General features: G+C 43.1%; 1 protein-coding gene across 2 annotated transcripts; it reads right to left on the bottom strand.

Annotated features, from left to right (window-relative positions):
• Nucleotides 1-7,197: 7,197 nt before the first annotated feature.
• YES1 (YES proto-oncogene 1, Src family tyrosine kinase) lies at nt 7,198-93,320 on the bottom strand. Of its 2 annotated transcripts, none has more exons than XM_075920917.1 (12): nt 93,186-93,320; nt 46,405-46,677; nt 37,734-37,833; nt 36,254-36,352; nt 24,073-24,176; nt 23,828-23,977; nt 19,628-19,783; nt 18,750-18,929; nt 16,072-16,148; nt 15,209-15,362; nt 12,593-12,724; nt 7,198-9,479 (listed from the first exon to the last, which is right to left on the bottom strand). In XM_075920917.1, exons 2-12 carry the CDS (start codon nt 46,667-46,669, stop codon nt 9,271-9,273), a joined length of 1,626 nt encoding a protein of 541 aa, XP_075777032.1. In that variant the 5' UTR covers nt 46,670-46,677; nt 93,186-93,320; the 3' UTR covers nt 7,198-9,270. The 2 variants fall into 2 exon arrangements, with proteins under 2 accessions (XP_075777032.1, XP_075777033.1); XM_075920918.1 differs by lacking the exon at nt 93,186-93,320 and adding an exon at nt 79,201-79,223.
• Nucleotides 93,321-144,179: the final 50,859 nt, after the last annotated feature.

Raw genomic sequence — 144,179 nt, forward strand, 5'->3', positions numbered from 1 at the left:
AATTCAATAACAGCCTGAAAAGGCTTTGAATGCAGAGGCTATTTTAATGAGAATGGCTCCACAGGATACGTTACGCTTTCTAATAATCTACTCATTGGTATGTTAACCCCAGGCAAGCAGTCAATCAGGCTTTGCCTTCATAGGAAAAAAATCACTCTCTGCAAATAGCCGTCTTTGTGACACGTGTTGAGAAGATTAAATGTCATGTTTTTACCACAGTGTTTCTGGTAATTATGGCACTTATCTGACTCTACCAAATGTGTAGGAGGCCATCTATACTTTTTAAATGGATCTGCAAGGCCCACCCACCACTTTGGAATACTAAAAAAACCTTGCACAATTAATAATCTACTCAGCCCTTAATGCATTTTCAAGTTTATAGACAGCTCTAATGTATTTGATGGTTGAACATTTGCCTGGATTGTGGTTTGTACAGGACATAATGAGGCACTCAAAAGAACCATTGTAGAATCCCTCTAGATTGTTCAGAAGGACAACAAAATTGTGTCTCCAATAAAGTGTCCATTTTTTATTTAAATCCAGGATCTTGAATGATACTAAATGAAAATGGAAATACAGAAGAAAATATCTGTTTAATGCACTTTGAAACGCTATTGCAGAAGAATGAAGTTATGCAGAAGTAAAAAAACAACATTAAAATGATGATACACATACTGAAAGTGAAAAGCAGTAGAGGTGCATTACTGATTCAACTTGGATAAACAAAAATATACCATTACTCTGCTGATGGCAACAAAGGATTGACCTTACTCTAACTACAGTGCTAGCAGGAGGAGCCCCTGGAATTTCAAAGTTTTCAGAACACGAAGGCTACGTCTAGACTGGCATGATTTTCCGGAAATGCTTTTAACGGAAAAGTTTTCAGTTAAAACATTTTCGGAAAAGCGCGTCTAGATTGGCCACGGACGCTTTTGCGCAAAAGCACTTTTTGCCGAAAAGCATCCATGGCCAATCTAGATGTGCTTTTTCAGAAAAAAGCCCCGATTGCCATTTTCGCGATCGGGGCTTTTTTGCAGAAAACAAATCTGAGCTGTCTACACTGGCCCTTTTGTGCAAAAGTTTTGCTCAAAAGGGACTTTTGCCCGAACGGGAGCAGCATAGAATTTCTGCAAAAAGCACAGATTTCTTACAGTAGGAAGTCAGTGCTTTTGCAGAAATTCAAGCAGCCAGTGTAGACAGCTGGCAAGTTTTTCCGGAAAAGCGGCTGATTTTCCAGAAAAACTGGCCAGTCTAGACACAGCCCATTTGTTTAACTGTATCCCAGCTCTGAGATGTGATTACCTTTTCCCTTTCATCCTCATGGTCATGGGTCCTCGTTTCATCTAGGGTTGCAAGGCATCCAGTTTTGAACTGGACAGTACAGTATTTGAGCTTTCTGTTTGGGAAACAAATTGAGAAAATATAAATAAGAAAATATAAATGTCCAGTATTTTCTAAATAAGATGTAATGTAGATTGTGATGTAATATTGAGTGTGTCTGGTATTTTTGTTGAAGCCATCTGGCAACCCTAGTTGCATCTATAATTGTGCCTAGTGCCTCCAGGCAAGAAAACCTCTCATTGAGAAGGTTTTTCTTTTGGCACACAATTTCATAGAGAGGGTGGTCAGAGCACACAAAGCTAAACTAGCTATCACAGTTCCCAGTATGGGAAGTCAGAAGAACTCAGAGTTCCCTAATGTGGGAGCCAGCTCCATCCCTGGGGCAATTGGTGTTGGCTGCCACGTCGCTGCCCGAGTGGAACAATTAGGATAAGATGACAAAACAATACCTAACACTAGCCTTTCCAACTTTTACAGCCAGTACAAACCTCCTTATGCTTCCTTCGAGCACTTGCCCAGGCAAATAGCAAGTTCAGACTTCATCTTTGATGGGTGGTGAAGGGCTGATGTCTTTGACAAGCTTAAAACCAACCAACCAACCAGGATATTCTCAAAGTATCAGCACCAAGAATAGTAAGATTTTACTGGGGGACCCTGGTCTGGATTGTAATGTGTAGCGAGACTGGCTCGTGGTAGCCTGACCATTGCTTGTCTCAGCTTCAGAGTTTCTGGTCTCAGCTGAGATGACATTGTTTAGTGACTCAGAAATCCCAAAAGGGTCAAAATCTTTCCTGGAGTAGGAATGTGTAGGGGTCCTCCATGGCTGAGATGCATCCATTGTTGCTATATTTAAACACAGCTACATTAAAAGGTAAAACGAAGCCCTTTTTGTATGAGTTCTGTTTTACGATTCTATTTCCAACCTGGAGTGGAGTTCAGTGGGACCTTAAAGACTGACAAATTTATTAGGGCATAAACTATTGATAGATACAACTCACTTCTTCAGATGCTTTCAGAGTAAAACTAAGGGTTCGTCAAAGGGGTTATATCATAGCTGTTCTAAACCAGCATTTTTCTGTGCTCAGTGCATGTTCAGGATATTAAAATCAAAGTCAACTAACTAGATAGTTACCAATCATGTCCTATGGATGGATGTGGTGGAGTTTAATCTGGACTCTTACATTTTCTGGTGTTGTTTTCAGATTCTGTCCCTATCAGCTACGCAACCACACTCAGAAGGAGCAGAGGATCCATTGAAGTGAATGAAAAGTTGTCGCTAGGAGATTATAGTCCATGTTGGTGATTGGTTTCAAATTTTAGAAATTGTAGTTAACACTAGGGATGTAAAATCCCATTTAATTAGTTAACTGGTTAAACATTAAGCTTGGCCGGTTCACTGATTAAATGGTGGGTGGGCGGAGGAGGGCGGAGGCACATTCCAGCTCGTTGCCCTTGTTAAGCATCACTTGTTAAGTTAACTAATTACCCATTCAGATCCCTAGTTAACACAGACTTCACTATTGCATATTCCTGGGAAAGGCTTTTTTTGCTCCTCTCTTTTTACACTCTTTGTGCTTTGTTTAATTTACACGGGATGCTCAGCATTCAATCTTCTCACACTTCAAGCCCCCCTCAGCACATATTTTAGCAATTTCAGCTATTCTGATGCATGATCTCTCCAGCATGGCTGCCGTGCCTCTGGGGTTTCAAGGCAGCTGCACTCAAGCTTTCCAAGGTCATTTACATTTGAGGCTCTGGGCATGTGTAATCTTTTAGAGCAGGAGACTAGGAAGGGAGAGGTGTGAATCAAATCCTGAGTTTTCTGAATAGATAAATATCCTATTGGCTGTATTCTACTCACCAGGAGCAGGGTGGACCATATTTCCCTAAAATTGCTTGGATTTAAGTGTGTTCAATTGCAACCAATCAGAACTATGCAGTACAAATGCTCAAAATAATATTAAGTTGACTGAGTACCCATTAAAAAGAAATACTGTATTATTAAAAACATAATTGTAAGTATATATTTGTAAGTTTACCTATTAAGTGGTTAAGGGGTTGGAGCAATTCCCCATTCCACAACCAGCATCTCCTCCCCACCCCACAGGTCTGAAGGCCTGATTGCCAGTGCCCCCAACCCACACTGGGCTGAATTCCCAGCAAACCTTACCCAGGCTGGCCCACGAAAGCTCATCACCTAATAAACCAGCTTGTTAGACTTTAAAGTGCTGCATAGTCCTTTCTTTTGTTTCAGCAAGATCAGACTAACACGGCTACATCTCTATTACCAGAATTTTAAGAGAGGCTCAGCTTTCATTTTGATAGAAGGCAAACATTTTAAAACATGAGTTAGATTAACTTGAAAAACAGGCATTTGAAATCCACACTTTAGATACCTAATGTTTGAGAAATGTTGAGCATCCACATCTCCTACTGTCTGCAGATCTCAGCATCAATGGGAAAACAAAGTTGGGTGGTTTGTTTTAGTGCTGGATTTAGCTTTCTAAGTGCTTTCTAAGCACTGGAACTTAAAAATGTTATCCTAGCTTTCCCTTATACTTGCCCCAAAACTCTGAAAACAAAGTAGTCAACTAACTGGGAGAGCTGAAAGCTTGTCATTAATTTCCCCTAAAAATTACAGATTGTTCACTATGACCCATGCAGTTGTCTGAGGGAAGGAGTAGTGAAAGCTGCGATCCTGATTTTTGGAGGATTCCAGATCAATCTGGAATTTCATTATTGCTGATGGCAGTAGGGCTACCACAAGTTTACTACTGTTAGGTAGCTGCTTACAGCTAGTCAGGCCCATTCACTGAACACAATGAAACTCACAAACATGGAAAGCTCAACAACATGTTACACAGCAAGAGCTAGTGAGCTATATATGTTGGCAGAGAACAAAGAACACTGGCATTTAACATCTGCCTCCCTGCTCATTCTTTTATGCAAAAATGAATGTTATGTTTAGACGTTAAATAATCAACTCGTGTACCATGAACACACCACTGTTCCAAGTCAGTTAGGAGTAGTAGAAAAAGCCTAAAGCATGGACCTGGTGCAAGGCCTGAAGCCTGACCCAAAGTCAGTAGAAGTTATGCTATGGGCAACAGTCAGGCCATATCAAAAGCAGATCCTTTCCTGCTAATCAGTGTTTGGGACACAAAATTAGCACTGGTAGTGCTAGAGCATCCCTAAAACACACTACATATGTAAACACATTCCAGCAGGTCTGGCCAAGAACATCACCACCTAGCACATGATAAAACAGTTTACAAAATTATGAATAGCCATATTTTGTCTGAAACATCAGGAGAGAAGTACAAGGGGAGGTAATAAACATGTCGTAAAACATGCAAGTTGATACGTAAGTTGCTGATCCCAAATTGTTTCTCAGTCTGTAAACTTAACTCTTAATGCTTCAGCTGGCCTAGAGGGCCATGCGAAATCTCACCACAGACTGAGTTGGTCCACTGTCACAGCCACACCCATTGAGCTGGGTCCCCAGCACCATGGTTCATGGGCAGTAAGCAAAGACTGATTGGGTTCCTTTGCTACTAAACCAAACAGGTTTCTTCTTGACAGTTTCAGCTAGAAGCTCAGGGATGAAGGACTAAAACCTCTTGGCAGGGCAGAGAGGAAACTTCCTTTATCCATAAGCTAGCTACACAGGAGGAGAGAGCGAATTGTATTTATAGTTGTCAAACTGGCATCTGTTTGCAGCATTTGCCATATTTTACACTATAGATTGAACCTCGTTAGTTCAGCACTCTTGGGACCTGACTGTTGCTAAACCAGAGAATTTGCTGGACCACAGGAGGTCAACATTGTCTAACAGTGTTATCAACACTTCCACTGATTACTGGGCTCTTAAAAGACATTTAGGGGTAAAATAAAGCTAAACAACAGCACAGAACACTGAGAGCCAAGACTGGTGGCTGAAAAATACTTCATGGGACCACAGGAAACTTTGCAACACTCATGGTACGTGGCCAGATGGCTAACTAAAATCATGCCAGACCACGCTGCAGGACCAGAAAGTGCCATTCTAGAGACGTTCAACTTATATTGTTTTTATTCCCATTCAACTCAATAGTTTGGCAAAGAAAAATGGGTCTGAAAATAGATTTTAGATATATAGCAAAGGTGAATTTGTACAATCAACTACAAAAATTAAATTCCTTAATCACCTACGTTTTGCTTAATTTCAGTGATGACTTCAAGTATATTCTGCAGCAAAGCTCTTGCATTTTGTAGCAGATTAGTGGAAATGCAAAGTTCTATATCACCTTTAGATAAAATATTTAAAATGAAAATGTTATTGGATTAAGTATGAATATGAACAATTCCTTCACTGTAGCCTGAGGTATTTATTTTGATATTAAATATAGTTATTTTTAAGTTCTGTCCATATTTCCAGTTTTTAATTTGCTGCAGGTCACCACCACCTTTAGGGTTAATAACATCTTAGCTGGAGAAGATCTCAGCTCTCTGAATTGTTTCAGACATTGTCTAATTTTCATTTACCTTGTATGGGTCCTCCTCACAATCCATTAGAACAACAAACAAGAAAAAAAAATATGGCACAATAATATATGAAGGATACAATTCCATAGCTACAAGACCAGAAACATCCAAGGCTCTTTTCATAACTATGCTAAAGTAGCTACTTATTTTCTCTAAAGAGTAGGCACATACACAATGTTTGTACTTTTGGAACTTTAATTACTCAAAAGTAATATAAAAATATTTTAAAAAAATACTCAACTTGAGAACACTGCATGATTGAAACAGTTTAAAGGTCTTCCACAAAAAATGTATATGACAAAACTGATGGACAATTATTTGAGTACAGTTTTTACCAGAATTACAACATAATTATTCCCATTTAAAAATCAATAGTAAAAATAAACATTGATTACGCTACAGGAAATACTAAAAGGATGATAAACCTTTGCCATTTATAACCTGCGTAGAAAGAATCTGGTTTCCTAATTTTATAAGTGTTTGATGTAGCTGAGAAAAACATTTTAACAAGTTTTACAGTCTTAATACAATGGGGCCTCCCTAAACAATCGGGAATTTGGGGTTGGCTGTTAAGTGCCCATTAAATTATATTGGCCATGCTGACAGCTGATGTTTCTTAACTTTAGCAACATGTTATGTCTGTCATAAGAGCAGATTTATGATTTTCCTGAAAAATTATACAGAAATCAGAGAAGGCACAAAAATGCTTGGCTATAGTATGTAGGGGTGCATCTACACTGCACCTGTAGCTTAAAATATGCCACAAAATTTGAGCTATGCAAATTGCATAGCTTATTTTGAGTCAATTTCGAAATAGCTTGTTTCAAAATTTGGTGCTGTTTACACAGCACTTATTTCAAAATAAATTGCTATTCCAAAACATCTCTTATGCCTCATGGAATGAGGTTTACAGGGATGTTGGAATAGCAAGCCCATTATATTTCAAAATAAGGGACACACTCAAAAGATGCAGAATAGCTATTTCAGGATATCTCCGGTATCCCGAATTAGTGCTGCAGTGTAGAGACGTACCCCTGATGTCGCTTACTTTGGAATGTCTCAAGGGAATTCACATTCTACCTGTCCCTTGTATGGGACCAGAGTTTTAAGATTAGATAGGATTCATTCTAAATGACAACTCCTAAGGAGTTCTGAAGTGCTCGAGAAAAATCTCCACTTTCACAATAGATTTAAACACACCACAATTCAAATTTAAAGTATATTAAAAATAGCTTACACTGAAAAAATAAATCAAAATTCAGTTCTCTACAGTTCCAAAAAATGTCCTCCAAAAAGTAGCTAGCAGATGAAGTAGTCTGAAAACCATACTACTTTGTCTTTTTTTTTTTTTAATAAATCAGATGCAATGAGGGATAAATTTATTTTAAACCAATTCTGCAAAAGAATTCAACAATGTCATACTTCATAAAATACTTAATTACATAATTAAACTTATTACTATTACATAAAAATCACGAATGTGAACTTTTTGTTAGGGTAAGATTCATATTGATGTGTTGAGGTGAAAGACGGTTAAAAATAAAAATTTCATATACATACAGAAACTTTTTCTGGAAAAGTTCTATAATACACAACAATTTACAATGAACAAACTAATTAAGTTAGTGTTTTATTTCTTTACTATACAAATGTTATTACAATGAATTGTTCCATTCAGTCACTAAAATCCAATTAATGTCAGCAGAGTTTTCTGGCACTTTTATTGTAACTGTATTAATACATACACTTGCATGATTGCGTTACCCATTTTAAAATATTTAGAAAAAGTCACAATTCCATAGTGTTGTGGTTTGTTTTTTTTCTTTACATAAAGCCCTTTTAGAATTTGATAATCACACGTGTATAGAAGATAAGGGAAAATGCAAAATGATGGCATTGTTCTTACAAAGTTCCATTTGGTGGAGAAATTCAGTATAAAGGTAGTGTAAACATGTGAAAAATAATGTTTAGTACCAGAACTATATGATCCACTTGGATGCAATTCGTTTGTTAGATAGTGCTACCCTGATAGTACAAATATCATTATGATAGGAGAGAAAACCATTTAGTTTAATAATTAAAGTATATTAATTAGCTTAACATGAATTTCCAAACTTCATGCCAACAGATGAATGGAGTACATGAAGTTATTGCTTGATATGTCAGTAGCTGAAGAACACATTGTAGATTTAGTGTGAGCTGAGCTGAATGCCAGCAAAGGTTTGTCATGACTGTATTAGGTCAATATTTAAATATATTTTATCCCTCTATTTTTAAGCCTTCACATTTTCTTTTCCTATTTATTCTCACTTAAATAATTGTGTGTAAGAGTCTTTATAGACAAGAAAAGCAAAAGTGCAATCAAATCCCTGAACTAGTGTCATTTTACATTTGTGGCACCCATCACTATTAATACACAATAGCCACATCTCACAGTACCAAATCTGTCTTTTAATGTGTACTGTCCTAAGGTGGCCATTTACCAGCTAAGATCTTGATCTTGCGATGAGCTTTGGTTAGATAGTATTCCCACGCAGAGCTCATTATAGGATTGGAGCTTAAAAGATTAGAGAATTTTCCCTCTGATTGTATTGTATGGGTTTCAAGTTCAAACTAACATTTTTAAACATAACTTTATAAAATATCTCATTTTCTAGTTACCTTCATTATTCTTAATCAACTATACAGAAAAAATAAAAGAAAAATCTCTCATGCTACTTTCCAGTTACATTAATACAAGTATGACACAGTGCATTATGCTCTCCAATTCCACTATTGAGGTCTAGCATTTAATCAAGTTTGTCATACACTGTTTAAATTTCTGTTTTAATCTTGTCTATCCTAATTATATCCATGAAAAAGGAGCTTAAACTGAAGCTTATATATCTCAGATATGGCTGTACCATCTTTAAGGGAAAAGACTATCTAATTCTGAACATAGGAAATTTTATAGAACTGGAATGGAATTGTTTGGTCCCATAAAGTTCCTTTGTTTTAAACATTTTTTACCCTAAGCCCACATGTAATTGCAGATAATTCTCCCTTTAATAGAATGCATTATTAAATATTAGGGAGATAAAAGTTAAAGAATTTAAAACTTGAGTTTTTTTGCTATTAATTTTTATGCTGACACTCACTTTACTACTGAGTATTTTCAGCAAGCTTCTTTTGGAACCTGAAATCAATTGGGGGGGGGGGGGGGGCAGGAGGAGGGGAAAATCACATAATTAAATTAGAGTTTAACAGTTTAAAAGTGGTTTTGTGCAACTGTATTATGGAATTCCAGTTTGCAAATAAAAGCATGCAGAATGAAGACTGTTTTCTTTGATTCCTTTAAAGAAGTGAGGAACTCTTTGACAGTCCTTTACACTTGGCAAGTTTGTGCATGTTATGTAGGCTGCTGGCTTATAAATTGTCTCCAGGCTGGTACTGTGGTTCTGTAGCAGTGAAGTAGTCTTCTAAGAAAGATTGAATGTATTCAAATGTTGGTCTTTCATCAGGGTCCTTCTTCCAACATTGTTTCATTAACTCATGGAGAGATTCTGGACAGCCTTGGGGGCAAGGCATCCTGTATCCACGTTCTACTTGTTCCAGAACTTCACGATTCACCATCCCTACAATAAAAGAACTTTAGGTATGAATGAACTTACACAAAGAACAAACTACTTCAAAGTTAAATGAAACTTTCAAGATAACTGTACTGCTACAAAAGAAGGAATCTTTTACTAAAGACAGAATATGCTGGATTATTTAAATGTACTAAATTAAGTACATTTTCTGTAATATTCACTTACCCATGTTTATCAAAGAGCTAGTATTGGCTCATTCTCATGCCTATCCAAATACTTTTGCTACAGAACATTTACTATTTTCTTATAGGAATTTCCTTTGCAGGCATTCACCCCAAGCCCCCAACTCCCATCTGGAGTTCTAGTCACTGGCCATTTGATCTGAACAGACAAGAGACACCATAGATGGAAGTTGATAATTTTCCCGGAAGAGAACTGTTTTATAAACTCAGATCAACACATCAACATTTTTCATATTATTTACATTTATTAATCTAAAGCCTGTGGAACCCTTCCATAAGGAAGCCATTTTCAACACACCCCATAGAGATTCTGGCTGTACACAGCATCAGGTTGCTGTAAGTCAGGAAAGCTCCAAACCTGAGATGTCAGAAGTAAGCAAGTAGAAAGCAAGTTTAATATTCTCATTACTCTTAAATCTTATCAGTGTGATTATGAGGTCTTATGACGTCTTAAAGCACTTTAAATGTAACTATGCAAGGTAAGACACTTGTTATATATAATTAGAAAAGAATTATAAATACTTTCTACAAATGTACAAAGAGAAAAAGCAGGATTTTCCAAAACTGTAACTAAATATAGACTTAGGGGGCTAACTTTATGGGCCTAAATTAATAGTGGTGTTTTAAAATGCCCCACTCAACTCCCACTATTTTTTTGTTTCAAAATATTGGCTTTTGAATTTATGAAAATTTCCAAAATATTTCCTTAAAATAAACAGCTCAATATTTCAGAACACACTTGATGAGATTAATCAGCAGCTCTAGTTCAGGAAAAAGGTGCTTGCTGAGATTTTCAAGAGAGCCTGTAAAGGCAGTGCTGTAAACCCTTTGAAAACCAGTGGATTTTGGGTGCCTTATTAACTCCCTGGGTTTCTTTGAAAATCTCAGCCATAATAGCTAAGTGACATTGCTTAAGCAATGCCCTTTGCTTTTTCTCCCATAGTCATAGACGACCCCAGCTGTCCAAATGGTGTTCTGCATAGACAACTGTGGTAGGCAGGATTAAGGGACCTAGCAATAAGGAGAAGATACCTGTGTACTGTGGAGTATGACTTTTAGGAACGCTCTGCACTTTGCCACACACTACGACTAGTAGAAGAGCAGGGGCAGTCCACCAAAACCAGATGGGAATAGGGGATCTGCCCTATGGGATCTGTGATCCAACTGCCACCAAAGGTGCAGCTACAGGAGGGTAGGAAGAGGCAGCAGCTATGTACTCTGGGATGCAGCTTGCTTTTTATCCTGTTCCCCAGCCTATCAGGGAATGAGGGGAAAGTACTTTCATTCCATGCATGCCTCTTAACACCTGACAGAGGCATGCGTGCTTTCTGGAGTGCACAGCTGCTGCCCCCCATCCCTCCTGAAAATCCGTCCTTGGCTGCCACTGTTCCCTGCACCAATCGGGTGGAATGACAGTGCTGACAACTGCAGTTTCAAGGCTGCAGCAGCAGCCAGACTGGCTCCATTGCTTGCGGGTTTTATATACAGAATGCAAGTTTCACCTCCAGTCTCTATAATTCTCCTGGTTTAAAATCCTGCTGCTTGGGGTTGGCCCAGGGAAAAAGATTTGATCCCAAAGAAGCACGACAATTATATCAATCAAGTAGGAGTTAAAATATTTTAGCTTAGGAATTATCATGTTAGCATCTATTCATACTGAAAATAGTATTTTTGGAAATCACTGAAATAGTATTTTTGGAAATTATAGGCATGAGTCATGATGGCATTAAAATTCTGAGGTATCAAAATTATGCTAAAAAAGTGAGTGTTTGGGACTTGCCTATGTTCTGAAAGAAGATTCTTATTTGCAAGTCTTACCCTTTTGACATTCATGCTTCCTTTAGGAATAAATCTTGCTCCCCTGTCCTTTTCGGTGGGTATAGCCTGGCAAGCATTACAAATTAGTGTGGTTCTGATGTACAGGGAAGTAGAATGCGCAGTGTTGCAGGAACTCCTCTAGTAGATTTTATACCCTCACATATTATGCTCTATAGCAGCATGTTGGGAAGATTTTGAGGACATGGCATGATCAATAGAGCCTCAATCATGCATGCCCACTGATGTTCTCCAACAGGACACTGCAACCTAAGTTGTAAAATGTCTTTCCACTTGAAAGCCATGACACTCATCCATGTACAGAGAAGAGGATTTGTTTCATTGCTACATGTCAATCAGTAGTATGTTTTTTACAGAAATGGCAAATAGTACAAGAATCAACAAACAAGCTCCCCACAAAATACACAAAAATCCAAACACAGCAGAACCACAAACCAAACATTTAAGAGTACTAAACAGCGAACACCACCACTGATTAAACACTCTTAAGGCCTGAATCAAGATGACTCTGTGATTGATGAAAAATTTCCAGCCCTCTAACTTATTTATTTATTAAGGCCCAAGTTGCATGTAGTATTAGAGAAATGGGGCTTGACATTTTTCTTCTTCCAACTTTATATTATGGAGCATCATACACCATTACTTTCTTTTTGGAAAATCATTTTACTCCTCCAATGTTTTGTTAAAGTGCAGTTTTGCTTTCTCCAGTAAGATGTGAACTGGAGCATGTTAAAAGGGTTGCTTACAAGTCTAATCTATGAGGAGAAAGACAAGTTTCTTTTGTTAGGCTTTTTTTTGGCAACAGGAAATAGAAGCAGCTCATATTTCCAGTGGTGATTATTTTACCTCTGATTCAGACATAGGAGAAATATTAAAAAAGAAAGGAAGATTTTGAACAGTTTTATTTAAGAATACACTGTAGAATGGAATAGGATTCAAATGAGCAATCTGAGAACTTAGGACTAAAGGAATTTTTTTGAGTTTCATTATTTTAACACCAAACTATATAGATCTCATTATGATTATCATAATATCCTGGTGTAGTATCTTCTAATAAAAAATTGCTTAATGCTTTCTTACCTGGATATGGCACTCTACCCTTTGTTACCAGTTCTGTCAATAAAATTCCAAATGACCACACATCAGATTTGATTGTAAACCGACCATATAACGCTGCTTCTGGAGCTGTCCATTTAATTGGAAATTTGGCTCCTAATACAATAGGGGGAAAAAAAAACCCCAAACTGATTCTTGCTTTTTTTCTTACATACATTTTTCTTATACTTTAGTGTGTGAATGCTTGTGTATAAATAATTTGAAATACTGTACATATTGGCCTTGCAAGAATGTAAATGTTGCTTTGCTAGTTCAGTTAGTCATATGGCTTAATATCTTTTAATATAAAGGGATTTTTCTGACTGAAAAATATTAGCAATAAATACTGGCCAAGGTTTTCAAAACTGACTTGTGATTTTGGTGCCCAATTTGAGTCACTTAAAAGGGCCTTGATATCAAGAGGGGCTGAGCACTCTCCCTCTGAAATTCAGGTCTTTACAATGTGCCTCCGTGGTTGGGCACTCAATATCACTAGTCACTTTTGGTAATTTAAGCCATTATCACCAAATAATATTCAGTTTACACCTGGTAGTGAAAAACTGCAGTAATTCAAGTAGTGGGGGTTGGGACCAAACATGCATGCCTTCAAAGCTATGATTATCCACTATATATCTAAGAGAGTTTGCCTGTTTGATCAGGAACTCCTCCTAAACAGTAAAAGCTAGGACCTTCAAATCTGGTATGCAGCTTCCGTTTATCATAACTTAAAGCCACATAAGTGTTTGGTTGTGCCAGGGAAAGGGATGTGCCTACAATGGGATTGCTTTCTCATAAAACCAAACAGAAAAGAGACAGAATCATCAAATCAAGCAGAGTCCTCAAAATTTACATAACTGAGGCTACGTCTAAACTACAAAGATTTTTTTTGAAAGAGGATATGCAATTCTGCAGGAATTTGCATATCTTCTTCCGATCACATTCTTGAAAAAGGATCTTTCGAAAGTGAAAGTAGTCTGGATGCATTTTTTTTTTCAGAAACACCTCCGCATCTAGACTTTCACTTTCCTGCAGAATTTGCATATCCTCTTTCAAAATCAAAACATAGTCTAGACGTGCCCTGAGTGAATACTGAAAGACACTGTACCAAGACAAGCCAGAAAAATAGAATGAACCTGCAACAGAATTGCATTTCAAACTTTACAGAAGAGAGATAAAATGGAGAAATTTGGAGTAGAAAGGTAAGTGAGTAGTCAACTACCCGATATGCCTAAACTTAGGGTATGTCTACACTACATGCCTCTGTCACCAGAGGCATGTAGATTAGGCTACCAGACATAGTAAAATGAAGCGGCGATTTAAATAATCGCCGCTTCATTTAAATTTACATGGCTGCCACGCTGAGCCGACAAACAGCTGATCAGCTGTTTGTCGGCTCAGCGCGATAGTCTGGACGCGCGGGTGTCGACATCAATGGGATGAGGTTTACCTGGGTGGTCGACAAATACCTTTGATGTCGACACCTGCGCGTCCAGACTATTGCGTCCAGACTGATCAGCTGTTTGTCAGCTCAGCGCAGCAGCCATGTAAATTTAAATCGCCGCTTCATTTTACTATGTCTGGTAGCCTAATCTACATGCCTCTGGCAACAGAGGCATGTAGTCTAGACGTACCCTTAGAGGCAGCTATCTATTACAGGCAGCAGCAGGGGATGAGAGGCCAATCTTGGCTGTTGCAGTCTCTTTTCGTGGCAGCCCAGGCTGGCTTCGGGCAGAGGTTGCTGGACCTGGTGCAAGCCAGGACTGAGCAAACCTGGCTCAGTCCCAAGCTTAGTCCCAGGCTCGTAAAATGCAGAGCTGCAACTGTCCCACTCACGCCATCTGGGGACCTACATCCACTGCGGCTCTGCAGTTTAAATGCAGTAGGAGCTGGGCTGTCTGCGTGTCCAGCTCCTACTACATGTAAACTGCAGAGCCACAGTAGGGGTACCTTCTGAACCAGTGTGAGCAGGTACAGAACACGCCTTCCTTTATCGACTACATGACCAATCGATAACTAACTGTATAGTCAATACAAATTGTAATTTCCCATCTCTTTACATCCTTAATTTGGAGTAGGGCGCTGTTCAGGCACAGCTAATGCTTAAGGTTTGAAAACTAAAAGAAAATGTTATTGGAAGCCAAATAGCTATTTTTTGTTAAAATATAGTAAATGAGAAGAGTTTATAGGGATGAAGAAAAAAGCACTCTTGATGGAATTCCCATTTACAAATATTTACTAAAAAAAATTAAATGTTAAAATTTTTCCAATCCCTTTTTAAAAGAAATCCAAAATAAAAAATAACTTCATAAAATACTGTATTTTTGAAAAAGAATCATTCAAATAAGGCATTTTATTTAAAAAACTTAATTGATTTAAGGACCCGAACAATGCCGGGTAAATCTTCTAGTTTTTATATATATATATATATATATATATATATATATATATATATATATATATATATATATATATATATATATATATATATAAAAATGCATAAATATTCAGTATATAGGTAAGTACTCTGATGCTTCTTTCAATTTGATAGCAAGTAACTCAAGATATATAGAATTATTTATACAATAAATACATCTGCCTTACCTTGTCTTGCAGTGTACTCATTGTCTTCTATTAATCTTGCTAAACCAAAATCTGCAATTTTACACACAAGATTGTCTCCTACAAGAATGTTTGCAGCCCGAAGGTCTCTGTGGATGTAATTCATCCTTTCAATGTAAGCCATGCCATCAGCAATCTTAAAAGGAAAGGTTTTATTAAAAGCTGTTTTTGGTGACCATGCTCATTTTCTCCAAAACCATAACATAACACGTTAGTCTTTTTGACTCCACTTCTGCTATATATTAGGGATGTCAACATGTAGTCCACTACATGATTAACCAATAAGCCTGGGCTTATCAGTTAATCTTATCGACTACACGAGCGGGGAGAGGGTAGAAGAACCGTATCAGAGGCAGCAATGTGGGGCGGCAGGCAGCCTGTCTGCACAAGGTGCTAGTTTTTAAACTGGATCCCCTACCTGCCACCCCGCGCTGCTACCTTTGATTCAGAGGCAGCAGTGCAGGGTAGCAGGGGGATCCCTGAGAGTAGGGCTGGGAGCCCACTGGCTGCTGGATCCACCCCCAGGGACTATCGAACAGTCATGTAACCGATAAGATTTCATGCAGTTATACGACTATTCAATTACACAATATATAACATCCCTACTATATATCTGAATAAAATACATTATAATTACCCATTATAGCTTACTGATGATTAATAACATGTATTTGACTCCAGAGCATCTAATACAGAGATATTTCTTGTAGCAAATTATAAAACTTCAGCAGAAACTGTAAAGAATAAAAGCATACAGTAGCTAGAACATTCTGCTGTGATCTTCAGTAGGTACACCTGTTTCACATTTTTAACATGTTTTCTATGTATTGACTTATACAAAGTACCTGAGCAGCCATGTCAACTAACTGTGGAAGTTTTAAGTATTTCCCTTCTCCTTCTTTAAGGAAATCTAGTAAGCTACCTGTAAAAAGAAAACAAATATAATTTAGGAAAGTGGACACAATCATTAAGGTCTAGCTGAAATCCTTTAAGAGGAAGCTTTTCAAAGACACAAATGGGATTTAGGAGTCTTACTCCTATTAACTTTCAAAATCCCAGCATCTCTGAAAATCTCTTCCTAAATAGTTCTTTATCCAAAATGTAGTACTGGGCTTGCATGATATAACAGTGTTCTTTTAACTGCACACACATGTGAAAATTACTAACTGCAAATTTCATCCAATTCTGCATTCTCCTCTATTTAAAAAAAAATGGTCATAAGAATGTCTCTCCTCTTCCCATATCTCTATTACTTCACCACATTGAAGAAACAATTGCTCACAAGGTTAATATAAAGAAAGCATACATTAGGAATCAAACACTGCCATATTGCCTACTAGTACTGCCTTGGATGCTCAAGAGAATCCTTAAAAAGTTTAGCTTGAACGTTAATTAATCTATACAAAATCCTGATATTAACAGAACATTATGGCTACGTCTAGACTGGCCCCTTCTCCGGAAGAGGCATGCAAAGCAGGCAAGTCAGAATAGGGAAATCCGTGGGGGATTTAAATATAAATAGTTAATTTACTTGCAAGTAGGAATAAGAGATTCTCTGGAAAAGGGCTTTATTCCGGAGGATCACACCAGTCTAGACGCTCTTTTCCGGCTTTTCCCCAAGCCGGAAAAAAAGCGGCGGCCATGTTTATTTAAATCCCATGGGGGATATTTAAATCCCCCGCAGATTTCCCTATTCTGACTTGCCTGCTTTGCATGCCTCTTCCGGAGAAGGGGCCAGTCTAGACGTAGCCTATAGGTACATGAGAAAGCACAAGCCAGAAATTACCCAAGATAACTTTGCACATGGCACCTTTACAGTGCTCCTTATTCATATGCTTAATAGACCTCAGTTTCTGTAAAATGGGGACTATTATACTTACCTCCTTTGTAACTCTTTGAGCTCTACTGATGAAAATTGATTTATAAGAACCAGGCATTATTTTGCATATGACAATTATAACCATTACACACACACACACACACACACACACACACACACACACACACACACACACACACACACACACACACACACACACACACACACACACACACACACACACACACACACACACACACACACACACACACATCCATCGTGCAATCCTTTGTGCCACTGTATATAGCAAGTAGCATATGCAAAACAACATTAAGATTGCAAAATCAAGCAGTTTAAAGTTCAGCTCTCTTGTGCATGTGCATTATAATATAATCTTTAATTACAAGATCCTACTGTTTTGTTTTTTCTACTGGACCATTTATCTTTCTTCCCCATCTCTCTGCAGCTGAGTTCTTAAATGGGAGACAGCAGGGGGAGGGAGCACTGAGAGCAAAGGAGTTTTCCTGCCCTCAGAGCTGGTAGTTGGTGCCACAATGGTTACCAGAAGCAAGAGAAGAAACAGCAGGAAAAGGCTTGCTCAGCCCCTGCAGCACTGGGAGGGTGCAAGATCAGTCTGGTAGGCATGTAGAAACTGGGTCAAGATGCAACATGTTTGGTACAGACAGTCTTTGGAGAACAATGCTGCCAGTCAATAGCAAACATGTTATTGGGCACATGCAAACTGAAATGGTCAGAAATGTAACATTTGGCTAAATTTGAGTGGACTTTTCACAGGGACAGCAAAAGAAAATTGCCAAAACCAGCTGAACAGTGTGGCTCCTGCTGGGCTGCATTTTGCCCACCCCTGCAATATAATCTGGAAAACATTAAATGAAACAGACATCAGAAGAGATGAGAAATCTTCAAAAGAAGGCAGGTCTAAAGTGAAATGATTTAAAAACAAATGAAGAAGGAGATCAGGATGCAAAATCAGGATATGGGATTGGCTACAATCAAAAAGATTATTATGGCAGGGACACTGCAGAAAACAGATGATAGGATGACAAAGAAATAATATAAACCAAACCAAGGTCAGTCAGACTTAGAGGCTGACCCCTGACTAGAATGTAGGGATGTAAAATCCTGTTTAATAGTTAAATGCAATGCTAGCACTATGTCTAACTGATTAAAGGGGATGGGCGGGGGCAGCTCCAGAGCTGCCATGCCACTCAAACAGCCTGTTGCAAATAGATCAAACTATTGGCCTACCAGCCTCACCAGTGTTTCTTTTAATTTGACTGAATTTATGGGATTATCACAAAGACTTCTGCCAACTAGCAGGCATTTCTGCTAGTTGATTCCTAAAACTCATCTGGTCAAGTTCAGTAAAGAAATAATTTTGTACTGCCATAATTTGATCAAATCCGCTAAAAATCTAAGGATAGAAAAAAAAAATCAGATCCTCTCTCTAAGACCAGAAAAATCACTTAAAATCCACTGGACTTATTTATTTACTCCCAACCACTAAGATTTTTAAAAATCTCAACAAAAATGCTGATTTCAGAACCTATGAATTTCAGAATCACAAATTCACATGTGGGACTAAGTTAGCACATATCAGTATTCAACATGAATCAAAATATACTTTTTTGGTTACTTGGACTTTTAACTTTTAAACTTAGTGCTTTACAGTTAATAACATACCTTTTGTCATGAATTCAGTGACTATGTAGATTGGCTCCTCAGAAACAACAGCATATAGTGGAACAAGTTTGTCATGTCGTAATTTCTTCATGATCTGAGCCTCCTGCAGGAAAGCTTCTGGCATCATTGTACCAGGTTTTAGTGTTTTGATTGCTACTTTTGTGGTTCCATTCCACGTTCCTAGAGATACAAGTACATTTTACTGCCCAGCTATCCTTTTAAGTTGTTTTCAACTGAAGTTACTTTCATTCTTGGTTTAAAATTGTTAATGGGATAAAGCAGAGAAAATTTGTATTTGGTAATTCTGTATATTTATAACTAATAAAGTTCAAAGCTAACTGAAGGTCTAAAGTTACAAAACAAAATTGTGTGTGTACTCACATGAACAACAGATGAAATTATTAAAGCCCATTTTTCAAATGAAATTTACTTTTATTCCCCAGCCTTATTGTTGATGTCTCCATCTCCATTTATTAGTTCTTGTTGTCTATTTTTTCACCTCCCATCACACTTGTGATTGCTATTCCTTCCTTGCTTTTCCTTTATAGTGGCTGGTTTATGCTCCCTGATCCCAGTATCCTTACTCCTGGCTAAATCTCATATTTCATGCTGTGAATTCACATCCACAAATGGAGGTGGTATCCATGACTAAGGTAAGACCCTAGACAGGTCTCGGGCTGTGGATTTTTGTTTACTGCCTATGTCCTGTCCATGATTTTAACTAAAAATAGCTGCAACTAAAATGTACCCTTAAATATGACACATCACAGCTATTAGTAATTTTTCCTTCAATTCTTCAACAGATTCTTTCCAGACTATGATATTTTAGGTAAAAACAAATAATTCCAACAGGATAAGTATACATATAGTACTCTTACCCATCCATACTTCCCCAAAGCATCCTTGGCCCAGCTTAACTTCTAGCCGCAAAGACTCTCTAGGAATTTCCCAAGCATCTTTTGCTAACCCCTGGGTCTGGGGTTTCACAGTTGGACACACATTCGTTAGTTTATGACACAAGCCATCAGCATGTTCTGAATAATTGGAAAATGAAATAATTTAAGTTAAACAACATACAAAAGCCTATGATATAAGGAAATAAAATAAAATAAAAAATACCTAACAAAGCTATCTACTGAATTTTCCCCCTTTTACCATAGCTAAAAAGAGCTTTGTTTTATATAGATATAGATATAGATATATATAAAAAAAAAATCAGCACCCTTACCAAATGCACCAGACACAAAGTATGTCTATACTGCAACATAAGCCCAGGGTTAGTGGGACACGAGTCACCTGACCCATGTTAGAGAAGACTTTTTCCAGCATCTACACTGATTCTTAATCCTTAAGACTCTTCTTAACCAGGCTTGAACCTAGGGCTTGAGTGTCCACGCTGCAGCACACAGACCCACATCAAATCAAGTATATCCCAAAATCCCTAGCACTCTCCTCAAATATGGCTGCTCAAGCCCTTTGACCATGGTGAACTGAGGGAAACCTTTACTGTAACCTGCAGGGTGGTAAATAAGTTTGAAGAGCCCAACAACACAGGCTACTGAGCAGACTTTGTGGTCTGTGCGCTCCCAGATCCCAGAACCAACATGGAGGAGGCACTTTTTGAAGAACTTTGGCTAGTTTCACTCCTGTGTCAGGAAACAGGTAGAATATCCATCAAACGGTAGTGAATATTTCGGAGGTAATTAGTGACTTTGAGATATTAGGTTTCCAATGTGCACCAGGACCACTGATGGGATTTATGTGCTGATAGTTTGCACTGCTCAAGAAGCACAAGTACATAAACCTCAAAGGGTACTATTCCGTTGTTATGAATGTCAACCAGAGCTGCTTTGGGAAGTTTATGATGCCAAGTTTATTCATCCATTGAGAGTCTGTGTTTATAGACAGACTAGGACACTATTTGCACCAAATGACACTTTCACAGCATTATTCCCTAGCATTATTCTGGTGAACCCCACATGTCCCCTCTATTGGGATGGGCCAAGGAAATATGCCCTTCCCCAAAATGTGACTGCCCAAGTGCAGTTTTTGCTTCAGGAAAAGTTTGTAGGGATTGGGTCAGAATTCATAAAGGACTCAACAGGATGATGTTTTATCTTTCATATGGCACCGCATATTAATTCCTCAGCCCTCTTCCTTCTCCTATCCCATTTCCAGATAAAATTTCAAACCCCAGTTGAATTTGTGGCAAATGATTTATTTCACCTATGCAATGCAGTGACAGCAATACACTGAAGAAACAAAAAAGCTTTATTTATAAAGATTATACATTACAACATTCACTCATCGTCAGGCAGCCTAGTGCCATTAACAAACATCAGTAACAGAACTTTTAAGAAACAAAAGGGCATACCGGAGTAAACAGCGAAACCATGTAAAAGACAGAAGCCCCTTCCTGTTGCATGTCCCCTACCCACCTGTTCTCTTTCTTCGAATTGCTGCAACAGGGGTGGGGCATTAATATGGGAGGGGGCCCAAAATGGAAGACTGCATGGGGCAAAGTCATCTGGCCTTGCCATTCATGAGGCTCAACTACATGGGCCACCCAGCCATTGAGTTTGCCAAGCTGTTTCTAGACTGCACCACAGACTCAGGCTGGAGTGTTGGTAATGCAGCCTGAGGAGCCACTATTGTTGCAACCATTAGTGATATCAGCTGTTCAAACAATTAATTCTGCTGAGGTCTGTCCTTAATTCGTAGCCACTGTTCTTATTCCAGGAACTGCTAGGCTCTCTCACTGAAACCCTACCCTCAAGCTGTGGAGCCAGTCAGCACTTATCCTCATGGCTGGAGGAAAGGCATGGTAAGAGACGAAGGTCCTTTTCTATTTATGATACTGGACCTGCTTATTGGCCCTGTCCAGAACTTCAATCAAATTCATCAGAAGAGACTTCCTCTTTGAATGGTCTGTAAAGGTTTGCTGACTCAGGCGCCTGTTGCAGCATCTGTTGTGAGCTGTGGAGATACTATAGCCAGCAGAGGTTGAGGAACAGGACAAGACAGAGCGCTATTTTCTCAAATAGCTCACTGCACAAGCATGAAGACTGAACATTCAAGGGCAGAAAACCTTACTGTTCCAATCTGAACTTTAACATATTGTAAGAGGAATGCTTTAAACCACAGAAGATCCCTGGACACAGGTTGGTTTATCTCAACAAAGGAAGTGCAGAAACAATGGCAAGTTAAAAATTCAAAGTTGTTTTTTTTGCTTTCTAAAACTCGCAGAATGACTTGAATCAGGGGAGGGATGCCATCAGCAGCTCTACTACAAAAGCTTTTTCTATCATTTCAGAACTGCCTCATTTTGGAAGACAACAGTTGCTGCTGTGCCCAATTAGCAAAAGAATTTTTATTTCAAACAGCTGGTGGGAACTGTGCGATGTATGCAACCTAAGTATTTAAATGCAGTGACTGAGCAGCACATCTATGAATGAAATGAACTGGTTAGCTACTGGGGTAGCCATGGAAAACATGCCCTTTCCCAAAATGTGACTGCCTCTGGAGCTTCTGCTTCAGGAAAAGTTTGTAGTTATCAGCATCTGGGATTAGGTCAGAATTAATAAAGGATTCAATGGGATGTTGCATTATTTTCCATATGGCACAGCCTGTTAATTCCTCAGCTCTCCTCTTTCTCCCATCCCATTCCCAGATGACATTTCAAAGCCCAGTTGAATTTGGAGCTAATGATTTTTTTCACCCATGGACTACCCTTAACTGAAATGTACTAAGCTTTGTAAACCAAACACATTTACTCTCACTCACCCAGATTACTGTTTCCGGGTGACTCGTTATACTGTTGAGCGATCACAAAGTGAGATACTTACAGGCGTGGCAACATATTGTTATTTTTAAGAAACAAGAATGTCCTAGTAAAAATTCATTTCCCATGTTTTTTTTTTTAACTGTTGCCTACCAGGGAGCCAAGCCACTGGCTAGTAGACAACCCTGGGGCTTCAAATAGCTAGTCAATTGGTTCAGAAGATGGAAATCATTCTTATCCCTCTATTAACATTAAAATGGAGCCAGAAATTACCAGACCTACGGGTAGCTTCTGTCCCTTTCATGTCTGCAACAGGCTATAGAGTGGGTGATACCTTGGGAGGTGGAAAGTATCAGACAGCTCCTTTGAGTATGGCTTCAGGATATGCTGCTGCTTCTCCTGCTGCAAAGCCTCCTCTGGGATTGGTTTCAGTAACAGCCACTTCACTGTCCTCTTGGCATGTACTGCTGGCTCCCACCAGTCTCCATGTTGAATTCTGGGAATAGAATGGCACCATTCCCACTGTCCAATCATGGTGCACTGTTGTTGACTCCATGTTCAGTGCAATGCCCATCATCTAGTCAAACTCTATATAAAATAGGCATCACGTTGGCAAGTTGTTCAAGATGTAGTTCTGGTCCCTGCTTTTCCTGTTCTCAGTCTTGACCATTTAATTTGCTCAGGTAAACTTGCAATGCTAGCAGTTTCTCTGTTATTTGCCAGTATGTGTAGTCATTCCTGGTAGTATTATAAAATCCACGTTTTGCTGGCCTTGCGCTAGAGGTTCACCAAAATTTGGCTGTTCACCCTTAACCATTAAAAGCTCTTTGCAAAAAGTCTGTTCTAGTCAGTCTCCACTGTGATCACAGAAGGCTCTTTGATGGTGTGTTTGTAGTTCAGTGTTCAGAAAACAACAAATAGGGTAAACACGGAATCATGAAGCTACTGTACTACACCAAGAGTTGCTTTCATTGTTCTGGAGACCACAGGAAATTTTTGAGACAGAAAGGACAATGGAAGTTGTCTCAAAGGATCACAAGAAAATTTTGGCAGACTCCAAAGTGCCGAGGCAGGGTGTGAGAGAGTGCTGTCTCTCCACTGAAAGCAACAGAGCTAACTCTGGTTCCCTGCTTGATTCCTATGTCTGAGCCTGACACATAAAAAGGGGATCTGGGCTCAAGCTTAAGTGAGTCTGAATTTACATTGCAGTATGGACATTCCCATGTATCATGTACTCAATTTTCTCTTCCTGTAAAAATCATTAAAAGAGTATTGTACCCCAAGGAATTCAGCCTACCTGTATAGTGTTTAACCAACTTCTGAAGAGACTCAAATTGTGCTCTGGTTGTGATATAGTATCCACCATTATCAAGTTTTCTGATTTTGTAGTGTTTCACATTATCGCCTCTGACCTCATCCCAGTCACGTATAGAAAGGGAATAAGCACCTAGAAAACAGTATGAATTGTTTCTTACAAAGAGGTCTGTATATGAGAAACAATCAACTCTTTTGCCCTAGAAAGGAAATAAGTTTAAAAAATACCTTTAGTGGTTTCACTCTCTCGTACTAAGAAAATACCACGTTGGTTCCCAGGATTTAAAAGTAATCTCTCTGCATCTTTCCTGCCCATCTTACCAAAATACCATCTAGAAGAAGTTAAAGGAAATAATTGGTAAGTGGAGATACTGTGGTAAAAATCTGCATAAAATAGCACTATACATATTGCTTCTTTAAGTTTCACTTTTTTTTCCTTCAAATCTAAGGAGCCTTTCATAAGACCTAACACTTAAATTGGCAGCAAAGTCTTGAGATATAGATACAAAGCTGTTTCATTATTATTATTATTATTCATGTGGTGATTTGTAACAGAAGGCTAACACTGAAAAAGTGTTTCAACTCATAATGCAAATTCTCAGACACCGGTATTCATAATAAATACAGTGAGCACAAATCTATACTGCTACGATCTGTTGGACTGATAAGGAACAGCCAGTATTAAAATATTGACTTCAATCTGAACAGCAAAACATCTGGGCTATGTCTACACTCGTGGCTTCTTGCGCAAATACGTCCATTCTTGCGCAAGAATCCGCAGAGCATCCACACTTCCTACCTGCTCTTGCGCAAGGAAATTTACAGTACGGTATGGTAAGAGAGGGCTTCTTGCGCAAGAGCGACGCTCTTTTTTAACAGGTGTAAATCCTCTTGCGCAGGAGCTCTTGTGGGGATTTCTTGTGCAAGAAAGCCCTATGGCTAAAATGACCATCATAACTTTCTTGCGCAAGAGAACGTCCACACTGCCATGGATGCTCTTGCGCAAAAGCACATCTCCCACATGGCAGTGTGGACGTTTTCTTGCACAAGAGTTCTTGCGCAAGAAGCTTCCAATGTAGACATAGCCCTGGAGTGGGCTTCTATTCACAGCAAGGACATTCTGACTTCCACATTAGGGGGCACAGTGGTAGCATATAGGTTATATAATATAACCTAAGCAATAGGTTGTATTATTTCAATTTAGTTCACAGAATCATGGAAATATAGGGCTTGAAGGGACTTTGAGGAATCAAGACCAGCCTCTTGCACAGAGGCAGGACCAACTAAACCCAAAACCTCCGTGAGAAGTGGTTGTCCAAACAATTCTTAAAAACCTCCAGTGAGGCAGGTTATACATCCCTTAGATGTCTATTCCAGACCTTATCTATCTTAGTTTAAAAGTTTTTCCTAACACCTAATTTAAATCTCTCTTGGTTCAGATTAAGTCTGTTACTTTTTGTCCTACCTTCAGTGCACAGGGAGAACAATTGGTCAGGTTTTCTAAACTTTAATCATTTTTGTTGCTCTCAGATGGACTCTCCAGTTTATTCATATCCTTCCTGAAGTGTGGCACCCAGAACTGGACACAGTACTCCAGCTGAGGCCCCACCAGTGCTAAGTAGAGAGGGATAATTAACTTGTGTCTTATATATGACAGTCCCATTAATACACCTCAGAATTATAATAGATTTTTTCAAAACTATCACATTGACTCATTTTTAATTTGTGATCAACTATAAACCCTATATCAGTGTTTCTGAAAGTGTTCCACGGAATCACTCTCAGAAACACATTAACTGTCCGTCCCGGTTTGTTTATTTACCGGCGTTGCGGCCATAGAGCCTCGTTGGCTGCAAAGGATGAAGCAGAGCCAATGGGAGCCGCGAGGCTCTGTGACTATGGTGCCGGTAAATAAACAAACTGGGGCAGCTAGTTAATGTGTTTCTGAGTGTGATTCTGCGGAACACTTTTAGAAACATGCCCTATATCATCAGCAATATTACCACCCTACCCAATTACGCCCCATTTTGTAACTGAGCTTTGATTCTCCTACTAAGATAAATACTTTGCTATTAATATTTTAATTAATGACTTAAAGAAATGAGAACACATTTTTGGATGACACCAGGCCGGGAGTCATCCAAGCTCTTTGAAAGATAAAGTTAGAATTCAAAATGTTTTGACAAATTGTAGAGTTGATTTGAAAGTAACAAAATAAGCTTCAATAAACAGAAATGCACTGTAGCCTTGCAGTACTCCACTAGATATACTCTACCAGTCTAACAGTGGACCATTGAAAAATTCTGTACCTTCCTTTTAATAATTTCATCTAAACCACATTTCACTAATTAGCTTATTACAAACAAACAATGTGGAACTGTGACAAAAGCCTTATTAAAATCAAGTTGTAACACATCTACTGCTTCCCTCTAGGTCAGTAACTCTGTCTAAAAAGGAAATTAAGCTGGTTTGGCTTGATTTGTTTTTGACAAATCCATGCTGGATATTCCTTACCACCCTATTATCCTATAGAGGCTTACAAATTGATTATTAAATAATTTGTCCCATAATTTGTATATATTAATATACAAAAAAGAAGCCTCTATCTGTAAGCTATAGGTTCTCCTGACATGCTAACAGAATATAACAAAACCCAGGAAAAACCTAACACCTTCCTCTTACATTTCAGAGACAGGGCAATGTGTTCAACAGTATGGGCGGGATCAGATAAAAATGAGATAAAATATATTACCAGCATACTGAAAACACTGCAGCAGTCCATGCTTCCTTACTATCCCTCATAGCAGCCTTGTTAAGTGTAAAACAAGAGGAGTATGTAATTTAAAGTATGTGTATGTGTAAGTGCATGCATGTCTGTCTATACCCACACTTGCATTATGCACATGGAACTATTCAAATAAGCACTTTTTACTCCTCTCGCCTGCATCCCCTACCTAAAAATGAGCCATTAGGAATGTAAGCGACTAGTCAACTAGCCGATAAGCAAATGCTAGTGACCTGACTAGTCACTCCACCCCAGTCCCCCCTTGCTGCCTCTATTAGAGCGAGGCAGCAAGGGCAGGGGGAGCAGGAGCTGGTGCTGGGGAAATGGTAAAGCTGGTTCCCCCCAGTACCGTCTCTGTGGGAGGCAGAGGCACAGTGGAAAAAGGGTAGTAGTGGGGACCGCTTCAGTCCCCACTGCCTGCGCTTCTAGAGCCCTGTGGGGCTCCTATACATTTCAAAAGCAGAAGTGCCACAAAGAGCATAGGGCGAGCAGTCCCTGCTCGTTCCGTGCTCTCTGCGGCACCCCATCTCCCCCGTTGCTGCCTCTACAATAAGCAGCAAAGGGGGGGAGGGGAGGAGGGAAGACAGGAGCCAGTGCTGGGAGGAGCCGGCTTAAAAGCCAGTTACCCCCAGCACCATCTCCGGGTGCTATCTGCCCCCCCCCCCCCCTCCAGAGACAGCAGGAAGGAAAGGGGATGCTTCTGTGAAGCAGCTCCTGTCCGCAGGGGTCTCAGTGGGGAGCTGGGCCCTACCACGGACAGGAGCTGTTGCTGCCAAGCAACCTTTGTTGTGGTGGCCAGGCTGGCTGCGGGTGGGGGATGCTCAGGCAGCAGCCCCTGTCTGCTCACAGCCCTAGCTGCTGCAAACAGGGGCTGCTGGACTCAGTGCCAACTAGAACTGAGCAGTCCTGGCTCGTGCTGATCACTTAGCCTCTGCATTTTAAATGTAGGTAAGAGCACAGCACGGGTGGCTCTGGAGCCAGCACAAGCCAGGACTGCTCCGTTTCAGCTCGAGTCAGCTCTTCTGGAGCTAGCGGGATGCCTGGGGCAGAGCAGCTGGGGTGCTGCCACCGGGTTGGTCTGGTAGTGCTGTCCTTCGGCGCTGCGAGACCAACCCAGCAGCACCCCAGCTGCTCTTGGGGACACCTAGGACAGAGCAGCTGGGGTGCTGCCGGGTTGGTCCCGCAGCCCCGAGGGGCAGCACTACGGGACCAACCTGGCAGTACCCCAGCTGCTCTGCCCCTGGCTTCCCCGATTCAGCTGCTGGTCAGTTTCAGCAATGGCCGAATCAGGGAAGCTGGGTGCAGAGCAGCTCCAATTGTCCAGCAGCCAGAGCACTTCTGGGTTCCTGATGGTGCCGGACCATCAGGAGTGCCGGAGCACTGGATGCCGGACCAATGGAGTTTTACTGTAAATGGTACACATATAAATGGCTTTATTGGCACTCCTGAATGATCTGCAAACTAATCAGGCATTCCAAACTCAAGTCAATATATTTTCTTACCATACCACACTACATTTTTTCTGCCAGAGCATACTTGTAGTTTGAGAGTAAATGTATATATACACTAGGGGGCTGTGCCCTCTGCTCCTTATGCTCGCCTACTTCCCTCCCACTCCCCTTTTGCTTCATTGAGAGAGCATGTTGATGCTGATAATGTCATTCTGTCACCCAGCAGGAACGTTCAGTCATCCGGCAGGAAATTTTTTTATTTCTGTCTATCTAGATAGATAGCGATCACAGAAACACATGCCTCCCCATTCTCATTTATATTTTTAAGCTGACTTAGGTGCAAATTATGATCTTATTGAATGAAGAGGCCTTCAATTTGAGTGATTTCCTCCCACTGATAGTCCTCTTCAGAGGATTACTGCAACATTCCACAAAATATTTTCAAGTAACCATTTTATTTTACCCCTTGAAAAAAATAGGAGCATGTATTTGAAAAGGGAGTTACTCACCTCGTGCAGAAACGAGTGTTCTTCGAGATGTGTCCCCCCGTGGGTGCTCCACTGTAGGTGAAGGGTTGCCCTGAGCCGCAGATCAGAGCATTGTATAGCAGTTTCCCCTGTTGAGCCACGCATGTCCAGGAGGTCTCTCGAGCCCTTCCCGCATCCTGAGGAGCAGGATTCAACCCCCTCCCTTTCAGTTCCTCATCTCCGCCCGAGAATTTTGACTCCAAGCAGAGGGGAGGTAGGGAGGGTCGTGGAGCACCCACGGGGGGACACATCTCGAAGAACACTCGTTACTGCACGAGATGAGTAACTCCCTTTTCTTCTTCGAGTAGTGTCCCCGTGGGTGCTCCACTGTAGGTGGCTACAAAGCAGTATTCAATGTAAGGCTGGAGGGAGCCGGAGTCATTATTTAGCAGTGGTAGAGAGTACTGCTGTGGCAACTGCTGAATCACTCTTGAGTTGTGGAAGGATAGCGTAGTGTTTAGCAAAAGTATGGTCTGAAGACCATGTTGCTGCCCGGTAAATGTCTCTTAAGGGGACATTGCCCAGAAAGGCTGTAGAAGCAGCCGTGGCTCGAGTAGAATGCGCTCGTGGTGGACGTTGTAGCGGTTTATTGCCCAGAGAGTGGTATTTGATTATACATGTCGATATCCACTTTGAGATTTGTTGCGATGATATTGGTGTCCCTTTGGATCGTTCAGCAATGGAGATAAAAAGTCTTTCAGATTTACGAAATGGTTTTGTTCTTTCTAGGAAGAAGGTCAGAGCCCTCCGGATGTCCAGAGTGTGCAAGCTGGCGTCTGTCTGCGAAGAATGCGGTTTTGGGAAAAAGGTAGGTAATACGATCGGTTCGTTGAGATGGAATTCTGTACAGACCTTTGGCAAAAACGTGGGGTGAGGTCTCAGTATGACCCTATTCTTTGTGAAAACTGTGTAAGGAGGTTCTGACATTAATGCTCCGAGTTCACTCACCCTCCTGACGGAGGTAATGGCTAAGAGGAAGCAGACTTGCATAAAAAGGAAGGGAAGTGGTACTGTTGCCAGTGGCTCAAAGGGAGGTCTGGTGAGGCAGTTCAAAACAAGATTTAGGTCCCACAAAGGGGGTGGGGCCTTATGTGGTGGGTACACATTCTGGAGTCCCTTGAGGAATCTCTTCGTAATAGGATGGATAAAAATGGAGAAGCCGTCTACTGAGGTATGAAATGCTGCTATTGCAAAGAGGTGTACTCTTAGAGAGGAGATTGACAGTCCTGATGCTTTAAGGTCCAGAATGTAGTCTAGGATGGTATTTAGTGGTGAGGCACGGGGCTCCGCTTTGGCTCGCTAACACCAGTGACAGAAACGTGTCCATTTCTGTTGGTAAGTTTTCCGAGTAGACTGTCTCCTGCTATGGAGGAGGACGTCTTTTACTCGCTGGGAGCAGCGCTCTTCTACCTCCGAGAACCAGAGAGAAGCCATGCGTGAAGATGCAGGGTATTGAGTTGTGGATGCAGTATCCTGCCATCTTCCTGAGATAGTAGCTCTATCCGGTATGGTAGTGGGTGGGGAGGCTGGACCGCTAGCCTGTGAAGGTATGGGTACCAGGTTTGGCGAGACCATGATGGCGCAATCAGAATGACAAGGGCTTTCTCTCTCAGGATCTTGCGCAGAACTCTTGGGATGAGCAGTATGGGAGGAAAGGCGTAGTGTAGGGGGGCTGTCCATTTGATTAGGAAGGCATCCCCCAGAGAGTGTTTGCCAGGTCCCGCACGTGAGCAGAATTGGGGACATTTGGTGTTCTGGGTAGAAGCAAAGAGGTCTATCAACGGCCATCCCCACTGGTGGAAAATTGAGTTCGCCACCTCCGTATGTAACTCCCATTCATGGTTCGCGGTGAATTTTCGGCTGAGGGAGTCTGCTTTGGTATTGTTCACTCTGGGCAGGTAGGATGCTATAAGGGTGACTGGGTTGCGGATGCATGCGTTCCACAGGCAAATAGCCTCCGCGCATAGAGAGTGGGAGCGGGCTCCACCCTGTCTGTTTATGTAGAACATCGTGCAGATGTTGTCCGTTAGGATGCGGACTGTGTGATTGACGATGTCGGAGGCAAAGTGTGCACAGGCATTTCTTACTGCCCTCAATTCAAGGAGATTGATATGTAATAGTGTCTCGTTCGGGGACCACCTGCCTTGAACTTCGTGACCTTCCATATGCGCCCCCCAGCCGAGCAGGGAAGCATCTGTGGTGATTTGAATAGTGGGTTTGATTTGTTGGAATGGGAACCCCCGCCAGAAGATTGTTTGGCACTGTCCACCATTGTAAGGATGCGAGCACGTCTGGTGGGATAGTAACCGTTTTGTTTCGAGGGTGTCGTGATGGGATATAAACGGTTGCAATCCAGAGCTGAAAACATCAAAAGTGCAGACGAGCATGGTGGACTACGTAGGTGGTGGAAGCCATTTGTCCCATTAGTCGGAGGCATGTAAGTATTATGGTGGTAGGAACTGTGAGCATCCTGTTTATAATTTCTTGCATGGTTGCAAAGCGTTGTTGTACCGGGCTGTAACTGAGTCCAGGCGTGCGCCAATGAACTCTATATCTTGAACCGGGTGCAGAATTGATTTGTCTTGGTTGATTAGAAGGCCTACATGACTGAGGAGGGCCGTGGTCGTATGTATCAGAGGCGGTTTCGGCGTGTGAGGATCCCTTTAGAAGGCAGTCGTCTAGATAGGGAAATATGATGACGGTCTGCCATCTGAGATACGCAGTTACGACCGCCAGTACCTTTGAAAATACCCTCGGAGCTGATGAGAGACCGAAGAGAAGAACCTTGAACTGGAAATGGTCCAGTCCCAATGTGAAGCGTAGGTAGCGTCTGTGGGCGGGGTGGATGGTTACATGGAAATAAGCATCTTGGAGGTCGAGAGCTGCGAACCAGTCCCCTTGATCTAGCGCAGGAATGATAGCGGAAAGAGTGACCATCTTGAAATGCTGTCTCTTGAGAAATTTGTTCAGTCTGCGGAGATCCAATATAGGTCTCCAACCCCCTGTTCTTTTCTCGGTCAGGAAATAGTTCGAGTAAAATCCTCTCCCGTGGAACTCTCGGGGTACCCTTTCTATAGCCCCAATGACAAGGAGCCGATTGACTTCTTGTTTTAGAAGGGTTTCATGAGAGTGGTCCCTGAAAAGGGACGGGGTAGGGGGAAGGGTAGGGGGGGATAGAAATAAAAGGGATGGTATAGCCCACTCGAATTATCTCTAGGACCCAGTGGTCCGATGTTATGGATTCCCACTGTGGGAGGAAGGCATGCAAACAGTGGTTGAATAGATGGCCATGTTGAGGTGCGAGATCGAACGGGATGTCTTGCAGACCCTCGACCAAATGTTCAAATTTGCTGCTTAGATGGTTGGTTAGCTAGCGGGTGGGCTTGGTTGGGTCGCCTTCTGGGATCTCGCTGTCTTGGTCTGTTGTCTTCATAAGGCCTCTGTGGTCGATTGTATTGTCCATACTGATATCGATTATATGAATTATATGGGGTGTATCGCCTGTGTTTATAGGGCGGCGTGCACATACCTAGCGTGCGAAGCGTGGACTTAGAATTTTTGCTGTTGTGGAGCATTTCGTCCGTAGTGGCTGCAAATAGCTTTTGTTTGTCAAATGGCAAGTCCTCCACTTTGGGCTGGAGTTCGCAGGGAACGCCAGACAACTGGAGCCAAGAAGCTCTACGCATCACCACCGCTGTAGCTGTAACTCGGGCTGCAGTGTCAGCTACATCCATTGCCATTTGGAGAGCGGTGCGGGCGATCATATGGCCCTCATGAACTATTGATTTTAAGATGGTCTTTTGGAGTTGGGGAGATGCGCCATTAGTTCTCCCAGTTTTGAGTAGTTGTCAAAGTTGTGATTTGCTAAGAGAGCAGAGTAATTTGATATTCTGAGTTGCAGGGTTGAAGAGGAGTATACTTTCTTGCCAAAGGAGTCCAACTTTTTGTGGTCCTTGTCTGCATTGCCCATCTGCATTGCCCACTGTGGAAGCTTCGCTCGTTGTTGTGTTGAGTCCACGACTAGTGAGTTAGGTTGTGCGTGAGTGAAGAGAAAGTCGTTGTCTTTTGAGGGGACAAAGTACTTTGTCAATTTTCCTGTTTGTTGGTTGGATGGATGCAGGCGTCTTCCACAGATCTTCTGAGGTCTCCATGATTGCCTCGTCTATGGGTAGGGAAATCTTGCCCTGTAGTGTCGGATGCAGATTCTTTAACAATTGGTATTGTTTCTTCTGCACCTCTCGCAGGGAGACATTCTGGCTTGTCGCTACTCTCTTGAATAGTTCTTGGAACTGTTTTAGAAAGTCAATCGTTCCAATGTCTCATGGTACTACAGCGTCCTCTGGTTGTGCATCAAGGGCATCAGAGTGTGTGACGTTTACTGACAGTATCTGAGTCATTGTCTGAGATTTGTTCCACCTCGTCCTCCGAAAAACTTGCTGGAGGTAGGGATTGTGGCCGAGGCAAACTTCTCCGGGATGCAGTGAAACGAGGTGGGGAGCGGTGTCCATATGGCTCCCAGTGTCCCCATGGTCCCCATTGCGGTGGATAAGGTGGAGGCGGGTAAGGCCAGTATGGATGCCATGGGCCATGTTGTGGCGGAGCCCTATAATGGTGGGAGCGAGCCTTCCCAGGTGACGGATGTCGCGAGGAATAGACCATGTGGCGGTCATCATCAGGAAGGGGAGCGTCATGAAGAGACAATGGCGATATCGATCTGGGAGGGGATTGCCTTGATGGAGACCCCTCAGGAGAGTAAGAAGTAGAGGGCAGGTACAGATAATGATGTCTGCTGTATGGATCAGTCTCTTGTTGGGGTTGATCCCTAGGAGCCTCATCTGGTTGCTTGTCTGGCTGTGGGAGGACCAGCGGAGCATCAGTTGGTGTCAGTGGCTTCGGAGGCTGCCCATCTTTTTGCTGCGGTGCCGTGACTTTAAGAGGCACTGCAGCTTTAAGCCGTGGTGTAGCTTTCGGCGCTGCAGAGGCTTGAAGCGGCACCGCGGTTTGAAGCGGCACCGGCTTTTCATGCCGTGCCGGCTGCTTAGAACGCTCCCAGGGTGCCGCAGAGGCTTGAAGCGGTGCTGGGGCTGGAAGCAGTGCCGGGCTTGCAAGCGGCACCGCAGTTTGAAGCGGCGCTGGCTTTACATGCTGTGCCGGCTGCTTAGAGCGCTCCCGGGGCCGCTCAGCTGTTGAGTGCCCCGATACCGGCGCGGAGTGGGAGGATCGCCCTGAAGCCTTAGTGGCAGGGGACATCGCAGCCTGGTGTGCCTCTCCTCTGTGTTTGGGAGAGGAAGAGGCTGGAAGAGAGCGGGACAGAGAGGCTCTGGGTCTCGGGGCATTTGTGGAAGGCGGCGAAGGCTCTTGCCGCGGTGCAGATTGTTCTCCCGCAGGCTGTAGAGCTTTTTCAAATAAAATCATCCTGAGGCGGAGCTCACGATCTTTCCTGGCTCTCGCCGTCAGGGAATTGCAGTGGGTACAGTTGTGGGGAGAGTGGGTCTCCCCCAAACACCGTATGCAGTCCGAATGGCCATCTGAAGCTGACATTGGGTCCCGGCATTGACCGCACTTTTTAAACCCTGAGGAGCCGGACATTGCAGGCTCTCTCCCTCTTGAAATTATTATATTTATCTTCTATATTGTTATAGTTTATGTGGTTTTGCTTCTTCTGTTTTTTTTTTTTTTTTTTTTAGTCTTTATGTGTTTCTTGTTTTGACAGGCTATACAAAGCTCCGATCTGCAGCTCAGGGCAACCCTTCACCTACAGTGGAGCACCCATGGGGACACTACTCGAAGAAGAACTTTTCATTATCATTTATATGTATAATATGGTAGTGTCCAGAAGGCACACAGTAGACAGGACTCTTGCCTCAAAAACTTTACAATACATTTATTTCAGGATCAGAGGTAAAATATTAGTACTTTCAGGTCATACGACGCTCTTTCCCCTTTAACTACAACGACAAGCTCCATGGAGAATCGGTAAATGCTCTTAAAAGCCAAGGGCTAAATAACTGAACTCTGGATTATCCCATTTTGAGAACTACTGTAATATTTAATAAAAGTAACAATTCTTTAACGGAGTTAATCAAAAGAGTACAATTCAGGTTGCCCTCTCTTACACACTTGAAATCCAACCTTCTCATTTACCTGATACAGTCCTTCCTTTTTCTGACCTACTCTCTTCATGCAGCATCTGACTTTGAAGCAATCACTGACCCTTGGGTAGTACAGCACTAGCATCTCTATTAATGCCACTCCTGGGCCATCACAGGTGCAGCACTGCAGCCCTCGTATCATGATAAAATTCAGTGAGGAATTTTGAATATTAAGTTTTTTAGCTATACAGAGCAGCATTTTGTAAGCAGCTGAAAGATTTAATTTTTAAGAACAAATGGCTGGTTGTCTCTGATGCGGTTGCTATTCAATATTAAAGGACCAGGTGGTGGCAGCAGAAGCGGCAGTGATATACTGAAGTCTCAGATTGAGATTCAGGAAGCATATTGGGAATTGGGCTACTTTCCCAGAAGTGCAGTGAGATGTGTGAAAAGGATGGGAAAAGTCCTGACCACATAGCAGGGCAATGGAAAACATTCCCATTGCCAGTATTAAAGAAGAAAAGGCAGTAGAGCTCTATAAAACTTAATGCAATAACTAAGTAACCTCCCCTCCTAGCAAACAGACTACCATTTCAAACCCCCCAAAATTAACTCTAGATGATGCCCTAATTACTACACTAGGGTATGTCTACACTAGCCCCCTAGTTCGAACTAGGGAGGCTAATGTAGGCATTCGAACTTGCAAATGAAGCCCGGGATTTAAATATCCTGGGCTTTATTTGCATGTTCCCGTCCGGTCGCCATTTTTAAATGCCACTAGTCTGGACTAACTGCCCGTGGCTACACACAGCAGTTAAACGGTAATTAGAACTAAGTCCTTAGTTTGAATTATCTGTTACTCCTCCTGGAATGAGTTCGAACTAGGGGGCTTGTGTAGACATACCCCTAAAGATTATGGGCTGTGCCAGTACTCAGTTGTAAAAAGTGCTGACAGTAAAAGTAGTAATGTTTCCTCAATCCTCAGTAATCTTTGGGGGATGCTGAACAATTTTCTGTCCGCTAAAACAGACATGTACCTTAGAGGAATTAATGCCTTTAAACCCTGAACACCTTGGAAATGCAACTGTGTGAACTTTGAGTTCACTCACTGACAAGATGACAGATCCTGCTGGGTTTGTCTACCCCAGTTAATACACATTTTATAACTGCATTCCAAAGTGCACTTACTTTGATTGAAAAACAGATGTCTGTGAGAGGTAAGCAATAATACACTGAAGTGTCTGTGTACTGATTCAGGTATCTTTACACAGACATTATCTACATTTTTAAAACTATACACATGAATAAACAATTTCCTACACATACAGTCATCTCATACTTTTTAATGCATTGTACTAAAAAGTCAATCACATATCTATCCTTGTTACTATTTAAGTAGTATTTACATCCATTAATTACTGAGATGTAATTCCTACTTTATCAAATGTTCTCTTGGTACTTATATGGCACTGCAGTAATTAATTCCTACAAACAATTCTTTAGCAATAAAATAGTGGGCAAAAGTGACAGATAAAAGACTGAATAAAGCCTTACTCTTCTGCCTGAATGGAGTCTGCAGGAGCTACATAATTGCTAGGGATGTAGCCAGTCTTTCCTGTAGCAATGGACCTTGCTTCCCACCAGTCTCCTTCCCTGAAATGAAATAGCAATTATTGCTAAAATGCATAAACAATATATCACCTTGTAACAGTTAAAGCATCACGCACTAATACTGAACTTGGATCAAATTTTAGCCAATGCAAAATTAAATTCAGAGGACCTCATCCCAACTAGAATTCAGTACCATGAGCTGTTCTGAAGTGGTTAGTAGTCAACAGAGAGAATGACTCTATAGCATGGGTTCCCAGACTGGGGGCATGTCCCCCAGGGGGGGCGTGAAGAAATTCCAAGGGGGGGGGGGGCACGAGGCAACCCAGCCACACACATCCCCATCAATCCCACCCCAAGTTTTGCTGCTATTTTTTTTGGGAGGGGGGCCGTGAGAGTTTCTCAAAAATCAAAAAAGAGGCATGATGCCAAAAGTTTGGGAAACACTGCTCTATAGTTTAATGATTAAAGTACTCACCTGGGAGGTAGAAGATGTGGATTGAAATCTCTCTGCCTGATTCCAAGAAGGGATTTGAATCCATATCTCCCAGGTCTCAGATGAATGCCTGAATCACCAAGCTATAGACTTTTTTCCTCTTTGGCCCAATGAATATTTAAGTATTATATAAAGTGGAACAAATTCAACAGCAGCACTGGAGAGTAGCCCACCTGGAAAACCCTATAGCCTATTGATTAGGATCAGAGCTGTCTGTCCTGGGGGGAGGAGGGAAGGAAGACAGAGCCTAGGGCAGCCGTCCCTGAGGGGGTGGAGCCTGGTGCAACTCCCCACCCTTTTCTGCAAGCTCCTTCTCCCGAACACCACAAGCCAGCGGATTGCTGGGGGCTAGGGCAGGGTGGCAGTGGCTGCAATGCGTGGGGTGGGAGGAATCCCTGCTGCTGCCCCATCCAAGGTCCCCAGGTAATCCACAGGATAGCTAAAGCAGTCGCTGTGGGGCTCCCAAAGTGTGGGGCCTGAAGCAGCTCTCCCAAACCATTCTATGGATGGGATGGCTCTGGTTAGAATGCTCACCTGGGAGGGGGAAAATCAGAATCCTTTCTCCAGAATTGGGATTCAAACTGAGGTCACCCACTTCCAGAAAAGTGACCCGAACACTGAACTAAAAGGTCAGAGTGGGACAAACATACCTGGTTTTGGATGACAAGAACTAGGCTTTTCCAGTTTATTGATACATTCAAATTATTTCCAAAATTAATCCAAGTATTTTTCTCTGAATTTTTCTTCGATTGTCAAACTGAACAGAATATGTATTTATACAACTCTAATTAGCATGTCAGTGTTGTCCTCAAGCCCATATTTTTGGACCTTTGAATATCACGTGAAAACCTGTCTACTCTGAAATATTTTTGAAGGTATTTATTTCCAATGTAACACTAATTATAGAAGTTGCTGGCAGAAAATACTTACGTGTTGTTTATTATCTGGAACCGTTCACCCTTCTTAAACGAAAGATCATCTGTAGTTCTAGCTTCATAATCATATAAGGCCACAAAAACAGTTACACCACCTTAAAAAGAAAAAAAAAGAAGAAGAGGTGTCTCATAGTAATAGCATTGTAATGTTAAGTTTTAAAAAAAGAAGTCTATAATAGCAGCTCATCAATTTTGCTTTGAAAAACAAAATGTCATCTAAGTTCCACATCTTGTCATGCTGCAAAACTGACTTATTGAGAGACTACTTAATTTCTTTTCATGAAGAGGGAATTTATATAAAAAGAATCCTCAAATAAGGTGAGTAGAGTTATAAAAACAGATTACAGCAACTCATTATAAAGGATCTGAAGTGGTACATTCAGTCAGAACCTATACAGGGCTTATGAACAGAGAACTGGTTATGGTTTGCCCAAGGAACTGAGCATACACAAGACATCAAGAATGATAAAATACAGGATCTTTGCATAAGAGTTGCTGTTAAAAAATATTTTAAAGAAGTGTCATATACAACAGATTCCAAAGCCACTAATCATATTTTAGTTTTTAACTTATATTTGTGTTAACTAAAGTAGTTTTATCGTAGAGCATCTCAGGGTATTACATTAAGGATTCTCTACTTTCTCTAACTAAATATCAAGATCTATGCACGGGATTAACTGAAAAAAAGGCCAATTCCAGAAGGAAAAATGAACTTTCATTCTATTATGCTTTTAAAAAGTCCTCCTTATATCATAATTCCATAAGTGTTCTCTCTCATCCATTAAAAAAAATGGGAAGGGAGACAGCTTCATCACCCTTGGAAAAGTGCTATGACTTTTAATAAGAGAAGAGAGCTCACAGCATCAATCCATTTGGAATTTGCTTCTCTCTGCCTTTCTAGCCAATTATCCCAAGCAGGGGGACAATTGTTAATGTGTAGAACCCTGCGTGAATAAAAAATTTGTATCTGTACCTACAGATAATGAGCCACGGATACCCGCACCGACATCTACAGATGCAGATACCTGCAGATATCTGGATTCTTGTAGAGTTTGTATCTGCATCCACATCTGCAGATATCTGCATCTACATCAGTGGATACCTGCAGGGCTCTATTAATGTGTCTGTCCTTTGAGTGATGTGAGAGAAGTGGTAGTTTACCCTGAAAGATACAGGATGCAACTTATCCTTCTTGTGTCATTTTTTAGTCATGATGAGAAACTACGAATATTTAAAAAGGTGTAACCCGCCCCCAAGAAAAAAGAATAGAAGCAGAAGCAACCAAATGGAATTGAGAATGGAAAGTTTCAGATGGACTATCAGGAAATAACTCTCTCAGATCTATTACAGGCAGTCCCCGGGTTACGTACAAGATAGGGACTGTAGGTTTGTTCTTAAGTTGAATTTGTATGCAAGTCGGAACTGGTACATATTGTAGGGGAAACTCTAGCCAAACATTTCTCCAGAGCTCAGTTTTATTCTCCCACACCTCGCTTCCCTCAGTCCTTTATTCTCAAGCTGAGGTGTCTGCTGAGAAAAGCCGCTCCGCGTCTCCCTGGTCTGCTGGGGGGGGGGGGGGGGGGGAGAGAGAGTGCTAGCTTCGCGTCTCCCTGGTCTACTGGGGGGAAGCAGCTAGTGTGGGGTTGCCTCACCCCGTTTGTAAGTAGGGATCCAATGTAAGTCGGATCCATGTAACCCGGGGACTGCCTGTACTGAGAAACAGTTTCAAGGGTGTTTTGGAAGCCCCACTGTTTGGCACATTAAAAAATAAGTTAAATCAGACAGTACAAACATTTTGTAGAAAGAGGACCTATATGACCCAATGTATTTTCTATCTCAGAATTTCTCCAATTTTACATTGCTACTATTGGTATATCCTGAGGAGAGATCAAAGTTGCTAGGAGGCCTTCAGCTAAATTTATGGAAGACTTCTTATTTGATCTTTTATGAAATCACAAGCCAATATTATGAAAAGAAGCAAAACTGAAAATTTGCAGCCATGAAAGGATTTAAAAGAATTGCAACATCCCAAGAAACTGAGCGTGCTATTTGTGCTTTTCCAGAAATTAAAGGATGGTGCAGAAAACAAATGAAAACAACATGATTTTTTCTATCAAGAAGATTGGTAGTAGTTGGACATCTAATACAGTGAATGCTAATGAAAATAAGGTAGGTTCAGAGCTAAAATAGGGAAAAAATAAGTTAAAAAATTACTTAGACAAGTTAGAGATTTTCAAGTCACCAAAGCCTGATGAAATGCATCCTAGAATCCTCAAAGAGCTGACTGAGGAGATATATGAGCGATTAAGCTATTATCTGTGAAAAGTTATGGAATATGAGAGATTCTGGAAGGCTAGAAAAAGGCAAATATGGTACCCTCTATAATAAGAGCAACCTAAAGAATTACAGACCATTCAGCTTAACTTCTGCACTAGGAAAGATAATAGAGCAAATAATTAAGGGATCAATTTGCAAACATCTAGATAAGGTGATAAGTTAATAGTCCGCATGGATTTGTTAAGAATAAATCATGTCAAAGCAACTTGATAGTTTTCTTTAACAAGACTTGTGGATAAAAGGGAAGAGGTAGATGTGGTATATCTAGATTTTAGTAAGGCTTTTAATACAGTCTCTCATGACCTTCTGATTGATCAATTAGGGAAATACAACTGAGCTGGAGCTAAAATAAGGTGGGTGAAAAACTGGCTGGATAACTGAGAGTAGTTAACAGTCATGCTGGAAGGGTACAAGTGGGGTTCCACAGGAATCCGTTCTCGGTTTGTTCAATATCTTCATCAATAATTTATAAAATGGTAGAGAGAAGATACTTATATCTAGCTGGGAGGGGCTGCAAGTGGTTTCATGGACAGGATTATAATTCAAATTACCTGCAGAAACAGTCTCAGGTAAATAGGATGAAATTCAATAAGGATAAATGCACTTAGGAAGGAGCCATCAGTTGCATGCATACAAAATGGGAAATGCCTAGCCCTGAAGGAATAGCGCAGAAAGGGCTCTAAGGGTCACAATGGTCCACAAGCTTAATACAGTAAACTTCCGATAATCCAGCACCTTTAGGACCCAGGGGGTGCCAGATTATCAGATATGCCAGACTATCAGAAGGGAGGGGGAGGCTATGAGTGGTCTGGGGTGGAGTGGGGGAGGGGGATGCACCTCCTCAGCGCTGCGGGACCAACCCGGCAGCACCTCAGCTGCTCTGCCCCAGGTGTCCTCAAGTCAGCCACTACAGTCTCATGGAGACCTTCCGCCTGGCCCTGGGCCAGCAGCTGGAGCAGCGCCACAGACTCCAGCCCCATAAATTGGAAGGCAGAAGGTTGGGGAGCGGAAAGGGAAAAATAGGAAGGAAGGGGCTTGTGCTAAGGGGAGGGGGCACGGCAGGAGAAGAAAGGGGAAGGCACCAAGGGACAGGGTGGAGGAGAGACAAATGCCAGGGGACCAAGTGCAGACAATAAGGAAAAGGGAAGGAGGGGAGGTGTCAGAGGTGGGGGACAGAGTGATGCTAAGAGAGGAGAGGGTAAGGATATTGGGGGCTAGAAGAGGGAGGGAGAGGTGCTGGGAGAAGGCTTGAAAGAAGGGGTGGGTATGAGGAATGTGGGGATGGAGCAAGTCATGTGTAAGGGCACAGGGGCATGAGAGGAATGGGGGCAGAGGGTGGTGAGGGGGCGGACATTAGGGAAAAAAGAGAGCAAAAGGGGAGGGGCAGTGAGGGAAGGGGCAGGCACCAGGAAGGTGCAGGGCTAAGGGAAGGTGCAGGTGCCAGGGGATTCTGGGGGTGAAGCAGAAGGGAAGACACCTGCAGGGGAGGGACCAGAATCAGAGGAGAGAGGCAGGGTAGGTGTGTAGAGGGAGGTGTTAGGAGAGGGGATGAGAAGGGGTAATTTACATGATCAGAGTGGGGCTACTGGAGGAGTGGGCGCAGGGGGGAAAGAAGGGCTGGTGGAGGGGGGCAGGTCTCAGGAAGGCTGAGGGCAGTGAGAAGGGCAGGAGTCAGGACAGCAGGAGGAGGAGGATGGGAGCTAATTTGGCTACGACAAATCAAGAAAGATATTGGAGTTATCGTGGCTAGTTTTCTGAAAAAGTCCACACAGTGTGCAGCGGCGGTCAAAAAGGCAAATAGGATGTTAAGAATCATTAAGAAAGACACAGAATATCTTACTGCGCCTGTATAAAATTATGTACGTCCACATCTTGAGTACTGTGTACAGATGTGGTCGCCTCACCTCAAAGAAGATATTTTGGCCATGGAAAGGGTTCAGAGAAGGGCAACTAAAATGATTAGGGGTTTGGAACAGGTCCCATATAAGGAGAGGCTAAAGCAACTAGGACTTTTCAGTTTAGAAAAGAGGAGACTGAGGGGGGATATGATAGAGGTCTATAAAATCATGAGTGGTGTGGAGAGGGTGAATAAAGAAGTTATTAATTAGTTCCCATAATATAAAAACTAGAGGACAGCAAATGAAATTAATGGGTAGCAGGCTTAAAACTAATAAGTGAAAGTTCTTCTTCACACAGCTCAGTCAACCTGTGGAACTCCTTGCCAGAGGAGGCTGTGAAGGGTAGGACTATAACAGAGTTTAAGGAGAAGCTAGATAATTTCATGGAGGTTAGGTCCATAAAAGGCCATTACCGAACAGATAGAAATGGTGATCCTGGCCTCTGTTTGTCAGAGGCTGGAGATGGATGGCACAAGACAAATTGCTTGATCATTGTCTTTGGTCCACCCCCTCTGGTGCACCTGGTGCTGGCCACTGTTGGAAGATAGGCCACTGGGCTAGATGGACCTTTGATCTGACCCAGTATGGCCATTCTTATGTTCTTACGTTGGGGGCACTAGGGGAGCTGATGGAGCAAGGGGAGAAGACATGGCAGCAGAGGGAAAAGGCAGAGGTTTATAAGATATTTATTAATAACTTGGGTACCACAGTGGCACATCCGAACAAGCCACATAAACTCAGTAGTGGTGTACAACACAAAATTCATTCTGCTCATGGGAGGAAACTCTTAGAGTGAATACTTCCCCCAGCCTCTCTGCCCCCAAGTTAATGTCACACACATTGGGTTAATGCAACTGCAGGATAGTTGCATGAGGGGAATTTGGTGGGGGACAAACTAATCCCTATTGGTAGGAGAATGGTGGGAAAAGTCCTTAGAGGGGGATCACATGACACCTTTTACTTCTGGTCGTGTGTCCATCTTGTCCTGAGTGTGTTACCTCCAGAGGTGTGGCTAATGGAGGTCAGGGGTTGTGGCTAATGGGGGCCAGGGGTCGGGGTTGTTGCTAGTTGGGGTCAAAGAGTACATTTAAAAAATCTTCTTTGGGTGCAAACCCTAACAAATTGTGCTGCACACGCCTATGCCTATGAGGGAAAATTGAAATAATCGGGTTTGTTTCATCTGGAAAAGAGAAGACAGAGGGGACATGATAACTGTTTTAAAATACCTAAAAGGTTTTTACTAGGAGGAGGAAGAAAGAAAATTATTCTCCTTAAACTCTGATGATAGGACAACAAGCAGCAATGGTCTTAAATTCCAGCAAAAGAGTTTTAGGTTGGATATTAGAAAAAACTTCTTAGCTGTTAGCGTGGTTAACCACTGAAATAAATTGCCTAGGGAAGTTCCATTCTCCATCATTGGAAATTTTTAAGAGCAGGTTAAACAAATACCTCTTAGGTATGTTCTAGTGGTGTTTGGTCCGGTCATAAGTGTGAGTGACTGGACTTAATGACCCCTTGAAGTTCCTTCCGGTTTTATGATTTTTATCAATTTTATCTGGTAACCACTAGTTTAGTCTGAAGTCAAGGTTGTGCACAACACATGAAAATGATGAGAATGCACACTTTAAACAAATGCAGAAACATAACTGATGCTCAAACATAAGGGAACGAGCTGTGTCTGATGATATTTTAAGCTTCAACATCTGACAAAATTAATACTCTAGAGCGCCATTATGACAGATGCATTAATTGTTTGCCAGCTAATGTTTTGTTTTAAACTGTACAATTTACCGCAACTAGAAAGTTATTAATTCAGCTGACCTACATAATACTGAACTAAAATAATAGAGCATTGCATGCAGATGCAAACTACCCAACAACAGAATTTATTTCACAAGGTAGATTTTTGACAACTGTCCTGGTAATGAATAAATACAAACCTTCTTCAAAGCCCTCTCCGCTGCATAGGTACATGAGCAACTAAATGTGGCATCATACATCAGATGCTCAAATCTATATAGACGAATGCGCTCCCTCACAAACACCTCAGCTCCTTCTCTTGAACTGCAAATTCCAGTGACACATATGTCTAGACCGAGGGTGGGCAATAATTTTTGATGGGGAGGGTCACTCCAAGAATTTGCACAGTGTAAGTGTCCTGCTAATTTTTTCTCGGCAGAAAATACATTCTTCTAGAGAGGTGCTACAATTACATCTTTCACCTACCAGAAAGGTGTCAAAACAGCAGCAGCAACTGTCTAGCTAACTATAGCAGTTAGCAGCCAGTACAGAGTAGGAGGAGAGGCTACATTCCTCAAAAGCACCTGCCTGCCTGCGAGACATCATCAGGAGTCAAAGCAATATTGGGGACACACAGTGGGGCGAGCAGGGCTGCTGGGGTGAGGGATCACCTCAACAGGGGCTCAGAAGAGCTAATGGAAGGACGGACCAGAGTGGAGGTGCAGGGCCATGTGGGAATAGAGACAGAATTTTTCATTTTTTGGTAAGAATTTCCCCAGGAGTGTTAGCAAATCTCTTTTGATCTAAAAGATGTGAACAGGTGGTCTGGAGCCTGCTGGTGGAGTACTTTAATTTTCCTGCTATTGAGTGTGAGCCCAAGTTGGTTGTAGGCCTCAGAGAAAGAGATTACTATTTTTTGAAGATCTTGTTCACAGTGGGCACGCAGGCACAGTTGTCTGCACAGTGGAGTTCGATGATTGATCCTGTGATAATCTGTGTCTTGGATTTGAGATGATTGAAGTGAAAGAACTTGTGGGAGTCAATTCATCTCCTTCTTTGAAAAATTTTGGCAGGAATTCCATCAGGTCCAGATGCCTTATTATTCTTTGTCTATGTGATGGCTTTTTTTAACCTTGATGAATGTGGTGGGGTTCTGAGGTCATCCGTGATAGGCTTTCAAGAGATTCCTCAACACTGGAGCAAAACATTTAAATAATGCAATTGTGCTAACAGAGTTCTGCAGGAAAACTGAAAAGGAGACTATTAAATTATTTACTGCATTTTGTCAAGAGTCTGAGCTAAGTTACTAGCATAAACCACCTCCTTTCCTTCTAAAAAAGTTCTCAAATCTAGTGTGATGACAAAGAAAAGCTTTTGGGTATGAAGTTAAAGGCAAAGGAAAATGCAGTTTAGAAAAATAAACTTTAGAAAATAGTGGTCATATTGTGACATTTAATTTCATTGCTTTGGCATCACTAAGTTCACAAACATAAAAACTCCTTCCTGTCTGTCCCTATCAAAATTGCATATTTTGGAAACTTTTTATTTCTCAGGAAAAAAAGGTTTTGCTTTTTGTTTAAATTTCATGTTCACATTTGTTTGGCTCTCAAAATGACAAGTGTCAAGAAACACAATATTCTCTTTGATTCAGAAACCTCTGCCTTTCATGGTATTTTGCAGTTCAATGAAAATTTGACAACCTGCTATTTATATAACCAAATGAATTTGTTATTCCATGTTTTATTACAATCAATTATTGAAATTAGAAATTTTGGAGTATAAAGAGGAGACTTAGATTCCCTATATAGAAAGAAGGGATATTACATTTAATCTTAATTTTGAAGCACTTCTCATTTTGAATCATTCCTCCAAACTTCAAGTTCATTATTCCATATTGTGCATCTGAAACCTCAAACAACAACAGTATTATCTGTACCCATTATTACTTTGGATTTCCACTGAAGTGTACGCTCTGCTTTACTCTTTGGAAAGATATCTACTGAACTATTATCTGACTCGTAAAGACCTTGAAAAGCAGAAGCCCTAAGAAAAGTGTTCTGTTTTGACCATTTAAAAAGTTTTCCTTTATTTTATGGAGCTACTAGGAAATTTACCCAGTATTGCTCAGATCCTTAACTCAATTTCTGTTTTTCTTCACTTAAATTAGTGCTCTGTGGTGGGGCTGTGGAGGAGTGGTTCAGTATGCAGATTTCCTCATTCAGACTATCCCAGCCCTCTCTCACGAGCTTGGGGCCACATGAGAAGTGCTTCTCCATGGCCACTGCAGCTCCAGAGGTTCATTTGCACCCTGCACTCCAGTGAGAGTGAGGAATACAGCAAACAGTGCACTTTCTCCTCACTTCTGAATGAAGGGAACAGCTAACAGTTTTCACCTTAAAGATTTCTCCCCCTCTCCTGCCCTCTCTAAAGGACGCCTGGGGGATAGAGTGCCCTTGCAAGCCCTTTTCACTTGCCTGGTGATTCTGTCTTTTTTGTATGGTTTTAGGAGAAGGAATCCCAATCCAGACACATCCCATTTTCCTGGCACAACCAATCCCTTACCTTGTTTTAAGAGGTCCTAGCTCTTACAGTTTATGAGGATTCTTGAGCAGACAGAAAAACTCTCAGATATATAACATTTAATAGATGAGACGATCAACAGATAAAAATTAAATATTACCTACATCTCACCTGTTAAACTATTAGGATATGGACTTGGCACAGCTGAAAATGAGGAAGAGGCTCCTCCAAAAGGTGTCATCCCCGAAGGTCCTCCAAATGGAGTCATGGAATGACTGTTGAAGTTAACAGATGGCCCCTTTATTGTAGGTGACTGTGTTGCTTGGACAGAATCAGACCCATAATGGTTAATGTGGGAACTAACAACTTCTGGAGGATTATCAGTTCTATATTTCATTGCTGGACCTTTGTCCTCTTTGCTTTTAATACACCCCATGATTGCTTCTGTAGAGAAAAGAAAAAAACAACCAAGTCTCACTGTCTTTTGATATATAGTTAACTTATAAATATTGATTAAAATTTAAAAAATAGTTGATTTTACAGACATAAAAATTGCTGAAATTTCAATAGAAAAATTCTGGAGAAAACAGTTAAGTTAGCTTGCTAGCATTCCTGAATTACAAAAATTAATAAAAAAAAGTTCTCTGTTAGAAATCTGTAGCATTCATAGGAATTGATAGAAACTTCATTTCCCCCGAGTGCTACGTACACCATGACAGCACTTAATAGAACAGTATTTGCATAGTCCATCATCATGATTTCTCCTTGGACTGTAAATTCTAAAAAAGTGGGAAGATGGGTACTGGAAAGATTAGAGGCACGGGAAGACTTTTATATGAAATAAGACTTAAACTTGAACCTCCAATCCCAAGGAGTTGGAAACTCTGAGGTTCTACTGTCAGACGTATGCTACTTGGAGCACCAGTGACAATTCTGAAGTTAAGACTTCTCCCTTTATTTCAAAAGTGGAAGTCTCTATTAATATTAAATCAGCTACTCCACATAACTGGGAAATTTAGAGAAAATGAAACCAACAAGGAAGCACTTAATAAAAAATCTGATGTCTCTTCATTGATACCTATGTTTAATATTTTCTGAATCTTCTTCTATAGCTGGTCAGATAAATACAAATAATAGAGTTCTTCCTTCAAGTAATTAATTGTGTACATTTTTTCATTTCATTCATGATCTCTTCAATCATCAGATATATGCATCTGGACAAACTTCAGTTCTAATCATTGCCCTAGTACATCTACTTTAAAATATTTTTCAAGTTTTCTGTGTATTATTTCTCTTTTCCATCTAAGCATCCGGCCATTAAAATATGAGACATTTAATTTCCTTAAAAACTAACTCTCAGGCCCTGGAATGGACAATGAACACATGGTAGAGTGACACCAAAACTATGCTCTCATTTCAATGCACATAAATTCCTATACATGAATATAAAAATATTCACTATATCACTTTGGTCTTTAACATCTGTGGTAACATACTAGTTAATACAAATATATCCAACCTAACTAAATCAGAGTTGGGAAGTATAGTTTAAAATACGGGTGGCCAACCCATTTAACAAAGAGAGCCGAAACAGCAGCAGAAAAAATGCGAAGAGCCACATCAGCATTGTCAAGTGGGGGTGAGGGGGGGGAAAGAGAGGCTGCCCCTTTAAGAAACAAGCTTAGGCTTTTTGGCCATAACAGGCTCCTGTTGATGGCTGCTATCTTGAGCGCCATTTTGAATCACCACCCCAATGAGCACAGGGGAGCCAGGGGCAAGTGGGGGGGGGGGGGGGGGAAGGGAGCGGCGTGCAGGAACAGTTTCATGAGCCGTAATTTTGGGGAAAACATCTGCGGGGATGAACAAAACCAAAATATCAAGTAGGGTTAACAAAACCTCCTCATTACCTGTTGACAATATCTAAATGTTACTAGAACCACCAAGTAAAAGATCAAATAAATGCATAACTTCAAGAGAAGCTAATGCATCTAAGCTATTTAAAAACACCTTACAGGATTTTTGGTAATGTACATCTGGAAGGCTCCTCACAGGCAACTGTTAATTAAATGTAATCTAGTGACAAGCACCTATTTATAACCTCTCCACTATGTCTAGAAAACTTCATAGAGCACAATGTGAACCATCATATATTGTCTTGTCTGGATTCTCAGTTGATTTGTTACCTAATCCTGAGGCCTAATCCCTTTAGTAGAGAAAATCCATTACAAAGTTTTATAAGTATATACACAATATGAAAATGAGTTATGCTAGCAATACTTAAATAAAATGATATATTATCTAACTTGTAGTTATAAATTCATACAAAGGCAGTGCTTCAAGGAGACAAACATATGAGCAATATTTTTTAAACAAATAATATGGATAAAAAGAAACTGTAAAAGGAAATGTTGCTGCATCCTTAAAACATACCACTAACTATCTGTTATAAATGATTCTGTCGTTTTGTACTCAATTTTTAAAATCTAGCTAATGAGAGTCTCTCCCTCCCTCCCTCCCTCCCGGGAACTATTGATTTGGTCAAATGTTCATGTATGCTCTAATAATTATTAATAGCTTGTGACAATCCTCAATTATAATACCGTAGTTGCTAGTAGTAAAATGCTGTATTTGAACAGTCTGCAAAAGATACTTATTGAAGATCTGAATTCAGACTCAAATAATTCAATAGATCCCCTTGCCTTTTGGTTCACTATTAAGATAATCTCTTAAACCTCAAAAAGATTAACAACAAATCAGCACTTTGAGGGAAAGCCACATTCATACACAAACATCCAAAGAAAATCCAAGAGCTCTATGCTGAAAAGCACACACTCTCCACTTAACCCCCCTGCCTCCCAAAAAAACCATAGAACAATGGAAACACATGTTTTAAAAGAATAAAAGCCATATATGTATATTTTCTACACATACTGAGAGGGAAATGAGCATTAGGGAAGTCAGAGGAAAACAATAGGCTTTTTTTGCATTTATCTTTGTAATGCATTGCTAGAGAAAGGAAAAATTCTGAACAGCTGGTCTCTAATGTGGGGATTTGATTATTCTGGTACAGTACATGTTATTAAATATTTATGTAACTAGAGCATCTTCTAACAAACATATTACATCTTTTTTCTGCGGGTCTTACCAGGGTCAATACAAGAAAAGTTGTACAAAAGATGTTTTCCCCAATTACAATTTATGCCTCCCTTACAGGGGCACTAAGTTTTTCCTCCCTTGGACCATGATCATTTTAAAGATAAGATAAACAGACATGTGGAAAGAGGAACCAGATCTTATGAAGTATACCTGTATACATAAAAAACTTGGGCTAATTCAGGTTTATACACAAAACAGCCTTCACTAGACTTCACAACAATCTAAGGATAAAGACTCAACAGACTCCCAATACTTTGCTCCTGGGAGACAAGAGATGAATACCTGTGATCACATGGTACTGAATTAGGAATCAAGTGATAATCTGAGGAAACTATGTTCTGAAGCAGGGGTCCGCAACCTTTTCAAACCAGAGCCAAACTACATCAAAATTCAGAACTAGTGGTCAATAATGAGCCAGTATACAAATGCCCAATTGCCTGACTAAAAATATACCACTTAATTAACATGATTAATAATAGAATAATTGAAACATTGTACTCAAGGACTTCATTTAAGAGGACTTCTGCTGCTGCATCTTTTTGCACATTTCTTTGAAGTTGACTGGTCAAATTCAACTTCATTTACACATTCAGGCTATCTTCTGTCACTCTTGAGCACAAATTACCTTTGATGTGATTCAAATGAGAGAAAGCCTGCTCACATATATGTAGGTGGAGCCAAACATTGAAAGTAAGGCCAAGTTGACATTCTGAATGGTGTTGTGTGTGACAGGAAGTTCTTTCTTAGTTTGCAGATTCAGATTATAATTGTGCTCCAGTTTCTTCATGTCAGCCCATTTGTACAGTTTTGCCAATTCTGTACATTGTCGAGAAGGCATTCTAAACCAGAATTCAGCTTGACGAATTTTTCTACTCAGATATCCGACTTCTTGAAATCTGCTATTTTTATTTCCAAATCACTGACTCAGATGCCTGGAATGACTGTCAAATCCAGTTCTTCAACAGATGATTTATGTGGACGAATTATAAACTTCAACAGAGCACTGTGTTTGCAAAAGTCAACAGTCTGAAAGCTCGGTGTGTTGACACCCTTCATATACAAAATTACTTAATCTCATTAATGCAGGCAGCAAAATGAGAGAAAACTTTGCCATGGGTTAACCACTGAACTTTGTGCATTAGTAAATCAGGGTATTAAGAATCTACTTGCTCGAGCAGTGACTGAAATTAACCGTGATTAAGAGCTTGAGCAAGAATCCAATTGACAATGCGAATGACCAGTCCCATGACACTTGAGTTCGGTTCTACAAGATTGCTACTTTGTGAGCAAAGATTAAGATGCACAATGCAACGAAGTGGACGGTTCAGCTGTTCTGACAGGAGTAAGGAATCCCCTGTATTTGCCGATCATGTTACGAGCATAAGAACATGAGAATGGTCGTACTGGGTCAGACCAAAGGTCCATCTAGCCCAGTAGCCTGTCTGCTGACAGTGGTCAGCACCAAGTGCCTCAGAGGGGGTGGACCAAAGACAATGATCAAGCAATTTGTCTTGTGCCAACCATCTCCAGCCTCTGACAGAGGCCAGGGACACCATTTCTATCTGTTGGGTAATAGCCTTTTATGGACCTAACCTCCATGAAATTATCTAGCTTCTCTTTAAACTCTGTAAAGGTATGTCTACACCAGCCCCCTAGTTCGAACTAGGGAGGCTAATGTAGGCATTCGAAGTTGCAAATGAAGCCTGGGATTTAAATATCCCGGGCTTCATTTACATCTTCCCGGGCGCCGCCATTTTTAAACATCCCTTAGTCAGAACTCTGTGCCCGTGGCTACACACGGCATGGAGTAGGTAGTTCGAATTAGGATCTCTAATTCCCTTTTCTGAATCCTTTTCAAGGCCAAAATATCTTTTTTGAGGTGAGGAGACCACATCTGTATACAGTACTCAAGATGTGGGCGTACCATAGTTTTATACAGGCTCACTAAGATATTCTGTGTCTTAATTTCTATCCCTTTCTTAATAATTCTTAACATTTTATTTGCCTTTTTGACCACCGCAGCACACTGTGTGGACGTTTTCAGAGAACTAGCCACGATAACTCCAAGATCTCTTTCCTGATTTGTCATAGCCAAATTTAGCCCCCATCATACTATATGTATAATTGGGGTTATTTTTTCCAATATGCATTACTTTACACTTATCCACATTAAACCATCTATACATGCAGACAAGATTATTCAACTGTATTTCTCTCTCATTTACAAAAGTTCATCACCATTTTAAGGATGACTTTGCCCCTTGTTTAATTTTTCATTGGTAATATCTCAGTCATTTCTTCGTGCACAGCATTTCCACAAATACATCATCTCAGAATACACAACTAATGAATGTCTCATATGTCCATTGTCTTGTCCAAAGCAAATGAAAAATAAGTAGTTGTCCTCACATTTTGCATTTGTTCCTTGTCACTGTGTTGGGCCATTTTCACAGCTCTATCATGAACTGTTTTTACAGATAATAGAATGTCTTTCAATTTTCTGTAAGATTTGGTCCTTGCTGTGAAACTCGTCAAATAGTTCATGACAAATTTTTAGCCTTCATCTCTTCACATAATCCCAATCAGCGAAAGGTTTCCCCTCCCTCTCAAAGCTGAATGAGCCTGAAAAACTTGTGGGGTTTAAGCTCCCACTTTTTTTGACCATGCCAGCAGGCTATTTTGTCCAATGTTCATTTTTCATCGCAGTTCCTTGTAGGCTTTTTTTCATGCATCACTCTTTTTTTTTGTAGCAAATGCTGCATGTTTTATCTTGAAATTCTTCTAAATATGAATGAGACAGTGGAGATCCAGACCTATCTACAAATGCATATAAGTCTATCCACTTCCAAAATTTTACAAAGAATGCCTAATCTCTCTTCAGGTACCTCTATACCAGTGGTCTCCAACGCAGTGCCCGCCAGGGCATTTGTGCGCACCCGCCAACAACCTGGGCCGGCCCCGCCCCCGGCACGCGGCACACTGGAGGCGCCGGCCCCAGGCACGTGACATGCACTGGCGCCTGGTGTGCGGTGCTCGGGCGGCCCCAGCCCCAGGGCACACGCGGGCGCGCGGCGTCGGCCCCGGGCCCACGGCACGAGGCGCTCGGGCGGCCCCGGCCCTGGGGCACATGCCGGCGCTGGGTGCAAGGGCATCCCCGCCCCTGGTGTGCCCCAGGACGCGCAGCCCCGCCCCCCAGCGCGTGAGTGACCCTGTCCCCCGGGCGCCCGGCGCGTGAGTGACCCCGCCCCCCGGTAGCCTCTAAAGGTTGGGGACCGCTGCTCTATACAGTGCCATGGAGATCAAAATAAGCTAAGCAATTTGACCTACGCAAATTGTGTAGCGTATTTCATAATAAACCATTATTCTGACAAGTCCCTTAATCCTCATGGAACAAGGAAATAATGGGCTTCTTGCTAAGACACGGAAAACACTATTTTGGGATACCAGACATATCCTGAAATAGAGCCGCTGTCTAGATGTATCCTTTCTCTTTGCCATTTTTACTGTCAGGAGGTTACAGTGTTCACCAGCATGTATGATGACAGAAAGATTTCTTGACCAATCAAATAAAAAGAGAATATGCACAACCCCCAAGAATTTAGAAGATGGATGGTTGTTAAAATGAAGTTAAAGGTGAAATTGACAAAAAAAAGAAACCACATCTTGACATGAGTAATTATGTGTTTTTAAAATTATGAATTAATTTTTCTTTCATTTAAAAAGTTGTGTCTATTTTGGGAATGACAAAAGAGCCATATTTAGTTCCATGCTGAGCCATATGTTGCAGACCCCTGTTCTGAAGGAAATGGACTAGAAATATAGGGGCCTAATTCTGCTCTCTGACAGGGTCCAATTAGAATCTTGTTCAAACACAGCATGAGAAACTGGCTGTGGGAAGGACTGATAGTGATTATTAGGTAAACCTCCCTGAGGGCCAACAGAAGAAAAACTGTTCTAGGAGACATCTTACACACGAGATTTTTTAGCGATAGAGATGCAGCCGTGTTAGTCTAGTGTAGCTGTAACAGACGTAAGACTCCCTCACAGAGAGAAAGCTGTTGCTTGCCATTTCAGCCAGACTGATCATTCCCTAAATGACCTTAAAACATGCATATTGCTTCAAAGAGACTAACTCCAGACTTCAACGAGAAGCTTCAGAATTGTCATTCATGCTTACATTTGATACTTTATGTATGGGTTTAAACAAAGACTCTAATTATCTCACCCATTACAAAGATAGCTTCCCCAATTATCACCCCTATGTCACTACCCCCCTCACCCCCACTCTGTTCTAAAATTTGATTTTTCAATTTCACATGCATTCATTTTTTTGATTGTATCACTTTGGTATACAGGCAGTCCCCGGGTTACATGGATCCGACTTACATCGGATCCCTACTTACAAACGGGGTGAGGCAACCCCGCACTAGCTGCTTCCCCACAGCAGACCAGGGAGATGCAAAGCTAGTGTCACCCCCAGCAGACCAGGGAGACGCGGAGCGGCTTTTCTCAGCAGACACCTCAGCTTGAGAATAAAGGACTGAGGGAAGGGAGGTGTAGGAGAATAAAACTGAGCTCTGGAGAAATGTTTGGCTAGAGTTTCCCCTACAATATGTATCAGTTCCGACTTACATACAAATTCAACTTAAGAACAAACCTACAGTCCCTATCTTGTACGTAACCTGGGGACTGCCTGTATATGGTTGTGCTGATTTTCTTCCACATATTGATCTGAGGAAGTGGGTCTGGCCCACGAAAGCTCATCACTTAATAAACCATCTTGGTAGTCTTTAAAGTGCTACATAGTTCTGGTCTTTTGTTTCATGAGATTTTTTTAGTCTTCATATAGAACTTTGCCTTTGTGACTGTGACTGATTTATCCAAATGGTTAGGTCAGAGATAGTTTTGATGCTTTGTCTTCCATCACCATATTCCAAAATATTGCAGAGTCCCTTGGTCTCTATCCAAAGTGGAGTAGTTTGAGGCTTAAAATATAAATGCTATTTCTCCATCTTTTATTTTCTAACTTGTAGCTTTGTTGCTTAGTTTTCCTTTGGCCCAACATTCCATAATCTAACAATCTGTATGTCTGAGTGATTAATTCTATTGCTCAGCTCTTGCTGATTATCTGTCACTTACTTGTTCACAAAAGGGGTGATCTCTTAAGCCTAAAGAAATGATGAGAGCCAACATATCTTCAAGAATGCAGCAGGACAAGAACACTCCAGTTTTTGTGGCAAAACATCTGGAGAAATATTGTCTGTTTTTCTCCCTTCAAATTGTCACTGTGTTTTGAGTTTTGTCTAGTGAATCTAGCGGGGAAAAAGTCACAAAAGGAATGCCTGGTTTTTGATGGTTTTTCATTCCTTCTTCTAAAAGAATTTTTCTGAAAATATCTTTTGTCACAAGAACTGCTGTGTCTCTTAGTTCTCTAAAACACTTGGCTCCCAGAGTGCTTCAGAGGCCATACTTAATGTGAAGGCTTGTACCAGAAGTATTCTGTGTAGGCTCATTTTTAGGACCAATGGATAAAGCTTCTGACGGAATCATTTAAGGCTAATATAGCCAGAACAAAGCAGGCTGAAAAGTCCTTGAACAGCTGTTTTAGTTTTTCCATGAGGTGGATTCTATCCTGTGGTCTATGAAATTTTGGGGGCAAAAAGTCATCTTTGGCTTCCAAGACTTCAGATACATTCAATGGGTTGGTAACTATATGCTCTGCGCATGTTGGAAAGAATAATGAAGACAGATTTTTTTTTTAATTTGGGTGAAACTTAAATGTTTGTAATGTGAGAGCCTCTTATGTCTGGTTTACTTGTGCCCACTGTAATTTGATAGCATTCAACTCCTCAGGATCAAGAAAAATGAAGAGTTCCCTCTTAGAGGCCATGCTGTTTTTTTAAGTGTTGATTGTTTGCTTTTAATTTCCAACTTTCTTTCTGATTCATCCTACTCTCACATGCCTCTTACAAAATGCAGGACAATGTAGCACTTTAAAGACTAACAAGATGGTTTATTAGATGATGAGCTTTCGTGGGCCAGACCCACTTCCTCAGATCGTCTGGCCCACGAAAGCTCATCATCTAATAAACCATCTTGTTAGTCTTTAAAGTACTACATTGTCCTGCATTTTGCTTCAGCTACCCCAGACTAACACGGCTACATCTCTATCACTATGCCTCTTACAGAGTGTGATTTTGAAATGGTCCAGAGAAGGAAGTCCTTTTTTGGGCTCTCTCTCTCTCCTCGCTCTTAGTTACAGTATGAGCGCTTACCATTCTCTGAACATAAGAACAGCTATTCTGCGTCAGATTAAAGTATTGATCTAGCCCAGTATTCTGTCTGCTGACAGTGGCCAACACCTGATGCCCCAGAGACAGGGAACACAACAGGTAATTCTCACATGATCTGATTATAAGGGTGAAGAGAATTATTTTTATTTACTACATTTCTCTTTTTCAGAGAGCCTAGAACTCCCTCACTCCTCCTCTTAACAACCGACTGGTTCTATGAGGTCAATAAGGAGCATATAATTTCTCTCTCTTTTTATTGACATGAAGCATCAAATTAGCATTATTAAAATTCTGTAAGATTATTCTGCAGGTTAGTCCAGAGGATCTTTTTGCCTCATTTAAACAGCTGATTGTTTACTTAAATGAGTAATTTGCCTCACTGGAGACTGCTTCCTGTACTGTTGGGCAAGCACAGGAAGAACTGGCAAACAAGCAGTTTCAGATGTTAGTAGTTAAAACTGATTTATAAACAGACAGGAAGGTGGTGTGAATTAAAATAATGGGGGAAAATTAAAGATCCCTATAAGCATGGCTAAAAACCAACACTCCTAATTCTGATATAAGGAATAAACGCTCAATAAGATTCTATTAATTCCATCTAAAAGATATTTATGTGGATTGAAATATACTAACTTTGCTATAAATAGTGAAGAACATATACATAAGAAATGCATGTTTCAAGGATATACATGAATTATTTCTAGTCTTCACAAAAACAGGCATAATCTTTTTGTCTTTACTTGAATTACATCATATGTAATATTTAGCCTAATTTATCTAACTGGCAAATCATGACATTTTCTCTTTTCACTATGAGCAACCCATGAAATGCGAGTACAGGCAGTCCCCGGGTTACGTACAAGATAGGGACTGTAGGTTTGTTCTTAAGTTGAATCTGTATGTAAGTCGGAACTGGCGTCCAGATTCAGCCGCTGCTGAAACTGATCAGTTTCAACAGTGGCTGAATCTGGACGCCAGTTCTGACTTACATACAGATTCAACTTAAGAACCCCAGGCATCCCCAAGTCAGCTGCTGCTGAAACTGATCAGCGGCTGATTCCAGGAAGCCCGGGGCAGGGGCTTCCTGTAGTCAGCCACTGGTCATTTTCAGCAGCTGCTGACTAGGGGACACCTGGGGCAGAGCAGCTGGGGTGCTGCTGGGTTGGTCCAGTGGCACCCAGAGCGGCGCTACGGGACCAACCGGCAGCGCCCCAGCTGCTGTACCACAGGCATCCGGAGCAAAGCGGCGGAACACGCGGGCAGCGGGACAGCCCAGACGCACCGTGGCTATCCTGCTGCCCTCGGGCTCCGCGGCTTTGCTCTGCTCTGCTCCCCGTCCCCCAGGTCTGCAGACCAGGGGGAGGGGGAGCAGAGCGGAGCAGAGCAGAGCGGCAGAACGCGCGGCCAGCTGACAGCCCAGACGCATCTGGGCTGTCAGCTGGCCTCGTGCTACGCTCTGCTCCCCCCCCCACCCTGCAGATCAGGGGGAGGGGGAGCAGAGCGGAGCACAGCAGAGCGGCGGAACGCGCGGCCAGCTGACAGCCCAGACGCGTCTGGGCTGTCAGCTGGCCGCGTGCTCCGCTCTGCTCCCCCTCCCCCTGGTCTGCAGGCCAGGGGGAGGGGGAGCAGAGCAAAGCGGAGCAGAGCAGAGCGGCAGAACGCGCGGCCAGCTGACAGCCCAGAAGCGTCTGGGCTGTCAGCTGGCTGCGCGTTCCGCCGCTCTGCTCTGCTCCGCTCTGCTCCCCCTCCCCCTGGTCTGCAGAGGGGGGGGGGAGCAGAGCGGAGCGCGCGGCCAGCTGACAGCCCAGACGCGTCTGGGCTGTCAGCTGGCCGCGCGTTCTGCCGCCGCTTTGCTTCCTCTCCCTGGTCTGCTCGAGACCAGGGAGAGGAAGTGCCCCGTTCGTAACTGCGGATCCGACGTAAGTCGGATCCGCGTAACTCGGGGACTGCCTGTATTCACTTACACCATCAATGATGATAATAGCATAATGAAACAACCACTTTAAATTCTCATTCTATAGGCAGCAGAAAATTTCATTAACTGTAAATAATAATCTGGTGAGAAGAAAGGAGTAAAAAGACAAAGAGGTGGGAGCATAAAAGAAGCCAGTGAAACAGTAGATGAAATTTAGTTACCAGAAGTTCTGTGATTAATAGGTATGTTAGCTATCGGGTAACTGAATAGTTGTGTAGCCGTGTGACATTTTAGTGGTTACATAAGTATTTGATAGTCTCTGGGAGTGGGGCCAGCAGCCAGTGTGCTCCAGCCCCACTACTGAGGAGTCCCAGGCATACCTACACTGCCTCTACATAAAAACCAGCTCCCATTATGGACTGGCTGCCTGCTGCCCACGCTGCTGCTTCTGATACAGAGGCAGCAGCATGGGGTGGCAGCAACCCCTGTGTCTGTGGGGATCCAAGCTCCCCACAGACAGAGGCTGTTCTGTGGCTACCCAAGTTCGCACGCACAAAGACTGCTCCATGGAATGGGGAGCAGCCTTTGTCTGAGGGGAGAGGGTGTGTCTACACTGCAGCATTTTTCCGGAAAAATGGCTATTTTTTCTGGAAAAACAATACTTGTGTCCACACTGCCATTGACTTCTTTCAACAAAGTCGAAAAAATGGAGGGGGTTTTCGGATGGCAGTAAACCTCTTCCTATGAGGAAGAAGCCTTTTTTCTGAAAAAGCCATGTGTGGACGCGAAAGAGGGAGTTCTTTCGAAAGAAGAGGCCTCTGGGAAATAATACAGGTGCCCTGGTGGCCATTCCGTCCATACTAATCACAACTTAAATGCGAGATACCATCCAGTCAATGTGGACGCTATCTTTTGAAAAAGCAACTCACTTTTTCATTGCGTTTTTGCAGTGTGGATGCTCTCTTTCAAAATAAGCTTTTCCAGAAGATCTCTTCTAGAAAAGCCTCTTCCGAAAGAAGCTTGCAGTCTAGACGTAGCCTCATATCCCCCATGAACAGAGGCTGCTCTGTGGGATGCAGAGCAGCTTCTGTCCGCGGGGAGCTTGGGCTCACCGTGGACAGAGGCTGTTTCATGGCAGCCTCCCCTGCTCCACACCCCGTGCTGCTGCCTTTGATAGGTCAGAATTTGGTGCTGCAGTTGGAACTGAGTTGATTTAACTAAATATGCAGACAATAGAATAAAACCTAGCAGCCTTCCGCACTGCTGCATCTGAAATGAAGCAAACATTCAGAACACAAAAAAAATAGGCATGCTAAACGGCATTTAATCAGCTAATCGACTAGTCGATTAGTTGATGGGGGGAGCGTTGATTAGAAGCTTACATCCCTAGTAAGAAAGTGCCTTTTATATTAACTGTATATTTGAAAAGCTTTTTTGAAAGAAAAGTCACCTGCATAGATTGATATAAAATTAGTTATAAACTGTGTTTCTTAATTGGTCAGATGCTACCACTTCTATTAAAGCTAGCCTTCTATGTTTAACAATTTTTAGCAAAGATTTGTAAACTTAAGTTTTAACAAGTTAAGCAAATGAACATATTACATCTGTCTTCAACGAGCTTATGGTTCCTTCAGAAATTAGATTACATGTTTGTTAAAACAGGTTCTTGAGGGCATGTTCCCTCTAATTTTTCCCATCTGTGCACAGAATAAATTTTGTTATGTGCACTGAGGCATGTGCACATGTGTACTACCTATAGAAACAGACATACTGCCAGCTGTGGGCACTCTGCTAATCAGGTGGGCCGTATCTGAATCCCTCCTGGGTCATCACTCAAGCATTCAGCTTACAGGAAACACTTCTTAAGGATGATGATTTCCTCATTAAAGAGCCAGTTTCTTGACTCTCAAGAACCTTCCAAGAGAGTAGAGTCCCATAGCTCGGCCTTCAGCCCAAGCCTGAATATCTGTACTAGGGATGTTAATGGGTAACTGGATAAACAGGCACCCAGTAAGCATCATCCTTAACGAGTGATGCTTATCGGTTAACTGTTAACCAGTACTCTGGGAGCAAACCCCTGCCTGCAACCTGCCCATCTGTGGGCAGAGGACTGCTCCAACCCTGCGGGGCTCCCTGTGCGGGGTTGGAGGAGGCATCATGCAAGGAGGGCAGCAGCAGCAGGGCAGCTGCGGTGGTGGCAGCAGCCCCCATGGGGGTAGAGTGTCTGGGCTGGAGCACAACCCCCTTTAATTAGTTACATGCAATGTTAGCCCTTCATTTAACCATTTAAATGGGATTTTACATCTCTAATCTACATGGCAATTTTTAACCCTACAGCCCGAATACTATGAACCCAAGTCATAGGGTTTCCAACTTTATAACCACACAAAACCAAACATTCTCTAAGGACCTGGCCCCTGCCCCAGCTCACTCCATTTCCTTCTCTGTTGCTTGCACTCCCCCACCTTCACCTCACTCATTTTCACTGGGCTGGGCAGAGGTCCAGGAGGGGGTGATGTTTCCCCTGGGCGGTGTGGGGTCTGGAGTGGAGCCAGAAATGGGGGTTCAGCATGCAATACAGTTGAAGTTCTGGGTTTGGGGGGTTCTAGACTCTAGAGTAGGGCAGGAATTTGGGGTGCAGGAGGCATCTCCAGGCTGAGGCAGGGGGTTGGAGTGTGAGAGAGATAAGGGCTCTGGGTGCAGGTTCCAGTGTGGGAAACTGGACACCTGGCAACCTTAAGAAGTCAGCTGACCTAGGCCAACTGGGGCCATGCCACAGGATTTTTATCCCTGTATAGACATACCCTAAAAGACACCTTGTGGGGAAAGTAAATCCTACTACTTGATTCCCAAGTCGTATGGGATTTTAGCTTAAAGGAGCAGAGGGAGAATAAGGTCTATTTCCACACCAAACACAAGTGGAACTAGAGAATGACAGAAGAGCTGTGTGAAACCGAGACTTAACAGGGACACTCAGTTTCCTTACCAGACTGTACTCTCCTTTTTTCTGTGTGGTAACTTACATGGTCAGTGCTTACTTTGAGAGGCAAACTTATCTGGAAGGGGTCTTCCTTCATTTCAGGAGAAAACAAAAGGTCTCCAGCAACATGCTAAAGAAAAAGACCTAATCACAGATAGCTCTATGTCTGGTGCTTCTCCTGAAAATACTGTCTATTATAGCTATGCCTAGATGCCCCAATAACAATCAGGGCCCCACTGCGCTAGATGTTGTATGCAGCCCTAAGGTGGAGGTTAAGGGAGGCTATGATAACAGTCTACAAAAATCATGACAGATATGGAGAAAGTGAATAAGAACAACTAAATAACTTTTCCTTATGTTATAAGAAGTAGGGTCACCAAATGAAATTAATAGGTAGCAAGTCTAAAACAAACAAAGGAAGTTTGTCTTCATGCAGCACACAATCAACATGTAGAACTCCTTGCCACAGGATGTTGTGAAGGCAAGGGTTCAAAAAAAGAAGTAGATAAATTCATGGAAAATAGGTCTATCAATACTTATTAGCCAGGATGGGTAGGAATGGTATCCCTGGCCTCTGTTTGTCAGAGGCTGGAAATTGGTGACGGGGAGTGAATCACTTGATGATTACTTGTGTTTTGTTCACTCCCTCTGGAGCATCTGGCATTGGCCACTGTCAGAAGACAGCATACTGGGCTAGATGGACCTTTGGTCTGACCTAGTATGGCCATTCTTATGACCAGGGCTCGCCAGCTTGTAATCTACTCGCCACGGGCGAGTAGATTAGATTATCTGTCAAGTCCTGCTTACGACAGAGCACTGGACTGGAACACAGGAGACCCGGATTTCACTCTTGGCTTGACCACCAGCTGCTGAGCGACCTGGTCAAATCACTGCACCTCCCTGTGCTTCAGTTTCTATAGCTGTAAAATGGAGATAATGATACTAGGGATGTAAAATTTCGATTAAATAGCTAATTGAATAGTCGATGTAATTTGCATTGATTATTCGATTAGTTGATCAGGGTGCCTCTGCCTCTGAAGTGTAGCTACAACTCCAGGGTGTTTCAAAGCATCAGCGCCACATGGAATCCCCAGTTGACCCCGGGCTCCATGCAGCTGGGACTCCTAGCTGGTCCGGGCTGCAAGCAGCATTTCAAAGCAGCAGAGCCACGTGGAGCCTGGGGTCTCGCCCCGGGCTCCACCTGCTGCTGCCGCTTTGAAGCACCCCCCTCTTATTCTCCGCCTCCCCACCCCAGCCTGATTACTGCCTCTGTCAGAGGCAGCAATGGGGGGAGGGAAGCGACTAGTCGTTCACATCGCTAAATGATACTGACCTCCTTTGTAAAGCTTTTTAAGATCTCCTAATGAAAAGCACTACCAAAAAAAGAGCTAGACATCACTGTTTTTATTTTCTTCAGTTTCTCTCATAGCGTATGTCTAGACTACATGCCTCTGGCGACAGAGGCATGTAGATTAGGTTACTCGCATAGGAAAATGAAGTGGCGATTTAAATAATCGCCGCTTCATTTAAATTTAAATGGCTGCCACACTGAGCCGATCAGCTGTTTGTTGGCTCAGCGCGGTAGTCTGGACGCTCCGCGGTCGACATCAAAGGCATTTGTCGACTTCCCCGGTAAATCTCATCCCACGAGCGTCCAGACTACCACGTCCAGACTATAAGCAACCACAAGCGTCCAGACTACAAACAGCTGATCGGCTCAGCGCAGCAGCCATTTAAATTTAAATGAAGCGGCGATTATTTAAATCGCCACTTCATTTTCCTATGCCGGGTAGCCTAATCTACATGCCTCTGTCACCAGAGGCATGTGGTCTAGACATACCCATACTGTTTAGGAAGGGACAAACTATCAGAATAAGTGCCTCCATAAGGAGAAAGGGGGAATGGCTGTACTGATTAATCATACAAGTAAAGCTGGCAAAACTGTCCCATGTAGACAAGCTCTTAATGACTTGCCCAGAGTCACACAGGATGTCTGTTGGAGAATAAAGAACTGAACCCAGATGTCCTGAGTTCCACTTAGTGCCTTAATTAGAAAGACTACCTTCCCTTTTGCACTCCTGTTATGTCATGGGGGTGTCCCACTTCAGTTGGGTGCTGTCTACCCATTGCGAGGTAACTGAAGACTGGAGGAGGGGGGCAGGTTGCAAAGAGGAAGGATTGCAGTAGACACAAAACTGCTCAAACACTAGGGTTGAGGATATCTGAACTGGAACCAAAAGGAGAAACACCCAAATTCCAGACTGGAATCAGCCCAGGCAGACAAATAATCAAGTAATGTAGATGATACTCATCTTTCAGTTGTTAGAGTCCCCTTCAAGGTTCTCTAGAAGTCAACATATTGTTTATATTCAAGCAGCAAAAAGACATATTAACTATCCTCCTGTGGGTATCCTAACCCTGCCACCCAAACTTTATGAACTTGATACATGATATTGATGATTCGTTTTCCTTACTCCAACAGACAAAAAGATTTTTTGCTAAAAACTGTAGTTTGCAAAAGAAACGTTCAGGACAGCAGACATGAAACCAGGGTATGAAGGAATATTTTTTTAAATAAAAATGTAAATTCATGTCTCAGGAGTGTAATGTATTTTGTGCTGCTACATACGGTCACCATATGAAATCATCCAAATACTAAACACACAGCTCAGCCATAAACCATTGCTATTGCTCCACAAAGTCTAGTCAGAGCATTCTTTTCCTTAAATGTGCATAGTCAATCAATGCAACAAATACAAGAAGGAAAGAATTCCAATGCTTTTTTGATGTTACTTTAAAACAGTGCAGTAATACAGATGGTTAATTGAATGGGTAAAGAATATTTAACAGATTTAAGAGTCTTGTATTTGTGAAAAGGAAGGCCAAAAGTTGTTTCATATTAAAATCAATATGTTAGACTAAATGGTTTAGATAAATTCTGACTGAAATATAACTTATGAACTACTGCCAGTAACAAAACGTGGTCTGCTATCTCTGAAACCTATTTGGACTACAAGCTAAATGAATCTTCATTTCACAGATTTTTAAGTAACTCGTTGTTTTCCTAACTTTCTATATTCAGTACATTTGTTCTAAAAGAAAAATGCATCTGACAAGTTTTAAAAATCCATTTTATTAAAACACTACAGGCAGTCCCCGGGTTACGTACAAGATAGGGACTATAGATTTGTTCTTAAGTTGAATTTGTATGTAAGTCGGAACTGGCTCCAGATTCAGCCGCTGCTGCTGAAACTGACCAGGGGCTGACTACAGGAAGCTGGAGGCAGAATTGCTCTGCCCCCAGCTTCCTGGAATCATCCACTGATCAGTTTCAACAGCGGCTGAATCTCGAGCCTGGGACAGAACAGCTGGGCTGCCAGGTAGGTCCCTGCAGGATCAACCCGGCAGCACCCCAGCTGCTCTACCCCAGGGTCCACAACAAAAGCCTGGTCTGCTGGGGGGGGGGGGGCGCACTAGCTGCACCCCCCCCCCCAGAAGACCAGGGACACGGGGAGCAAAGCCGCAGCAGCGGCGGGGTGCCGCGCCTCTGAGGCTTTGCTGTGGAGATGGTCCCCAGCAGACCAGAGGCACTGGGAGCAAAGCCGCAGCAGCGGCGGAGACCCCGCACCTCCCCGGCTTTGCCAGAGCAAAGCCTCAGAGGCGCGGGACCCCTCCGCCTCCCTGGCTTTGCTCCAGGTGTCCCTAGTCTGCTGGAGACGGTCCCCAGCAGACCAGGGGCACCCAGAGCAGCTTTTCTCACCCCGGAGGTCGAGGTGGCGGGACCGCTGCGCTCTGGGCGGTCCCGCTGCCTGCGAGCTCCGGGGCGAGAAAGCCTCGTTCGTAAGTGCGGATCCAACATAAGTTGAATCCGGGTAACTCGGGGACTGCCTGTACTGTATTCTATTGTTCTCACAGTAGGGAGAACAACTTTAAGCCTACTTCTGCTTCATGCAGTGCCACTGTCTGGAGTGACTTAAAACAAAAACCAAAAATCTCACATTTATGCATGAGTTTAAAAAAGCGAGATGAGGCACCAATGTATTAACCACTTTGGTCACTTTTTCCACAAAGAGAACTCAAAGAAATGTATTGTGTCCAAACAATTATGTTTACATTTTCTTTCCCATGAATATGGAAAAAACACATTATGTTAAGAATTTAAAAATAAAAAGCTTACCCATTCAGATAAAGCATTGGAAAAGTAAATGTGCAAACATTTTTCATAAAAAACACAAAATATATTTTCTTCTGCCAAGATTATTTAAAAGGGACATAATTCAATGGTCATGCTTAAATATGCTCCAAATATGCACAATTTGCTTGTATTTATTTCAGAGTTAGATTAACTGCAAATTGTCTTTTCAGACTTCTGTATTTATTTACCAGCATTCCTATCAATACTAACACAATTTTGCAAGCTCATAATATTTAGCGTTCCAAGCATCTTATGATATTTGCTCACAATAACTCAATTTTACCTAGAGAAACAATCCTTTTGCTCTATGGTAAATTTTATCTTAGGCATTGTGCTTTCAGCCAGAACAAAACTAAGAACACTTAGTGTGGCAGCTACATTTTATAGTTTGAGAAATATAGACTCATATAAAAGAACAGTGGAGAAGTGTTCAAAGCCTGCAAGACTTACAGTCTCCGTTATCCATTAATATCTCTTTAAGTTGGCTAAGAAGAGTCTGTCACAAAAACTATATTGAAAGTCATGTTTTAAAGGCTATACTGTCTTTTCAATTGCCCTACTTCAAATTTATTTTTAATGGTCTTCCTATGTCATGCACAATCAAGAAATTATTTTCCCTTTTCAGTGTATTCAGTTTTGATCAAAGTAGGTTTGCAGAATTTTGATATCAAAATATGCTAAGTGAACATATTACAAGTATTTGTGTGATGCAGTGTATCTTAAGATAAGTATTATTACTTGGCCTGAAGTTAAATTATTGGTACTGGAGTGCTTTTCTTTTTGAGTAAACCCGGTTTTGAAGTAAGAAACCTCAAAATGTTATGGAAAGATTGTACAAAACCGTTTGTCTCTCTTACTGGTTAAAGAAGAGTTCACGAATAAATGGGAGATTGCTCTGATGCCAGAGGGTTGAGATTTCAGTGTCTTTGGTGTGTGTTCGGTTTCAAAAATTGGTTAAAATATAATGCAGTATAAAATATAATATTTCTGTGATGGTGCATTTCATGTTATTTAGGGAAATATGCTCATGAATATGCTCAACTGGAAGATGCTTTATGCAAAATATTTTTTGTAAGGTATTTAAAACGATTTAATCCGCTGAATGTGTATATTCTATGTGTGCACACATGTACTATTTCTGTATTTGTAGGTTAACCTTCACTGTTACACACAGGGACCCCACACTTGCACCGCTACTGAGTGCAGGACTGGGGGCGGACCTGCTGCCGTGTCAACCCCACTAGTCCCCTTATGCCACAGCAAGGGGGAAAGAGGAGGAGCAGGGGCAGAATAAGGGTGAGGTCTGCCCTGAAAGGGGATAGTCCTGGTGCTTTCCCTGGTTGGGAGGAGGTCATGTGGCCAGTGGCACCTCCACCTCCCTTCACCAGTCACCGCTGAAGGCAATATTAATTCCTGCTGACTCAGTGGCCTGATGAATCGAAGTGTTCAGCTCTTTCCAACCCAGGACAAGCAATGCCAACAGAATGCATTGTGTATACTAAGTCTGAAATGATTTAAAGCAACAGGAAAACACATACTTTGCATTTCCCTATTCCTTGTCTGTTTCCGTTTGGACAGATCTTCAAATGCAGGTGGGAAAAACAAACAGGAATTGCTGCAACTGTTTCATGCAAAGGCCAAAGACTTTTCAGGGAAGACATTGTAGGAGGAAGAAGAAAGAGTGCTGAATGACAAACTTTTAGTGGCGCTTCTATATGAGTGAAATAAAAACAACCAAGTACCTCTACAAACAGCACAGAAATTTTTTTAAAAAATTATCTTTTCAGCGTATGCCATCGTTCCTTCACTTTCAGTGTGTGAGAGATGTTTTGCCACAAAGAGTACTGCACTTGCTCAACAGTCTCTCCCTGTAACTTGGCATTCTGCAGCTCAAACACCATTGTGCTATCCATAGTACAGACAGTAAAGTTAAAACTATCCAGAGTGCACACAAAACCCTGTGAGTCACTAGGCTCCACAATTCACAAAATGAAGCCTACCAACATTTGTGCAACTCCCACCTTCTAGTTCATTCCATCATACAGAGCAAACCAAGTAATTAAGTCTCTAGGATAGGGGTGGGGAAGCTTTTTTGAGTTAGCCATTGTCCCAAAGAAAAATGGCTTGCATCAGGGCCACATGCAAGTGAGAACCAAAAAACCACTCTTATTCACTTGAACCCCAAGTAAGAAGAATTAAAAAAAAAAAAAAAAAAGGATAATCATTTCACTCATGCAACTCAAGGCACTTGGGCTCCTCTTGTGCTCCAGCCATGCAGGGGGAGGAGAGTGCTAAGACTCAGGACTCTCTCCCCCTGAGCCCCAAGCTGGATCTTCTGAGGAGCTAGTGAGTGTGTCCCTCCCCCCGGCTCCGGAGTGAGGCTAAACATGAGGTGCTCAGTGTGCAAGAGACACTGCTGGGGAGCGGGGCTGATGGTGTGAGGTGCAGGGTCTGGGTGGAAGGCTGGGTGCAGGAGAGGACTGCAAGTGCTGGGCCTCGGCAGAAGGGGATAGGGGATTGGGGCACTTACTTGGCACAACTTGGGAAGGGGGGAAAACACAGCTTGCAGGCCCTGCCCCCAGCTGCTCCTATTCCTGGTCAATGGGAGCTGTGGGGGGAAAAGCCTGCAGCCCCCTGTGCTTCTGTTCCCATGTAACACACAGCTACTTACTTCCACCCCATGAGGCAGAAACAGCCACGCATGGGCTTTAAAGCCATCTCTCTGCTACTCTGCCAGTCCCCCACAGCTAACGGGCAGGAGGGGGAGGAAGAAAATACCTGAGTCTCACAGGCTGGATAGACGGAAGCTGAGGGATGGAGGTTCTCCATCCTTGCTCTAGGAAATGAAAGAAAGGGGAATGGGACAGATGGGTGGCTAAAAAATAGGGGGTGGGTAGGAGTCAGGGGCAGAATGTGTCACACTCCTAAGCATGCTAAATTATCCAGATTCAACTTTGAGACACATATTAGTAGATAAAGTTTGTGTGTTTGTCAACTTCTAACGATATATAGGTAATCCAACTGAACATGTCTACCCCTGTGCTCTGTAATTCATTTAAATGAACTGTGCATGTAGTCTCAATAAATTACCTGCAAATGGCAGGAAATAGAAGGCAACTGCTTTCTGTTAATCCATGTAGCTAATTACCAGTGACGTTTAGAAAACAGATGGACTACTTCAAAGTTAGAATAACTTCATGCGGTCAAGATGCTGCCCAAGAACTGTATTAAAAACTCTTAGGCCCTGATCCCTTTAACATAAGATCTGCTTAAGCTTCATAAGTTAAAGTGTGAGCTGAAAAAATGGCATCTCCAGGCCCAGTCAGGATCACCCTTATATGACACTGGACTAAGTCAAGGACTAATTAGGAAGTCACTCTTTGCAACGCCAAAGCTCACCCTCTTACCTTTTAAGAGGGTAAAATCTGAAAAGTTCGTTGATCGGGGTGTCCAATCCACCAGTTTTGGGGACTGTCTGCCCCATTCTTTGAAATTTGACCTAACTGAGCAATCTCAGCATAGCTCCTCAAGGATCCCGGTCACACCAAGACACAGGAATATCAAAAGGAGAAGAGGAAAAAAAATCAGTTCCTTTTTAGAAACTGGGAAGACGACCTTGAAAGAATCAATACCAGTTTAATCGAGGAAAAAAAATCATTCTGGTTTTCGGTGAACATTTTATTTGTTGCATTGTCAACTAACCTGTCTGGTTTAGGCTAAACTTATTTTTCCTTCTCCTATTCCCACCTCATAGATTCAGCCATTACAAATTTGCAGGCATTATGCCACCTTGTTTCAAGTGTATATAAAAATCATGTTTATTAAGCTTTAAGTACATGTTTAAACAAGTTCATCCCAGTAATGTCTTCTTTTTCTTCTAAACTGAAAAATTGAGCTTTTGAAACAATTGTTTTAGCTATTAGAATATAAAACTTTTTTTTAAAAAAGGAGGGGTTCACAGGTTAAACAAAAAGGTTGAGATTTGGCAAAAGCAAATTTGGCAAATGATCAATTCATAGTTTACTCACAGAAGATTTTGGCATGTTGAACGCTGAATGACAAAACATTTAAACAACAATGGAGATAGTAAATCAACATATTTTAAAAGACATACTGCATTAAATAATAGGTATATTGTGAAGACACCACTTCATGTCTTCAAACACTTGAGGCATGTATTAACAGAGAGCTGAAACATACCCTACAGCTGAAACAAAAAACAGGACTACGTAGCACTTTAAAGACTACCAAGATGGTTTATTAAGTGATGAGCTTTCGTGGGCCAGACCCACTTCCTCAGATCAATATGGGTCTGGCCCATGAAAGCTCATCACCTAATAAACCATCTGTTTAGTCTTTAAAGTGTTGTATAGTCCTGTCTTTTGTTTCAGCTAGACCAGACTAACAAGGCTGTAACTCCATCAATACCCTACAGCCATTTTGTTGTAAGATAGCTCTAACTCAAACTGTTTAAAAAACAAACAAACAAAAGCCCAACATTTACAAACCATTAAAAAAAATCTTATTTTACCATGGAAAAAGTTGTTCACAAGGAAATTAAAACAAAAAAGACAAAAGGACTTGAATGTGTGTAGGTATTTAAAATAGCATTTCTGAATTAACTTTTGTAACTTTCTAAAGTCCCTAAAAAAGGGATGGGGAACCTTTTGGGTCGGGGACGCACACAAGTGAGAAGCAGAACACCCCCCCCCCCCCGATGTGGCCCCCAACTGAGAAAGAGATACTCTCCACATTTCCCTTGCACAGAGCGGAAGGGGGGGGGGGGGAGGAGTACACACACTAGTAGATTTTGTGTGCTCCAGCCCCATGGGGGGGGGAAGGAGGACCAGAGAGCCAGCACAGGCTCCCCAATGCTGGTGGGGGGGGGGGGGAGCCCTGAGCATGGGGGACTAGATCCTGATAAGCTGGGAACCACATCCACCCCTGGGCCTTAGGTTCCCCATCCCTGCCCTAAAACTTTGCTCTCTAATTCCAGTATCCCATCTTTCATTGGGCTGCTTTTTTAAGGGATACACATCCCTTCCCAAACACAGGTTTCTTACTCTTTCATGAGAAAAGACAAAAATTGGTATCTATTTCATTTAAGACACTAGAAAAATCTACCCAGTGTTGCTCAAGTCCTGAATTCAATTTTTGTTTTTAAAATCATTACTTTGTAGTGGAGCTGTGGATGAGTGATTCCATATGCAGGCTTCCCCAGAGAGAGAGGACGACCTCAACCCTCTCTCACTATAGCAGGTTGGGGCTAAATATTGGTTAATTTACTAGTCGAGTAGTCGATAGGCAAGTCTGCATTCCTCCTTTGAAATGTACAAGAGTCCCCAGTAGGAAATGCCGCGCAAAGCCCGGGATCAGCTGGGGAGTCCCCAGCTGACCCCAAGCTCCACAGCAGCTACTGCTTTGAAACGTTGAGGCAGTGTTTCAAAAGGGAAGCACTGCGCAGCTGACCCCAGGCTCCATGCAGCAGCTGCCACTTTGAAACGCTGAGTCCGTGTTCAAAGGGGCAGCGCCTCACAGCTGATCCCTGGCTCAGCTATGCAGAGCTGCCCCTTTGAAACACTGCCTCGGCTCTCCCCCTTTGCTGCCTCTATCCGATGGAGGCAGCAAGGGGTGGAGGGGAAAAAAAAAAATCAACTAGTTGACTGACTATCCGATAAGAATATGGACTAGTCCTTAACATCCTTAGTTGGGGCCAGCAAGAAGCATTTCGCTATGGTCGCTGCAGCTCCAGTGGGCTCAGTTGGGGGAAAAGGGTGATGCCTCCCACCTAAGGAATGGGCAGACACAAACTCTCAAATATATCATAGATAGCTGTCCCTTTCTGTGCCCTTACCCTGTTGAGGCAGCAGAGGGTAACAGCTGTCCTAGTCCACATCTCTGGCCGTTTGCTGCCCTCAGACCTATGCTACCAGCACTCTTAGCTACTTCCGTGACACCACTGACTTCCTGAGGAAACTTCAAAGCATCAGTAATCTACCTGAAACTACCATCCTGGCCACTATGGACGTAGAAGCCCTTTACACCAACATTCCACATGAAGATAGATTATAGGCTATCAGGAACACCATGCCCGATAACAGCACTGCACAGCTCTGTGACTTTGTCCTCATCCACAACTACTTCCAATTCGGAGACAATTTGCATCTCCAGGTCAGCGGCACAGCCACGAGCACTCGCACGGCACCACAACATGCCAACATCTTTCTGGCTGACCTCGAACAACATTTCCTCAGCTCTCACCCTCTAAAAACCCCTACTTTACTTACGCTACATCTTCATCATATGGACCCATAGAAAAGAGACTAAGAATTTCACAAGAATTTCAACAACTTCCTCCCTACCATTAACCTCAGCCTGAACCAGTCCACATGAGAAATCCACTTCCTGGACACTACAGTACAATTAAATAATGGACAAATTTCCACCACCCTATACCAGAAACCTGCCGACTGCTACACTTATCTTCATGCCACCAGCTTCCATCCCAGACACATTTCTCAATTTACGGTATACAGCCACACCCTAAAATACAACCGGATTTGCTCCAATCCCACAGATAGAGACAAACACCTACAGGATCTTTATAGAGCATTCCCAAAACTGAAATACCCACCTGGAGAAGTGAAAAAACAGATCGACAGAACCAAAAAAGTACCCAGACATGAACTACTTCAAGACAGACCCAAAAAAGAAAAACAACAGAATTCCACTTGTCATTACCTACAGTCCAAAATTCAAGCCCCTCCAACACATTATACACAATCTACAACCCATCTTGGAAAATAATCCCTCACTCTCAGAGGCCTTGGGAGAAAAGCCTATTCTGGCTTACAGAAAACCCCCGAACCTGAAACAAATTCTTTCCGGTCACCATGCTACACAACCACATCATAAGCATCCAGGAACCTACCCCTGCAATCAGCTGCGGTGCCAACTCTGCCAACCTATCTATCTATACAAGCGAATTTATCACTGAACATAAGCTACTAAATCAAAGGCTGATTTAACTGCACATCCAGTAATTTGATCTATGCCATCAAATGCCAGCAATACCTCCACTGCTATATATATATATATATATATATATATTAGACAAACTGGATAGTCCCTACAGGACTGGATAGTCCCTACAGGAAAAAAAAAAAATCAATGCACACAAATCAGATATATATAAAGGGAACATATAGAAACCTGTTAGAGAACACTTCAATCTACCTAATCACTCTTTAGAAGATCTCCAGGTGGCTGTCTTATCACAAACCAATTTCTACAAGCCAAATATACAAAAGATGTGTTGGCATTATAATTCATCCACAAATTCAGTTCTCACACTGATAACCTCCTCAATCGAGATAACGGATGGCCGTGACATTATTAACCTGACATTCAACGAAGGTGCCAACAGCTCTTTGTCTGTGTAGATTCTTGCGTTAGTACCCTTCCTAGCTAACTGCTATCCTATGATTCTTATCTGCTTCTTTTAACTATCCAATCTTTTAGGTGCTTATAGGTTACCAGTTCTGCCTACTTGTTTTTCCCTTTGATATTTTCATACCTTCTGCTCCTTGTTTCCCACCCCCTTCATTTCTTTTCCTCCTCCCTCCCCCTTCTCCCCTATTTATTTTGCATCTGCACATCCTAATCTCATAACTCCAGTCATCTGAAGAAGTGGGTTGTGCCCACAAAAGCTCATGATACCATATACATGTCTACTTCAAGACAGACCCAAGAAAACCAACAATAGAACACCACTTATCACCTACAACCCCCAACTTAAACCTGTCCAACACATTATCAATAAACTACAGCCTATACTGGAACAGGATACCATACTCCAAGAGGCTCTGGGAGACAGACCCATAGTCTCCTATAGACAACCACCTAACCTCAAGATGATTCTTACCAACAACCACAGGACATACCACACTAATACCAACTCTGGTACCTTCCCTTGCAACAAACCCCGTTGCCAGCTTTGTCCACATATTCATTCTGCTGATACCATTATTGGACCTAACCAAGTGAGTTATAAGATCAAGAACACATATTCCTGCGCATCCAGAAATATAATTTATGCTATCATGTGCCGAAAGTGTCCGTCTGCTATGTACAGTGGACAAATGTCTCAGACACTTCGCCAAAGGATTAATGCCCACAAAACATATCAGAAAAGATCACAAAGAAAAAACAGTTTCTTGCCATTTCAACCAGAAAGGACACTCTCTCAATGACTTAACCACCTGCATTCTGCTACAAAGACCTTTTACATCTGCACTTGAAAGGGAATCCTCTGAACTGTCATTCATGTTAAAATTCGACACTCTCCGGGAGGGAATGAACAAAGACCCAAACTATCTTACCCATTACCAAGATAGCTTCCCCAATTATCACCTCTAATACCATTAACTCAGACATCTAACTTTCCCCACCTCTAATATCATTAACTCACAGACACTTACCTTCCTTCCTCCCCCCCCCCGCATGCCCCTTCTGTTCTGAAATGTGATTTGTCCTTTTCATATGTGTTCATTTTTTTTTTAATTGTATCCTTTGATATATATGGTCGTGACTATTTTCTTCCACTATTTGATCTGAGGAAGTGGGTCTGGCCCACGAAAGCTCATCATCTAATAAACCATCTTGTTAGTCTTTAAAGTGCTACATAGTCCTGCATTTTGCTTCAGCTACACCAGACTAACACGGCTACATTTCTATTACTAATATACATATTTTGTTAGTCTATAAAAGTGCTACCAGACCATTTGTTGTTTTTTTAAGTTTATCCTGTACAGATTAACTTGGCTACCCCCTAAAGCTTCCTTTATGGTTGTTATATCGTATAACTGCCCCTGCTTTCCACCCCATATCCTCTGCTTCCCCATATGGCCATTATATATCAGAGCCCTTCCTTTCCATTTTATGAGCATCAATCTCATTCCAGGCACACCCCATCTTTCTAGCACAACCAAACCCTTACTATGCTTTAAGTTATGATAAGATGAAGCTGCACACCAAATTTGATGGTCCCAGCTCTTACTACTTAGGAGCAGTTCTTGAACAGACAGACAGACAAACTCTCTCAAATATACAGTAGATGAAAAAGGCTCTTGGCTGCTATTTACGAAGGATAAGGTCCCAAAAATAACAAGACTGGGGAGGAACAGCAGAGAATCTGTTGCCACCAAGAGAGGGTGATGCAGCATTGAAATGATACTCCCATCTGCAGTTATGGAGAAAAACACAGCATGACAGAAGAGACCCCCTAAAAGGGGAAACATGGTAGTGGAGGTACAATGAGAAATGAATATGGTCTATTTGAAGTTTCAACTCAATGTGAAAAGAAACACAAATTAAACATGCAATCCTATTATGTGCCAACTTATTCTTATAATATTAACTTGAAAATGAATGTTGAGACATGAATTTATTTTCAGGAATTGATGTATATAAGAAAAAAGCAGAGATCCTTCACTAAACTTGCACAACCAGATGGACAAGTACCTCTATTTAACAATTCAATTTGTTTCTTCACCCCTTCCTGGAAAAAAGCTTCAATTTAATTCCAGAGTTACCGAACATCCTTAACTCCTTTTAGTTTCAATGGGCATTATAGATGTTTTACAACTCATAAAACTGGGCATAGCGATTAAGGCCATTACTGAATGTAACAGTTGTAACCCAATTCCTCCCATGTTGTCCCCCCACATAAAGCCTACTAAATGAAATATTTCTAATTTTCCTGTGAATTTGTAAACTCTATGAATTGCTTTGAAACGTCAATGGTTTCTGAATGGCCTGGGAAAATATATTCCACAATGAAATGTCCTTGAATTAAGAAAAGAGAGTTAGAGAAAAATAAACAGTTCCAAAAATCCACTAATGTTATATTTTGAAGTGCATATCAAACAAGAATTTGTGCCACACAGCTGAAGTATGATTGTACAATAATGCTGGCCTCCAGTGCTAGTAATATTATTTGAATAATTATGTGAATAATTGTGATCTGAGTAAGAATTCTATTACAGAAGGCTATACAACTGCTGTACCAATGAAAACTTTTTAAAAAATTCTCACACACAACAAGACATCTTACATTTGCATCTGGAATGGTTTAATTATGCTTAATTAAAAATTAGCAGTCACTGCTATTTTCTTCCCCCACAGTGGTCAGAGTTCTGTCCATTGAAGAAATAAGCAAATATTTCAATAAAAACTCCAAGCATTTCACATTTTCATGATAACTATAACATACTGAATATCATAAAGCTTTATTTTAAAATAATACATCCATATAAAAAAGCTGTATGGAAGGAAGATTCATTACATGGTTTCTGAAAAAATCTCTCTCAAGCAAATATGTATATATAGCTGGATCAAAATATAGAAATGGCTGAGATTTACAGTCTTTCAATCAACTTAAAAATAAATTGTTCATCTGAAGAAAATTAGGACTCAGAAGGAAACAAGTTCAACAACAAGAGAACCCACTTCTTCAGATGAAATGAGTTGTGCCCACAAAAGCTCATGATACCATCTACACGTTTTGTTAGTCTTTAAGGTGCTGCTAGATTATTCATTGTTTAAGTTTTTCCAGTTACAGACTAACTTGGCTACCCTCTGAAGCTTTTGAACAGGAGAACACAGTGGGGAAGGAAAGAGAAAATGGTATAAACTTTACAAAAACCCACCAACTCCAGAAGTGTATTTTTCTGTCCTACTTCATATTATAATTATGAGGAAATAATGGTAAAATCAGCTAGGATTTGTACAAATGTGATCATGGCATAAGGAAAAGGTGGCAGACATGTTAAATAGTAATACCATCATTCTAGCAAATAGGTAGTATTTTTCTAAAAATCAGAATTCCCCTTCTACACACGTGTTTTTAAAAACACTTTCCCCCATTAGTTATAGGGAATCTCTTGGTTATTTCTATGATCAGCATTCTATTTTTCTTTTTCGTATTCAGTCAGATTTTGCATGGCCATGTTTGTGGGCACAGATGGCAGGATAAAAGGTATCCTTCAGTTTCTATCCAACCCACTCACCTCCCACCCAATTACTTTTCTACTGAGACCAAGTAGTTTTTACTTGGTGTTCTTCTGAGTCTAGTGACAGATCTTTTGCAGTCAGTCTGTGGGGAGGGCCAAAACAAACAGAATAAATTTTCATAATTACTTTTAAAATATTGCAAGGAAATGCACAATGCGTTTGAAACATAAAAACAATTGTAAGAACCTGCAAGTAAAACTGGCTTAGTTTTCCTCATGCAAGCTTACAAGGCAGACAGTCGCTTTGGTTTATGTTTATACTGCGCCTAACGAGACTGGGTCCTGGTCTATGACTAGGGTTCCTAGACACTATGATAATACTAGGGATGTAAAATCCTATTTAACTGGCTAACCGGTCTATTCTATTCTGTTCAAGAGGGGTGAGCTGGAGCAGCCTCCCCATGCTCTGCTGGGCTGGAACCCATCCCCCTCTGCTGCAGGCAGGGGTGCTCCAACCCAGCCAGAGAGCTTCTGGCCACAACACTTGAACTGGAACAGCTCCTGCCTGTGGGGTGCCCTGGCTCACTACACACACAGGCTGCTCTGGCACCTCTGCGCTGGTTAACCAGTTAAAGTTGCAAATAAAAGGATCGAGAACACCTTGAATGGATAACTAAATAGCATTTCTTATCTCAAGGAGCTGATAGAGGAGGTATCTGAGCCTTTAGCTATGATCTTTGAAAAATCATGGAAGACAGGGGAGATTCCAGAAGACTGGAAAAGGGCAAATATTGTGCCTATCTATAAAAAGGGGAATAAGAACAACCCAGGAAACTACAGACCGGTCAGTTTAACGTCTGTCCCAGGGAAGATAATGGAGCAGGTAATTAAGGAAATCATATGCAAACACTTGGAAGGTAATAAAGTGATAGGGAATAGCCAGCATGGGTTTGTGAAGAACAAGTCATGCCAAACTAATCTGATAGCTTTCTTTGATAGGATAACGAGCCTTGTGGATAAGGGAGAAGCGGTGGATGTCATATACCTAGACTTTAGTAAGGCATTTGATATGGTCTCGCATGATATTCTTATTGATAAACTAGGCAAATATAACTTAGATAGGGCCACAATAAGGTGGGTGCATAATTGGCTGGATAACCATAGTCAGAGAGTTGTTGTTAACGGTGCTAAATCATGCAGGAAAGGGATAACAAATGGAGTTCCGCAAGGGTCTGTTTTGGGACCCGTACTGTTCAATATCTTCATCAATGATGTAGATATTGGGATAGAGAGTACGCTTATTAAGTTTGCAGATAATACCAAACTGGGTGGGGTTGCAACATCTTTGAAGGATAGGGACATAATTCAAAATGACCTTAGCAAGTTAGAGAAATGGTCTGAGGTAAACAGGATGAAGTTTAATAAAGAGAAATGCAAAGTACTCCACTTAGGAAGGAACAATCAGTTCCATACATACAAGATGGGAAGCGACTGTCTAGGAAGGAGCATGGCGGAAAGGGATCTAGGGGTCATAGTGGACCACAAGTTGAATATGAGTCAACAGTGTGACGCTGCTGCAAAAAAAGCAAATATGATTCTAGGTTGTATCAACAGGTGTGTTGTAAGCAAAACTTGTGAAGTCATTCTGCCGCTCTACTCTGCACTAGTTAGGCCTCAGCTGGAGTAGTGGCGCCCAGAACTGGACACAGATTTCAAGAAAGATGTGGAGAAATTGGAAAGGGTAGAGAAGAGCGACAAGAATGATTAAAGGTCTAGAGAACATGACCAATGAAGCCAGGCTTCATGAACTGGGCTTGTTTAGTTTGGAAAAAAGAAGATTAAGGGGGGACATGATAGCGGTTTTCAAATATCTAAAAGGGTGTCAACAAGGAGGAAGGAGAAAATTTGTTCCTCTTGGTTTCTGAGGACAGGACAAGGAATAATGGGCTTAAAGTGCAGCAGGGGAGGTTTAGATTGGACATTAGGAAAAAATTCCTAACTGTCAGGGTGGTCAAATATTGGAATAAATTGCCAAAGGAGGTGGTGGAATCTCCCTCTCTGGAGATATTTAAGAACAGGTTAAATAGACATCTGTCAGGGATGGTGTAGACGGAGCTTGGTCCTGCCTTGAGGGCGGGGGGCTGGACTCGATGACCTCTCGAGGTCCCTTCCAGTCCTATGATTCTATCTCTAATGATGTTCTAAAATCCCTGGATTTTTTTTAGCTACAGAAATTATGCATTTTCTGATTTTCAAACAGAAAATCAGAAACCTAAAGTATCAGTCTATTGTACAGATTTCCAACATTCGGAAGACACACACTTTTAAAGAAAAAAAATCTTTGCAGTCTCTTTCTTAAGAGCAGTAAGATGAAATGTTACTTCAAGTAGAGCACTGCAATCTTTGGCCACATCTACTGAAGAAAAATTCTCTCTACCCCACTCATCCAATCTAAAGAGTATGAATCCATGAATGCATGCTCATAAAAGGACGAGCCATTTTAGTGGTTCAGTCATATTAACAGTTTGTTTTGTCTTTTGTATTAGGAATTCCATCTTCTCTCACCCCCACCTCAAATTGGCAGATGAAAGATGAAGCGTTTATTTCATAAATGAGATTCTCTAATAGCCTGTACATAATGTTTAAAAAGTAATGTTTGTTTAAGTACAGAAATTCATAGCTCTTGCAGAAATTGCCACCACCCATTTGGCAGTTTCAGACACTAAAAATATGAAAAGTTATCTAAGCATCCACAATTTGATACACATTGGATGGTATATATTCAGCAGTTACATGAAACTGCAGTTCTGTTCACAGGAGTTTTCAAATGGAAACTGAATTTCAAAGCCAAATTCACTATCACTATCTACTCAAACTGATTTTTGCCTTATTGTCCATTCAAAACCAAAGAACCCTTAATTTGAAAATAAGCCCAGATTTTCCAAGTGTTCACAAGTCTTTCAAGTAAGATATACCCAAATGGAATTTCAGGGTTCATTATGACATTTTTGCTTATTTCTAATTAGATTATATTCTTTAAAACAACACAATATATGTCAGTCGATCTTTCCCTATAGCAGTCTATAATTCTGACACACTTTGTATTAGACTAATGGAAACATAATTCACTATGAATAATGCTAGAAAACAAAATTCTTTCATTTGAGTATCTTAGCCTATGACTTGGGGAAAAAAAGTCCACCCATCTATTTACTATGGGTAAAAAGACGACTTTTGCAAGTGAGGGGCTTACCCCACCATTTCCTACATAATTTAAACTTAAAAAAAATTAAAGTTGTAGTTGCAAAAAATCAGCATTCCACATGTGAAAGAATGAATGGTCAGGATGTTTTCTCAATTCAGACCCTTTGGTGCTGTTGGGTTTTTCAGACAGCAGTGAAACTAACAAAACTCACATCATTTTCATTGCTGCTAGGAAGAACCCTGTGGCAGCTATGGAAGTGACAAGATCACGTAAATTCCACCAGGTTGTCTGGAAAAAAAAATGCAAAGGAATACATTAATGTGTTCACAGGAGAATGAAAAATGGAGAAGAAAAAAGGTGAAAGCAAAATAGAGTTGCAGAGCACCATCCATATTAAGCTGCTGGTAGGAAATGGTAAGACAAAAAACAAAAACAAAAAGTCCATTCTTTCAGAAGCCAGGTGGATACAGGGCAACAGAAGGAACCAGAGCAAAGCAGACAAAGCTATCTCCAATATTCATTTTTTTAAATGTGAGAGATTGGGTATTTAGGTCTCAATTTACAAAATAGGTTATTCCATTAGAAGCCTGGGGGGCCTATTCAACAATTACAATTGATAATCTCATGTCATTAAGGGCATATCTAGACTATCCTAAACTTTCAAAAGAAGATATGCAAATTCCATGGGAATTTGCATATCTTCTTTCGAGCTCACTTTCAAAAGTGAAATTAATTAAGACGCGATTTTGTCGGCAAACCTTCCCATTTGTTGACAAGCCGTGTAAACCTAATTTTTTAAGGAAAAGTGGCTTGTCAACAAATGGGAGGGTTCTCTGACAAAACCTTGTCTTAATTACTTTCACTTTCGAAAGTGAAATTCCTGTGGAATTTGCATATCCTTTTTCGAAAGTCTAGCGTAGTCTAGATACGCCTTAATAGACTGCTCATTCCACCATAGGTAGCTAAACAGCTATCCCTCCCCCTCAAGCTCCTATAATCATTTTATTCCCTTGATTCCCTCCTAGGGGTTTTGTTATTTCATTCCTATCCTTCCTTACACTTCCTGACTAATCGCCTCACCCAAGACCCCACTAGGTGACTGGAGATGTCTACCTCCTGTGTCTTCCCCATGGATTTTCTTCTCCTATTCTTCTTCCCCAATCTTTTCTCCAGGTTGTAGTATAGACAAAGACACATGTGTTAGACTTCAACTGCAGTAAGATAGTTCTCTGGCTCACACCTGTTAAAGAGGAAGAGGGAGCACTGCACCAGGATTCTGTGTTTTATTTCTACCTTGTAGATAGTCATACAGAAGGAAAGCATCCAGAAACTTCGACCCTCTCACTCTCCATACACAGTTCAGAGGGGTTTGGGAAAACCAGAGGACTAAGATGGTGATGTTTAAGTCAGGTATGTTAATAGGGTTGCATTTTGCCAGGGTCAGGTAATTTCAATTTTCCCAATATTCACAAGTATCTCTAGGATACTGGATGCTCCAGCAATAGCCTGTTTAAATAATAGTTCAACTTATCTGTTAAAGTAAAAGTACACATAGAAATTACAGTAATGTAGACTACAGTTCTGCTTTTACATTGCACCACACATCAGAAAGTGATTGAAACTCACATTGTGATGTTTAACAATAGCGGAGGAGCAGATTACAACATAAATCCTCTATTCACACCTCAATTTAGTGCTGCACTTCCCCCCCCAAAAAAATCACATTGCACATTTGATCAGAACACATCCACCGCAGCTCTGCTTGATGAAGGAGCATTATCTATCTAGTTTATTGGACTTTAACTCGCTCTTAAAAGAAATAGTGGATTATAAAATATTACATAAACTTGGACATAATCCCAATCAAATTATTACAGTTTTCAGGCAACAGACATTTTGGGCCAACACTGGTTGACAGCATCCATTTAAAAACTCTTTCACACTTGTACAAAGTTAAATCATCTTGGCACTCTTTCTGGTAGCCAATTGTATCCTTTAAGTCGGAACTCCATTCATTCAACTGAATTGCTGAATTAAGGGGGCCAGTTGGTTGGCATGGAGAGGATTGGGTTGATTGACAATGTCCTTTAGTCACAAAGAAATTGCAGCAAGAGTTTCTAAAAGTCATAGTGGGTCTCTCAATAGATTAAATTACTTGAGAAGATGATGCAAATACAGAATGTTTCCGGGGAGGAGCTGAAGAGTCAGTGCACTTCCAAAAGTTACTTCTGTGTCTTGATTGTAAATTTAGTAGCTCAAATTAAATATTTTAAAGAACTCCTGCTTTGACTTTTAACTTTGCACAAGCTACAATATAAGCAAACACGTGCTGGCTCTCTGGATAGTATGGATTGTGGGATTTTCGCAGAGCTACAGATGCTTGGCTGAGAATTCTATTAATCTTCATTCTTACATTTTTCAGTACTTCATTATGCTAATAAATTTTGATATAAGGTACTCAAATTCAGTTCATTTTTTCAAAATTTGAATTTTCAAATTATTACAATCATCCATTTTATACCCCACAAGTAACATCATATAGTGCTTATTGAAAGAATTCATAGTGCTCATTATTGAATGAATATTTTCAATAGATGAATCATTAAAAATAGGGTAATTCAACATGCATAAACACAGAACGACATACTAATAAATTACCGGTGCATATACAGGCACTGTATTCCAATTGTTAACACTTCCAGATACGAAGGATATCAAATGCCAAAGTATTTACAATTTGGATATCACTGTATAAATCTAGTAACTATATAGAAGGCCATAACATGTCTTCACCCACTAAAGTTAAAGGAATAATTCTGGATGAACAGTGGAGTAGAAGAATGCAAAAATTTGGTCCAGCTCTTTACTTTAAACATACTTCATTTTCCTTTATACCTGGAAAGATTATATACAGTTGTCCACTAATGAAACACTGGGAGCAATAAACACTATGATTACATAACATACAATATCTGGCATAACTCTCAGCATTTTGTATATTGTTTGTTAAATGTCAGCACAGTTGTGTGGCATGCCCCCCTTTATAGATGCAGAGTACAGAGACAGGAGTTCTTCAACTGGTGTAAGAACACTATCTCCAAAATGACATTAGATTTGGTCTACACTTGGAAGTTACATCAGCATAGTTATGGTGGTCAGGATGTGCGGACATTACTACTCTCAGGGTGAATGTAGCTATGTTGACAGAAAAGTGCCTCTGTCAACATAGCCAATATTTGTGGAAGTGATGCTCCTACACTGACAGAAAAACTCCTTCACTCACGTTGGCTGTGTCTAATGCTAGGGCTTGGTCCACATTAGAAAGTGTGGACACTAGAAAGGTCCACACTAGAAAGGTCAACCCAGCTATATTGCTCAGGGGTAGTGTTCCTTCTAAGATGCGCAGCAGCACAGCTTCATAAATCAGGGCCTCCCAGTCAGAGGCTCAGAGCTCCATGCAAGGAGCTGACTGACTGGGTGGGGCTGAAGAAACATCTGTGAAGCTGTGCTGCCACACAGTTTAGAGGGAACACTGCTCAGGGATGTGAAAAATTCACACACTGATGCTATGTCTACACTACGAGTTCTCAGCAAAAAATATGCTAATGAGGGTCTCATTTGCATGAGTTGTGATATCATTTGCATATTTTCTGCAGATCCGTTTTTGCGCAAAAACAAGCAGCGTGGATGTTCACTTTTTTGCGCAAAAAACCCTTTTCCCAGAAAATCCTTATGCCCCAAAACACGAGGTATACCAATCTTCCGGAAAAAGGGGTTTGTTTGCGCAAAAATAACCATCAACACTACTTGTTTTTGCGCAAAAACCCCAGTGCAAAAACCAAATCAGCAGAAAATATGCAAATGAGATCAGCTCATTTGCATATTTTTTGCCACAAAAACTCATCATGTAGACATAGCCTGAGAGATGTAGCTAAGCTGATCCAAACCCCAATGTAGACAGTGTTAGATTAATAGGTTGATGGAAGATAAGGATAAGGAGGATTTACTACAGTGACAGAAAAATCCTTTCTATCCCCTGTAGTAAGAGTCTACAGTACAATGGCACAGCTGCAGCTGTGCCACTGTAGTGGTTCTAGTATAGACAGACTAGTGCAGTGTTTTTCAACTTCTTGTTTATAAAGTACCCCTTCAAAAAAAGTAAGTACCCCCAGTACCTACAGTTTTCAGACATAAATTTTTTTTTCTACTACTGCAATGCATTTGTTTAAACAACTTAATCGTAGCCAGGTGGGCGATGAAATTTTTGGATGTAAAAAGTACAAAAATAATAAAGTGCTATAAAACTTAAAATAAAAATTCAGTTTTCCTCCAAATTTCAATTGTGCTGATGTATCCCCCAGACTTCTCTCAAATACCCCCTAAGGGTAGTCATACCACTGGTTGAGATACACTGGACTATGCCACCATAAATTCTGTGGCACAGACGTAGCATAAGCCAGTAGAGGTACGTCTAGACTACAAGCCTCTTTCGAAAGAGAGCAACTACACTATAGCCAGTACTTTCGAAAAAGCGAGCTGCTTTTTCGAAAGAGAGCACCCAGGCAGTCTGGATGCTCTCTTTCGAAAATGCTGTTTGCATTCAATATTTCCTTTTTTTAAAAGAGCACTTTCGAAAAAAGGCGTTATTCCTCGTAAAATGAGGTTTTCCGTGACTGAAAAAACTGCCGCGTTCTTTCGACTTACTTTTGAAAGAACGCAGCAGCAGTATAGATGCAGGGGAAGTTTTTTTTAAAAAAGGACACTTTTTTTGAAAAACTCCTGTAGTCTAGACACACATTAGGAGTGCTCTTTTGTTGGCATAGCTATGTCTATAGTTATGCTGACAAGAGAAGAAAAACTATGTTGTAGGTTTGTGTGCTTTTTACGTACCTCTTGAGTGATACAGCTATGCTGATATAATGTTAAAGTTTAGACAAGGCTTTAGAATACAGGATCAATATCACTGCTAGACGAAGCTGATATAAAATGAAGAAAAAAGCTGTACCTAGGTAAAACTAACTTCAACAGAATTGTCTCTCCTTATTCCATCAGAGAACATGGACCTATTGTGTAAGGCCTAATCCAGCTCTCCCGGAAGAGGAACTTTGCAACTGACGTCCAGGTCAATAAGATCAGGCCCTAAAATAAGTAGGCTAAAATCTCAGCATATCACACTAGAGACTCACATTTTTCTTTGCCTAATTAGCTAACAAAATTATATAGTTACATCCGTGCACTGAGCAATTTAAGGGGACGGAAATGTTATTTTGATTTTGACTGAAATCACATGAAGCCAGTCAGATCAAGCACTTTAAAAAGTTCACTGTTTACATCTTTTGAATGAGATGAAGGATTTACTACTAAATTTGTCTGTCCTGTCTTTTCAGAGTTAATGGACAAGAGGCTGAAATCTATTATTTTTTTAAAAATCTCAGTTAAGCGTCATAAAACTAACTTAGAAGTTAACTGTTACATTACTCCTAGCCTCAAACTGACTCAAAAATTCGAAACATATGCTTGTGTGAAGAATGCCTATTATATAAAACAAGATGAGTCAGTCTAAAAAAGGTGATACTGTACACATTTCCAAATACAATTCTTAAAATAATAGTCAGAATATACAATAGAATTGTATTGTACCAAACAGCTGATTACACGTTAGGTTAGCCACTATTTGACCCTCTACACACCAAAGCGAAATACCTTTCAGATATCCTAAAACAGTTCATACTTCTCAGAGAGTTAAGAAAAAAAAGGGGAAAATAGGATTTCCATTGACTACTCGATTAGTCTCCACCTTTGAACTTTAGCAAGAGCCCTGCCTGACTCTTGCTACAGTTCAAAAGCGGAAGCCCAGCAGGGAGTGCAGGGCCAGCAGGGGACTAGCCCCATGCTCCGTGTAGCACCTGAGACTTTGAAATGTACAAGAGCTCCACCCGGGCTCTTGTACATTTAAAAAGGAAGCCCTGCAGAGAGCAGGGGACTAGCGGGATTCCCCGCTGGCACTCCCTGTGGTGCCTCAGCCTTTAAAACGTACAAGAGCCCTAGCTGGGGATCTTGTATATTTCAAAAGCAGAATCACAGCAGAAGCAGCGGAAGCGGAGACTGCTTCAGTCCCTGCTCACACTGTTTCTGGCTGTGCCTTTACCTCCCCTGCGGAGATGATGCCAGCATGAACTGTTCCCCCCCACCTTGCTGCCTCTCTCTGAGAGAGGCAGGAGGGGGGGGGGAGGGGAAGAAGTAACTAGTCGCTTACATCCCTATAGGGAACAATTAATTTAGGAGCTGGGGGTTAGAGCCAACAGGGCTGCAGTGAGTTAGATTTTACGTCAAGGCTGCTGGAATGCATGTGGGATGTGTCCGAAGAAGTGAGGTCTAGTAGAGGGTTTTGGGGATATATACAGGATTGTATGGGGCATTCTAGGAGCTGTATGGCATGGGGAGTGTGGAGGAGCAGGCATGCTTTAAAAGAAAATCAACTCCATCAGGATTTCCATAGTGTAATGGGCCCAATATTCTTTAATCTTAGTTTGGCAATGGCAGACCTGAAATATATATATTTACGTTGTTCATACATAAGAGGCCACGGTGTTAGGCCACAAAGAGTTTAATTGGTAGTTCTAGATTTAATTCCTTAATACTTTAATCAATAATGTAATATAATGTAAAGGAAATGATTATTTCTGTCATTAGATAACATATTTGTATATGCATCACTGCTTTGTTATGTAGGTATGCTGAATGCATTCATTAAAGCGAGATAAAGTTGGCATGAACACTTTTGAGATTATTTTTTCAGAGTGAAAGCATGGAAATTTAAAGATTATGCTGTACATTAGCTTTCCATTAAAATTTACATGGAAGAAGGAAACACATGAAGCAATGATTATTTAAGTCACATTCTAACCAGTGTGTTTCACTGTCATTATCAAGCATACCAAAAACACCTAACAATACTTTTTTAAAATAAGTTATTAATGGATTTTGTTTGGTAGGACTTCTATTTTCAGTTGCTGTGGTTTAAAAAAGTTCTAACGATTGTGGTGGACAAAGGTTTAATATTGCCAATTACTCTTTAAATGCCACCTTCAACAAGCATTTATCTGTTCTTACAATTAAAATAAGCATATTCAACAGAGTTTTTAAAGTTGCAGCAGTTAGCCCACTGTATTTTTTCCCTATAGCTAAGCATTCCATAAATTTAGTTTAGCAGAAGCAACTAAGAGCTACAGCATGACTGTTTCAGCCATCCACTCCCACTTTGGAGAGTGCTTGCAACATGTACATAGAAAAGAAAGTAACCATGGAAAACCTGGGTTCTTCCAGAATGGTTGTTTCTACAGTATTAACAAACCTTAAAATATCAGATTGTGGGAGATTTCCTTGTTAGCAAGTTTCCTCAGAAGTGAGCTATGGGCCTGATCTGCAAAGATTTATACACAAGTAACTCTGTTCATGTGAAAAACCACTTTGTCAGTGAGGGTTCTCATGCAAAGTTTGTCAAGTGTTAGTCTGCAGGATCAGGCCAAGCTTGTAAATGCTATTAAATTGTTCTTTATTCTTTTCCATCCTTCTCCAATATCTTGTGTAAACAACACCAAGTATTCAGTGGACATGCCGTTTTTTCCCCAAAAGATTTTGCCCCTGATGTACCAATCATTTGTGAAAGGAATGATTTTAAATTCAGCAGTAGCGTCATCATTAAAGTTTACATAGCTGAGTTGGTCAATAGTTTGCTCTCATACGAAACATTTCTGATGCCATGTCTACACTAGCAAGTTTACAACGGCACATTTGTAGCGATGCAGCTGTGCTTCTGTAAGATTGCTCGAGTATCTGCTTTATGCCAAGTATCCCGCTGACATAAAGACACCTCAATCAGTGGCAATAGCTATATTGGTGAGAAAAAAAAAATCCTGCCCACATGTGCTGTGCACACTACTACTTATGAAGGCAAAATGTACGTCACTTTTGGATAGGATTTTTTAACACCACTGAATAACATAAAATGGTACTGTAGACATGGGCTGAATATCTAATATGTGCTGCACTCATATCTTAAGTACATTCTAGATTATTAGAAATCCTGCAAGTTGTCTCCACCCTCAAAATCAAAACAGAAAACAAAGCCACGCTGGAAAAAATTATCTAATTTCCTGTGCCTCCTTGGAGTATTCAAGAAACTGAAAAACAGATATCAGTCTGAGGTTTTAGTGGTCATTACTTCCTCAGCACTCTCTAACCACATCCTACTATTCATGACAAAAAAACAAATCAAAACAAATCCCCAGCCTTCAAGAGCCGAGACTATTCAAGGTGCTCTCACTGACAATTCCCACCATGGTACTTCAGGAGATTAGATCTCAAAGAGAAAAGTCCTTGACTTTGGAATTATCTTCAGTTGGCCGACAGACATGAGGGTCTGTAATTAGGGATGTAAAATTCTGATTACTCAGTGAACTGGTTAAATATTACGTTAACCTTACATTGAACAGGTTAACCGACTAAGTGGGATCCTGGGTGGGAGACAGCTCCAGCCAGACTGGAGCAGCTCCCAGCCCCCAGGATTGCCGGCTCTTGTCCCTAGCCACACGGGGTGGCCTGCCAGTTCCTGGGTAATTGTTTACTTGTTCACATCCCTAGCCTGTACTCTCTTAAAACACTACATTAATGGGAAGGGTATTCCTGTAACTGTAGTCAATCCATCTTTTTGAAAGCGTGTAGGGCGGTTGATGGAAGAATTCTTCTGTCAGCCAAGCACCGTGTACACCAGGGGATAGGTCAGCATGGCTAAGTCTCTTGATGGTGTGGATATTTAAACCTCTAAGGATATGCAGCTATGCCATGCAAGGGATGGTCTACTGTGAAAACTAACCTCCAGCATGTGTGACAAGGCCTATCAATTACTCAGATTTTTGCCTGAAGTAATAGGTGGGGAGGAGGAGCTGTTATTTGCTACTGCTTCAGAGTTCTAAGTTTCTCTCAAAATGCTTTAATCTGCTTTTTAATACACATACACACTGAGGATGTGAAAATGCAGTTATCAGGCTAATCATATAGTTGATATAATTTGCATCGACTAAATGATTAATCAATAAGACTGCTTTGCAGAGCTGCAGCAGGAGCCATTCGCGCTGTAGCTCTGCATTTTAAAATGTAGTAAGAGCCACTGGGTTCTTATTACATTTAAAACATAGAGGTGCAATGATCAGCGCAAGCCAGGACTGCTTGGTCCCGGCTTGCACTGAGTCCAGCGGCTCCTGTTCGTGGCTGACCGCACTGTCTGCTGCTGACAGGGGCTGGTGCTGGAGCAGCCCCTGCCCGCGGCTAGCCCTGTCTGCTGCCAACAAGGGCTGTTTGGCAGCAACAGCTTACATGCAAGATGACATTTGCTTGTTAGATCAGCATCTAGCAGAGTTCTTTACTTCAACAGAATCAAGACTAAAATCTAAATACACCTGGGAACTTTCCCAGATTTGTTTTTGCAGAAGGTGACAACAAAGCAATATGGGTCCTTTCAGATCTCAGTCAGCGGTTTGAATCTTTCTATCACAGAAGCCATAGAAAGTGGTTACGATAACACAGCTATGAAGTGGTTTATATAAAAAGAATTAGTGATTACCACCACACACAAGCCACCATCATAAACAGAACTCTTCTTGGTATTCCCAGATGCTATGTTTACACTATCAGGTTATTTCAAAATAAATTAATAGTAACTCCCGAAGTAACTATTTTGAAATAAGCTTAACTCCTGCTTGAGAAGAAGAATATTTCGAAATAATAAGCCCATTATTTTGAAAAAACAGGCTTCGTAATGTGGACACTTGCCTTGTTCTTTCAAAATAACTCTCCAGTGTAGACATGCCTAGAGAGGCCAAAGATTGAAATGAGAGGCATAAAGATTAAACTAACTTTTCATTTAAAGATGGTTAGTCCATGAAAAGGATTAAATCACACTAACAGGACGGTGTAAGAAAGTGCATTTCCACTGTATGTGCTGAATCTGTTCTGTGTATTAACATCTTTCGTAAGAACTGTTTTCAGATCATTTTATTCTATAAAAATCTCAAACAAAGCAAATGTTTGTTTGGTTTTTGAGGGGAATAGGGTGAGAAGGAGAGAATGCTATTTGATAGAGTTAGTTTAGTCAAACCCTGTAGAATAATCTAATGTTCTTGTGATACAGTGATTGCTTTGCCACTGACATTACTTTTTAAATTCTTCCCATCAAATAGCTTGTTCAAATTGTGTTCAGTTTATGAAAGTAGTGTAGTCAGCCCAACAAACAATGAATAAAGATGAAACAGCATACTATTCCCAGTAATAGCATGAACATCAGGACTAGTCTACTGAAAATGTGTCCCTAGCGGGCCCTTTCCCTCCCCCCCAGTTAACCTTAATTAGTAAGGCTTACCAGTTAAACAGTTAAATGTTCACATCCCTAGTGAGAAGTGCCTCTCCAGGGCTGCTGCAGCTCCAGTGGGCACAGCTGGGAGAAGGGTGCATGTTTGGGGCAGGTCTGTCTGCATGTTTGTCTGCCCCCTGTGCTCTCCAGCCAGATTAAGAAATGAAGCCAATTGTGCACTTTCCCCTCACTCCCTGAAGAAGGGGAACAGCCAACAATGTTTCCAGATGAACAGGGGGAGCAAGAGCTACTTGCTCTTCCTAAAGGGCTCCTGTGAAGTGAAAAGTTCTTGGATGCGGGGGGACACCCTCACCTACCCCTTTCACTTGCCTGGTGATTCTGGCTCTTTTCTGTATGGTTTGATGCATCCCCATCCTAATGGGGGTGAGGGATTTGCCCCCCTAATTTCTCCCCCACATGACCAAACCCTTACTTTGCTTTAAGTTATGGTAAGAACAAGGTGCATATCAAATTTGGTGGTGCTAACTCTTACCGTTTAGGAGGCGTGTGCTACGTGGACTTTTGTTTCAGGCCCTCATGTTTCTACAAGGAGTTATTGAACAAACACACTGACAGATTCACTTGCTCACAAACTCTCTCAAATATAAAGTCAGGTTACTACTTAATTCGTAAAACAACTTTGTCAGTTTATATAACCATTTGTCACAAGACAGATATTTACCAACTTGTTACATGACAACACACATTTACCACAGTGTGGGAATGAGAACATAGTTCTGGTTTACTCTCTTGGATTTGCTGGAAGTATTCTGCATATTAAAACAGGGTGGTCAAGTGTCCCATCTGCTCTAGAAATCATTTTTTATTAATCTGTTGCTCTATCTCACTTTGATATTAAAATATATTCCAGATTGAAGATGGCATGTAACTATTGACTATAACCGTTTCCCAATACTCTACAATAACGGTTTCCCTATACTCTACAACACTGCGATTGCAGTATTGTTCCCTTAAAGACTATAAACTGTATTTAAGAAACTTCTTGTTTTTTAAGTTTATCCTGTACAGACTAACTTGGGTACCCCCTAAAGCTTCTGTATTTAAGAAAGCAGTCACTCTATATCTGACTTAGTCCTCATCCTCAAAGGAAACTTGCAAAATTTTTAAAAGATGGGGCTAAGAACTGAAGATTCATAGCTTTGCTAGCCACTAAAAACCATGACTTCACAGCCTTCATGGCTTTTTTAATGTGTACATAATTTACAAACAATCCTGCTGCACCCACAGCAGCTTAGTTAATTTCCCAGACCTGAAGAAAAGCTGTGTAAACTTGAAAGCTTGTCCCTCTCACCAACATAAGTGGTCCAATAAAAGATATAACCTCATCCACCTCTAAGAAATTTTTCAGTTTAAATCTAAAAATAGATTTAGTTCTTTTCTTTAATAGAACCAAAATACAGTTTAGTCATAGGTATAGATTGTGGACCAAAAAAATCAAAACACACCACCTTGAAAATATAAAATACCAGCAGATTTATCGGGCTTTGCTCAGTAGTGCCAAAACAAAGAAACACTTCAAATGTCTCTGTTTTATCTCTTTTCTGTAAGGTTTATTTTATGGCTCATCTTGATTCAGTCTCTTTCAACATTCTCTCAGCTGTGTTAATTGTGAGGACTGAACTTGCTTTGGCGTTTGTCTCTTTTTTTGTTTGGTTTTATGAAAAGCAATCCCATTCCAACATCCCATTTGCCTTGCACAACCAAACTTTTACGTTGCTTTAAGTTTTGGTAAGAGGAAGCTGTACATTGAATTTGTTAGTTCTAACTCTTACTGTTTTGAGGAATTCTTGATCAAATAGACAAACTCTAAAATATATAGTAGACAAATTATTCTCCCACTGATACTGATCTATGTTAAGGACAACTTCAAACTTTCAGAATTTGAGTCCAATATAATGAAAAATTTATGAAAATCAAACTGTTGTTTTTTTTTTTTGAAACTTGACGCTGTCCTTCTTTGATGTGTATATTCCATTTATGTCACAAACACTTCCTCAGATTGGGACTACATATTAAGTTCCTGATTTTACAAAACATTTGTATATATTTAGTTTTATGCACATGAACTCAGTGGGACTATTTGTAAATAAAGTTATGTATTCGCTTAAGAGAAACCCAACTTCTACTCTTCAGGAAGAGTCAATTTTGCAGTTTATTAAGTTAGCAGAAACATTTAGCTGTGTTAAAACTGTATTAGAGAACTTTGATAGTAATAACAACATTACCTGAAAGCAATTTCATAAAAAATGTCTGTCTCAGACTCTTATAATTTTATGAGAAAAAAATAATGATTTACAGTGAAGTTTCACATTGGTTTTACAGTCAATGGTGAATTCTGTGAGAGAAATCACACCAAATTCCATTTAGGGTAGGAAACTGCCAGCATGTGAAAAAAGCAAACAACTTCATTCCCTACCAATACTCTCTGTTACAAACTGACAGGTTAGCTCAAGGATCTCTCAAAAATAGCTAATTTTAACTCAAATAATCATAAACTCAGTTTTAAATTAGGACAAAAATCCTTTGGTATGTTTGTGAAAAACTGTCTTGAGAATAAAGTTTTATAGTGTTACCTCACACAATGTAAAATGCAGCACTCCCTATCTGTGTGTGTACAAGTCGTCTGGAATTGCATATGTAAGAGCACTATCTAACTCAAGGCATAAGATACCCACACCTGTGGCCCTTATCTTGTGGGAACTCATGTGAGTAACTTTATGCAGTGCAAAATCAATATGACTACTGAGAATGTATAATGTTAAGGACAAGCCTATGCATTCTCACTATATATAATTTTTTAAAGAATATACGTATAAAGAAAACTTGGGGAAGTGTTATGACTGAAAAATTAAAGTAAGAAATGTAAAGTAACCATGCCTCAGCTAGACACACAAACGTAATAAGTCTAGCAATGAAGAGACTACACCATACCACATAATATAGTAGGGCCAAGTTAGCTGATCTGGAAATCAATTTTCCATTTCCTGACTTTGCCTGTTTACAGCCCCAAGGCACAGTGCTTCTTTTAACATAGGTTTTAACTGAACTGATAAAAGCAGGAATTCAACCCTGTATACCGCTCATTAACCAAGGTGGTTAAAATTAAAGTCCGGGAGCAAACGCTCTTCCCCAATACCAATGTAAAACATAGGCTGGAATAACCCCAACAAAAAAGAAGAAAACCTTGACTATCCTCCACCAAGGCGCCTGCTGGGAGGAAACCGAAACGAGTGGTAAGTGAAAGTGGAGCCTTGAATAAACTCGTTTGCTCTTCTGCCCACTTCCCCCCTCGCCAAACAATGAAACACGTTGTGGTTTTCAATCACACCAAGCCAGCGAAGGCAGAAACCCCTCTCCCCACAGCAGTTGTTAGCAGGCTTCAGGCGGCCAGACTGACAGCGCCTGCAAGGGACGGGACGTGAAGGCAAAGGGGAGCCACCAGCGGGACCCTCCTGCCCCCCGCGCCTCAGACATGGGCCCCCGGGGTACAGCCGCGCCGTAGCCCGCACGGGAAAACACGGGCTCTGCTCCCCGCCGGGCAGGGAAAAGTTACCGGGAAACTTTCAGTCAATCCAAGTGGGCAGGGGGAGAAGGGAAGGGGGCGGGACGTCGCCCAGCCTAACGCCCGGGACACGGGGGAGCCAGCGGGGGAAGGGGTCTCGCCAGGGCGGAGGAGGCGGCCGCGTGTAGGGGCTGGAGGGGGCCGGGGCCTAGCGCTCGCCGGGTGCCGCCGCCTCTCCAGGGTGAAGGCGCGTCCGGTTCCTCACCTGCTTCTCCGCAGCGGCTCCGGCGGGGACGGACTCGAGCCCCCTGCTCCTCCCGGGGCCGCCGGGCGGGCAGCGAAGGGGGGAGGAGGGAGCCGGACGCTCGCTGCGTGCGGAGACTCGCTGTGAGGAGAAGGAAACTCCCCCACCCGCCGCCTCCGCCTCCTCCGCCGGGCTCCCCGCCTCCCCTGCCCGGCCGGACTCTGCCTCCCCCGCCTTCACTGGCGCTGCGGCCGCCCGGGGAACCTCCCCCTCGAGGCCGCCCGCAGCCCGACTTAGAGGCCGCGGGGAGGAGCCGGGGGGCCGGGGCGCTCCCCGCCCCCGCCAGCGGCTCCCCCTCAACGGAGCGCGAGTTCAGCGGCCCGGCCTAACATGGCGGCGCCTTCCCTAGTAGCGGTGGCCGCGCCGTTCTTACAGCCACCGGGGCCTCCCGGCCGCAGGAGGTGCCCCCGAGGACGGGGGAGGGGATTTAGGAGGCCGGGTTGGCGCTTGAGGGCAATCCTGGATTGGGGGGGGGGAAGCAGTGGATGGGGGGAGGGCCCTGGGGTAGGCAACCCTGTTTGGGTATGAGCAGGAGGAGGAGCCGTAGCTCCTCAGGGATTTCTGGGGAGCAGGGGAGCTGCCAGCAGTGGATGGCTGGGCTGAGGAGGCAGGGAGGGGTTTGGGGGAAGGCGGCGGTGGAGCAGGTTGGAGGCCTTTTTAGGGAGTATTCTAGCGGTTCTCAGCCAGGGGTACGGAGCCGTCTTCCAGAGGCTAACAGCTCATCTAGATATTTAGCTAGTTTTACAAGCAAAAGGGGTGGAGGTTTTTAGGTGAAACGTGGGGCTATTCTGACAAGTCAAATCAGACTTCTGAGGGGGTAGTAATAGAAATGTAGCCGTGTTAGTCCTGCATTTTGCCTGAGGGGGATAGTGTAATCTGGAAAGATTGAGGGAACCTCTCAAAAAGTAGAATTTAGATGAACACACACACACTCTCTCTCTCTCTCTCTCTCTCTCTCTCTCTCTCTCTCTCTCTCTCTCTGCCTCTCTCTGCCAAGGCCAAGGCACAAAAGGAGATCAGATTAGCTACAGAGAAAGAGTAATAAGAAAGCATTTTTCAAATACATAAGAAGCATGAGGAAAATCAAGGACAAGATCAGGGGAGCTGGCTCCATGCTCCTGGAAGTGGGAAGGCCTCCAACAGAAGATGCGGCAGGAGCAGCCAGCCGTCAGAGCTGCCCAGGGCATGTGATGTGGCATTCAGCAGCAATATAAAGAGCCAGGGGCTCCAGCTACTGCCACAATATAGGTGTGGCAGTGGCCAGGAACCTCAGACCCCTTTGAATCATTGGGCCCCAAGCAACTACCTCTTTTGTGTCCCTTCCCCTCTACACGCACACACCTTGTCAGCAGGCCTGGACAAAGTAGGTCCCATTACTCAAGAGGGTAAAACAACAGAAAATGTGGAAATGGTAGAGGTGCTTAATGATGACTTTGTTATGGTTTTAACCAAAAAGGTTCTTGGTGGTTGGATGCTTAACATAGTTAATGGCAGTGAAAGTGAGTTCAGAAGCTTTAAATAGGGAAAGAGCAAGTTAAAAATTTACTTAGATACGTTAGATGTCTTCAAGTCATCAGAGTCCGATGAACTACTTCCTAATAGTAAAGGCGCTGACTTGGGTAGATATCTAAGCCATTAGTGATTATCTTTGAGAAGCTGTGGAATACAGGAGAGTCTCCAGAAGACTGGAAAAGGCCAAATATAAAGAGAAAAATAAGACGACTGATCTGTAATTCCCAGGGTTGTCCTTAACTTCTGTACCCAGAAAGATAATGGAGCAAATAATTAAGTAATAAATTTGCAAACAGCTAGAAGCTAACGTGATAAGTAATAGCATGATTTGTCAAGGACAAATATCAAACCAATCTTTATTTGACAAGGTAACAAGGCTAGTGGATAGGAAAGAAGTGGTGGTACATATGGCATATAGACGTTATTAAAATTTTTTATACCGTCTTGTATTTGGTAACCTAAATGGAGTTACTGTAAGATGGGCGCAAAAATGGTTGGCTAAACATTCCAAAGTAGTTATCAATGGTTCACAAAGAGCCTAATGAGTGGTCTTCCGTGGGTATCAGCTCTGATTCTGTTCAATATTTTCATCGGTGATTTAGGTAATAGAGTACACCTATACTGTTTGCGAACAATATCAAGCTGAGAAGGGTTGCAAGTTCTTTGGCGGATAGGTTTATAATTCAAAATGATCTGGACAAACTGGAAATAGTTTGGGGTATATAGGATGAAATTTACTAAGGACAAATGCAAAATACTCCATTTTGGAAAGAACAATCAGTTTCATACATACAAAATGGGTAATTACTTCTTAGGAAAGAGTACTGCAAAAGGGATCTGTGATCATAGTGGATCACATACTAAAAGAGTTAACAGTGTAACACTGTTGCAAAAAAAGAAAATATTCTGGGATGTATTAGTAGAATGTTGTAAGATATGAGAAGCAGAGTGAAATAATTTCTCCATGCTGATTAGGCCTCCACTTGAGTATTGTGTCCAGTTCTGAGTGCTACATTTCAGGAAAGATGTGGACAAATTGGGAAAAGTCCAGAGAAGAGCAACAAAAATGATTGAAAATATGGGGAACAGCTTTGAGGATTTCTTTATGATGGAAGAGATGATGAGTAGAAGTCTGGAGAAGAAGTTTTAAGGAAACCATCACCCATGGGCAGGGCTCGCCGAAATGCGCAGATTGCCCGAACCCGGCTCTTCCGGGTTGCAATCTACTCGCCATGGGCGAGTAGGTTGTGTTATATGTCGAGCCCTGCCCATGGGGAAAGATTGAAAGAATTGGGTTTGTTTAGTCTGGAAAAGAGATGACTGAGAGGGGGGACAAAAAGTTTTCAAATACCTAACAGGTTGTTACAAGGAAGAGGAAGAAAAATTATTCTTAACCTCTGATGATAGGACAAGAAGAAATTAGCTTAAATTACATCAAGAGAAGTTTAAGTTAGACTTCAGGAAAAAATTCCTGTCAGGGTGATGAAGCACTGGAATACATTGAACAGGGAAGTTGTGAAAAGAGCAGGTTAGACAAACACCTGTCAGGTCTAGTGCCATGAATGCAGGGAACTGAACTTAACAAACTTTTGAGATCTCTACTGGTCCTATAAATCTAAGATTCTCCTCTGTAGGTACAAGGAACAGCGCTGAGGACTTCTTTGGGGTGGGAAGAGAAGATCAGTAGACGTTTGGGGTAAAAGTTTTAAGCATTTTGTTAGTGACAGGAATCACTGGTGGGAGAGAGGCCTGGAAGTTTGTGGGGAGAGGTATGAGGAAAAGCAGCAATACATTGAAGGGTGTCATGAGAAGGAAGAGAAGCCTTGGAGTGTTCACAGTAGTATTAGGAGAAGCAGACACTTTTTAGAAGTGTGAGAGAAATGTTTAGAGGGAGCACTGCAGACCAGGTCTTAGCAGAGCTTTATTTTCTCTTCTTTTTGTTCCCCACTCTAACTTGTATTAGGACGGTGACCAATTTCAGTGAGCAAGTTTTTAAATATAGATTTTACATTTTTCAATAACAAAATTCTTTATGAGACTCTTAAAAATTGCTTTATTTTTTCCCCACATTTGCAAATGAGAAGAGGATTTAGAAGGCTCCCTATATTTTATTTTTTTAATCTTTGTAATTTTTTTGATGTTTAAGTGAAACAGAAAACCCAATCTTTTGTCTTTCAGAAGTGCTTCAGTTACAACTCCTGCTGAGGGGAGAGTTTGCTGCTTACTGATCAGAGTCCTTAAATAGAAAAGGTTCAAAGGAACACAATGCAATACAATAAAGGTTTGAAGTAACATCATTTCCTATAATCTCAGTTTCATGATTCATCATTTCACATGTTTCTTATTACTTTAGTCTGCACAAGGGAAGAATTCACAGTCACAAAAGTGGATAAAAAAAAACATAAAAAGTCCTACAAATCAAAGCTATTGAACATTACATATACAAATCAACAATTATCTCCTACCTATTACTGGCCTTAAATCTGTTGATAATTACTTTTATTGTGATTTTTCCAATACTGATAAGAGTATAACTCTTTAAATATTTGGCTCAGCAGGTGGGTATTTAAGTTGGACACTACAGTATAAATAAATTATGGTCACATAAACACCACCCTTTATCAGAAACCAACTGACTACTATTTTTTCTTACATGCCTCTAACTTCCATCCAGGACACATCACATGATCCATTGTCTATAGCCAGGCCCTAAGATACAACCATGTCTGCTCCAATCCCTTAGACAGAGTCAAATATCTACAAGATCTTTATCAAGCATTCTTACGACTTAAATACCCAGCGGGGAAGTGAAGAAATAGATTGACAAAGCCAGACAAGTATCCAGAAGTCACCTACTTCAGGACAGGCCCAACAATGAAAATAACAACACCACTGGTTATCACTTACAGCCCTCAGCTAAACCCCCTACAGTGCACCATTGGCAATCTACAAGCTGTACTGGAAAATGATCCTTTGCTCAAATAGACATTGGGAGACAGGCCAGTCCTTGCCTACAGACAGCTCCCCAACCTAAAGCAAATGCTCACCAGCAGCCACATACCACACTACAGAAACAGTCACCCAGGAACCAATTTCTGCAACAAATCTCGTTGCCAACTCTGTCCACAAATCTGTACAAGCGACATCATCACAGGACCCAATCACGTGAGCCACATCAGTAGGGGTTCATCCACTTGCACATCCACTAATGTGATATATGCCGTGTATATTGGCCAAACCAGACAGTCTCTGCGCCAAAGGATAAATGGACATAAATCAGACATCAGGAAAGGTAGCAGACATAAACCTGTAGGGGAACATTTTAACCTCCCTGGACATTGAGGCTACGTCTAGACTGCAAGCTTCTTTAGAAATAAGCTTTTCTGGAAGAGATATTCTGGAAAAGCTTATTTCAAAATAGCGTGTCTTCACACAAAAAGCACAACGAAATAGTGATGTGCTATTTTGAAAGAGAGCATTCACACTGATTGGATGCTATCTTGCATTTAAAGCTTCCTGGAACCAGTTCAGGCAGGGCATTAGGTCAGCAGTTGCTTCAGGGTGCTGGTGCCTAAGGCTGTCTGAGATGTGTGCTTAAAGGGACATGCCCTGGACAACCATTTCTCAGCTTCTGCTTGCTTGCCTACCTCTCTGAGGGACAGCAAAGCATTTGCAGTGTGTGCTTTGGTTGCCCTGCTTCAGGACACCACAGCACTCCTTGCCATGGAGACGGAGCTGCCCCAGGCATGTGATGGCCCCACACTGCCATGCTGCAGTTTCTGTAGCAGTTTGTGTAGGCTGCCTTCCTGGCCCTCCACGAGCTCAACTCCATGCTCATCGTTGAGAACCTATGCATGGGAACAATGCCCTTGCAACCGCACCCCACAGGGGAGAGACGCTTTTGGAGGCTGGACACCAGTCCTGACTGGTCGGGCCGATGGGTGATGGAGTGGTGGGATGATCAGCAGTGACTCCACAACTTCAGGATGAGGAAGGAGACTTTTATGGCGCTGTATGCCTGGCTTGTCCCTGCCCTCTGATGATGCAACACCCATCTGCAGCCCTTCATCCCCCTGGAGAAGTGGGTTGCCATCACTGTCTGGAAGCTTGCCACGCTAGACAGTTACCAGTCTGTGGGCAACCAGTTTGGCATGAGAAAGTCCACCATCGGGGCCCTCCTTGTGGAGGTAAAGCATTCTCGGGCTGCAGTCCCTGGAGGGGGGCAGGGAGTATTGGAAAGAGGGACCCTGGGAAAAGGGTGAGGTTGGAGGTGCGGGGGGGTGGCCTGGGGGTGGGGGGGGCGCACCGTCCATGGGCGGTTCTGCAGTCCTGCCCTCACACAGCCTGGCAGGGTGGGGCAGGCCTCATAGGGGTTGGCTGCTGGGGTGTTTGTGGGAGGGAAAGGGGGGGGGGCTCGAGGACCTACCAAGGGCTCAGGCACCCCCTTTGATTCTGTTCTGTGTGTTTGTCTCCTCCCGCAGGTGGTGAGGGCTATAATCTCTGTCCTTCTGTGCATGGTCATCTGCTTGGGAGACCTGGACCCCATCATGGCAGGATTTGCCACTCTAGGATTCCCCAACTGCAGGTGGGGGCGATAGATGGAACCCACATCCCCCTCCATGCCCCAGAACACTGAGCCACCCAGTATATCAACCGAAAGGGCTATTTTTCCATGGTCTTGCAGGCCCTAGTTGACCACTGCAGACAGTTTTTGCACATTTTCATTGGGTGGTCGGGTGGGTGCACGATGCCCGCATGTTCAGAAACGCCAGCCTCTACTAGAAGCTGGAGGTTGGCGCTTTCTTTCTTGAGTGCAACTTTAGGGTTGGGGATGTGGAGTTGCCACTGTGCATCGTGGGGGATGTGACCTACCCCCTTATGCCGTGGCTGATGAAGCCGTACACTGGCCACCTGGACCCAAGCAGGGACCGTTTCAGTGCCCACCTGGGCAGGGCCCACATCCAGGCCAAATGTGCTTTTGGGCGCTTGAAGGCATGGTTCAGGTGCCTCCTGACCCGTCTTGATGTGGGGGAGCACAACATCCCTCAGGTAGTCTCTGCGTGTTGTGTTCTCCACAACATTGTGGAGAGGAAGGGGGAGGCCTTCCTTCTGGGATGGGAGGTGGAGGCAGAGGCTGGCCAGGAGGGAAGGGCCTTCAAGCACCCATGCACAGCTGCTATCTCCATGCACAGCTGCCATGTCCATCAGGTGGGGGTACACATCCGGGAGGCCCTGAGGGAGAGTTTCACTGAAGGACCCCAGTAACTCTCTCCGGGGCCTCCCCACTAGGGGCCTGTGCATTGCTCCTCTATGCCTTCCCCACAACAACCCCTCCCTTCCCCTCTTCCCTGTACAGTCAATAAAAACAACAGTTTTGTGTTTAAAAAAAGTTTTTTTTTTTTAATAAAAGTAATTTAGTAGGAGGGAGGCTGAGAACCTGGATCTGGGAGTGGGAGGGATGGGGGATGAGAGCCTGGAACTGGGGGTGGGAGGAGTGAGGGCTGAGAACCTGGATCTGGGGAGGGGAGGAGAGGCTCAGAGCTGGGCTGAGAGTGGTGCATGGTGCAGGTGGAAGTTCCACTTCAGGTCCAGGGACCTTGGTGACCTCGGAGGTGGGGGGTCCAGGGAAAACAGGAGGATAGGCAGGAGGGGGGGGGCTAGAGTGGGGTTAGGTACGGCCGGGGGGGCAGAGACAGGAGCCCGGTAGGCCATCATCTCCTGGACGGTGGCACAGATGTGGCCCTGCTGCAGCAATTTGATCCACATGTGAGCCTGCTATTGTGCATCATCGTAGACCTTCTGGGCTAGCATCTGCTGCACATCTCTGAGAACAGACACATGCTCCCTCATTAGGTCCTCATGGACTCTCCGGTGCCTGTGTCTCCCCTGGGGTCAGGCAGCTGGCTCTGCTGGTGGTAATCGCCCCATAGTCCAGCTGGGGAGAATAAAGATAGGTGGTCAGTCATTCCTGGAGACCCTATCCCTGAGGCCTTGCCCTCTTCAGGGAGCTGAGAGTAACAGTCCTCAGTCTAGAGGATGGTGATGTCCTGGGAGCAAGGCCATGTGTGGCCTGGACAGTGAGCCCTGCCTCACAGAGGCCCAGAGGTCCCCAGGGGACCACGCTTTGCCCTCCACCCTGTCCCACGGACAAGCAGGGCAGGGAAGTATCCATCCACAATGGGATCCCATGAGCGGGAGAGGAGCCTTGAGCAGCCTGGGATTTCATCGGGGCCACACACACACTTGTGCCTGGCAGTGCTATCCCCGGGTGTATGTGGTGCCTTGAGCGTGCAGGCATGCCCATGTGCAGCACTCCTCAGTCTGTGTGTGAGCATCAATTTGCCTTTGTCCCCCCTCCCACCTCTCCAGGGTCAGAAGTGTGTCTGGCCTCCCCAACGCAGTGCTCTGGGGCTGCCTCATGGGGCTGTGTGGTGCAGACTGGCACTGCAAGTGCAGCCACATGTACAGACAGCAGCGTGAGGGCCAGGCCAAGAAGGCCGAGTAATGATCGCACCACAGCCCCTCAGTGCACATCAGCCCCACCCTGTTTGTGTGAAAAACTAAGAGCAGTCACCTGCTGATCCCTCCCCCGGCGTTGGAGGCTGCCTGGGAGACATCAGGGTGATGGTGATAGTGCTCACTGTCTGTTCCTCCTCCTCTAGCTCCTCCTCCCCCTCCTTCTCCTGGGCTGAACCTCCAGCCAGGTGACAATGGACATCTCCAGCCCCGAGTCTACCACAAGGGATAGAAAAGGGACTGTACTGCCCCCGAGGATGTGGTGAAGCTTGTTATAATAGGGGCAGGAGTGGTCCTGCCCTAGAGCGAGAGCTGCACTCCCTGGCCCTGACATAGCACTGCTGCATCTCCTTCACCTTACTCTAATCCTGCTCCACAGTGTGGTGGTAGCCCCTTGTGGCCAGGCTGTCAGCCATATGGCCATAGATGTCTGTGTTCCTGTGTCTGGAGCAGAGATCCTGAATGGTCTCCTCTCATACCTCCAGGAGGGCCAGGATCTCTGCCCCATACCAGGATGGTGCATGCCTTTTCCTGCCCTTGGCAGGCTCCTGGGAGCCCTGGGCATGCTCCCTGTGAGGGCCACTGGGCTCTTGGGGGGCTTGAGACTGGGACATAGTGTCCAGATGTGTGGTAGTGGCAGCCATGTGGTGAGTTGTAGCTCCCAGGGCTGGCTCCCTGCCACAAGCCCTGTCCCAGGTGTCTGTGGCTTTAAGAGCCACCCAGAAGACAGGAACTATGGAGTTGTGATGAGTGTGGACGGAGTGACTAGCAGGGCACCAGTGTTATTTCCTAGAGGCCTCTTTTTTCAACAGAACTCTCTCTTCTGCGTCCACACACACCTTTTTCTGAAAAAGCTTTTTGGGAAAAAGCCTTATTCCTTGCAGAATGAGGTTTACTGCCATCAGAAAAAGCCCTCCTTTATTTTGACTTTTTGTCGAAATACTACTATTGCAGTGTGGACGTAAATATGTTTTTTCCAGTAAAACAACTATAATTCCAGGAAAACGCTGCAGTGTAGACATACCCTCAGTAATGGATTTGAAAGTAGCCATCCTTCTACAAAAGAATTTCAAAACCTGATTACAAAGGGAGACCTCTGAATCAGAGTTCATTTGCAAAATCAGTTTAATCAATTTAGGATTGAGTAAGGATCTTGTTAACACACTACAGGGACAATTTCCCCACTTTTGATATTCACATCTCCACATGAAATCCTTTGAACGTGCCACTTCCACCCTGACTTGATTGGCCCCATTAACTATATCTCTCTCTCTCTCTCTGCCTCTGTAACTTTTACTCCAATTCATCTGATGTAGTGGGTTTTACCCATAAAAGTTTATGACCCAATAAATCTGTTAGTCCCTAAGGTGCCACAGGACTCCTTTTAAAGTTATTTATAAAGTTGTAATTTAATCTCAGAAACCTTCACTACATTAATATTTCAAGACCTGTTGCTATTTATTTGTGTCACATCTAGTTATATCAGACATGCTGGATTACATTATATAATGGAAGGCATATTGCTGTTTAATCTTTATCTTTTTATATCCAATCTTTGTCTTGCACATGAGTATTGCTTTTGGTTACTTAAAATAAAATAACTGCATATTTTTGTTTCAAGGGCAGTGATATATCTGAGCACTTAACTCTCTGCCCTGTTCCACCAGATGTTACCCATCCTATATCCCTGATTCTTACATAATTTAAATTAGAACTGCATTAATAGGGCTCTTTCATTTAAATTACACAAATCAAACATCTAAAGTCCATGAAGACATACATGGCAGAACTCTGGTGCTTTCAGTTGGGCCAGCATGTCCTTCAAAGAGGCTGAGACTTGCCCTTCCCTTTGTCCAAAATCAGTGGTGTATATTCTCCTCCAGAAACACATCCTGGAAAAGAGAAATACATGAGTTAAAATGAACATTGGACAGGTTTCATTTTGACACTAATGCTGAATCCTAATCATACCCTCAGAATACACTGGATATAGAATCAGATGAAGTATGTATTGGTTTCAATTCGAAGTACACATATGTATTGGTTGCACACATTATATTGTCCTAATACAGGGTACTAAGAGATTAAGAAATTAAAATAAGAATCAGTTTTACAGATATGAAATTTATCTAATTTTTACTCCCACTTGAAACAAAATTCACTGAGTTCTCACAGCAACTTAAACTTCACACCCTTTCAAGTATGTGTTGCTAGATCTTTCATTACATGCCTCGTGTTATGAAAACAAAGCGAGATGCTATTCAGCAATCTTTTAAAAAAAAAGCACAAATACAGATTAACATACATGCTTCAGTTGGCCTCCTTGTGCCTTTTATTCAACCTTCACTGCCTCTACTGTCCCCCCCTTTCAGTCCTCCTCTTTCTCCTCTGTTCCTCACTAGCTAGCTCCTAAAACTGTCTGTCAGCGTTCAGATCTCATGCTTCTGCCTTCTTCATGCTGCCAGTGAGGCAACTGGGGAATATGAGCATACAATCTCTCTGATCCTAGTTCCTGTATTTGGTGCTAGGGATGTGAATGGGTAACGAGTTACCTGGTAAGCAGCACCCTTATAGGGTGAAGCTTACTGGGTAACGGTTAACTGGTGCCTAGGAACAGCCCACCATGGAAGGAAGGCTGCTCCAGCCTTGATGTGCCCACTGCACCATGGGCTAGAGCGGGCCAGCAGCCCTGTGGGGCTAGCAGTCCTGCTGAGCCAGTGGAGCCGGGAGTCCTGTGCAGAGCTGGGAGCAGCAGCCTCATGTATACCTGGGAGGTGGCAGCCCAATGTGGGGCCAGCAGCTCTGTCCAGGGCTAAGAGGTGGCAGTCCCGTCATCTGGGGGCTGCTCCAGTTAAGGTGGAGCGGTGCCTGCCTGGGACTGTTTAGCTGGTTAAACCTAACATTTAACCGGGTAACATTAAACAGGATTTTACATCCCTACTTGGTGCCACAATGCCCCCCAACAGGTGGGAGGATCAATTACAAGAAAAGTTGTGCTCTGTCTCTGGAGCCCTGGGCTGCAGCATGCTCAGGGGTCCAAGCCATGGAACACTTTGAAGATAAGGACTGAGGACCTGAACTTGATTTCATGTTCTGGAAGAAACTTTTGTAAGAAGCTAGGAAAGGTTCACTCAGAACTGACCCTTCAAGAAACAGCCAGCCCTTTTTACCTTTTACTATTTTAAAGTACAGAACATTACAGATAAATCATTAAGAATAATAAGAGAACCTACATGCAAACTAATACCAGAATAAGCCCCAATTCTAATACAGATTCCTTCCCATATTGTTCTAAGGCGTGGAGTCCTGTGGACTAGAGATGCTGTCTGTTTGCTGGATCAGGAAGAAGGCCATTTAATACCAATCTATTTATCCAAAAATTCTTGCTTTGCCTTTTGGACTCCAGAGCATTCAGATTGAAATAATTCCTGTGTACCTGCACAGGGTAATTCGGGGTGGGTGGATAGTTCCTCTGGAGATGTTAAAAGTGAATTTGCCTGATCCCCCTCTGCTGTTCACCTGTTTACCCTTCACATGGAAATATACAATTCCACAATTGCATTTTTAATACAGTGGCTCCCAAAGGTATTAATCTAATCCATTAAAGTTCATTCAGGGTATTGCAAGAAATTGTCAGTTCATCACCCTCTGATCCTGCACTTACATACGTGCACCACATTCTTAAAGTTAAGGAAGTACCAGGCCTGCCAAGAAGGGAAGGGGGGAGCAAAAGGGGCAACTGCCCTGGGATCCAGTGATACAAAAGTGCCTGGAGGTCCCATTTTCTGCTGCTACAGCAGTGGTGGCAGCCACAACCCTGGGCCCTTTAAATTGCTGCTGGAGCACCACATGGCATGCTCTATGCAGCACTGAGGGCTGCCTGGGGAAGGCAGGTGTGCTCCATGTGGCACTGCGGGCTGCCTAGTCCCAGCCTTGCCCCTTCTGCCTGAGGTCCTGCCCCTTCTGGGGTACAGAGCAGGGACTCCCACCTTAGCTGTTGATCCTGCTGGGAAGTGCATAAGTCTTTGTGAGATCCAGGCATCCGCAGTCTGTGCTCAGGGGTGCAATGGCCCGGTGGGATACCAGGAATTTTCCGGTGGGCCGGCCTCTGAAGGGCTGGCTGTTGGCTGCTGGAGGAGGAGGGGGATTGTGATGGAGCGCCGCAGCCCCGCACTTTAAATTCCCCAGTGCCGGCCATGTATGGGGCACGGTGGGGACAAGGGAGCGCATGCATGGCATGCTCAAATGCCGCGCAACAGCTGAGAGTGGAGACACCCGAGTGTGGTATAACATCACGGCCCAGGACTTTAAAACCGCCCAGCCCAGCTCCAGGCCCGGCAAGTGGTCTGGAGCCCCGGAAGCAGCTGGGGCCAGGGCTGCAGGGACTTCTGGGGCCTGATCACAGACTCCAGCGCCACAAACTGGAAGGCAGAAGGTGGAGGGATGGGAAGGGATGGGAGAGGAAGGGGCTTGTGCTGAGGGGAGGGGGCAGGTCAGGAGAAGAAAAGGGAAGGCACCAAGGGACAGGGTGGAGGAGAGACAAATGCCAAGGGGCCAAGTGGAGCCAATGAGGAAAAGGGCAGGAGGGGAGGTGTCAGTGGGAGGGGGGACAGGGTTATGCTGGGAGAGGAGAGGGTAAGGGCATTGGGGACTAGAGGGGGGAGAGGGAGGTGCTGGGAGAAGGCTTGAAAAAAGGGGTGGGCATGAGGAAGGCAGGGATGGAACAAGTCATGTGTGAGGGCACAGGGCCATGAGGGGAACGGGAGCAGAAGGTGGTGAGGGGGTGAGCATCAGGGAAAAAGAGGACAAAGGAGGCAGGGGCAATGAGGGAAGGAGGGACACCAGGAGGGTGCAGGGGTAAGGGAAGGTGCAGGTGCCAGGGGATTCTGGGAGTGAAGCAGAAGGACAGACACCTGCAGGGGAGGGACCAGCACCAGAGGAGAGAAGCAGGGCAGATATGTAGAGGGAGGTGTTAGGAGAGGGGATGAGGAGGGGTAGCTCACATGATCAGAGTGGGGCGACTGGAGGAATGGGCACGGGGGGGGGAGAGAAGAGCTGTTGGAGGGGGGCAGGTCGCAGGAGAGCTCAGGGCAGTGAGAAGGGCAGGAGTCAGGACAGCAGAGGAGGGTTGGGGGACAGCAGGCACCAGGGGAGCTGATTGAGTAAGGGGAGGAGACATGGCAGCAGAGGGAAAAGATAGAGGTTTATAAGATATTTATTAATAACTTGAGTGCCATAGTGGCACATCCAAACAAGCCACATGAACTCAGTACTGGTGCACAACACAAAATTCATTCTGCTCATGGGAGGAAACTCTTAGAGGGAACACTTCCCCCAGGGTATGTCTACACTACCCCGCTAGTTCGAACTAGCGGGGTAATGTATGCATACCGAACTTGCTAATGAAGCCCGGGATTTGAATTTCCCGGGCTTCATTAGCATATAGCCGGCTCCGCCATTTTTAAAAGCCGGCTAGTGCGAACCCCGTGCCGCGCGGCTACACGCGGCACGGGCTAGATAGTTCGAACTACATAGCCATTCCGATCTATCTGTACGCCTCGTTCCACAAGGCGTACAGATAGTTCGGAATAACTACGTAGTTCGAACTATCTAGCCCGTGCCGCGTGTAGCCGCGCGGCACGGGGTTCGCACTAGCCGGCTTTTAAAAATGGCGGAGCCGGCTATATGGTAATGAAGCCCGGGAAATTCAAATCCCGGGCTTCATTAGCAAGTTCGGTATGCATACATTACCCCGCTAGTTCGAACTAGCGGGGTAGTGTAGACATACCCCCAGCCTCTCTACTCCCGAGTTAATGTCACACACATTGGGTTAATGCAATTGCAGGATAGTTGCATGAGGGGGGTTTGGTGGGGGCCAAACTAATCCCTATTGGTAGGAGGATTGAGGGAACAGTCCTTAGAGAGGGGTCACATGACACCTTTTACTTCTGGCCATGTGTCCATCTGGCCCCGAGAGTGTTACCTCCAGAGGCCTGGCTAATGGGAGTTAGGGGTTGTGGCTAATGGGGTCAAGGACATGGTTAACGGGGTCAGGAGTGTGGCTAATGGGGGTCAAAGAGTAAATTAAAAAAAATCTTTGATGTGAAAAAGTGGGCCATTCTCAACCTATTTCCTGGACCTATTTTGATTGCCAGTCTGCCTCTGTCTGTGCTAGTCATTACTGATAGGTTCACTACCTAGATAAGTTTTGAGGTGGTGTGGTGAAAGCCTGGAAGTTGAATTACAGTAACAGTAGGTATGATCTTACTGTGATTAATTGTATGAATACCACTTTATTTCAAGATCTGAAGAGACCATTAAATCAAAGGGACCTTTCGTATATCACATGCCATTACATTTCATCCCATTACCGCTGTACTGAGCCCAGTAATTTGCATATGGCTAAAGCAAATTTCCCAGAAAGGCATCTGTGACAGAGGTTCCTTTTCAAAGAGTCCCCTGTACTTCACAGACAATTCTCTCTAGACCTGACAAACTCTTTTCACCTAATCACATTGTGCAGGATATTTATTTTAAAGCCTAACATGTAAGAAATCTCCAGAAAGTTTATGTCTGTACCTTGTCAAGATTCACAATACTTCTGAGATGTATGCGTGGGTAATATTAATTTAAGGAATAATGTAATTACATTGCAAGTATGCTTTCTGGACTTGAAGTAAAAGCTAATCACAAGAGAATTAATATGTCTAGGTGATTGTCCGTTCCAGAAATAAGTCATCCTATGCTGGTTAGCTGCTGATGTAGTGCCAGGCTCCATTCTCTAGCCTTGTCCTATCCCAAGACTTTCAATGAAAAACCATCAGACAGAATTCCAAGCAGTCAAAACCATTTAGAGGTAAAAAAAGGAACATCATAGACACAGAATCACTCTGGTATCAGTAAAGACAAATGATTGTTATACTGAAACAAAGGAGGGGGAAGGACCTTCTGAGGAGATATCACATACACAGGGTATGTCTACTTGCCCCCTACTTCAAACTAGGGAGGCAAATGAAGCATACCGAAGTTGCTAATGAAGCACGGGATTTAAATATCCCACGCTTGATTAGCATATTCGCTGCCGGTCACCATTTTAAAATGCCGGTGAGGAGTAACAGTTAATTCGAGGGAAGGGTTTTGGATTGGATTACCCTTCCTTCGAATTAACACACGGCGAGTTAATTCAGGCTATCAGCATTTTAAAATGGCAAATGGCCACGAATATGCTAATCAAGCACAGGATATTTAAATCCTGTACTTCATTTGCAACTTCGGTATGCTTCATTTGCCTCTCTAGTTCAAACTAGGGGGCAAGTATAGACATACCCACACACAAAAAAACCCCTTGAGCTCTGCCACAGACTGAATTTTGAGTGAGAGAAGAGGACTGGGGAAACATACTTTATTAGGTAGGAAAGGTAACTATTAATAAGTTTAGATCCAAGTTTATTTTTAAAAAATTGTTTTTGTATTGTAACCATTTGTTTCCATCACTCTCTTGTTTCCAATTAACCATATTTTTTTCTTCATGCAACCAACTTTTGTTTTAATGCAAGTGCTCAACAAGTTTTGTGATTTTACTGGAGCAGTGGTAAAAGATAAAACTAATAAACTGGGAGGGATACCTTTTGGGGTAGAGGATCTGGGATTTCTGTGATTAGTTATTGCCAGAGGCTAGATATTACAGGGGAATGCGTCAAAGGAATTTGGGAACTGGGGTGCACACATTGTTAACCTGAAAGGCAAAGTTAGGGTTGGTGTAGCCCAGAGGAGAGCGCCTGAGCTGCTGAAAGGCTAGTGGTATAAAGAACCTGACGCCCAGTCAGACACAGAAAAGACTCCCTCATGCTGGAAGCAGGAGATAACAAGGGGTATGTCTACACTACAGCGCTAATTCAAACTAACTTAGTTCGAATTAGTTAATTCGAACTAAGCTAATTCGAACTAGCGCATCTAGAACTAAAAACTAGTTCGAATTAGCGTTTTGCTAATTCGAACTAGCGCGTCCACACTGATTGGACGCAGGGGGGCATTTAAGGGCAGCTGAAACTGGTTCTGGCAGGGAAACAGGTCAGTAGTTGCTTTGTGTGGCTGCTATCTGAGGCTCGAGCTTAAAGGGTCCCCCCCGGACAGCTGGTTCTCAGCTTTTCCTGCTTCCTTGCCAACCTCGCCGAGGGACAGCAAAGCGTTGGTCTCTGTGCCCGTCTGTGTCGGTGCTTCCCTTCGGGGGGGGCCGCCTGTCAGCCGACGGTCAGGGCAGTGTGTGTGTGTATGCTTCCGAGAAAAGGTTTAACGTCCGTGTCTTTACTGCTAGGACTGGGGTCCCGTCGCAGAGGGTGGCCAGCAGGCCAACAGACGCCCCGTTATATATAGGAAGAGCTTATTACACCTTAGATTTTAACTGCTAGAACACAGGGGTTCCTTCGCAGCGGGCAGCCTGGGAAAGGCTGGAAAGGTGCCCCAACGGATCTTGTCACCTGGGAGTGACACAGATCCAAACGCCCAAGCTCTCCTTATGTCTGTCCCTTTTATGACCGGCTGAAGTTCTTTTAAATTGTGCTTGGTTCTGTTACAGCAACTGAAGGAGTCAGGTTAAAGCTTAAACAGTTACAGGTTTATTAAAAGACTTATAAAAAGCATATGGTTACAATGGCTATTGCTCTATTTCTTAAATGCTAACAAATACAGATTTTAAAAATGGTTACAAAGAAAATAAAGATAGAAAATAGAAATAATGGTACCAAGTGACAGCTTAATCTTTAAAGAGCTCTAAGTCTATGTATATATATACTTAAACAAAGGACCACATCCAGGTACAATTTTTACCCTTTTCTGTGCCTCTCGACTCCAGCGTGTCAGGCCAGGGCCGGTCTCTCAATTCCTAGGAAAGACGAATACGAGGTGGGCGTCCCCTTGGAACCTCGGGAGATCAAACACCTAACCCGACCAGCAGATAGATGGTAGATTGACACTCAAAGAGAATGCGCTGCTGGACCTATCTTTATACTTCTGGGGGCCCGTATTCTCTTTCTTATCTAAGATGCCGAATTCTACTGGTCCGTTTTGTGGCGCCAGTTCTTACAAGCAAGTTTCAAGTTAATTTACACTTGCAAGAGAGATAACTAAATTGTGAGCACTAGACATTTTTTTACTGGGCGAGAGATTCCTCCCCCCGCGGATGGATGTGTGTTCGTATCAATATGGGTTAAGTCAAGGGCACTCCTTGGCAGCCTCTTGGTCAGCAATTGGCATATCTCTGTTTATAGCCATTCATGGTCACACAGCCTGGGCCTTCTGCTCTGTGTGCCCTGTATGCTCCAGGCAAGCAAAAATGGATGTTACAAGGGGATTCTTGTCTGGCTACACCGCCGCAGGTGGCAACATGGAGCCACGGCTCGCCCTGCACCTTCTGGTACACTTTCTGGACTTGCTGCTGCAAGCCTGCCACCAATGGCTCCAGGCTGCCTGGCACCACCTGGTGCACGTCAGCCCCCTGCCTCTCCGCCTGGCCGCTCTGGGGGCCGTGGAGGAGCCGCGGCGGTGCCCCGGCACCGGCGTGCCCCGCCGCGTCTGGCGTCTGGACACCAGCACCGACTGGTGGGACCGCATCGTCCTGGAGCACTGGGAGGACCAACAGTGGACCCAGAACTTCAGGATGAGGAGGGACACCTTCCTGGAGCTCTGCGAGTGGCTCGCCCCTGCCCTGCGCAGAAGGGACACTCGCATGAGGCCCGCCATCCCCCTCCAGAAGCGGGTGGCCATCGCCCTCTGGAAGCTCTCCACGCCGGACAGCTACCGATCCGTCGGGAACCAGTTCGGCGTGGGGAGATCCACCATCGGAGCGGTGCTCATGCAGGTATGGCACTCGTCAGCCACCGAGCCGGGGGGTAAGGGGGCTGCGAGGAGGGGATGGGCTGCCCCAGGGACAAAGGGGGGGCGGGAGGAGGCAAAAGCGCACCGCACCGGAGGGGTCGGTCTGTCCCGGCCGTACAAAACGCCGCCAGGGGGGTTGCTACCGGGAGTGGGGCGCGGGGCACTGCCAGTGCACGAACGCTCCCAGCCACCCGGGCGCCCCACTGATTGGCGCTTTGCTGTGTCTCTCTCCGCAGGTGGTCAAGGCCATCAACCGGGTGCTGCTCCGCAGGGTGGTCTGCCTCGCCGACCCGGACGCCGTCATCCGGGGCTTCGGCGCCCTCGGCTTCCCCAACTGCGGGGGGGCCATCGACGGGATGCACATCCCCATCCGTGCCCCGGAACACCAGGCGTCCCGGTACGTGAACCGCAAGGGGTACTTCTCCGTGATCCTGCAGGCCGTGTGTGACCACCGGGGACAGTTCACGGACATTAATGTGGGCTGGTCCGGCAAAGCACACGACACTTGGGTTTACTGCAACTCCTCCGTGTGCCAGCGGCTGCAGGCCGGGACCTTCTTCCTCGACCGCCACATCAGGGTCGGGGACGTGGACATGCCCGTGTGCCTGGTGGGGGATGCCGCCTACCCACTGCAGCCGTGGCTGATGAAGCCCTACACGGGGCACCTCAATCCCTCCTGCCAGGCCTTCAATGCCAGGCTGACCAGGGCCCGCATCGTGGTGGAGGGGGCCTTCGGGCAACTGAAAGCCCACTTTCGATGCCTCCTCACCCGTCTGGACCTGGCCGAGCACAACATCCCTCCCGTGGTGGCGGCATGTTGTGTGCTCCACAATTTGTGTGAGCAAAAGGGGGAGGCTTTCCTGCCAGCCTGGATGGCTGAGGCTGACCGCATGGCTGGACACTACGGTCAGCCCCGCACCGCCGCCATCCGGGAAGCCCAGCGGGGGGCCGTCCGGATCCGGGAAGCCCTGCGGGAGAGCTTCCTGGTGGAGGAGGAGGACTGACCTCTCCCTGCATGCCCCACTGGGGCCTTCTTCCACCCTACCCCCCTTCCCCTTTCCCCTCCCTATCTACTGTAAAATAAAGACACCTGTTTTTGAAACAAAAACGTCTGTTTATTTCACATAACTGGGGTGGGGAAAGGGAGGAATGAGGGTGGGAGAGGGGAGGGGGAAACCTGGGACGAGGGAGCTGGAAGGGGAGGGAAGGGAGGAAGGGAAAGGAAAGCTCAGGGGTGGGAGTCCGGCTGCCTCTCCCGTCTTGCCACACTGCGGGTCCGGGGACGTCGGTGGGAAATGGTTGTGGAGGGGGGGGGGGGCAGGAGGGACAGGGGGTGTGGAGGAAGCAGGAGCGGAAGCAGGAGCGGGAGCAGGAGGTGGAGCAGGGGGAGCAGCAGGAGGAGGAAATGGGAAGCGGTCGAGCAGGCTCTGGAGGTGGCCTCGCAGGGCATGGCCCTGCTCCTCCAGGGCCTCCAGACTCCTCCGGCGCAGCCTCAGGTCCTCCTGGACCCAGTGGTCCTGGGTGCGGAGCTGGTGATCCAGGAACTGGAGGTGCCGCCTTTGGTACTCCTCCGCATTCCTGGCTCTCCTGCTTGCCCGGGCACGGGCAGCTGCTGCAGGCGGTGTGGTGCGCCCTACAGGCCCAGGTGCTGCAGCTGTGGTGCAACAAGACCAGCGGTCAATTACCCCAGGGGCCCAGGTGTGTGAAACCCAGCACCCCTCTGCAAGGCCAGGGCCCCTGCAGGATCCCCAGTTGCTGCTCCTTGGTGGGCAAGGCCCAGGCGCACGGTCCCGGGGCTCCCTCTCGCCCCAGCCCCCCGTACACATAAGGGGAACACGATGGTACTCACATGTGGACGCCTCCCCGGCCTCGGACGACACAGGCGAGCGGCTCTGTGGGGTGCCTCGGGGGTCCCGGGTCCCGGGCAGGCTGGCGGCAGGCTCCTGGCTCTCAGAGCCCTCCTCCTCCTCCTCCGTCTCCTGGAGCGGTCCTTCTGCCCCGGGGTCTATCATGTCCCGGGGGGCAGGGATGGCATGAGCCCACAGGAGGCAGTCCAGGGCGTGGAAGTGGGGGCAGGCCTCCGGGTCGGCCCCTGGCTGGCAGGCCCGGGAGTAGGACTGCCGCAGGTCTTTGACCTTGCAGCGCATCTGCTCCCGGCTGCGCTGGTGGCCCCTGGCGGCCAGGCTGGCAGCCATGAGGCCGTAGACGGCCGCGTTCCTGTGGCTAGTGCGGAGATCGTGGACATTGGAGGCTTCCCCCCAAACCTCGATGAGGTCCACGATCTCCGCACTTGACCAAGCGGGCGCCCGCCTTTTGCACCCCCGGGCAGGCTCCTGGGAGCCGCTAGGCTGGTCCTGGGGAGCAGTGGAGGGCTGGGTGTCCTCGGGTGGCTGGCTCATAGTGTGGCAGGTGCAGGGTCTGCTGGCACAGGTGCTGGCAGCCTTGCAACTGGCACAAACTGTGTAGCCAGCCCGTGGCCCTTTAAGGGCTCCGGGGCCGGGAGGGGGGCAATAGAGTTTCCCTGGTGTTGGCCAGAGTGGCCACCAGGGAAACCTGGGAAGCCTTAGCCTCCCACTAGTTCGAATTAAGGGTCTACACAGCCCTTAATTCGAACTAGCTAGTTCGAACTAGGCTTAATCCTCGTAAAATGAGGTTTACCTAGTTCGAACTAAGCGCTCCGTTAGTTCGAATTAAGTTCGAACTAACGGAGCGCTAGTGTAGCGCCTATCAAAGTTAGTTCGAATTAATGTCCGTTAGTTCGAACTAACTTTGTAGTGTAGACATACCCAAGGTGACTCTGAGTCCAAGGTGTCCTGTGAACTGCCTTCAGTCTTGATGACATCAAGCAATGGAAAATCTCTCACTTCTGGTGAAAGATCTTTAAGGATCTGTCTGGCATATAGCTGTTGCCAGAGAAAGATGAAAGCAAGGATGATAGAGGGAAATCTACTAGGAACTCAACATAACATCTGAAGGCAGCTGCCTGTCAGAGGCATTTGGTCATCTTTATTGTATGATCATTTGTCAAGCAGGGATTATCTTTTTGTTCTGTGTTTGTTCAGTACATAGAAAAATGAGGTAGCAGTGCATGACTGGGTCTTCTAGGCAGTTCCTTTATACAAATCACTAATTTTGCAGAGTCAACAGCTACAAAATATTCACAAATGCAGTAGGCCAGTTTGGGGCCTCAATTGAACCATTATTAATTCGGAGTAACTATTGAAGCCATTGGAATTATTGCACATTTACATTGTTTTAAGAAATCAGAAAATGCTCTTTGTCAGTGGAGACGAATAAAAAATTATAGAATTAATTTCATAGTTGAGTGCTTCCTTGCAGAGTGTTTATTGCTTATAACTTTTTTTCCCCTTAGAATTAGTAACAAGTAGATTCTGTTCAAAATGTATTGAAAGTGGATTGGCTATTTTTATGTATATTTTGCTCTTTGTCAACAGCAGCTCAAGAACAGAATAATAGGATACATTATTTTAATTAACACATTCAGTATGTTGCAAACATGTTTTATTTTCTTATTTTACTATTGGAGGTTTTCTTCTATAATTGTTTGTCCTTTATTTCCATGCCCAACTACTACTGAAATCCATTCACTTCTCCACTGCACTTACAAACCTCAGTTGCACCCTCTTGTGGTGGTTAGTTATTAGTTCATTTTGGTTTAGCTATGATTTCTGAACAAATAAATCCAAGTCACAAGAATGACTTTAGACCATGGGTTGGCAAATACTGGCCCACGGGACGGATCCAGGGGCCCCACCACTACATTCACCTGTGCCTCCACAGGTAACGGACAATTACAACGCTTGTTGGCTGCAGATTGCTGTTCCCGGCCAATGAGAGCAGAGGGAAGTGGTATCCCAGTCCGTGCGGCTTCCCACCATTCTCATTGGCTGGGAACAGTGATCCACAGCCAATGAGAGTGGCAATCATCCAATACCTGTGATGGCACAGGTAAATATAGCAGTGGGAGCCACCAGAAACTAACCCTGGAAGACTGTCACCTTTTTATTGCCTGCCCCTGCACTAAACCATATAGCAATGCAGTTTCTTAGAAAACTGCACAAAACATGCAACAAGATAGTAAGAGAAGTTTAGAGTGGAGGCACTATGACAGGTTTTGGAAACAAGTTTAGGAGAGAGACTTTCAAAGGTATGTAGGAAAGCTAGGGACCCATTGACTAGTGGGGTTTTCTTTACACAATATTCTTATATGTCTTGATTTTGCTGTGTATTTGAAATTCTCAATTCAGATCTGAGCCTAAGGGCCAGGTGTTTTGACATTAATCCCTAATGTGGACCTGCAAAATTGTATGTGTATCATATGTGTGTACACAATGAATGCAATAAAATACTTTTTTATTTACATTTGTTAAGGTAAGTTTTGCATGAACTTCAAGTGTAAGCACATTTGAAGGCCTAGGTTAGTTGCTAACATTGAACATTTAAATATTTCAAAGAATTGTAGATCATATCCTGTAATTTTTTCTGTCACTACAAAAACTATTTAAAATGATCCAGGAATAGCTTTTATGTGTCTGTGTGACCCACATGCAGGTTTGCCTGAATTACAGCCTGGCATTCCAGTGGAACAGAGATGAGAATGTGAGGGCACATCTACACTGTAGCGTTTTTCCGGAAAAATAGCCATTTTCTTGGAAAAACTACACTTACGTCCACACTGCTATTGCGTTCTTTCAACAGAAAGTCGAAAGAACGGGGTTGGAGGGGGAGAGTTTCCAACAGCAGCAAATCTCTGACTGGTTGCATGTTCCCAGAAGCATTCCTCAGGTGTGTATTAGGCACCTTGAGAGCCATTGTCCTTGGGGCTGTGCTAATTAGCATAGTCATTCATTGGACAATCCTCCTTTACAACAGGCAGTGCAGGCCAGTATCAGCACAGAGTCCATATTCATAACTCCACAGACATCACAGAATCAGTAAAACATAAGCTTTCATTTGATACCTCACATGGCCCCCTTTGTACAGACTTCGGCCTAACCACCACCCCCAGGGGCTCTGCAGTGATCTGGCTGCTCCCCTTAAAATCCAATAATGTGACAGGAGGAAAATTAATATTTGGAAAAATTCAGTGTGATTGGCCTGATACTACTTCAGTATAAGTTAATAGAAGTCTTGTTTCAATGGGAGTAGAATTGGACCATATAAAAGAGTTATTTCTGACTCTGAAAGGTGCATGATTCTGACGCAGCGTGAGCACAGCGGTCAGCTGTGAGCGCATGCTGAGTGCGGTGCGCAGAGTGGTCCGGCCGGCCATGAATGCATCTGCACAGCGCCCAGTGCAGAGTGGCCCAGCTGGCCATGAGCACGTACTGGGTGCCGTGTGCAGAGCGGCCCGGCCAGCTGTGATTTTCACTCGTCCACATGCTCTGATCGGACAGCAGGCCGCACTTTATTCTTTTATAAAAATGTACTGGTGGGCCGCAAAAAATTTAGATCAGGCCTCATGCAGCCCGCCAAACACCACTTTGACGTGTCTGCTCTAGCAGGCCATGAGATATTTTACTTATGTTGACCATCTGCAGGCACAGTCCCCTGCCTCTTCCAGTGGCTGCAGTTCACTGTCTCTGGTCAATGGGAGCTGTGGGAAGCCAGTTAAACTAAACAAAATGCCTTGTGGTCCACCAATGGACTAGTCTTTTGGGCCGCATGCCAAAGATTACTGCTTTGAAGGATAGGCAATATAGTTCTTTTGTTTTGTGGGACCATTAAAATCTTTTGCACAATGCTAAGGTCTTCTTTTGTCCTTGGAGCTCTTAACAACCGTTACTTCTTCAGGTTTTCATTTTTGTTATATTTGCTTTAATTGCTGAACCAAGATGTAGCTTCTTAGACAGTCTTGTCACCCATTGGTTGATTTTCCCCCGCTTCCCAATCTATACTGATTCAATTCCAATAACTTCATGTGGTTGGTATTTTCCAAGTCCTCTGTGTTGCCCAGTAGTAGTTTCACAAACGTTTTTGCACACTTCCACAAAGTTATTTACCGTGTTAGTAGAGGCTACATGCAGAAATAATTTGGCCCTGATAGGAGATATGACCTCTTAATGTTTCTGAGCAAGATCTTGAACTGGTCTAAATTGACAGTTTCACTCTTGGCCCTCTGAGGCTATGGAAAAGGAACAAATGTGCGTTGTTTGGTGCTCAGTTTTCTCTTTACCTTTCATATAATTATAATTAAGATCTTGACTACCTGTCTTGACTACTTCTAGGAAGCAGAAGTGTTCTGCTTGCCCAATTGCTTCCAAACCCCTGGCTAACTCCACTCATATAAAAATAAAATGGTACTTAGAATGAAATTATGACGTAATCCTGTTCTGAATGTTGCATTAATTTCAACAACTCACTTTACTCTGATGTTTATAATTTGGCAGCATATGTGATTTTTTTTTCTTAGCAGTGTCACTCTGTGCCATGTACCTATGGAAGATCAGGTTCCCTCTGCAAATATTGCTAGGCAAACAGCAATATCATGTGGCAAAACTCACAAGCTGTGAGGGAATTACAAAAATTAGTAAGTATTATGGCAGTGCTGTAGAGTTAAAAATAACCACAAGGAAGTAGTTTTATTCCTGGGATAATATAGAATCAAAATGTCTCAAAGAATGATCAGACTATTTTATTTTTTTCTAAGGATGCCAAAGTGTACACTCATATGACCATGTTTAGACACTAAATAAATGCCATTTAAAAAAAATATTCAGCATCTATCTCCATGCTGGGCTCTTTTCTTTTTTAAATTGAGCCACTTATTTAGGAACCTAACACGAGGATCCATTTTTTTTAAAAAAATTATGGCCTATGTCTCTTATGTAATATACTGCTCTAGTTCCTCAGGCCCATCTAAGGTATGCGGGTTAAAGGAGCTAACTGGAGATGTGGGTAATAATGCAAAGATAGCTTAAAGCTTTGTGCTCCTGAGGTACTTGGGCCACTCTTGCGACAGGAGGGATAAATCAGACTTCAGGTGCTCAGAGTTTTCTGTCAGGTTCCACGGACACCTAGAATGCTTTGGGATATTTAATGTTCATGCAGATCAAATAGCACCTGCCTTTCTAAGATCCCACCAGTAGACACCCTCCTCCCCCCACACATATTAAACTACATGTTGCTCAGTTGATCTACCTCAGAAAAATGAAGGGTTGAGTCAAGCTTGCCAGAATTAGTATGAGAGGTTCCAGGAAATTTAAATTCTCAACCACAAAGCCATGTGTCTTCTTCAGTAAAAAACTGTGGTGATCAACCCACTAATGTTCTAGTGAAGTACTATAGTCATCACACACTATTGTTAAATTGCCCATGATTTAATTAGAAATAAAATCACAGTCACCTATTATTCTAAGTGTTCTCTCTGAGTCACAAATTTCCTTTAAGAAGTGACTAATGATCCATAATAGCTATTATAAATTAATAATGAAATGTATAATGCACTCCACTGAAGAATTATGATGATCTGTATATTTACTGTACAATATGTGTAATAACTATTTTGATATGGTATTTACAGAAAATCCCAATTACTCTGTAAAAGTATCAAAGCAATATTTCAGGCAGAGAATTTACAAAAGTGCCTAAAACAATTCTTTTATAATCTAATATACAATAGCATACTTTGGATTTATATATAAAGTTTCACCTGGAAACCTTAGACAGATATACATATTAAGCATCGGAACATCCACTAATATTACTATAATATAGAACTTTTCTAATTTGTCTGTTGAACAGCCAAGTTTTCCTCAGCTGCCTTATTTTTATTTATGACATACATTGTAACAATTGGGCCCTCCTGTAACGGTGCCTTCCTGGGTCACAACTGAGAATACCAAATTCAGGACAAACTGCTGAGAGACATAGGGCAGATACACCACAAAGCTGACGGTTATTTTTGCATAAGATATACCAAACCAGCAATGGAAGTAAACTTCTGTCTCACCATACCTGCTAACAAAAAGTCAGAAAAGCAGTTTCCTTAGGTATCACATTCCTCATAACACCACCAAAAACATTAGACTTAAATGAGTGGTTCCTTAAAACCAGTTCATCAAACAAAGGGTTCTTCTGATCTTAAAGAACCAGTTATGCACACAGGTCAATATATCACTCAAATACTCAACAATCATGCTTTTGCCAATTCTTTACTATCTAAAATGTAAAGGGTTATTTATAACAAGAAAAAAAGGTAAGCATTAAAACTGGTTAAAGGAATCAAACACATGCAATAATTGCAAAGTTCTTGGTTCAGGTTTATAGTGGTGATGGACTAAACTTCTGGCTTAAGTAAAGTCTCTGGTTGCTTCCAAATCGTTCAGGTCCTCAGTTAAACCTTAGTTAGAATGTTCCCATTAGTTTAAGTCAAGAGTCCAGAGGTTTGAGCAGGAAAGAAGCAAAATGCAGATCTTTCCAAGGCCTTTTACACTTTCTCCCGTACGGAAGGAAACCCATTGTTCTCAATGTGGTAAACCACAGTAATAAGATGGTGTTTGGAGTCACAAGGACAAGTCACATGTCCACACATGATTCTGTTTAGTCACAGTAGAAAGCTTTTACCTATACTCCAAACAGTACATTCATAGGAAAGTCTATTTAGTGTAGGTGGGCATTGTCCAATGTTTTTTGAGGGACCGCTCAACTTGAATTGTCTCTTCAAGATGTACTGGGTAAGTACCTTGTGTGTGCTACCCATGAGCAAACATTTAAAATCCAGATATAAAGCTGTCATATAAAAAGCCATATGTAGGCCTGTAGGGGTTATGTTTGTATTCCTCTAGGCCAGCCATGAGACCTGCTGGCGAAAATACCAGGTGTTCTTTATCAGACGGCGTTTATCAGTTGCTACGCCCTATGCTTGTTAGCTGAGAGCTGAGTATGGGATAAATAACATGACTTCAATTCTCAGCCCCATGGGAACATTGAGAATGGCATTGGGCCAACTTGCTTACACTCAGTAAACAGCTAAAATATAAGATCACTGGGAATTCCGCCCCTGTGTGAGTCTCACCAGAGAACTAGACCTCGAAGGATGCCCTGGATCCCCCTATCTGGAGCCATGTCCACTGCGACCGGGTGTGAGGTGACCAGAATGGGACTCCCCGCAGACTGAAGGGGACATAAGAATTTTCAAGTGCTTGTTACTCTTTTATGCATTGCTCTTCCTATGCTTATTGGCATATTACTTTGCAGTAGCTATGTAACCATCTGGCAGTATTAAGCCTGTAATAGTAGTGATGTCATAAGATTAATGAAAGCAACTATCCCTCATTGATTCTGTCTTGAAGCGAATCCACAACCCTGTTGGGCCCTGTCCCTGTGAGTTGACAAAAGCCGACGCTCACAACTTCATACACCCACACAAATAGCATCATCATATTCAGCAAATCCTGATTTTTCTATTTACCCTTTACTTGACCATTTGGAAGCAGAAATTTTGATGTAATTTTGTTTATTTACAATGGATGTACAAAGTCCTGTGTGTCTCAATGCAGAAGGAACCAAGAAACAAAGGAGCAGATTCTTAGGTTGGAGCCCCAAAATCTCCTTTGCCAACACCAAACTCAAAAGCTCTCTCTTTAGATTTACCAGTGTCACCATGTACTAGATGGCTCTTGGCTGGCTTTCTTACCTCTCCTTCTCACTCCGTTCTTGTCCATTCTCAGTTTCTATAAAAGCTGTTTCCCCACCTACACATACCCTAAACCAGCGATTCTCAAAGTGTGGTTCATGGACCACTAGTGGTCCGCGACTGTCTTGCAGGTGGACCCTGCAAGATCTCCCCTCCCCCCACAGCAAGGAGCCTGTGCAGACACTCCATCCCTGTGGTCCTCCCCTATGAGGTTGGAATGCCAGCTTCCTGCTGGGGGATGGTGCGACGGCTTGTGTGGGTGCGAACACCCCCTCCTGGAGGGGCAAGGGGGTTCAGCGGACCCGACGCCTAGCAGTTCGAGTGTGATCACCTGGCCGCGAGTCTGGACCGGGGATCAGCGGACTCGTGGTTCTGATTCCTCTAGGGCAATCCCGGGGTACCAGTCTGCCCGGGTGCCGAGGCGAGGAGATGGTGCCGCCCCCGGCGGCCTGTCCGTAGGCCAGGTCCTCGTCGTGGCAAGTGAAGGGAAAGGGCCTTTGCCCCTTTGGTTATCCACCCCCTGTGGGGGTACGTGGGTTGGGGTTTCGTGGTAGGGAGGGGGATGTGGGGGACCCGGGCCCGCCCTCTCCACCGGGTCCCAGCCCGGGGCCCTAAGTGGGGGGGGAACGATGGAGACGTTCCTCCCACGACAGGTGGGGTCTATCCCCGTAACGCACCTGTCCACGGGCGCCAGAAGGCCCCCGCCCCGGGCTCCTTCCACTCCCCACTACCCTCCACCTCGTCGGGGGGGGGGTCCCGCAGTCACTTACCCCGCCCGAGGCGTCGGTCTCGTCCCGCGGCCGTCGTGGGGGTTCGGGTTCGCTCCTTCTCCTTCTCCAATGCGGGGGGGGGGGGGGTTCCCCCTGGCAGCTGGGGCGGTGGCGGCAGCTCCTGTGAGTGCCGCCCCTGATTGCTCCACCCGGCCGCTTTTCAAGCGGCCCGGGCGAGGACGCCGGGGGCGTCAGTTCCGCCCCCCAGGCGTCCGGGCGTTCCCCGATGTCACGGCCGGGGCGTGCCGTCCCGACGCCGGACCTGCGCTGCTCCGCTCGAGCGGCACGCCATTCGGGCTCCCCGCACCTCGGCTGCGGCCGCTCCCGGCCCCTCCTTCCCCGCTGCGGGGCTAGCCGCCCCTCCTCCGGCGGGGTTTCCCCCCGGGTCCGCTCTCCCCTGCTCCCAGAGCTGCCTGCCGGCCCGCCCGGCAGCCTGAAGGGGGCGCCGCTGGCCCCGGCTCTAGTGCGGACCTGCGGGGGTCCGTCACAGATGGATCTGGCTCATGGGGTGCAGGAAGCAGCTCCGCATGCTGCTGCTCCCCCTCCCCTGGCTGGGAGAACAGCAGTGCAGGGAAGTGCCGCCTGGAGGCTTTCCCCACTGATTCCATTGGCCAGAATTGCAGTCGGGGAGGGGGAGGGATGGTATCTGGGAGTAGTGGAGGCCTGGAGCCAGGTAAGGGCCCCCATCCATCTCATAGCCAGACCTCGCACCCCTGTTTCCCTCTTATGTGCTCCCTCCCACTGAGACCCCAAAGCTCCACCCCTCTGCTGCACCCTCCCTCCCTCCCTGCTAGACACTGCACCCCCAGCACACTCCTGCACCCAAACTCCCTCCCAGACTTCCCCACCTTCGGCCCACTCCTACACCATCCCGTACAGCCAGCCCTGACACCCACACCCCCTCTTGTACCCATTTAGTCATCATGGGTTCGCAGAAAGGTTTGCATTGGGTGGGATGGGCCGTGGGCCAAAAAATTTGAGAACTACTACTCTAAGCTATCTCAGCCAAAACCTTCTGTGTGGTTCTATTGTCTTAGGTCAGTGGTTCTCAACTCGTTTCAGTCCATGGACCACCAGGCCAATCAAAACATTTTCAGGGACCATCTCCTTTTGGAGACATGATGAAAAAGAGCAGACAACGAACATTTTGGTTTGAAATTTGTTTCTTACTAACAGATTTTTGGAATCTCTTCTTACTGAAAAGCTTTTCAATGTTTGGAGTGGTACTTGATAATGCACACCGAATATCACTTTCCACTGCAAGCCAATTCCTCTGTTTGGACTTAATGCGCAACAAACACGAAAATCCAGTCTCACACATATAAGTTGATGCAAATGGTAAAAGAAATCTGACTATGGGTATGTCTACACTACAAAGTTAGTTCGAACTAACTTTCATAGGTGCTACACTAGCGCTCCGTTAGTTCGAATTTAATTCGAACTAACGGAGCGCTTAGTTCGAACTAGGTAATCCTCATTCCACGAGGATTAAGCCTAGTTCGAATTTACTAGTTCGAATTAAGGGGTGTGTAGCCCCTTAATTCGAACTAGTGGGAGGCTAGCCCTCCCCAAGTTTCCCTGGTGGCCACTCTGGCCAACACCAGGGAAACTCGTCTGCCCCCCTCCCGGCCCCGGACTCCTTAAAGGGGCACGGGCTGGCTACGGTGCCCGTGCCAGGTGCAGGCCTGCCAGCACCCAGCCAGCAGACCCTGCACCTGGCACGGATCGAGCCACCCACCCGATGACCCCCAGCCCTCCCCCTCTTCCCGGGACCAGGCTGGCGGCTCCCGGGAGCTTGCCTGGGACCACAAGAGGCGGGCACCCGCCTGGGCTAGTGCGGACATCGTGGACCTCGTCCACGACCACCGCACTAGGCACAGGAAAGTGGCCGTCTAGGGCAAGAGAGCTGCCAGCCTGGCCACCCAGGAGCAGGTGTGCATGAAAATCAAGGGGGTCCACTGAGACCCCCGACCCTGAGCCCTGAGTTTACAATGGCCGTCCTGGGTCAGACCAAAGGTCCATCTAACCCAGTAGCCTGTCTGCCGACAGCGGCCAACCCTAGGGACCCTGGAGGGGATGGACCGAAGACAGTGACCAAGCCATTTGTCTCGTGCCATCCCTCTCCAGCCTTCCACAAACCGTGGGTAGGGACACCACTCCTACCCCCTGGCTAATAGCACTCCATGGACCCAACCTCCATGACTTGATCTCACTTCCCTTTAAACTCTGTTCTAGTTGTAGCCTTCACAGCCTCCTGCAGCAAGGAGTTCCACAGGTTGACTCTTTGCTTTGTGAAGAACAACTTTCTGTTACTAGATTGAAGCCTGCTACCCATTCCTTTCCTTTGGTGTCCTCTAGTCCTTCTTTATGGGAACTAATGAAGAACTTTTCTGTATGCACCCTCTCCACCCCACTCATGCTTTTAGAGACCTCTATCCTGTCCCCCTTCCGTCTCCTCTTTTCTAAGCTGAAAAGTCCCAGTCTCTTTAGCCTCTCTTCATATGGGACCTGTTCCCAACCCCTGATCATTGTAGTTGCCCTCCCCTCTCCCAGCCTCTCTTTTCCCCTCTCCCACCTCCTTTTCCCAGTCTCCCCCAGTTTTGTTCAATAAAGACAGATTCCATTTTTGAACACAATTGTCCTTTATTTTGTACATCAAGAAAAGGGGCTAGGGAAGGGTAAGTGGAAGGAGGTGAGGGAGGAATGGGGTACACGCCCCCGATGGGGAGGACTGGGCTGGCTCTGCGGGCTTCTGGGGGTGGAAGCTCTTCTGCAGCCCCCCAATTGCCCCCTCTCCTCAGATGGCAGCCTGCGGCAAGTGCAGCCGGTCTGATAGCCAAGTGTTGTGATGTGCCCAGTGTGGGTACTCCGGGCAATCCAAGCCAGGACTGCTTTGCAAGCGGGGCACCCCTGAGAACTGTCTGTCCGGGGTGGGGGTCAGGACCCTTTTAGCACAGCCCTCGGCTAGCCTGAGACAGCATCTCCACGCTCTAAGTCCTCCTCTGATGCCCTGCCGGCACTGCTTCCGGCCATCCTTAACCCCGGTTCAGGGTCCACTTACTGTGGACGCGCTAGTTCGAATTAGCAAAACGCTAATTCGAACTAGTTTTTAGTTCTAGATGCGTTAGTTCGAATTAGCTTAGTTCGAATTAACTAATTCGAACTAAGTTAGTTCGAATTAGTGCTGTAGTGTAGACGTACCCTATGTGTGCTGAGAAATTTGGGTAACTCCTGGTCACGCTGGCCCAAAATTTGTCTATGGTAGACTGCTGGTACACATCTTGAGCCGCAAAATCATTTTTCAGATCCAGAATTCCTCCTGCGGATCCTCTGGAACACTATTAACATCTGTGGTAAATGGATTCCTGATGAAAGATAATTCATCCCTTGTCCTGTACACCTCTGGAAAATATCGTTGGAATTTGTCTCGTAGCTTCCATAAATGATCAAAAATTTGCGTCCGAATGGCTTCTTTTTCCCTGAGCATGGAATCCACATATGGTAATTGAACCAAAGTATTGCCTTTGACTCTTACGATCCAGAGTTCCAATTTGGCAAGAAAAGCCTTGATGATGCTTTGGTGAGAGAACAGATTTGCACCTTTCCCTTGCAGCTAAAGATTCAGTTTGTTCAAGATTCCAAAAATATCGACAAGATACGCAAGTTCTAAATTTGACTGTGTCAGCAAATTTCAGAATTCCTCTTTCCCTTGAGCCTGGAGAAAGAAATCCAACTCCTCTCTCAATTGAAAAACTCTGTTGAGTACGTTCCCTGCTGACAACCACCGTACAGAAGTGTAGAACAGCAACACATCAAAGTCAGAACCCATGTCCAAGCAAAATCTTTTGAACAGCCTGGTGTTCAGGGCTGATGATTTGATGTGATTCACCACTTTCACCAACCCTTTGAAAACAGTGTTCAGTTGATCAGGCAATGTTTTTGATGCCAAAGCTTCCCTATGAATGAAGCAATGATCGTGCTGTTTCACCAGCATTTGGAAGACCGATCTTGAGCCCAGCATGGCAGGTGCACCATCAGTGGTGACACCTACAAGATTTACCCAATCCAGACCATGTACTTCAAAGAAATTGTTAACTATTTCCATCACATCCTCAGCCTTTGTGGTGGTATCAAGAGTCTTACAAAAAAGAAACTCGTCTTTGAAGTCTCCCTCAACCACGTATCGTGTGAATACCAATAGCTGAGAGCACAATGCGACGTCGATCGATCCATCCAATTGTATGGCAAACAATGGAGACTTCTTTATTTCATCCACAACTTGTTCACTGATGTTCTGTGATATCTCATTTATCCGTCTCGATACTGTGTTGTTAGAGACAGATATATCATTCAGCTTCCTTGCTGCTTCCTCACTAAGAACAAGCCGCTCCATCTCTTTTGCACAGGGGAGCACAAGTTGCTCTACAATGGTATGAGGCTTCTTGGCCTATGCAACTTTGTATGCAACAATGTGGGAAGCGCGCACTGCATTGCTTGTCTTATTGTAGAATGCACTTGTTGAGTCAAGGCGCTGCCGTTTCAGACCTGATAACCGCCGCTCAAAATAATCTTCATCCTTTTGCAACAAGTTGGGGTGACACCTTTTGAGATGGAGGTTCAGCTTAGCCTGCTTCACTGAGTCATTCCCCAAGACTTTGAAACAAATAACACATTGTGGCAAATCCACGCCTTCTTTTTCTTGACAAGTGAAGTCGAGTTTGATGTTGTCCTCCGAATACGTATGCTCGACATTTCTTCCTGTCATTGCCATTATAAACAAACTACAACATACCTGTAAAACAGCACATGTAGCACAGGATGAATGACACAGCAACTGCTCAGCATGACGGCGACAGCTACACTGACCCTCAGAGCCTCAGAAAGAAATTACTGGCAACACAACGCGGTTGCTTCCTAGGTGACGCTATGGATGATACGCCGCATGCTTGTGAACACGGTGTAAAACAGCCTAACAGCAGCGCCCGCTCATGCTGTGTGACTTTGGACAATATTCCTGTGGACCACCAAAAAAGTCACCATGGACCACCAGTTGAGAACCACAGTCTTAGGTGTAGGCTTTTGCTTACAGTTATTTTAATTGAAGGGTGAGTAACAGCTAATAGTGTCAATGAGGTTTTAACTCAACCCACAAGAATGTTTCACCCAGATTATGACATTATTATTGGCCTTACAGTAGCATCTGGAGTCCCAGTCATGGATCAGAGGACCTGTTGTACAAGGCACTGTTCAAATGAATAACAAAAAGACAATCCCTGGCCCACAAAACTCACAACCTAAGGCCTGCCAGAGACCTATGTTAGTGTAACTACTTAGCTCAGGGGTCTGAAAATTCTACATCCCTGACTGATTTAGTTACACCAACCTTAGCCTTCCCTCATGTGAACAGTACTGTGTGGCAGACCGTGCTGGAACATTTGTAATAGTGGGGGTATTGAAAGCCAGGTTCCTTGCCCTGTCCATGCTCCTTCCCCAGACCTGGGAGCAGGAGCAGGGCCATTTCTCTGGGATGGGGGACCCAGACAGAGGTAAAAGGGAACCCTGGGCGTGGGAGTGCTGCAGCACCCACCATGCCCTTAGTTCCCGCAATTATACTATGCCAGTGGAGAGCATTCTCCTGTCTGTGTACAGACATTTTCACTTAAGCATTTAAATAGTAGCCCTGCCTTTACATCTAGACTTCACTCTAAAATCAAAATAAGATATGCAATTTGGGCTACACAAATTGCATATCTTATTTCAATTTTATTTCGAAATAGGCTATTTCAAAATTTGGCGCATCTACATGGAGCCAAATTTTGAAATAAAGCACTATTTCAAGACATCCCTTATTCCTTGTCAAACGAGGTTTACAGGGATGCTGAAATAGCGCATCTGTTATTTTGAAAATGATTTTGAAATAGCAGATGCGTTCCTTGAATGCAGGGTAGCTATTTTGGGATAGCTCCAGTATTCTGAAATAGCCTTGTAGTCTAGACGTACCCTATGAGAGCAACTCCCAAAGACTGAAATTCAGGTGGCAGTGTAGTCCAGTGGGTAGAAATCATGGGTAGCTTGGAGTCTAGGGTTCTATTTTTGATTCATTCTGTGATCTTGTGAAAGTCATGTAACTTCTCTGTACTTGTTTCCCCATCTATAACATGATTTACCCTCTTTGTAAGGAGCTTTGGCATTTGTGGATTATTAATGATAAATATTATTTTATTGGGACCTTATGTAAGTAGATGTGTGTATGTGTGTGGTGTAATCTTATCCTCACTTCAATAGCATCCACTGGGGAATAGTCTGCATTTTGAAATGAGACTTTTCAGTTTGAGTTGGTCAGGAAATGTTTCCCAAAACTGAAAATGTCACCTGAGCAGATATATTTTTCAATTGTTTCATCAACCAAAAACTAAATTTTCGATCGTCAGGTTTTCATGTCATTTTCAATTAAATTGAAACTCTGAAAATTTTTACCAACATAAACATTTTCTCAAGCTTTTCAAAAGAAAAAGTTCCATTGGCTCTAATTTCAGTTCAGGCTTTCAGAGCAAATAGGGTGATGGAAATTTGCTAAGTTAGTCTGTTTACAAAATGCGTGTCTAACCTGGATTTGTCTATCAAGCTGCATTAGTCAGTTCTTTAAAACCAACATTAAAAATTTAAACAACAGATGCATTAACTAGAACATTGACTATAAAATAAGGTAAAGAGCTGTGGTATAATTTACAGAAATAATTCATGCGAGTCATGTCTGCATCCAATGTGATGTGATGTGATGTGATGACAATCACAAACCTGGCTCTGTCGCCATCCGGAGAAGTTTTCTAGTAAATACTTGTCAGGGCTTAAAAGAAGAATTCCCGTAAAAGAAAAATTAAGAGACAGAACTTTATTGTTACAGATCAACTTCACCTTGTCCTTCAGCACTTTTATCCAACCCCAAAGAATTTTTTGTTCAATGCTGTTCTCTGTATTGCGCATGTATTGTCATTATTCATAATGGGTTTCATCATCTGGTGGTTAACAGCCTGTTACAGTTTTACTGCATGCAGTAGATCTTTCTTATACGGTACTCACTGTGAATGTTCTCAGCTCCTTTCAGTTAGTCCTTCCCTGCAAACTATCTGTTTAGCCAGATACTCTATGTTTCTCATTCTGGGCTATTGCCTAAGTAAGATTAAATTATAATGCACTCTGTGGGTTTGGAGATAGGAGTCTGTGCTGTCAAATTCCATTTTCTGTCATGGTTTCCAATGTACTGTTTGATTCATATGCAATACTTTCTGTGTGGAGCTTCATTATTAGTCATTATATTAGGGTTGAAATCTGCCTTTGGAGGGAAGCACCTGAGATTTACATTTGAAAACATCCTTAAATTCAGCAAAATCTTTGGGCTGGTTTTTCTGCTGCTGTTAGTAGTGTTACACTAGTGATGAATCTGACCCCTCAATTATTAACTTTTCATGTTATGCTGGTGTAACATAAAACCAACTCGCCCAAGTTATAAATGGTGAATTTGTCCTTGCTTCCTAAATGCTCCAGTTGTAGGTGTTATATGCTATTTGCCTGGTTTACAAGTGTCATCTTGTGGTGGAAAGAGGTAACTACAGCCTGTACTGAGCTCAGATGCTATAATTCATTGTAATAGTCCTGCTATTTATTGCACAGGCTGAACAGCATGGTATTTAGGATTTCATTGTCTCTTGCAATTGACATTTTATTTCTACTGTTAAGATGTGAGTGCTGTCCATTCACCTGAAAAATATTTTAACTAGGGCCTTCTGGAAGAGTTGGGTATAAAATCCACTGCAAAGAGCATATGGACCATTGTCAATTTTATGTTTTGGGCCGGAATGCTAAATTTGCTACAGCTTGTTTGAGATCAGATATCTTTTAGTTAAGGTGGTAACCTTGATAATCTCCTGTTTCACTTGCAGCATTTGTGCCCCAACGTGATTCATTTCTCATTTGCTGCAGAGCATGGGGAATTAAGGTTTACTATAATGGATTGGCAATGGTTAATATATATGGTTTTGCATTTATTTTCATATTGGGTGAAATTCTCTGTTGTGCTGAGGCACATCATGCATCCTGTGATCCCCTTAAGTCACACTTATACTCGGTTTTGGAGATTTGAGTGGTGTATAGAACTGATAGTAGATGTCTTCAGAAGGTTGAATTTAAGCTTTTAAGAGATCCTTGTATTTAGGGGAATTTGAATTCAGAACATGTTTCAGAAATATTAGGGTTAAAAGATAAGTCATGGTAGGAAGAGGAAGCAGCACCATCAGAACTGACAGAGAGGAGAGGAAAAAGTGGGATTTTATTTTATTATGATTCTAAGCATGGGCTTTTATCCTTTTGATTGTGATTAATTAATAATTATATTGCAGTGAAGCCTAGAAGCTAACTAGCCTGGGCCTTCATTACGCTGTATGGGCACACAGAAAATGACTGCCTTTTCCTCTAAGAGCTTATAAACAAAAACACCCCTCAAACCTAACTTCCCTAAGATATAACAAGTAATTGAAGCAAAAAGTGGATCTTTGTGAGAGTCAGGGAATCCAAGGTAACAACAATAAAAGGGCACATTCAGTTATTAACATTTGATCTAGCCATGCTGGGCTACTAGATGACCTTATCAGATAGCAGAGGAAGCAGTGATAGACCATCCTGGGTGCTTTGGGGGCAACACCAAAAAGGAAACATTAAAAGATGGGCAGTGACGAATTGCCAGATTATTTCTGCTAATCTGCTGCCCCTAATATCAGACTAATGAACCTGGCAGTGGTACATCGAATCCTCTGAGAGTGAGTCTTCTTGTGCAGATATAGTGAAAAAAATATGCCTTTAGCTCCAGAATGAAGCAATAGTTTATTAGTAGAGGTGGATAGAGGATGGAAATTCCATTTCATGAAGGATTTCAAGATTTCACTGTTTGTTGGGATGAGTTGCATATGAAGACCTATAACCACTCAACTGTGTCCAAGATTAGCCAGGTTCATTCTGCTGGCATCAGGACCAGTTCTGGGGAGCAAGTGGTCCATGCAAGCTATTACAACCAGATCATGGATGGTCTCGTCCAGTGGTCAAAACAGAAGTCAGACAGCAGGAGGTCAGGGTCTGAGACAGGCCAGAGGACAAGTCAAGATTCAAGAGTCAGAAGACAGGTGGAGTCAGGTTACAAGGATAATGGAAGCAGGAGACAAACTTGAAAGCAGAACCACAGATTGGTAACTAGATTCAGACTAGGTCAGGAAACCAGGAGTTCAAGCCAGAGGAGTGGAACTTACAAGGCACATAGATGGATCCCAGTTGCATGGATATCTTTCTGTTCCTGGGCTGGGTTTATATAGAAGCTGTGGACCAGTCAGGACCCCCAGCATCCTGCAAATCAGGTTCCAGAATGGAAGACCTGTGTTGGGATTCAGCTTTTGCTCTCACAACTGTTAGCGGGTTGCTTTGCAGCTCTTGTCTGTTGACAAGAAGACATGAAAATGGCTGCAGTCTGGTCCAGCACCCTGTCTCTGGTGTATAAAGCGAGGTGTATCTCTGTGTCTTTTCTAATACACCTCTACCATTCAAACCTGTGCTAAGCACTGCAGGAAGCAGCAGTCTGATATAACTTTTCTCTCTGCTTCTTCTCACATCTATGACTGTACATTGGACATTACTATTATTAAGGGGTATGAGTACTCAAGGGAGGGGCAAGGGGTTAGTTTAGTAACAGTGAGATTTTCTTTTTTCTAGTTTTTTCCAGGATTCACTGAGAGAAGAACAAGCGAGATGCTAACAGCCAGCACAACTATTCCAAAAACAATGAAAAGGTCACTTAAAACACAGTATCAAAAGACTATGATACCATCTACTTTCAAGAAAAGTTCTCCATGGTTTTCACTGGAAGATGATCTGTAACTAAGGCCGTGTCCAGACTCAGGGTTTTTTTCGGGAAAAGTAGCCTTTTCCCGAAAAAACTTCCCCTGCGTCCAGACTCAAGCCGCGTTCTTTCGAAATTATTTCGAAAGAACGCGGCTTTTCTTTCGATGGCGGTAAACCTCATTTCACGAGGAAGAACGCCTTCTTTCGAAAGCTCCTCTTTTGAAAGAAGGCGTTCTTCAATGTAAAGAGGCCGTCTTCGAAAGAGAGCATCCAGACTCGCTGGGTGCTCTCTTTCGAAAAAGCGGATTTCTCTTTCGAAAGATCCGCCTGCAGTCTAGACGCGATCTTTCGAAAGAGGCTCTTTCGAAAGATGCTTTCGAAAGAGCCTCTTTCGAAAGAAGCCTGCAGTCTAGACATAGCCTAAGGCACCAAACTGGAAGCATGTGAACATTAGGGACTTCTGGACAAGAGTAAAGACATCAGTGAAAGCTCTATTATAGATATTTAACTCAACAAAGAAAAGGTTAAGGGGGGGACGACTTAATTATCATATTTAAATATATGCACGGGGAACAAATATTTGGTAATGAGTTCTTCAATCTAGCAGAGAAAGGCATAGTATGATCCAGTGTCTGGAAGCTTAAGCTAGACAAATTCAGATTGGAAATAAGGCATAAATTTTTAACAGTGAGAGTAATTGACTGCAGGAACCATTTACCAAGATTGGATGTTTTTATAAAAGATCTATTCTAGAAATTATTTGGGGGGTATTCTATGGATCTGTCTTATGCAGAAGATCAGACTAGGTGATCACAGTGGTCCCTTCTGGTCTTTGAATCTTTGCTTTATTCCCCCGTATATAAAATGTGGATGGATGTTCAGATAATATTGTGATGAAAGCCATATTATAGACAGGACAATAATACCTCCCCCTACATACAGAGGTATTTTGAAGATAAATGTATTAATATCTTTTGATTTCTTCAGCTACCATAAATATCTAGACAGATGGACAGTTCTGTTTGAAGACAAGGATTGGTGGCATAATATGGACCAAAAGAGTTCTCAATCTGATTGAAATAAGTTAGCATGCTCATTGGCTGTGTCTAGAGTGCATACCTTTTTCGAAAAAGGGATGCAAATTAGACATATCGCAATTGCAAATGAAGCGGGGATTTAAATCCCCCCCGCTTCATTAGCATAAAAATGGCTGCCGCTTTTTTCCGGCTCGGAGCTTTGCCGGAAAAAAGCGCCAGTCTAGACTCGGATCTTTTGGAAAATAAAGCCTTTTCCGAAAGATCCGCATCTAGACTGGCAAAGCTCCAAGCTGGAAAAAAGCGGCAGCCATTTTTATGCTAATGAAGCGGGGGGGATTTAAATCCCCGCTTCATTTGCAATTGCGATATGTCTAATTTGCATCCCTTTTATGAAAAAGGGATGCAGTCTAGACACAGCCTTAGAGTTTATACAATGACAGCATTTGGTCATTATTTCAGCAAATGATCTCTCTGTAAGGACAATACTTCTGAATCTTTCAAACAAAAAAATTTGTGATCTCAAGAAGTCTCCTTTTTTCAGTAATTAGCTGCTGAAGGGGCATTTATTACTAATTAAAAGAAAAGTTTTATTTAATGTTTATTAGAGAAAAAACATGTTTAGCCTTCCCTGCTATCGGTTTTCTTACATTTCTCATTTAAAGCCATATCCTGGGCCAAATTCTGTGTTGCTTTTAGGAGATGGGTAGTATTTCTTTAGTTTGTGAACCCTGTAGTGGCCATCATTGTCTGTTCTATGTTACAGAAACCACTAAAACTCTACCAGAGGAGCATTACATATATTCATCCTGTGGGAATTCTGCTCCACTATGCCAAATTTTGCAGAATTTTGCAGAAGTTCATGTTGTGCATGCAGAATTTCCTTTGCTCCCCAGAAATGGGCTGCAGTGCTGCTAACCACCATGAGGCCCTGCTGGACCCAGGAGAGCCCAGCTTGCACATAGAAGACACGGCTAGAGGAAGAGTCGGAAGCTGGAGGGTTCCAGGCAGCTGCTGTTCTGGACTTGTCCTCAAAGAATGAGAGGGTGGCATGCAGGAAACTTTTCAAGTCTGGGAATAAGCTTCAGGCCGTTTATTCCTCTGGATCCTTGGGCTCTGAAGAGGGCAAATGTCTTGACAAGAGTGGGCCAGGGCTGGATTCTGGGGGAAAGGGCTGTGGCTGGGCTCTAAGGAAGGGGATGTGAGGTATTTGGGTTAGGAGGCCTCCATGCCTGGGCTTTGGGGTGGGAAGGAGTTTTGGGTGTTTTGACTGGGGGAAGCCCTGTGGTGGAGGAGAGGAGTTGTGAGTGTCTGCCCCCCTAGCTGGGTTGGAGGGGAGAAATGGGGCCAAAAAACAAAAATTGGATCATCACAGGGATTTCTTTATCTCTCTACTCCTTGAAGAATTTTTTGTGTCTCTCTATTGTTACAGACATATTTGCTGACAGGTATTTTGAAACAAATTAACAAAATAATTGGAACTGACATGATTATGTAGTAGAGAATTTTGCAGAAGTTTTAATTCTCCAGAATGCCCCCAGGAGTAGTATATGTATCTTGGCCTTACATTGTGTATGTATTTAGAAAACAGTTATTTGGATCCCAGTGTGTCTATGTGGTTCTTTTACGTTATATTTGTTTTGTAAAGAGCAAGAGATGCAACAGTCTGAAAATCTTTCTGATGTAAAATATTACCTTACTCTGAGTGCTCTGATTCATTTCTAGAGGGTTACTCACAAAGTAAGGGTACGTCTACTAAGGGTGACCAAAATTGCTAATGAAGAGTGGGATTTAAATATCCCGCACTTGATTAGCATAATCCCGGCCGGTCGCCATTTTGGAAACTGACTAGCCTGAAGTAACTGCCCGGGTCTACATGCGGCAGAGGAGAGGGATTCTGAGATAAACCCCTTAGTTCGAATTAACTGTTAAACCTCATTCCACGAGGAGTAACAGTTAATTCGAACTAAGGGGTTTATCTCAGAATCCTGCTTCTCTGCCGCGTGTAGATGCGGGCAGTTTCTTCAGGCTAGTCAGTTTCCAAAATGGCGACCAGCTGGGAATATGCGTTTGAACTAGGGGGCTAGTGTAGACGTACCCTAAGATACTATTCCATAGGATAGATAAAAGTCAGTGATTAAAAAACACTTCATATTATTTAGCAATTTTTTCATTTTTAAATCAATACAGGTTTATTTTTAAAAATACTTGAGTGTCTGCGGCCACTGACAGCTATGAGTGGCCGTGCTTATGGACTCTCAAGTAAAGCAGCACTCTGGCGGGCCACCAGTGGCTAATCCTAATGAACTGTGTGCAGCTCGTGGGCAGTAGGTTCCCCACCTTTGTTATGAGACATGGGAAAAAATTACTTAAAAGAAAGATGTGCTGATGTTTGGGAAGTGATTCCAGTAAAACTCAAATTGAGTAGTATTGCCATAAATCATGCATTGGTGGAGTAACTACTTTTCTGTGACTCATTTCCTCATCCATTATGTTAATTATCATGATTTTTCAAAATGAATAACTACGCAGGCCACTTGCTCCTTTGTCGTTTTTGGTTGAATATTACAGGAAACACTTGTTACTTCAGAAGACTGATCTTATGCTATTTTAAGACAGAGTCTGCCAACCTTATTAATTAGTAGTAATCATGAATAGTTATGGAAAAAAAGTACAACTCAAGTAAGGCTACCAGAACTGAGCCTTATAATTACAGTGCATCTACCTGCTATGCACGGATTTAAAATAAGATTGCCTGTTTTTCCACATAAAAGCCCCTATTAAAAATAAAATAAAAGACTCCATAAAAACAAAGTTATATGTCAGAGACTTTATATGTGGATTTAAAAGCCATGGTTAAAAAAAATGAGAATTTAAGAATTTCCCTTCTAGGAAATGTAAACTAGAAGCTGCAAGATTTTGGTTTACAAGTTTTACTTTAGAGAATTCACATGGAAAGAGACTTGGTGGTGTAATGAGTTAACATCTTTGGCTTTCATCTCTGGAAGGATGGGTTCAAATGGGGACTATAGGCATGTTTACCCTGCCGCATGGTTTGGACTGTTGGGACATGAATAGCAGTGAGTACCAAAGTGTGCTGTAACTCCCGTGTGGATGCTGCAGACATGAACTAAAAGAGTTATACTTTGCATTATGGTAGATCTGTTAGAGGAGGACTATGTCTATGTGAACTGTTACAGCATGGCACTTTGGTGAGCACTGCTATTCTTAGACAGGCCCAGGCACGACTAAGTACTCTAAGAATTTTGTGGCCACTGAAGGCTTCACTGGTGTCACTTTGCTTCTCCCTGAGTCCATTCAGAACTTCATGGAAACTGAATTTGTTTCTACATTTTCAAGGGCACTGGACTCTATCTTGTGTGCTGTCTTTGGGTCCTGCTGTACACCCTTTGTTTTCATTGATGATTGTTTATGCACATGAGTAGTCAGTCATTGCACGAGTGTGCTATTGAAGTCACAAGACTGGGAGTGCAAAGGGAACTTTATACCACTTTTGCACCCACCCAGCCTCAACTTGCACTATGGACTTCTTGGCTGTGTTTCAGGGTGCGACCTGTAATGTCTTTGATACTCAGCTGAACGGTGCTGTCTCCACCCACGGAAGGCCGTGTTACACCAACACATGAGCCAATTTGTCACAGCACTTTTGGTCATTTCATTTTAAGACATGGTGGCATATTCATCTAGATCACCACCAAAGCATCACCCAGTTCAGCATAACAGGCATTCTCTTCCTAAGAGGCCTCTGTATAGACTTGCATTTTGTAGGTCAGCATATAGTCTGGGAGCATAATGTTGTAAAATCCTGTTCTGTGGGTAAATTAGAGATAGAAGGGTATGGAAGGCATCATTTGAGTTGTAAAAATCCACAGGCTCATGATTTCAGTGGTGTTACCTGCTGCAGTATGGCAGGGGGACTTGCCGCTGGCTTCCAGCTCCATGTCCTCTGGTTTGTGGACATTTTGATAGTCTTCAGAAATGGATCAAGGTAGGTGTCATTTGAAAGATTTTTCTCCCATGAACATGATGGTACCAAACATGACATATCTAAAATAATTGTGTAGCTATATATTCAAGAAAAGGATTTAAAATATATATTTTTTAAAAATAACAATTATGCTTAACAGGGCTGCATTGCTTACATTAAAAAAAAAAGACATCGGCCTCCGTTAATCCTAACGTAGCTAGTCTTGTTATGTCAAAATCATCCTCCAGGTCATTACTGTGAAGGGCACCACGGCTAGAGACATCACACTGATCCTCATCTATGCTGCACTTACCCATCTCAGTACAAACCAGGCTGTTGGTCTGGTCTTTTCAGGCTGATGACTACCTGGTCTTTGCACATGAGCATTTGATTACCTGAAGGATTGATTTGGGAGGGCAAAGCATTTCACCTATGACTAGTGTGACCTGTGTATCCTTCCAAGATCCAGCCCTGTCTAATAGGGGAGGGTAGTTCTGGATATTCTTGAGTCATTGTATTACTTAATTTGCCCTCTTGACAGCAGGTTGTTGTGGGATAGGTGTATCCCCCCTCAGCCCTTCAGGATAGTATGTTCTCATGGCCCACGTCACTAGGGCAGGTCTTGGTTTCAGGGCAGTAAGATCTAGTAGTCAATGTCTCAGTAACAGTCCTTCTCAGGGCAGCACGGCCTAAATGGCCAGAACTAGTAGGTCTGCCTTGGACCCCAGAACACTGAGGCTCATTAAATAGCAGTCCTTCTTCCCAGGAGGTATGGTCTAATGGCCAGAGTCAATAGGGTTATCCCAGGGTTCAGGACAGTAAGGCCTTGCAGCTAAATTCACCTTCCTGCCTGTTGGCGGTATCCATGGCAGTATCCATGAGCAGGGGAACCTGGGCACACTCTTCTCCCCTAGGCCCCAAATCAGAGCTCTGTGAAACTAATACCTTTCTGTTCAGTCTGTCACCCATGACTAATGTCTCATTCCCTGGATAACTTCCTACTCCTTTCAATGCAGTGGGGCCCCTGGGCAATTGCTGCCTCACCTCCATTGACCTTGGTGGTTGGCTGGGGGTATTGTGTTTGGCCCCAGCATCTGGTAGCTCCAACACTCTCCCAGCAAGAGCCTGCAGCACTCATCTCCTCTCATTGGCAGTCAGCCCAGACTGAGCTGAGCTGCTCTGTCTTACACTGTGGTTCCAGTCAGAACATGTCCAGCAGAGGTGAGGGAACATGGCTTCCTTGGCCATATCATGGGGTTAACTCCCTCCGGCCCAGTGCATGGTGGATATACCACGTCACAAAAGTATAAATTCATCCTTGTCAGTGGCAACTTTTCCCCATGTGTTTGTTTCTTGGAAAACATCCACCAACCTAGCTTTGCAAATGTAATTTTCAAATGGTAAACTCAGTATATGAATGTCTCCTTTGGATTTATGACATCATCAGTGATCGTCTCAGCCATTTGAGCACTTTCAGAATGAGGAAAGAGCCTTTAAAGGATGAGTCAAATGACTTCCAGTAAGATGATTTGGTCTTTCCAGCCAACCTGCCAGTACTGTCACATCCTGGAAGAACATAGAACATGGCAATGTGGCAGCTTTTAATAATACGAGTGATAGGAACACATCTCTGAAGGATATACAGCAGTTCAGTTCCTCAGCAGCAGACATAAAAACAGAATTTTGAAGAAGTTTTGGGCAGCATCTCAGAAAGAGCCCTAGGACTCCTGTAGTTTCCCCACAGTTTGCACTTGTCAGAAGAAGGGCAAGCTGTGCACATCTTTGACTTTTTCCTAATACTCGATGTATTTCCTCTCCAAAGTTGCCAAATTCTATTTATGGGTACATTTCTTATAACATGTAAAGTGCTACTGAGCATTGTGTTGAACCTGGTCTTCCCTGGTGGTATTCTGCAAAGATTCAGCTTCTAGACAGTACTCTTCATTTTCCCACAGATGCCTAAAAATGATCAAGATCAAAATTAAAACAAGAATTGTGCTATACATTACTTTGGGATTGTAATTATGTGCATTCGGTTTGCAGACTGATTTCAGTAATATCTGGCTGAATACGGATGTCTTAACCATTGTCTTGTTACACCTCTTTTGGCATAATAAACAAAGCTAGTAATTACTTTGTCTTTTCTGGTGATGGCCAACCAACTTGATGCGCTCCTTCCATTTGAGAAATCTGTAACATTTAAAAAAAAAAATTAGTTAAGTATCATGTTCTGAGTGTTAACTGATAACACAGTACTGTTGATCAGAGACCATAAATTAACTTTGTGAGGAACACATGTTTTAAATGTCTGTGTTAAAGCATAATTAAAAAAACCCAGTTTTAAAGATTTTCTCAAATATATAGCTACATAATTGTTCTAGGTTTGTCATGTCTGGTACCACACATTTGTGGGAGAAAGGGCTTTTGAATGATACACAATCAATTTCTGATGACTTTACACTGTCAACAATTCTACCAAACAGAGGACCTGAAACTGGGAGTAAGGGATGATATGTGTATGTGTGTGTGTGAGCAACAAATTCCACCCTGGTCCGCCATCATTGTGACACCATTGTAATTATGATTCTATAGCTTTTTATTAATCTCATGACATCTCCCTCTGCTTTGTATCATTAACATGCCCACAGAATTACATATGCTCCCAGAATGATAGACACACAGGCAGAGTGTGTATGTACTGTAGCTTGCAGAACACTGTAGCTTCCACTATTCCTGGCTCAAAGTAATTCTATGTGCCTCTCACCTTTATTAACACTAGAACTCATCTACAGAGGAAAGAAATGCCAATTGAAATCTGTCAAATATTAGCAATATGATATTATGTATGGACAGAAAAAGCTAGTTGGTATTTCACTTTAAAAAGAGACACTGCTGGGGGACTAATTTCTGCTAAAATCAAACATGGTTTAAATATGTTTGACCCACACAGATCAATTGCTGTTTTCAGGAACTGAATACCATATGTGATAGAGACGCTTTCCCACAGGAAATCTATTTTTTCTCCCCAAATGTCATTACCTAAATGTGTATAAGGATTATTTGCATAGGCAGCTTGGAGAAGAGTGGAATTGTTCAGCTATTACAATGCCTCTGGGAGTAACGGCTTCTCTGCACATTTTTTAATACAAAAATTACCCAGTTTCTTCTCAGTGTTGTTTGTTAGTAGTTGGAAGGCCCACAATAACACGATGTAGCAGCTTCTTTTACTGTCCTTGAAGAATGTATTGAAACAGGAAGGGACCAGCAATGAAAATTGTTCTTTTGGGGGTCGGGGAAACACAAGATCCTAGTGAAATACAGCTGCAAGGAGCTTAGCTGCACTAATGAGCATGTTCAGAGTCTACCTTAGTGATATGGATAAGACATTATAGTTATAGTTCTAAGCAGAAAGGTTGGTCTAATGTTTTGTTCTCCTTCTTTTGAACAATACATCAGGACTGTCTTCCTTCCCATCTGTGAATGTGACCTTCCTTTATTGAACCCAATACAGCTAGAAATACACTTCTTGAGCCGTATTTTGCTTTCTGTTGACTGGGACAATTCCACTGAAGTTTACAGAATTTGCCAAAGAGTAAAGGTAAAAGTCAGGTAAAAACCCACAGTGATGATCTGAGTAACTTATTGGATGTTGCTGCTTCCTCTTTTTTTGTGTCCTTGAAAATTCCCAATGGTTATTGGGCCAGGATAGGTGATTTTCAACTGTTTTAGGTAATAAATTAAACACAATTACCACCATTCTTATAACGACTCATAGAACAGGATTTCTCTCTGACTCCATTTCTTTTTTCAGTGGAAATGGAAGGATGTACATTATCAAGAACAATTATTGCTAGATAATGACATTGCACAAATTAAAGCATGTACAATATCAATATTAATGATTTTCTACCAAAATATTACTGACGGGCTTTGTCATAAAGGTGCACCTCAATCAGTGATATACACAGTATTCTCTGGGTAGGACACACCAAGAAAAAAAATCCAAACTTCTTTCCTCTTTTCCATTCCCTCCTCCTTGGCTTCCAGAGCCATCAGTTCTTCCACTTTCTCTTGGCACCTTCCCTAGTACACAACTAAGGACATTCCTCTACCTGAAAGCTGGCCCTCACTGCAGCATCCATAAGATGGTGGCAGGTGGCAGGTAGTGTCCTGCAACTTCTGTTGGCAGTAAGATGTTCTGTGGTCTTTGACTGTGGGATGGTTAATCTAATATAAATTGAGTTTTTTCTGATTATGGGTTGTGTAATTAGTTGAGGAATAGATTTGATTTGGTTCTCAAAGGGGGCAGTTCTATGCAGTTTCAAACGGGAGCCCTTGGTGCACGGGGCAGACCAAGGGAGAAAGAGGTTTTGCTTGCAGTTTCCTTATCCTCGGGATATTCTTGGCTACTGCAATGGTTCAGACTCCAGAATGTATCATGGCAGGGGTGATTTGGTTCAAAGAGAATGAGTGACTTGCCTGAGGACAAAGAGAGCTCAAGCTGTTTATAAGAAAGAAGATTGAGACCTGATATGATTACGTTGTATAAATTGTGCCACAGGGCAGAAATACTGGGTAAAGATCTCGTCAGTCCACTGGAGAAAGACATAAACAGAATCAATGGCTAGAGGCTGAAGCCAGACAAATTCAAATTAGAAACAAGTCACACATTTTTAACAGGGCGGAATGAGTTACCAAGGGAAGTAGTGGATTCTCCATCTCTTGTCTTCTAGGAGTATGCTTTATCCAAAACACAAGTTAGGTTTTAGTCAAACCCAAATTATTGGGCTCAATACAGGGCTAATTGTGTGGAATTCAATGGCTGTATGTAAAGGATACCAAACAAGATGAGCTAATGGGCCCTTTTGGCATGAAACTCTCTGAATTTATGAATAAAGAAAATTGGTGGGAGAGCCAGATAGAGAAGCTCAGACTCCTCATGCCTGCCGATTATGTGTGAATTACATGATTGTCCTTCTTTCTGCATGACTGTGAGTGCAATGGCAAAACTGTTATTGGCTTCAGTGTTGTAGAATCAAATCTCTAGGAATCCAAATGGGGCCCCTTTGAAAATTTTCCCTGTAAAGTTCCAAAGACATTGGATAGATTTGTCTATTGTCTATAGTTTGCTGGGCTTGTCTGCTTTTTACTTTCACATTTGGCATTGTTAGTTGAATTGAGCTGGGAATTGTTTAAACTCTAAATTTTTCTTCTTGTCCATGTACATTCACTTTGGAAGTAAATATCTTGCTTTTAGACACTATTATATCTCAGCAGAGAAGAGATCTAGTTGTTATGATATCACGAAAGTAATTTACCAGAATAGATTTTTTCCCCTGGAAGCTTGGTACTTAATCATCTCTAAGCAAATGTGGGAAAGAACTGTCACATGTCCTCCGCTTTGTAAAGAACCATTAAGTTTTGGACTTATTAGGTTATGTAGGTGGTTTCATTTGTTGCTTTTTGTAGTTATATCGTGAAATATTTATTAACAATGGAGGAGTTATTAATTCCTGGCTCTATTTGTAAATAACCAAGTTCTGCCTTTACATTGTGAAAATAGAGGAAGGACTGATTTTCAATTAAATGATAGTGAATACATGATATTGCTGAACACATTTCACCTGATAAATGGAACATCTGTTCTGTCTCTCAGATTTCCTCCAGGAATTACTCCTTTAAGCTACTGCAGTTTTACATCCCGCTGAGGGTTTTATTTATCACGCTGACAGGTTCAAAATTGCTAACCCAAAGTCCATCCAAACTATACCAATATAACTATAGTATTTGGAGAGATTCTGTAACTGGTTTGAAACATTTGTTCTCCCATAAAGTCATGGGAAACTTACATAACTACATCTTTTGTGCCTCTTTATAAGAATAGAAACTTGAGATACATCTGTTAAAAGATTCTGATTTCCTTATAGATATTATTTTCATTTTTATTGTTCTTTTCATAACTTTTTTCTTCACTTGCATTCCCTCCCCCTTACTGCATGCTAATTGACCACTGTGTTATTTTATGCATGACTCTGTTTTGAGATTAATATAAAATTTTGTAGTTTGAAGGTAATGCTAAGTTCCTAACTGGTTAAATATTTGTGGCTTAGGGAGCTATCAGAATGGATATTTGGTGCATGTCCATGTGTATAAAGAAAGCCAAACTAGTCCTCCAATAAAACATATTGATATTATGAGCTGAGTTAAATTCTTAAAAATGATGTGTGAACATGTCCTTCATTTAAGATACTGGCAAGAGAGAATGAACTTTAAAAAAACAACAAATAGTCTTGCAGCACCTTAGAGGCGAACAAAAAAAATGGCCTTGGAAAGGGTTCAGAAAAGGGCAACTAAAATGATTAGGGGTTTGGAACGGGTCCCGTATGAGGAGAGGTTAAAGAGACTGGGACTTTTCAGTTTAGAAAAGAGGAGACTGAGGGGGGATATGATAGAGGTATATAAAATCATGAGTGGTGTGGAGAGGGCCGATAAAGAAATGTTATTTATTAGTTCCCTAAATAGAAGAACTAGAGGACACCAAAAGAAATTAATGGGTAGCAGGTTTAAAACTAATAAAAGAAAGTTCTTCTTCACATAGCGTGTAGTCAACCTGTGGAACTCCTTGCCAGAGGAGGCTGTGAAGGCTAGGACTATAATAGAGGTTAAAGAGAAGCTAGATAATTTCATGGAGGTTAGGTCCATAAAAGGCTATTAGCCAGGGGGTAAAATGGTGTTCTTGGCCTCTGTCAGAGGCTGGAGAGGGATGGCAGGAGACAAATCGCTTGATCATTGTCTTCGGTCCACCCTCTCTGGGGCACCTGGTGCTGGCCACTGTCGGCAGACAGGATACTGGGCTAGATAGACCTTTGGTCTGACCCAGTATGGTCTTATGTTCTTATGTAGATGGCATCATGAGCTTTTGTGGGCACAGACCACTTCTACAGATGAATGGAGTTAAGGGATCCAGGGGACAAATAAATAGCAGAGAAAGAGAGTGGATGGGGAGAGAAAGAGAAGTAAAAAAAGGCAAAGAGGCTAGCCCTAACCCTCGCTCCTTCCTCCCAAGCCCCTCCCCCCCTTCCAGGGTCTGGAGCCTACACCCTCACCTTGCCAGGGACCCAGCAAGTCTGTCTGCCCCATTAGGGTGGAGTATTCCACAGTGTACTGTTCTGTCTAATGCCAGGTGGATGGTGTATCTGTGAGTATGGAAAAAGTCAAATGACAGGTTGAGGTGGTGAGGGAAGGATTGAAAAGAAACTGAGGGAGATGCATGGGGAACAAGAAAACTAAGTGGCAGTTTGTAAGTATGATATGACACTGGGAAAAGACTAGAGGAATGTTCTGTGCCGGTTGAAAGAAGCATAAGCTATCATCAAATAAACTATCCTGTTTTTGGTGTCTCCTGAGTTCAAAGAAGCAGGACATTGTATATTCCTTGTAAATAAGCAGGATTGCATAAAAGAGAATATCAGACTCCATTATCAGTTTCAGCTTTCAACTGGAACATCCCAAGGGTCCTGAACTGTGACTAGCTGCATGGGCCAAAAAGGGCTACCATTATCATATTCATTTTCTGTAGTGCATTTTCTTATAGTTTATTGAGCACCCTGAAATAGCAACACCACATCTTTAAATGCGCCCGCTATTTCTGGCATCCCTGTAGACCTTGTTCCACAAGGGGTAAAGGATTTGTCGGAATAGTGCCTTATTTTGAAATTTGGC

This window comes from Pelodiscus sinensis, chromosome 2 (genome assembly GCF_049634645.1).
Source record: "Pelodiscus sinensis isolate JC-2024 chromosome 2, ASM4963464v1, whole genome shotgun sequence".
In the NCBI taxonomy this organism is placed as follows: domain Eukaryota; kingdom Metazoa; phylum Chordata; order Testudines; family Trionychidae; genus Pelodiscus; species Pelodiscus sinensis.

Coding starts and splice junctions, on each gene's coding strand:
- YES1 (XM_075920917.1), bottom strand. CDS start 46,669: ATGGGGTGTATTAAAAGCAAAGAGGACAAAGGTCCAGCAATGAAATAT. Junction 23,978..24,072: donor AGAGAGTGAAACCACTAAAG/GTATTTTTTAAA, acceptor ACTGTTTTCTAG/GTGCTTATTCCCTTTCTATA. Junction 16,149..18,749: donor CACTGAATTCATGACAAAAG/GTATGTTATTAA, acceptor TTCTTTTTACAG/GTAGCTTACTAGATTTCCTT.